The 143,401-nt window shown below is 46.2% G+C and overlaps 2 protein-coding genes, 5 long non-coding RNA genes, 1 other non-coding gene and 1 pseudogene across 10 annotated transcripts; 5 read left to right on the plus strand and 4 right to left on the minus strand.

The window, feature by feature from the left end:
- Window positions 1–1,748: 1,748 nt before the first annotated feature.
- Window positions 1,749–65,406, minus strand: CCNJL (cyclin J like). The gene is made up of 6 exons (XM_055561429.1): window positions 65,351–65,406; window positions 64,864–64,978; window positions 35,812–36,025; window positions 6,939–7,241; window positions 5,272–5,431; window positions 1,749–3,831 (listed from the first exon to the last, which is right to left on the minus strand). Exons 2-6 carry the CDS (start codon window positions 64,927–64,929, stop codon window positions 3,417–3,419), a joined length of 1,158 nt encoding a protein of 385 aa, XP_055417404.1. The 5' UTR covers window positions 64,930–64,978; window positions 65,351–65,406; the 3' UTR covers window positions 1,749–3,416.
- On the minus strand, window positions 26,706–28,957 carry LOC129637349 (uncharacterized). Its single transcript, XR_008707443.1, has 3 exons — window positions 28,840–28,957; window positions 28,256–28,345; window positions 26,706–26,819 (listed from the first exon to the last, which is right to left on the minus strand). It is a non-coding gene; the product is annotated as an uncharacterized LOC129637349 (long non-coding RNA).
- On the minus strand, window positions 39,870–42,506 carry LOC129637344 (uncharacterized). 2 transcript variants are annotated; one of them, XR_008707442.1, is made up of 3 exons: window positions 42,175–42,506; window positions 41,200–41,368; window positions 39,870–40,989 (listed from the first exon to the last, which is right to left on the minus strand). It is a non-coding gene; the product is annotated as an uncharacterized LOC129637344 (long non-coding RNA). The 2 variants fall into 2 exon arrangements; XR_008707440.1 differs by having other exon boundaries at window positions 41,200–41,288; window positions 42,175–42,503.
- An 830-nt stretch (window positions 65,407–66,236) lies between the features above and the next one.
- On the plus strand, window positions 66,237–76,751 carry LOC129642275 (uncharacterized). Its single transcript, XR_008709585.1, has 4 exons — window positions 66,237–66,360; window positions 72,814–72,902; window positions 75,762–75,916; window positions 76,403–76,751. It is a non-coding gene; the product is annotated as an uncharacterized LOC129642275 (long non-coding RNA).
- Window positions 76,752–83,807: 7,056 nt separating this feature from the next.
- On the plus strand, window positions 83,808–124,799 carry LOC129637369 (uncharacterized). Its single transcript, XR_008707451.1, has 3 exons — window positions 83,808–83,965; window positions 87,784–87,856; window positions 123,627–124,799. It is a non-coding gene; the product is annotated as an uncharacterized LOC129637369 (long non-coding RNA).
- Window positions 110,288–132,550, minus strand: C1QTNF2 (C1q and TNF related 2). The gene is made up of 3 exons (XM_055561461.1): window positions 132,505–132,550; window positions 113,581–113,833; window positions 110,288–111,038 (listed from the first exon to the last, which is right to left on the minus strand). Exons 2-3 carry the CDS (start codon window positions 113,822–113,824, stop codon window positions 110,425–110,427), a joined length of 858 nt encoding a protein of 285 aa, XP_055417436.1. The 5' UTR covers window positions 113,825–113,833; window positions 132,505–132,550; the 3' UTR covers window positions 110,288–110,424.
- LOC129642481 (U6 spliceosomal RNA) lies at window positions 120,872–120,974 on the plus strand. The gene has a single exon (XR_008709750.1). It is a non-coding gene; the product is annotated as a U6 spliceosomal RNA (small nuclear RNA).
- Window positions 124,855–126,725, plus strand: LOC129637361 (uncharacterized). 2 transcript variants are annotated; one of them, XR_008707446.1, is made up of 3 exons: window positions 124,855–125,480; window positions 125,563–125,659; window positions 126,566–126,725. It is a non-coding gene; the product is annotated as an uncharacterized LOC129637361 (long non-coding RNA). The 2 variants fall into 2 exon arrangements; XR_008707445.1 differs by lacking the exon at window positions 126,566–126,725 and adding an exon at window positions 126,286–126,488.
- On the plus strand, window positions 126,815–129,634 carry LOC129631982 (glycine cleavage system H protein, mitochondrial-like; annotated as a pseudogene).
- Window positions 132,551–143,401: the final 10,851 nt, after the last annotated feature.

Here is a 143,401-nt window from a genome sequence, read left to right on the forward strand (position 1 = left end):
TAATTAGATTTCCTAGAAAGTGTAGACTTCCAGGTTCTCTGAAAATGTGAAGTTGTGGCAACATACAGCTTACATCCCTGAAAGGCTGTAGTTAGTTAGCGCTGAACAGAAGCTAGCCATATCCCTTACAGGGGAACACAGGCTTCAACAGTCAGTCCCCACCATCTCACACTGTCTCAGTCATCCAGCTGGTCTACTCACTATGTTACCTGCCTGGTCCTGATGGGCCTTTGGATTTGACACTCCTAAAGGCTATGGCCTTTCTGCTGAAATTTGTCACAAGCGGCTTCCCTGAGGAACAGAGAATGAGATTAATAAGGCTGCTAAGATTCTTTCACTGGAACTCAGTGCCAGCTATTGCCAAAGCCAGCCCAGAGGTAGGGTCCCTCACAGGGGATGCTCGAGGAATGCTCCAAGCAGGATCTCAGATCTTCACCTTCACAGATGAGGCTGGGGGATCCCCTCCCAGGTCAGAGCCTGTTGGAGGCAGGCAGATGGAGCTGTAAATCATATTAGCCTGCGGCAGCTGTGCAAAACCATTTCTGTCTGCTACTGAGTATGCTCTAAGAACCCCCTGGGACCCTGTCAATCAGGAGCAGGAATGCCTGGCAACCCTTTTACAAACCCATATCCATTACTCTGTTATGTCTTCTCCAGCAGGTGAGCAGGATGGCCGGCGGGAGCCTTGCACTCATCCAAAACCCCTGAGGCACCTCAGGGTGGCAGGGCAGCTCCTGGCTGCCTGAGTTTGAATTATGGCTCCTTCTTTCACCTGACCTTAGGCAAAGAACCCCTCTGTGCCCGTTTTCTGGTCTGTAAGATAACAGCTGGTAATAGTTCCTACTTTGGAGGCTTATTAGTAGGATTATAGGAAATAATATGAACGAATTCCTTAGCACAGTGCTTTATGCAGCAAATAATAAACGCCAGTTGGGTGATGAGCACTACTATCTACAAGTATCTATATATTCTGTTGGCTGGAGGTGGTTTAGGGCACAGCCATCAAACTCAGTAAACTGACAAGATGATTCCAGGTGATTTAACAGCTATGATGAAAGTGAAAGGGGTAATGAAAGGGACCTGGGGGTGATAGAGACCTCACTGGAAGGTGTTCTGTGGGTTGAGGTTTTTCAACCATGGCACTGTTGTCGTTTTGGGCCAGGCTGTTTTTCACTGTGGGGACTGTCCTGTACACTGCAGGATGTTTAACAGCATCCTGGATTTTACCTGCTAAATGCCAACCATGCCCCTCTCCCAACTATGACCACTAAAAATATCTCCAGACGGTGCCAACATCCCCTGGAGGGCAAAAATGAGCCCTGCTGAGAATCACTGATTAAGGGGTTAGTAGAGAGGAGTGTTCAGATGACAGAACAGATGGCTTTGGAGAGATGGATTTTGAACCTAGAGGGCATGAGGAAGTGGAACCTTAGCTCTGATCCTAATGCAGGCATTCACAATGTTTGGCCAATTCTCTTAGAATAAATCACTCTCACTACATATACAATGGGCTCTGTTTTTCTGGAGAGCCCTGCCTAATTCGGTGGTGGTGCTGGGCTGACTCTTGCAGCCCAGCCCAGGCCCCAGGGAGGTGTAGCTCCAGCTCAGAGGGCAGGAGCTCATCGTGCAGTCACCCACTCATCCCCGACAACCTCTGGGTACCAGTATGGATCCCTGGGGCTGACGAGGAAGAGAGAAGGGAAGGCTAGCGGAGAGAAGGCCAGGAAGAGAACCCAGAGAGGCCACAAACAGGTGATGTATTTATTGCAGGACCACTCTTTCTCTGGGCTGGGCTGGCTGGGAGGCTCTATTTGGGGGAAGACCCTCACAAACGGCCAGACCCAGAAAAGACAGACACAATAACTTGGAATCCAAACCAGTTGCACATAAACAGAAGGAGGCTGGCAAGGAAAAAGAGGAAACAAACGAACGTGCACTTTCCTATGCTAGTGTGACAACGTGACCCCTCCGTGCCGGCGTCCAGGCTCTTCTTTCACTCAGCTTCCGTGCTGAGGCTCCCATCAGCTCCGAAAACCACCTTCGGATCTGACTTCCCGCAGTCTCTCTGCCAGTCTCCTAGACTGGCAACCAAGTCAAGAAAACTAAAATGGGTTCTTCTTTAACAAACAAACCAAAATACGCTTCCATGGTTCTTTGCACCTCCCGGTCCCGGGGGATGAACAATGTGACCACTGACCCCAAACCAACCAAAAAATAAAATACACTGAGCACAAGCCGTGAGTCAGAATAAAAACATATTGCACATGGTTCCAAGAGTCTTCCTGAGAGCCCTCTCACTGCAGAGACCCAAATACTGGCTTTTGATCCAACCCATCGCTGGCTCTCAGTGGTGTCACAGACCCCACATGCCCCCAAATCCAGCTGGCGTCAGGCGTGCATTCCACATTAATGATCCTTTGCTCTGAGCCAAATGCAAGGCCAAGGCTGGGTTTAACCTCATGCACTAGAAGCATGCGGTGGAGGGAGGGAGGTGGGGGTTGCTGGTGTTAAATCTTTGTCTACTTCTCAACAGTCTTTTTTCTCTGGGTGGTTATCGAACTTCTACAGATGAACAGAGCATCCAAGATGTGGCATCTTCTGGAACCGAGAGCTTGGAAAGTGGTTCTCCCCAACCATACACTTTTGCAAAAGGGAGCTCTGTGGTTAACCAGGGGTCCATCCCAAGCTGGGTTAAAACCTACAGCCCACGCATGGGACAGGCAGTGTAGCAATCCACCAATGTTTTTCTCCTAAGGAATTTTCAAGTATCACAAAATCCCTGATATAGCATGTAAACAAGACATCTTACTGAACAGAAAGCTAGGTCACTTCGGGAAGCAGCAACACGTGAAACATCTAAAAGGCTGAAGAAGGTTTTAGGCTCCACAATAAATCAAGACAGCTGCTCACTGTGTCTCAGGAGGCAGACGCACACCCAGGCCCCTGTGGATGGAGCCAGATGCCACCTACTGGGGTCCCTGAGAGCACGTCAGGCCACGCCCTTTCCAATGGTGTAGCTGCCATTAGCAAAGAGTAAAGGTGTCTTCGATGCTAAAACATGGAGGTGCTCGTGGACTGCAGGTCTGCATCCAGTCTCCAGCCTCCTGGCCTCTTCCCAAGTCTTCCTCGACCCGCTGGGCCCCTCTCCAGAGGGTGGCCACTGAGCCACCCTCCTGCACCCTAGACACAAGTGAAGACATTTTTCCAGAGGAATGCTCTCGGGTGAGGTATGTCATTGCCTGTTGTGCTCCGGGTCAATTTTATTTAAAAAGACCACAGGCCCGCTCTGTTCAAGGACCCTGAGGCTCTCTGTGGGGATGGCCCCTCCCAGGTGTCTCGCTGGGCTAGGCTCCCCTGGTCAGCATCCTCTTCCTCTGCCCGGGTCTCCAAGGCCTCCCTGTGTGGCTAAAGGTGCCCTATCTATCAAAACAGCCTGCGGGGAATGCATGACCCCCACTGAAGTAACTGCTCCCATAGGTGGTGGCGAGGCAGTGCCTGGGCTCGGCTGCGATCGCCATCTGCATGCTGAAGGACGCGGGCAGCGGCACAGGACACACGTCCAGGGGCTGGAGGGTGGGGTACAGGGGGTGGAGGGATGAGCTGGTGCCCCCTGAGATCAGGGTCCCCGAGCGGTGGGCTTGCAGCGAGTCCCGATAGGCCAAGCACAGGTCCTGCACGGGGCTCTGGAATTGGGCCAGCGCCGTCGCTGACGGCTGGCTGAGGCCTGGGTAGGCGGGTGGCTGGAACAGCACCTGGGTGGGTGAGCCGGGCACCATTGCCAAGGCCTGGCTCTTGACAGCAACGGCATCCTTGAGGACGTTGTCATAAGCTCTGAAAGGAAAGGACTGGGTGAGACTTGGGAGGCCAGAGGCCGCAGTGCCAGTCACCTGCCTTGCTGAGTGGGATGCGACCCATGTGCTGCTCTGGCTTGTGCTCACTGCTTCAGCTGATCTCCGACTAAACCCAAGCTCCAGATCTCAGTTTGGATCTGCCTCCCACAAAAGCCCGGCAACCCTCAAGACTAACCTAGCTATTCATGTAGACCCTTTGTACTGCCCACACTGGGCGGTCAACACTGCAGACGATAACTTTCAGGTCACTACATGGCCCCTAGTGTGGAGTTTAAGCTTCGAGAGGGAGGGCCTGTCTGCTTTTGCTCATCACTGCATCCCCACACAGGGCATAGGAACTGCCCCCTGGTGCTTAGGTGAGCACCCCTTCTGCCTTCAAGACGCTTTTGGTCAGCTCCATCCTCGGCTGAGATGGAGTTATGACACTTAGCAGATTTCAAACAGGTTGCCCGGAGGGGCCTAAGTGTCTTCATCTGAAAAGCAGGATAGAACAGGTTTTTTTCCATCTCCAAAAAAAAAAAAAAGGCTTCCCATAATATATTTGTTTTGGGAAAACAATTAGAGGCTTTGGTAAGAAAGAAACAAGTGAAGCTGTAGCAGGTCTGAGCAGAGGGCTACCCCAGAGCCTTGGGGAAGAGGCAGGGCTGGTGGCTAAGTATCTGGGACACTTGTCCTCATTCAGGTCAGACCATATTCTCCAGCTTTCAAAAGGCAGAGATTTTAAAATCAGGGCTAGGGAGCATGACTGATTTCAGAGGATTGAGACAAAGGCAGCTGTACCAGGAGGGTGAGAGATGGCTCTTCAGAGGCGTGGTCCCGAAGTGAGTGGGACCAGCACGCAGGAGATGCTGCCAGCCATTGGATGCAAGAGAGACCAAGTGCAGCCAGGTGAGAGCTTTCTGTCCTCTCTGTCCTCCTCCCTGCAGTCACTACTCTTTGGCCTCCAATATCAGTTTTAGGGTGCTGTGTCTTTACGCATCCTCTCTGAAACACTGAACATTTCCTCCACAAGATTCCTAGGCTATGGTCTCTTAAGTGAAGCCACTCTGGGCTGAGCAGGCTAAGAGTTCACTTTGTGACCATGTCTGAGAAAAGCAGCTCATAATGAGGGTCTCTCCATGTGATCACCCAGAAGACTGACTGATACACTGGGTCAAAGAGCCCAGACACTCAGAAAGATGTGCAGTGAGCCCCTCTTCTCCTGCACTCTTGACCTGACAATTGCAAACCCAAAGCTACCCAAAACAGGAAGGACCAACTCCCCGAATCTGAATTCTATCAGGAGTCATGGTGGTTCACTTTCTGTGAGCCACCAGGACACCATAAGCCTCAAACTGCGGGAAATCACCTGAGGTGGGCCTTATGAGCAAGTGGAACTTGGCTATTTCAGAAACACGAAAGGATCAGGAGAGGAGCTTACACCAGCAGGATTTCGATGCACGTGCTGAGATGTTCCAGGGAGTAGTTTGAGATCCTCTGCAGGTCTCTGGTCCAATAGGGAGAAAGCTGAAGGCAAATCCTAGAGGCCCCAACGCAGGCTGCAGCCACCACGGAAGGCTGGAATTTATAGAAAATGTGATCTGAAAAAGAATCACAGAGAGTCACCATCAGAAGCCTAGCCTTGGAGCTCTGCCTTGTGCTCCCTGGGAACCAGGAGACAAGTGATTAGGTCCAAGGTTGTTCACCATACACGCAATGCAGAGGGTCTACATGAAAAATTAAAATAGCATGAATTTTCATTCTTAAAACACCTCAGCTCTCGGTCTGGGATTTCTGATGTCAGCCTAGAGCAGCGATTGTCAAAATACATCCCTGGCTTCCAGGGGCTGCAAGGGACTTGCTGATGCCACAAGGAGAAACACTAAACATCTGTCCTTCCTTTGAAAGACAGTGGTGAACACAAACCATTTCTAAGACTTCTGTTTGGGGTGCTGACTAAAGGCTATTTAGTAACGAAGCCTGGCCCACAGCAGGAACTCACTGAAAATCTGCTGAAGAACGAACCAACAAATGAATGTCTGTAAGAATTTGATATTCATAAATTTACTGGGTAATCTTCCCCTCACCCCACCCCAGATTTATTGACAAACAACTGACAAATACTATATATTTATGATGTACAGTGTGATGTTTTGGTACAAGTAAACACTGAAATAATATGAGAACTCTTAATGTCCTACTAAGATATCTGGCAACCTGGCAAAGCTGGTACTAATATGTGCAAAGGCAAACTGCTCAAATTCCCGCAATTCTCAGGAAGAATAGCTGGTTATCTGCACATTACTTTGCTGTCTTAAACTGTTCATGACTTTCAATGATTTCAACATTTGCCTCTTAAAGTATGAATTAGGCAGGGTGGTACGGTTATAAGCACAGTCAAGAGTCAGACTTCCCAGCTTCAAATCCTAGCAATAACTTTAAGATAAGTTACTTCGCATCTTGAGTATCAATTAAGGAAACTGATTTGTAAAATGAGAGTAGCATAAATGATCTTCATGTGAAGTTGCTGTGAGGTTCAAATGAAACAAGACATGCAGAGCACTGCCTGGTGTACAGTAAGTGTTCACTTACTGCTTAATATCACAATTGTTGATATTGTTACTCATAACCCTTTTGGCTTGGAGTGGGTTATCAGGTAGTTAAATCAACAGTATTTCTGACCTAGTGTTGTACCTAATACCTAGATCTTAATACCCAGATCTTAAGACACTTTAAGCAAAAGTCTCCAAACGGTAAAAGTGTATTGCTAAAGCAGATGGAAACAAAACCTCTCTCCCATCCTACATGTACAATACTCTTTCAGAATGACCTACCTGTGACTCTGGGCTACTTAGATCATTTGCATTGTTCCAAGTGAGTTAAAAACTACCAGGTAGGTGATCACTAAATAGACTACAGGCTGCCTACATACAAGCTACTCCTCCTTTACACATTATTGCTAACTCACTCCGTCTCTGCTTACCCCTGCAAATCTTTCTCTGCCTATCCCTGCCAAGTGGGGTGATCTGGTGATGTGGGTGCACTGGCCCCTGACCCTGGCCCCCATGTGGGTGGGGAAGGGTGGACAGGCCTTGACATTGGCCCCACCTTGCAGGGTGACTTCTAGGAAATAGTGGGCATACTCCTTGAGGCACTCTTTGGTCTTGCGGGGGCAGGCAGTGGGCCAGCTGTGGCAGTGGCGGTCCTTCTGGCTGACGGAGGCTAAGAGGTAGTAGTCGAGGAAGTGGGCGGGCGTAGGCAGGCAGAGGTTCCAGCCAAAGGCCTCCAGCAGCAGCAGCTCTGTACTCAGCAGCTCCTTCCTGGTGAGGGAGAAGTTTTGGCTGCTCAGGATCCTGGTGCTGTTTATCTGCTCCAGCTTGGGGACGTGGTCTTCCCGATCCTCAAACTTACCTAAGGAGAAGCAGAGATTACGTGAGACAGCACTTGCTGTAGAGGCCCTCTTTATGGTACCCAGATGGTACTGGCAAGGAGAAGGGCAAGCCCAAAGGCACATATTACAGATCTGTCACATTTGAGCTCGAATTCCCACACCATCACTTCCAGCTGTGTGATCATGGACACGTCTCACCCTCTCTGTGCCTCAGTTCTCTCCTGTGTAAAATGGAACTTATACCTCCTAAAGCTTTTGTTAGATTCAATGAGATAACACACACCAAATGTACAGACCAGCGCATGGATCACAGAAGATGTTCAACAGCAGTTAGCAATAGCAGCAAGGGCCTGGGCCCTCCTGTCTAGTCTGCACTAATTCAACATCAGGACTGGTCGGGGGCCATAGTCACAGTGACCTTGTAAATCTGGCCTGTCCTTGCAGATATGGAAGAGCCCTTCAGTGGCTCCCCAGTATCTTCAATACTGAGCTTTAACTCTGTCAAGGTTTCTGAGTTTGGCTTCCCTTAAAACAGTTTTCTTGGGAGGTGAGCCTAGGGAAGATCTATAAGTAGTAGAAGACAGAAAAGGGATGAAAGCCAAAGGGGCATTTTATCTTGAAGAGGTATCTAAACCCCATGTTCACTGCAGCATGATTCACAAGAGCCAAGAAAGCCTAAGTGTCCACTGACAGATAATGAATAAAGAAAATATTTATACACAATGGGTCCCATCATTTCATGGCAAATACAAGGGGGAAAAGTGGAAACAGTGACAGACTTTATTTTCTTGGGCTCCAAAATTACTATGGATGGTGACTGCAGCCATGAATTTAAAAGATACTTGCTCCCTGGAAGGAAAGCTATGATAAACCTAGACAGCATATTGAAAAGGAAAGACATCACTTTGCCCACAAAGGTCTGTATAGTCAAAGCTATGATTTTTCCAGCAGTCATGTACGGATGTGAGAATTTGATCATAAAGAAGGCTGAGTGCCAAAGAATTGATGCTTTCAAACTGTCGTGCTGGAGAAGACACTTGAGAGTCCCTTGGACTTCAAGGAGATCAAACCAGTCAATCCTAAGAGAAATCAACCCTGAGTATTCACTGGAAGAACTGATGCTGAAGCTGAAACTCCAATATTTGGCTGCCTGATGTGAAGAGCCGATTCACTGGAAAAGACCCTGATGCCGAGAAAGACTGAAGGCAGGAGGAGAAGAGGGGGGACCAGAGAATGGTTGGATGGCATCATCAACTCAATGGACATGAGTTTGAGCAAGCTCTGGGAGATAGTGAAGGACAGGGCAGCCTGACGTGCTGCAGTCCATGGGGTCGCAAAGAGTCGGACACGACTGAGCGACTGAACAATAACATATTTGTTGTTGTCATGTCTGACTCTTTGCGACCCCACGGACTGCAGCACGCCAGGCTTCCCTGTCCTTCACCATCTCCTGGAGCTTAAAGGGATATTATTCAGCCATGAAAAGAAGAAAATCCCGCCATTTGGGACAACATGGATGGACCTTGAGGGCATTATATTAAGTGAGTAATGAGAGAGACAGACAACTAACTATACGATATTGTTACCGAAGATCACCAAGTCTGTGTGCCCGACACACCGTAAGGCCAAACAATAGTAAAACACGGGAATCTGGAACAGAGAAAGGTTTATTACAGGGACATGAAAGGAGATGAGTGACTCATGCCTTAAGAACCCCAAAGTTACTGAAAGCTTTCAGCAAAGCCATTTTAAAAGTAAAAAGATGAGGGAGGGGCATGGTTACTTGTGTCAGAGCCTTTGTTCTTGAGGTCAGGTAATGATGTTCCTATAAAGCTCCACCAAATGAATGTTATTCCCTGTTCCGACACGAAAGGGCCAGGTCCCAGGTTCTGGGACCTTCACCCTTTGAGGTCCAGGTTCTGGCTGAGAGGAGGCAGAGCTCAGCTGGCAGCTCCCTCAGGGCCATGTCCCAATGTCCTGTCCAGCTGTCATTGCTGAGGGAGCCAGGCACTCAGGACCCAACTGGCCCTCACACTCCTCAAGCTGCCCGTACGGCAGGGGCAGGTCCTTAAAACTGTGAGCCAGACAGATGGCCACTGCTGTTAGGTTGCAGAAAGGGATTGAGGAGAGGTTCACAGCTGCCTTAATGCCTGGGCCAAGGCTAGGGAGTGGCCTTGGCAAGGGCTCTGGTGCTCTGCAGGACACAGTCCCCCCGAGTCTGTTCTCTGGGGCCCCAGTTCACCCGCTGGCCCAGGGCTGAAGAGTTGGGGGGCCTCGGGGAGAAGGCCACGATCCGCCTCTTAGCTCACTCTGCACCTCACGACCACCACTTTACAGTTGTCTGAATCCCCTCACTAACTGTTGTTGCTTGTGGGCGGGGCCCACTGAAGCACCAACCAATGACTGAGCAGGACCCACTGCCTGGTAACAGTGTGCAGAGTAATGATGCATAGCAATGGCCACTATGCTAAGGGCTGAGCTCCTGGCACTGTGTTACAGTATTTCTTACATGTAGAATCTTAAAATTGAACCCAGATACAGATAACAGATTGGTGGTTGCCAGAGGCGGGGTGGGGGATGGGATCAGAAGGTACAAACTTCTAGTTATAAGATAAATTAGTCCTGGGGATGTAACATAGGGTATAATAGCCAGTTAACCATATTGTATATTTGAAAGTTGCTAAGAGAGTAGACCTTAAAAGTTCTCATCTTAAAAGGAAAAAATTCTATGTGAGATTATGAATATTAACTGTGATTTCACAATATATGCGTACATCAAACCATTATGTTGTACACCTTAATACATTATGCCAAATGCATCTCAATGAAACTGGAAAACATGGTGTCATGTAACTTCCAAGACAATGCTTTAAGAGGCCTTACAACTTTTTAAAAAATTATTTTATTTTGGCTGTGCTGAGTCTTAGTTGTGGCACACGAGGTCTTCATTGTACCATGGCAGACCTTTCATTGCAGCACGTGGACTCTAGCTGTTGCTTGCAGTCTTAGTTACTCCAAAGTATGTGTGATTTTAGTTCTCCAACCAGGGATCAAACCCGCGTCCCCTGCATTGCAAAGTGGATTCTTAACCACTTGACTACCAGGAATGTCAAGAGAGGCCTTACAGATTCAACTTGGCCCTACCTGGAGTGTCATTCCCAGACCTCCATGTAAGGAAGCACATTTAGCCTCCTGGAGTCAAAGAAGCCACAAGGATGAGAACAGACGTGCCCAGGCAACATCCAGCACTGATTCTCATACATGTGAATGAGGCCACTCTGGACCTTCCAGGCCAGCGGATCCTCCGGCAACTGTATGAATGAGCCAAAGTGAAACCAACACAGACCACCATGCAGTGCACGCTGCTGTTGTTTTAAACCACTAAGTTTTGGGGTTGTTTTGCAGGAACAGATAACTGGAATACACTCAGTGCACAGTGACAAAAAGATGTGAAATCCCACAGACAGACCTGTCACATAGCTCGGAAAGTACTCAAGAAACGATAACTACAGGGACTTCCCTGGTGGTCCAGTGGTTAAGAATCTGCCTGCCAGTGCAGAGGACATGGGTTTGATCCCTGGTCTAGAAACTAAGATGCTCAGAGGCAACTAAGCCCATACACCACAATACTGAAGCCTAACCACCCTAGAGCCCACGCTTTGCAACAAGAGAAGCCACCACAGTGAGAAGCCCTCGCATCACAACTAGAGAAAGCTCTCAGGCAGCAATGAAGACCCAGTGCAGTCATAAATAAAATTAAATAATTTTAAAAAGTTAAAAAAAAGAAGTAATAACCGAGTCCAGAGATAAACAGGCTCCAGGTTAGACATTTATAACTGGCTTCCTATTTGCATTTCTTGGGGCAGGAAGAAGTAGGCTTCAGACTGGACACTTCTAACCAGTCTCCTGCTTGCATTTCCTGAGATAAGAGATAGGTGGGCTCCAGTTAAGGCATTTACAATCAGCCTCCTATTTGCCCTCCAAAATGGAAGTAACAACAGAAACAGGGTAAGCAGCCAGTCTTTGCCTCTCGTAAACACCTTAAGGTAATAGTTATGGCAACAGTCAAGGCAAGGACAATGAGGGGCAAAACCCTGCTGGAGTAAAGGATCAAGGAATTTCTGCTCCCCACTTTTTTGGATAGAGACACTACACATGCACAGAAAGGCTTCTTGTGGGGCCAAAGTCAGGGCATAATGCTGGACCATAATGAGTCTTGATCCTCACAGAAGACTTCACTTCAAAATCTATCTTGGTTGAGGGTCCCAGGGTAGGTCAGATGTGGAAAAAGAAACCAGGTAATTGGCCAAAGGTAAACAAAGACCTGTAAGAAGTGACCTGTACAAATGACTTAACCACCTCTGTACTGCACTCCTCCTCACTAAGGGGGGACATCCACAACCTTTCTCTCTGGGCGTGCATCTCTGCCTTGCTTCTGTCTTAACACACTGCTTCTCTGTGTGCTCTCCCACCTGTTATGTGGTCTCTAATGATAAACTCTGTACCTGCATTTACAGTTCTTGTCTCCACGATAAATGCATTTTTCACTGGGGGCAAAGATCCACGGAAAAATAGCTTCTAGCCTGTAACCCTGGTTGGTCTGGTGGCTGGGATTCCTGGTTTTCATCCAGGCTACCTCTCACCTCACGCCACTGCTCACTGCTGCCTCACTGAGATCATGATTACATACTGCAAGATCCTGGAAATAAACTGCATGAAATACATCCAAATGGAGCTAGATACAAACAAAAATAAAACACAAACCTTGGGTTATCCTGCTCAGGGTCAAGGGAATGGAGGATTTCCATAGTAACGCCGCTGGGCAGTCATCCATGGGGAAGCCCCACAGGCAGCCTGTGCTGGAGGCAGCTCTACCGGAGAAATTGTTGGGGACTCCTAGCCTTCACACCAATGCTCAGGGAAACCACTCACACCCGACTGTGGCCTCGGCCACTGAAGTTTTCTGAAGGCACCATGCCCTCCTTGCCGACGAGCCTTGGTTAGCGCAGCCCCTCTGCCCGAAGCACCCTTTCCCAGCATCCTGTCATTTCACCAACCTCACCCTGTCCTCCACCTCAAAGCCACGCCCCTTCAGAAGCCTTCCCTGACCACAGTCCCCACATGCTGCCTGACACCCACATCAGACGGTGCACCCCAAGGCCTGACCTCGGTCCCATCACGTTGGCCTCCAAGTCCAACCTTGCTGTGTGCAGGACAGCTGCTGGAGCAGGTGTTAGAAAAGGCAATGGGCGACCCAGTTGAGCTTGGAGCACACATCTGTTCCGACAGCGGGAACAGCCAACAAAGCGTCCACACACCTGTGCACAACTGCCAGCGCCCTGTGACCCAGTTCTCAGCCGATGAGAGAGAAGGAAGTAATCACTTCAGGCAGACGGCCCTGCAGCAGAGACAACACATTCCTCACCAAGGCCTCAGAAGACGTCACTGAGAAACGAAACACCGACTCTGGGAGGCCTGCATCTTTCTTCTCAGGGAACCAGGCAACAGGCAGCCCACCGGATGGGCAGAGACGATGACATGCACTTCTGGTCTTTACCTCGGAGGAGGGAAGGAGATGATGATGACCAGTGCAACCCAGACTCATCTCCTTCCCAGCCTGCCAGGCACGGCCCTGCCTCCAGAGCACACACCTTCCCTTGTACCAGGGCATCTCGGGCAGGAAAAGGTGAGGACAGTGCTGCCCCTTCCCCAGGTGGAAGAGGCCTTTGTATGATGAAATCCTGGGAGAGGGTGCTGCCTGGGGATCAGGCTTTGCCACGTTCTGCAGCCTCGGGGCCCCATGCCCTCCCCAAACACCGGATCCAACCACACCTGAAACGTGATCCCTCCTCCAGCGGGGTGTGCTCATGCCCTCACCCACCTTATCACGTGTCCTCCAGAGCTTTGATCAGAGGCCACTGGGTGTCATCAAGGCACTTCTCACACTCAAGATTTTTTTATTTCAAATATTACTGTCAGTGGCCAGCACCTGGCCATTAATAGGTCACTAACAAGTATGAGAGCTTCCCTGGTGGCTCAGTGGTAAAGAATCCACCCGTCCATGCAGGTGACGTAGGTTCGATCCCTGGGCTGGGAAGATCCCCTGGAGAAGGAAACGGCAACCCACTCCAGTATTCTTGCCTGGAGAATCCCATGGACAGAGAAGCCTGGAAGGCTACAATCCATGGGGTTGCAAAAGAGTCAGACACGACTTAGCAAGCAAACCATCAACAAGTGTGAGCCCCAGAAGAATAGGAACCACATCCTACACGTTCTCAGCTGTGCCCGAGGTCCCAGCACAGTCCCCGGCACACAGTAGATGTCCCATGCCTATTTGTTGAGAGAATGAATGGTTCTCTCTGGATAGTTGAACTGTGCTTGTTGCTTCAGTCATACCCAACTCTTTGTGACCCTAAGGGCTGTAGCCCGCCAGGCTCCTCTGTCCATGGGATTCTCCAGGCAAGAATATTTAAGTGGGTTACTGTGCCCTCCTCCAGGAGATTCTCCCCCCCCCCACCCCACCCAGGGATGGAACCCACATCTCCTGTGTCTCCTGCACTATAGGCACATTCTTTACTGTCTGAGCCACCAGTGAAGTCCTACTTGAATTGCAGGCTGTTTAAATTGTTCTCTGATGCTCTCTGATTATCTGTACTCCCTAATTTTTTTCTCCAATGATTTACATATTCTTTTGGCAACTTAAGAAAAAATATTTTTTTTGCCAACTTATTAAGGTTTCCCTGAACCTTGGGCTCACTTGAGTCAATGCTGTTTGCAGGCACTCAATAGCTAGAGCTCTTTTCTTCCCAGAACAGAAGGTGAAGGTGAAGGTCACAGCTCTGGCAGAAATATCAATCATGCCGGTAGTGGCACTGAGACCCTTCCATGGCTCTGTTGGCAGTCAGCAATCTATCCCAACAGGCTGCTGCTGCTGCTAAGTCACTTCAGTCGTGTCTGACTCTGTGCGACCCCATGGACTGCAGCCTACCAGGCTCCTCCGTCCATGGGATTTTCCAGGCGAGACTACTGGAGTGGGTTGCCATTGCCTTCTCCTTCTATAGATGAGGCTGAGGTTATTCAATGAAGCTGGGAAGCAGCATATCATATTTGAGAACCACAAGCCTCAACATCACCTAGGAACCTGTTAGAGACGTGAATCCTTCAGCCCCACTCCAGACCTACTGTATGAGACTCAAGGTGGGGCCTGGAAATCTGCATCCTAGCAAGCCCTCCAGGTGGTTCTTCGGCACACTCAAGTTTGAGAACCCCTGTTCTGGCACACTGTACTTCCTGCAGTTCTGTGGAAGTAGAAGAATCTCTCATCCAACCCATCCCTTTAGATTAGTTCAATGTCGTACTCTGTGAAGCCTTGTCCAACTCCTCAGTCAGCAGACTGGGTTCCTAAAGCACCTTATCTTGCTCCTATCAGAGCCTTTGCCACACTGACTTTAATTGTCTCTGATGCTGGGCTACCTAAGGCAAGGAAGGGCATCTTATTCATCTCTATATCTTCAGCACTGGAATATAGTAGGCACTCAAAAACCGCTCCTAGAATGAACACATGAGTGAATAATTGATGCCACAGTGCAGAGTGGAGGAGTGGGTGGAGGGATGAAGGGGTGAAGAGGAGGGTGCAGAATGAACCTCCCAGGGCCTTTCCAGCAATTTGTTCACCCTGGAGTTGACTGAACCCCAATTAACATTTTTTTTTTGGGCCTCACCCTGCAGCATGTGGGATCTTAGTTCTCCTACCAAGGATCGAACCTGTGTCCCCTGCATTGAAAGTACAGAGTCTTAAGCACTGAACCACCAGGGAAGTCCCAAGGCCCAGTTTACTTTGACCACCCTTCCCTGGCCTTCTCAGAGTGGCACTGACCTCTGAGGGCACATATCCCAACAGGCAGATGTACTCAATCAGATTAGTTCCTCCCTGCCCTTGTTGCTGGAGAAGGCAATGGCACCCCACTCCAGTACTATTGCCTGGAAAATCCCATGGACGGAGGAGCCTGGTAGGCTGCAGTTTATGGGGTCGCTAGAGTCGGACACGACTGAGAGACTTCACTTTCACTTTTCACTTTCATGCATGGGAGAAGGAAATGGCAACCCACTCCAGTGTTCTTGCCTGGAGAATCCCAGGGATGGAGGAGCCTGGTGGGCTGCCGTCTCTGGGGTCGCACAGAGTCGGACACGACTGAAGCGACTTAGCAGCAGCAGCAGTAGCCCTTGTTGCTTTCAAACTTTTCAGAGTTGTGCCTTTCCCACAGCTACCAGGACCCAAAGAATCACCCTGAAATGGAAGGGCCAATGATTACTAAGGAATCTGATTCTCCGGCTCCCTCTGCTCCCCACACAGGGGAAGCTTCCTGGGGACTCACTGCACTGCAGGCCAGAGCAGGACAGAGCTGGGTCTGAATCCTCAAGTTGACTCTGGACCTAAAAGCACTGAAATCCACAAGCTATTCATTTCCTCTCTAGGAATATGCCCCACGTGGAGAAAGCATGGCCGTGCAGTATGCAAAGTCCTCTAAGACGTACCCAGCACAGAGAAATGGATGGAGCCCCATGCTGGGCTGGGCACTGGGCTTTGTGCTGGACACACGCTGGATGCCCCAGGTAGGTTCTGTTCAGAGCCCCAGAGACTCAGAGGAAAAGGTTCTGCAAGCACTCAAGTCCACACCTAGGAGCGACCTCACAGCCCATGCTCTTAGAACAACACATTTCACAGCCAGCAAAGATTTTATGAGTTTCCTGACACTGCATATGCCCAGCATCCTTCTCCTCAGGTCTGGGGGCCAGGCAGCCCTTTGTCCCCAGCCTGCCAGCACCAAGCACCACCACCCAGATGCTTGCTCCTGATTGACAAAAGGCATAGACAACAAATGCCAGGAGTCTTCAGGCAGGTCCCTGGAGGAGTGGGGGACAGAAGTCTGAGTCTTTCCAAGTCAGGCAAGAGCCACAATTTGCCTCCAACTTATTTGATGTACTTTTTATTAGGAAAATTTTCAAATCCACAGGAGAGATGAAAGAACAGAACAATGAACCCAGATGACCCCTCCCCAGAGTCACCAATTGCTGACACAGAGCCAGAGAATTGCTGTGTGTGTGTGTATGTGTGTAGTATATAAATACTGGTTTTGCTGGACTATTTTAATTAAGTTGTGATATGACATGCCACCCCTCGTTACTTCAGTGTCCATCCCTGAGGTCATTTTTCTATATTATAATGCCATTAACAATTCTAAGAACATCAACATAAATGCAGTAACATTTTCTAACATTCAATCCATATCTGGCTTTCCCCAAGGGTCCTGAAAATGCCTTTATAACCTTTGTTTTTTGGATCCAGATCCAACAAGGCTACACATGGTGTCTATTACATCTCTTTGGTCCCACTCTTTGTTTTTCATGACACCGACTCTGGATGAATCTGGGCCAGTTGTCTGGTACGGTGTCCCATATCCTGGACTTCCCTGATTGTTTCCTCATGATCAACAAGACTATAGAGGTGATGCTTTGTTCCTACTGGGTCTCCTTAGGAATTATACAAGGTCAGTTTGTCCTAGCAATAGTGATGTTACGTTTGATCACTTGGTTGAGGAGCTGAAACCAGATCGCTCTATTTTAAAGGTACCATTCTCCTGTGAAATTAATAAGTCATCTGTCAGGTGATACCTCAAGATGAAGTGAACACCCTGTTTCCCAACAACCTTTAACTCAATAGTTTAGCATCCATGGATGATTCTTTCCTAAAAAAACTGTTATACTGGGGTTGAAAAAAAAGAATTTCATCTGCATTTCATCTACCATTTCATCTACATTTTTCTTTTTACACTGTTCCAAATTTGAACAGTGGGAGCACTATCAACATACTAAGGTTAAAAAAAAGATCTTAAACTTCCCTGGTGGCTCAGAGGTAAAGAATCCACCTGCCAACGCAGGAGACATGGGTTCAATCCCTGGACTGGCAAGATCCCACATGCCGAAGAGTAACTAAGCCCAGGCGCCACAACTACTGAGCCTGTGCTCTAGAGCCGGAGAGCCACAACTACTAAGCCCGCGCACCCTAGAGCCGCTGCTCCACAAGAGAAGGCACCACAGTGAGAAGCCCGTGTACTGCAGCTGAAGTGTAGCTCCCACTTGCCGAAACTACAGAAAAGCCCTCGAGACAAGGAAGACCCCGCACAGCCAAAAATAAATAAATAAAATTATAAAAAGAAATCCTAAGCCTATCAAAGCACTCACCCTGAATCTGGGAGGCCAGTCGCATGCACACGAGCCCAATGTTAGTGGTGATGGTGAAATGTGCAAACAACACCTTTGAGGACGCTCTGCGCATCAGCTGGCTGACTGCTCCCACACTCCCAGGGGCTGGTTCAAAGAGAGCCTGAGCCACTCTTGGAAGGTCACAGTTAGTAGACTGATGACATGTGTCTACCAAGTGGCCTAAACCACAGTCTCCACCACAGTGGCCAGACACTGCAAAGCCAGCAAGCCTTGGAAGGGATATCCACACAATAGCTTTTCGTTTTTTAAAAAATGGTATTTTTAAAAATTGTAGTAAAATGCACATAACATAAAATGTACCACTTTAACCCTTTTAATTGTACTGATCAGCGGCATTAAGTACATTCACACTATTGTGTAACCAATCTCCAGAACTCTTTTCATTTTGCAAAAACGGAAACTCTGTACCCACTTAACAACTCTCTGTTCCCCTCTGCCAGGCCCTGATAACTGTGCCTTTCTACTTTCTGTCTCTTGGAACTGACTAAAGATTAGCTCTTTCTTATTCTACCTACTGTCCTGACAATCAAGCCTTCAGTTCAGTTCAGTTCAGTTCAGTCGCTCAGTCGTATCCGACTCTTTGCGACCCCATGAATCACAGCACGCCAGGCCTCCCTGTCCATCACCATCTCCCGGAATTCACTCAAACTCACATCCATCGAGTCGGTGATGCCATCCAGCCATCTCATCCTCTGTCGTCCCCTTTTCCTCCTGCCCCCAATCCCTCCCAGCAGCAGAGTCTTTTCCAATGAGTCAACTCTTCACATGAGGTGGCCAAAGTACTGGAGTTTCAGCTTTAGCATCATTCCTTCCAAAGAACACCCAGGCCTGATCTTCTTTAGAATGGACTGGTTGGATCTCCTTGCAGTCCAAGGGACTCTCAAGAGTCTTCTCCAACACCACAGTTCAAAAGCATCAATTCTTTGGCGCTCAGCTTTCTTCACAGTCCAACTCTCACATCCATACATGACCACAGGAAAAACCATAGCCTTGACTAGACGGACTTTTGTTGGCAAAGTAATTAATGTCTCTGCTTTTGAATATGCTATCTAGGTTGGTCATAACTTTCCTTCCAAGGAGTAAGCGTCTTTTAATTTCATGGCTGCAGTCACCATCTGCAGTGATTTTGGAGCCCAGAAAAACAAAGTCTGACACTGTTTCCACTGTTTCCCCATCTATTTCCCATGAAGTGATGGGACCGGATGCCATGATCTTCGTTTTCTGAATGTTGAGCTTTAAGCCAACTTTTTCACTCTCCACTTTCACTTTCATCAAGAGGCTTTTTAGTTCCTCTTCACTTTCTGCCATAAGGGTGGTGTCATCTGCATATCTGAGGTTATTGATATTTCTCCCGGCAATCTTGATTCCAGCTTGTGTTTCTTCCAGTCCAGTGTTTCTCATGATGTACTCTGCATATAAGTTAAATAAGCAGGGTGACAATATACAGCCTTGACATACTCCTTTTCCTATCTGGAACCAGTCTGTTGTTCCATGTCCAGTTCTAACTGTTGTTTCCTGACCTGCATACAGATTTCCCAAGGGGCAGGTCAGGTGGTCTGCCTGAAATCTCTTTCAGAATTTTCCACAGTTTATTGTGATCCACACAGTCAAAGGCTTTGGCATAGTCAATAAAGCAGAAATAGAGCATATAAACATATAATACTGACTTTTCTGAGGTAGGACCAAGAGAAGCAATATTTTTAATTGCTTAAAAAACCCCTCAAACTCTTAATTTCAGAAAATTTTAAATATTACAAAAAAAAAAACCCCACAGAGAAAATGTTATAATGAAACCCCATGAATGCATTATAAACCTTTAATGATCATCCACATTTATACTGTCTTTAGAAAAAGTCTTGCAATTTCCCTGGTGGGTCAGTGGTTAAGACTCTGTGCTTCTACTTCAGGGGGTTCAGGTTCAATCCCTGGTTGGAAAACTAAGATCCTGCATGGCACACAGCCAAAAAAGGAAATAAAAAAGAAAAGAAAAATCCTTAAACAAAAAAGTAAACAAGCACAGAATAGGAGTTTTTCTTTAAAAAACTGGCCTTTTAATAAAAAGTTGCCTGTTTCTCATGCCCGAGCCTAGTGCTGCCCACTCTCTACTAGACAGATTCCAGTTAATTCCTGCAAGAATCCTACATCCCTGGCAAGACACACACTTGAGATTCATTTAGGATTACCTGCTGCTCATTCAGGAGCTAAACCTAGGCTCAGACATGAGGACAAGGCCTCCTGGCTAAAGAGACCAGGTTTTAATGCAACAGCTATGAAATCAATTCTTCTTTGCTAAAGAAGTGCAATGCCTTTTAAAACAGGCAAATCTGCTCTTTCTCAAGAAAGGCCACTCTCCTATTTTAAAGTCTCCCCCCACACCCACTGCCCCCGCTTTTCATCTGAGATGGAGAAACAAAATGTTCTTGATCAGGGATTGAGACCCCACGGCTACTCCTCCTTCTTCCAGCAGCCCTCAGCCCTGCTCTTTGTGCAGCCGATGATAAAGGGAAGGGTGGTAAGCAGGTCGGAGGGTAAAGAGCCACTGTGGCAACTGCCTGGCCCTCCAGGTGAACCTAAGATCTTCTGACATGACTGTAGAAGGTGCTGGGTGGTAGAGGAGGTGAGGACCCAAGAGGAAAGAGAAAAGGCTTTTCCCCAATGGCTGGGAGAGGAAGTACTCGGCCCTTTAGTTCCTAGGCTGGGCCAGGCAGAAAGGATACCTTTCTGATGCAAATTAGTCCTTAGATTCTTCTTTTAATGGAGGGGAGAGAAGTGGCCTTCAGGAAGAGCAGGATTTTTTTGTTTGTTTGCTTTTTGTTTTTGAGCAAGATATTTAATGAGGGCTGAGCATCCTGCTACCAGGGGAAGCCCAGATTCTGGGGGAGGAGGGTCCTTAATGGAAACAGACAAGAATGCCTCCTCTTGAACTCTCACCCCCAACCCCACCAAGGATTTCAAGTTCAGGCCTAGGTGCTAGTTCTCCATCCTCACTGCTGTTATGATTTGCATGATTCTGGGCAATCACATGGAAACCTACACCCCAAAGGATGGTTGGGAGGGCTCAAGGAGACAGAAGGTATTATGATTGGCAAAGGACCCAGGGTAAAGCAAGGGCTCCATAAATGGTAGCAACTGCTGCTATTATTTACTGAACATGGTATTTATTCTTTGCACCCTGGACCTGGGATCTTCTTCTAAAGTCGTGTTAGTTGAGTAGAAACAAACTAGCGTTGGCAGTCAACACTACAAACATTTTCTTACGGGGTCTGAAAAAGGGGTGAAAGTAAGTCCAACCAAAGGCCCCTCAGCCCCACTGATCCCACCCGCCGGGCTGTACCTGACCCCCAGAGAGAATGCCAGAGTGGCTCCAGCCTCCTTGCCCTAGACTGTGACCTTGAATTCCACCCTCCTGCTAGTGATTTCAAGGTTCACAGAGCCTGGGAGGTCAAGGGCAGCGTGGGCTCCAAGGCCTTTCCCAGATGGGTCCTCCTCACAGGGGAGGGACTTTCCTAGTCTAGCTGGTTGGCAAGAGGCAGAGAATCCACACATCAGAATGTGAGCCCCAGAGGTCACCTGGTTCACTCTGGGCTCCCCTCTGTCTCGAAGGCTCCAGCACTGCATAGCAGGCATCAAACAATACAGGCAGCCCCCAGGGAGGCGCAGCCTCAGGAACTGCCAAGCAAACTCAGTTCATTCTGGGAACAACCCAAGAGGTTTGGGAGTGTTTTCCTCATGGAATTAGAAGCTCAGAAAGGTTAAGTGAGTTGCCCAATCACCCAGTTGTAAACAGCAAGAGCAAAATGAAAAGTCTGGGTAGCTCCTTATTCCATGAGGATGGGAACACATCCGTCTTTGTAACATTGTACATGCCCTTCACTTAGCACAGCAGCCAGCACAAATTTAATACTTAAGTAGTTCTTTTTAAAATGAATACATAAATGGTTCCAAAGTCCAGAGTTTTCTATTCCACAAGCAAGAAATCTCAGATACAGTCACAAAGATCCTTGCAATCCCAGAAAGTCTCTGAGAGTATATTTATCTGGGCGCAGGAATTCGCATGAACATGGGTGTCAGGCCAGCTGCAATCTCCCCATCTAACCACCCTGTTGTCCACAAATACTCATCTCTGTCAATCCTCCTCTTTATGCCATTTAGTAATTTAATCCCAGAGCCTTTCCACTAAAGATGTGTATGATCAAAGAGACTTAATTTTTTCTTCCAAAGCAAGCTTTCTGCAATAAAGAATAGCCTCCCCGAGAGGATGTGGGGAAAAAAGGAAACCTCCTACATTGTTGGTGGGAATGTAAGTTGGTGCAGCCACTGTGGAAAACAGTGTGGAGATTCCTCAGAAAATTAAAAACAGAATCATCATATGATCCAGCAACCCCATTCCTGGGCATATATCCAGGCAAAACCATAATTCAAAAAGATACATGCACCCTTATAGTCACATCGCATTATTCACAGCTAAGACATGGAAACAATCCAAACGTTCATCAACAGATGAACAAGATGTGGTACATGTATACTACGGAATACCACTCAGGCACAAAAAAGACTGAAACAATGCCATTTGCAGCAACGTGGATGGACCTGGAGATTAGCTACTAAGTAAGTCAGAAAGGCTATGTTTTTTTCCTGTGGTCATGTATGGATGTGAGAGTGGATGTGAAGAAGGCTGAACGCCAAAGAATTGATGCTTTTGAACTGTGGTGTTGGAGAAGACTCTTGAGAGTCCCTTGGACTGCAAGGAGATCCAACCAGTCCATTCTGAAGGAGATCGGCCCTGGGATTTCTTTGGAAGGAATGATGCTAAAGCTGAAACTCCGGTACTTTGGCCACCTCATGCGAAGAGTTGACTCATTGGAAAAGACTCTGCTGCTGGGAGGGATTGGGGGCAGGAGGAGAAGGGGACGACAGAGGATGAGATGGCTGGATGGCATCACTGACTCGATGGACGTGAGTCTGAGTGAACTCCGGGAGTTGGTGATGGACAGGGAGGCCTGGTGTGCTGTGATTCATGGGGTCGCAAAGAGTTAGACACGACTGAGCGACGGAACTGAACTGAACTGAACCGAAGTCAGAAAGAGAAAAACAAATATCCTATAGTATCACTTATATGTGGAATCTAAAGTATGACACAAAGGAACCTATCCATGAAACAAACAGCATCAGAGACACAGAGAACAGACGTGATTGCCAAGGGGGAGGGAGACAGGGGAGGGATACAGTGGGGGGGTTGAGGTGAGCAGATGTAAGCTTTTATATGTAAAATGGATAAATAACATTCTATCGTATAGCACAGGGAACTATATTCAACGTTCTACAATAAACCATAATGGAAAAGGATATATTTAAGAAAAGAATGTGTGTGTGTGTGTGTATATATATATATGTAGGTATAAGTGAATCACTGCTGTAAAGCAGTAATTAACACAACATTGTAAATCAACTATACGTCAATAAAAAAAATTTTTTTTAAAAAAGGACAGATTCCTCTCCACCCAAACCAGCTTTTCATTAAAAAAAAAAAAAAAAATTTTTTTTTTTTTTTTTTTTTTTTTTTTTTAGTTATTAAGGCCAGGTCTTATTCATCCCTGAACGGGCACTGCTCATATGCAGCAGACAAGTGTCTTTCCAAGGAAGCTGGGCAGACATATTCTGAGCGATCTGATGGAGAAGCCAGAGCCAGCACAGCCGCAGGGCCACCCAGGTGCTCTGGAGCTCCGTCAATCATTGGCTGTGTGGCTAGGGGCGAGTCTCAGCCTCAGGGCACGAGCAATAGGAGTGACAGAGGGAGACAAATGCTCGCAAGGATGGCACAAGGGCTCAGCATGCTCAGAAGGGCCCAGAGCTCAACAAACACTGGAATGTGCACTGCTTTATAAACATCTGCTCGGTTCAGAGCCAACCGTGCAGTCGGCCACAGGTGCAGTGACAGCGTCACCTGAGGACGAGATTTCAGGCGGGAGAGAGAGCGAGCCAGGGACAGAGCAAGAAAACCCTCCCGCTGTAAGACAGTACTTTGGGGACTTCCCTGGTGGTCCAGTGGCTAAGACTCTGCACTCCCCATGTAGTGGGCCTAGGTTTGATCCCTATTCAGGTTAGACCCCACATGCCGCAACTAAAGATTCCGCATGCCACAACTAAGATGTGGCATGGCCAAATAAATAAATATATATTTTTTTTAATTAGATCTTTAAAGAAAAAAAAAAAAGACAGTGCTTCGGTGGCAGTCTTCAGTGAAGGGAAGACGCTATAAAGACCATTGCAGGTGGGAAGTGGGGAGCATCCTACATCCCCAGTCTGTCCTTGAAGACCTACTCCAGATGCACCGCATTCGAGAACCCCAGCCCCTCCAGGGATCTGGAGGTTAGGAAATGTCCTGCAGAAACAAGCCTGTGATCCCAGCCAAACTGGGGCATCTGGGAGACCCAGTGGGAAGGTAAAGTGGGGTTCTTGCAAGGTTGAGCTCCCTGCCTTCCTCAGGACACAAAGAAAGGCCCTTAAGGAATGTCCACGATCCCTGCAATTCAAGATTGCTTTCACACACACACACCTACTATGCGCTGAGCCTGGGAGATGGTGGGACCCGAGATGATCAGGTCCCTGGGCTCACCCTGCCTTTCAGAGCCTCCCCGTTCCCCTCCTCACAGCAGGCTGTTCTGTTATGGCTGTATCTTCAGGGTCCAGAACAGAGCAGAGCTCAATAAACAATGAATGAATGACTGAAAGCACATTTCTGTCAGGCTGGCTCAATTCCGGAGTTCAACTCTGGACTGGAGGTGAGGCTGCGGGTAGTTGTTTTCTCCAGGAGGAAATTGTAAAAATGCCTCCGAGTCAGAGGTGGCATTCGGCCAGCTGGGTCACACACCGGCTTCCCTTCTGGCAGTGAGGGCTTCCCTGTCTCAGGATGGAGCAAACTGGCGCGATGACTTCACTCGCTGACCCCAGCAAAACCTGGGCTCCTTTGTGCTCCTCTTTAAAAGGGACTCAATAATTTCACTGAGTGTAAAAGCAGGGGCGTGCAACGTGGGCCCCTGTCATGTACACGGCTGGTTTCTGGGGCCAGGGTCAAGCAGTGCTTTGTGCAGCGGAAGGGAGTTCTCCCCTGTAATGAAGGCCACTGCTTTGCAGAATGCCCCTGCCAGCTGACCCGGGTAGCTCCAGACCAGGCCTGACGGGGCTGCCAGCCGCAGAAAAGCTGACAACAAATTCTCTTCTGAGCTGAAGGCGTGGATGTCAGGAGTTCTGGATCCTTTGTTATTCCAACGTCTCTGCTTGGAGAAGGGAGGAAAGGGAGGGGGAGGAAGAGGAGGAGGTGGCAGGAGGAGGAGCAAGGCAGCAACCTTGGCCGCCTCTCTCAAGGTCAGGGGGGAGCCGCTTCCAATCATGAGGCCTGGTCCCTGGGGCTGAAGCTTCCATCCAGGTCAGCTGAAACGCGGCTCAGCGGACTCAGAAAGCAGAGGAGCCAGGCATCTCCCAGCAACCTCTCCGGTTGCTGGTTTGAGTCTTCCTGCTATGGCCAAGGAAGAAAGTGACCTGCTTGGTGACAAAGGGTGCTGTTGTGTTGTGGCTGAAAGCAAGGACTCAGGGCCACCTGGGTCCCCATCCGGGCCGCTTACCCAATGGGCAAGTTACCCAACCACTGGGTCTCGGTTCCCTCCTCTGTCAACTGGAGGAAATAACAGTGCCTACTTCACAATGAAGGTTCCTAAATCTTCACTGAAGATTAAATGAGCAAATCCTCATAAAGAGTTCAAAACACCGCCTGGCCTGTAAACAATAAATCTTAACCATCCCATGATCACTGAGGCCAGGATCTGCCCTCCACCCCCAAATTCTGATTGTAGGAAAAAACGCAGTGGGTTTGCAACTATCTTTTATTGTATGCTTTCTACTTTTTTCTATTTTCTAATTTTCTACAAGGAACAAATATCATTCTGCCGCTGAGGAAAAACAGTTTCAACTTCTCAGAAATCAAGACGCCATTGCTGGGACCCTAGAAGCCAGAACCAGCAAAGTAAGTGGCAGAGAAGGTTCCTAAATGTGGATCTGCCCTCATTCAAGATGAGGATGTAGGAAGAGGTGAGGCATGCTCCCTGAAGACCATCTTGAAAATCTAGGCAAACACAAATAATACAATCTCATCTTGGGGGAATTTCCTGGCAGTCCACTGATTAGGATTCCATGCTCTCACTTCTGAGGGCCCAGGTTCAATCCCTGGCCTGGGAATTAAGATCTGCCAAAAAAAAAAAGATTAATCTCATCTGACCTCCCAGGGAAGGCTAGGCTGGCACATTTCCTTTGGGTCTGAAAGGAGTTTTAAAGCAAACCTCCTCTCTCGTCTCATTTCCAAGATCACCGAGAAAAGAAGGAACTATGGTCCTACAGAAAAAAAGCCGTGGTCACGTGTAGCCTGTTCAGAGCACCAACTATGCCCAATGCACGCCCAAGGATAAGGCCATTAAGAAGTTTGTCATTCAGACTTCCCTCGAGGTCCAGTGATTAAGAATCCGCATCCCAATGCATGGGACATTGGCCCCTGCCACCCCCTGGTCCAGGAAGATCCCGCATGCCTCGGGGCAACTAAGCCCACGCCACAACTACTGAAGGCCAGGCCCTGGAGCCTGTGGTCCGCAACAGGAGAAGCCACCGCAACGAGAAGCTTGTGCACCACAACTAGCTGGCGGCCCCTACTCGCTGCAACTAGAGAAAGCCCATGCGCAGCAACAAGGACTCAGTGCAGCCAAAAATAAATTTTTTTTTTTTTTTTTAAATTTGTCATTCGGAACATCATACAGGCCGCAGCCATCAGGGACGACAATTCTGAATCAAGTGTTTTCGACGTCTCTGTGCTTCCCAAGCTGTATGTGAAACAACATTATTGGGTGAACTGTACCATTCACAGCAAAGTAGTCAACCAGGCATCATTCTCAGAAAGCGCCACCCTGAACACCACCACCCTGATTTAGACTGTAGATGTTGCTCCACGACCTCCACTGAAGCCCATGAAAGGAGATGAATCCTTAAAGACTGAAGAAATACTGTTCTCTGAAAAGACAATAAAATGGAAATCATATGTTTCTTTTTTAAAAATAATTCTATTTATTTTTTTCTTTGGCGGTGCTGGGTCTTTGGTGCCTTGAGAGCTCCTCTCCATTTGCAGTGCGCAGGCTTCTCACTCTTGTTGCAGAGCACAGGCTCTAGGGCGTGCGAGGGCTGCAGTATTTGCAGAATGTGGGCTCAGTGGTTGCGGTGCATGGGCTTAGCTGCTCCATGGCATCTTTCCAGACCAGAGTTCAAACCCATATCTCCTGCATGGGCAGGTGGATTCTTTACCACTGAGGCACCAGGGAAGCCTGGAAATTATACTGAAGAGAGGAAAAAAAAAGAGAAAAGAACCAAAAGCTGCCTTGCTGGTCCTACTGTAACCAATGCAGACAATTGGTGGGTGCCTCACGGAGGACAGAATGCTGTGACCAGAGGTGTGGACACCCCACCACGCAGAGCCCAAGTCTCCTTGGCAAGGCAGGGAGGGGCTCTAACCTGGAGGACAGACTCTGGGTGTGGAGAACTGGTGGCCCAATGATGAAGGATTCTGAACTCTGCCCTCTAAGCCTTCAGCATTAGCAGGAGGATACTTATAATGCAATCCTGGCTGTGACAGCAGAGAAAGAACTGTAAGGCACTGAGCATTCATTGCTCGGTGGGTTCAAGGTTACTGTAAATAAGAAAATAAAGATGCCTAGATCCCAGCAGCCAAACTGCAAATAGCATGAGGAGGAGACAGGGTGCCCAATGTCAATATCCTAGTCATGGTGTGAACCGAAATGTTCTCCTAACAGTAAGGACACTTGGCTCTTCTCAGCAGGGTGACTGGCTTGTTCTTGGCATGTGCCCAGGACTTGCTGGTCATGTTTGGCTTGAAGCCTGCTTAGGATGCGGGCTTGATCTGCTTTGTGCCCCGCTATGTGCTGCTGAGTCTTCCAGGTGAACTCCTACTGTTCACCCCATCTCCCTGAGGTTGACCGCTGCATCTGGCATACAGCAAAGGCGGAATACAGGTTATTTTTGACTATTTTAACCATGTGGGGTCAAGGGCTCTTGAACACCACATGATAAATCAACTCATGCAGCGCAAGATTCCCCCTCCCCTCAAAAAATCTCTGAGACCAGAACAGAAGGTCTTTGCCGAACAGGTCTGGGTACTAGACTTGCTAGGGCAAATGGCGCAATTTCTCAGTTTCCAGCCCAGTCAGCTGTCTGACAGGCACTTCACACAGAATCCCTCCCCTCAAATAGTTCTAAGCCTGCCAGTCTGCAGAAACAGGAAATGGAAAATCACCACGTCCTCGCTACAGTAACACTGGAGCTGCTCGGCGTGGCCCTCACGTGACAGACCACTGTTTCCAGCCTGCCTTGTGCTGTGTGGCCACCGCTGAAATACTATGGATTAGAATATGCACCACGGACACTGCAGCAGCTTTCTGGAGGAAGTAACACACACTGGTCGTATCAAGTGCACGCATCAAAGGTGAGACCCATCCTGACTTCTGAAATGTGAAACCACGGCAGGAAGGAAACACAGGGCCGACCACTCTTGCATGAGAGGCAGGGAGCGCTGAATTATTTCCTGAACAGGGACAGCCAAGTTTCCTTGCAGATTTGAGTCTAATCCTATAAATAAGTCTCACACTTTTTTGAAGCACACCCCTGAACAAGGCTACCTGGAAAAATTGCCCCCACTTACATCTGCTGAGACACAGGAGACGCAGGTCTGATCCCTGGGTTGGGAAGATCCTCTGGAGGACGAAATGGCAACTCACTCCAGTATTCTTGTCTGGAAAACCCCATGGACAGAGAAGCTTTGAGGGCTACAGTCCAAAGGGTTGCAAAAGTTGCTCCGACATGACTGAGCATGCAGGCACACAAGCAGCCTATGATTGGTGCCCTAGTGGGGTCCCAGGAATCCCTGGCTTTAGGCTGAGCTGGGGCATCTTCCTTCATCCCTGTCCAGGAGGGACATCAGGAGGGATTAGGGCTGCTTTCAAGTTTCCGAAATCTCAAAATCTCAGAGGGAGCGACCCCATCCCCCCACTCCGCTGGCAAAGAAGCTGCTTCTCAGCTGCTAAGTAATCAAAGCAGGGGAAGGGGAGGGGAAGGATACAGGGGTGAGAGAGAGGGGAAGACAGTTTACTGAGAGAAAGACAGGCCTCTTGTAGAATCTACGGAGGCCCAGAGGCAGTGCTTCTTTTGGTACCTTCACTAAGAGATGAAGCTATTGATGTCTGGCTTAAGAAGCCTTAAAAGTTGTTGTGGGAACTCATTTCTTACCTGGGCATCCTGGACAGGACAAGGCAGAAAGGCGGGATGCAAATGCACTGCCCACTGGGAAGCCCTAGTGGACAGTGACGAGGGGCCAGAATGGGGGAGAGACGTGGCTCTCCTTCTGATGGTGGAGAAGTGTGGCTCCAAAGGCTCCTGCACACTAAGTTCAACTGAAGAAACAAAGGATCTCCTCAGCTGTTGGTTTCAGTGCAGCCTACCAAAATCTTAAATGCACATACCTCTGACCAAAGCCATCCCATCTCTGGGCTTTTATCCCACAGACATACTTCAGTGTGCAAAGATGCAGGGGAAAGACAGTTGTTGTCACATTGTGTAAAGCAGTGTAAAAAGAAAAAAAGGATGACAGTGTAAATATCCATTGACAGAGAAATCATTCTATGGATGTCGGTGTTTATAACATGGAGAACTCTGCACTCAGTATAAAGAGTAAGGTACCTCCACAAAGACTGACGGGAAAGACGTTCCCTAAGGTACCACAAAGAAAGCACCTTTGGTGTTAACCCACTTGTGCAGATCTAACTGATCCTGATTCTTCACGGTGCACACCGATCTGGTGAACACAGAACCATGCTGCTAGAGGGAAGATACAGGGTTAGGTTCCTGTGAGTCTGATCACAATCAATCAATGCATAAGCTTTTTTGGACTAACACTAAGCTTTTTAGTTAAGAATCAATCCCTGGTCCAAGAAGATTCCACATGCCACGGAGCAGCTATGTCCCTGTGCCACGACTCCTGAGCCCATGTGCCTGGAGCCCAAGCTCCAAAAGAGAAGCCATGGCAACAAGAAGCCCACCCACAGAAGCTAGAGAAAGCCTGAGTGCAGCAACAAAGACCCAGTGGAGCCAAAAAACCTGCTACGTAACCTTTTCTGTGTATTTTTGTTTAATATATCATTGATTTATGATCACTGAACTCACAACTAACAGCACTATACCTTTTGCCTGAACAAAGCTTACCTAACACACAAATGTTCTCCTAAGACACACACAGCACAGCCTTCCTAAACTCAAGAACAGAATACTGTATGTAGTTCAACAGGATGGTGGGGGCTCATTTCACACAGCAAAATTACCAACAAGCAGAAAAATCAGAAAACAAGGCACTAAACAGAGCAGAAAAGGCCACCTGATATTTGCTATTAGTGTGAGAGCCGAAATGAGAAAGCACAGAGCTGCCCCCCAAAGTTCCAGAAGCATTGGTTTTGGAGTCACAAATAAATTCCAGTGAGCAGCTGAATTTGCAAGTATGGAATCTTGGCTCATGAAAGCTGACTGTATGTTTGTATACACACAGAATATTCCTAGAAAATACATTCAATCGGTTTTGGGCAGAGATATAAGAAACTGTTCCCATAAGTTGTCTCTGGAGAGTGGGATGGGCAACAGATTTTTTATTTTAGTCTTTGAATCTTATTACAAGTGAGTGTACCACTGCTAATTTTAAAACTCTACCAGAGGGAGATGTGCCTACTACAGGTAAGCACAGAATAGCAGGACAGACTCAGGCCCGGCTAAGGGAGCCTGCCCTGCACGAGGACCCAAGGACAGAGAGGGGTCCTTTCCTTGCAGAGACCATGGGATCACCCTCCTGCTTGATGCCTCCCTCTCCTGGGGAGAAGGATGAAGGCTGAGATGAAGGCTAGCACTGGACTCAGGCTCAGCTACAAAAAAATGGAAGTCAGAATTTTATCCTAAGAAACACATGGACTCATCTCCCTGAGCTCCCACAGCTTTTCACAAATCAGAAGTCAGGGGCTGGATGCGGCTCACCAACAATTCAGCACTCAGAAACATTGTTTTCTCAGGGAGAGGGCAGGGGTCCGAAAGTCACAATGAAAGAAAACAAAAGCTTGCAAAGAGAAAGTATAATGGAATTGGGATTAGCTGGAAAGAAAGAATGAAAAAAAAGAATGATAAAAGGAGGAAGGGAGGAAATCTGGCAATTTTGTTTATTGGGCAGTTTATTCAGCTGTTAACCTATGATTCATTCCCTCCCCCACTCTAAGAAGTGAAATTTATTTTCTCAATTACGAAAATACATAAGTACATCTAGGTTTGGAATGATACACCCCAAACTTTGGGAATGGGACTATGGATTTGGGGAGAAACTAATTTTTTTATGCTAGGTGCTTCTGTTCCTTTTGGATTCTTTTTAACAATAAAAACATACAGTAAAATATATATATATATATATAAATATATATATATATAGTAAGTCTCCTACATATGAACCTTCAAGTTGCAAACATTCAAAGGTGCAAACGTGTGTTCCGTCAATGCGAGGCATGAGTGAAATTGTAGCTTGCTCTCTGTCTCCTATTGCTGACGATCCTTCAGCTCTACCATCTCCCACCTCCTCTCCCCCTTCCCGTCAGTAACTCTTCTTACCTGTTCAATCGATACCAGCCCCTGTATGCCAACTGTTGTACTGTACTACTGTACTTTTCAAGGCACTGCACTGCAAGATTAAAAATGTTTTATCTTTTGCTTTTGTTTTTATGTGTTATTTATATGAAAAGTATTACAAACTTATTACAGTACAGTACTACATAGCAGATTGTGTTAGGTACCTAGGCTAACTTTGTTGGACTTATGAACGCACTCTCAAAACGGAATTTGTTCATATGTTGGGGACTTACTGCATCTCATACTTTTTATATCATCATCGTAAGATCTTATACTACATTTAAGGCCTTGCCATCCTAGTAAAATGCCACTGGTCATGCCTCTTGCCTTTCTGGTTTTCTTTCCCTCCCTCTCTCCTTTCTCTCCTTCCCCAGTCCATATCCTGGGGATAAGGACTCAGCACACATTCATCTCTGAATGGCAATAATGAGGCAAAGGCGAAACTCCAAGTTTCCTTCAAAAAGTTCAACACAGAATAACCACATATGGGCAGCAATTCCACTCTGACGTTGATATCCAAAAGAATTGAAAATAAATGTTGAAACAAAATTGGTGCTCAAATGTTCACAGCAGCACTAATCCTAGCAGCCAAAACGTGAAAACCACCCCCATGTCCATCAACATGTGAATGGATAAACAAATTGTGGTCCATCCATACAAGGCTGTATGTATCCATACAGCCATAACAAGGGATGAGGTACTGAAGTACTGACACATGCTACAACATGGACGAATCTTAAAAACTTAAAAGAGAGCAGACATAAAAAGGTCACATATTGTATGATTCCTTTCCATATGCGATATCCAGAATAGGCAACTCCATACAGATACAAAACAGACCGGTGGTTGCCAGGGGCTAGGGATGGGCAGGAATGGGAACTGGCTGGTTAATGGGGTACGTGGGCACCTTTCGGAGTGATGGGCATGTTCTGGAACTAGAGAGAGCTGATGGCTGTTCAACAGTGGTACGTGAACTAAATGCCACGGAACCACACACTTTACAGTGGTTAGAACGGTAGATTCTATGTTGTGATATGAATTCTACCTCAATTTAAAAAAACAAAGCAAAATTCCAAACTATGTGACTTGGGGCCTCTCTGAACCTACGGCATGGGCGGATAGCAGTACGACTACCTGGGCCGGGTGCGAGGCTTCCAAGTGACGTGTGTATGAAGCGGCTGGCACAGGGCTGGGTGTGTAGAAAGGGACCAGTAAACAATGCAGCCACCCCATCAGGACGATGATTATGGGGCACCGTCAAAGCCAACTCACCTGCAAGTGCTGGGGTTTCTGTGTTGTCAAACTGCCCTTTTAATTAAACAACAACAACAACCAAAAGACAGCTGGCGAGGGGTGCTGTATAAGACGAAAGACTACAGAAGACAGTGGCTCTATTCAATTTATGGCACTCTTATATCTAGATTATACTTACAGAAGGAGTCTCTCCAGGGTATCCTGGTGGCTCAGTGCTAAAGAATCTGCCTGCCAATGCAGGAGATGAGTTTGATCCCTGCGTCAGGAAGATCCCTTGAAGGAGGAAATGGCACCCCACTCCAGTACTCTTGCCTGGGAAATCCCATGGACAAAGGAGACTGGTGGGCTACACAGTCTATGGGGTCACAAAAGAGTCGGACACGACTTAGCAACTGAACAACAACAACAGGGGTCTCTCATCTGTTAAGGAAGGAAATGAAGTTAAGTTGATCATACAGGGACTTCCCTGGTGGTCCAGTGGTTAAGAATCCACTTAGCAATGCAGGGGATGAAAAATAAATAAATAAAACTTGATCATAGAGAGGCAAAGGGCGGCTCTGTCACTGGTCCGCCATGGACCAGCCCACAAACTCTTGCTTTTCTTCCTCCTTCCACAGTCTGGAGACATGGGTTCTCGATCGGCTCCTGTTTTATGGGAGCAGAGAAAGTGCATGTGGGCGAGAGGGTTCCATCTATGCAAGACCCTCACCTGGAAGCAGCTGCAAAAACCCAAGAACTGTCACCCTTATTATCTGGGAATTAATTATTTGCTAGGAAATTAGCAGAACTCAGAACCTCCTGAGCAAGGTGACCTCCCTTGTGGTTGACAGTTGGCCTGGGGAGAGGCGAAGGAGGAATGAATAGGATTTCAGGCTGTCATGGAAACTTTTCTTGCCTGGGGCCCCTGAGCATATGGCAGGTGTCCTGAAAAATCCATTCCTGCCACTAGAGGCTGGCTGCGCCCTCAGACATGTGGGTGTGTCAGGGGGTCTGCCTCTCTGTCTGAAAGGCCCCCTCCCTCTGCCATGGCAGCCACTGCACAAAGAAGTCCCCAGTGCATACCTCCCACCCCAGCTCCCCAGACAGACGCCGGAGCCTCGGTGGCCCCATAGAAATCCAAGTCCTCTGCCCCAGGGCCCTCGATGCAGACCACAGATCACAGACAGCAGCAAGCCAGAGGCCACGGCGCAGACTCCCCGAGGGCCCCCCGAAATGCGACGCCCGTTCTGCCTTCCACTGACAGGGATTCTCGCCAGCCCCCAGCTCCTCCCAAGACCAAAGAGAGCTGTGTGCTGATTTGGGACTTTGAAGTAGCAAGCAGGCCAGTCTCCCAGCAAGCCAAGATCCCCTATATCACAGGGGAAAGCCAGCTGGTCCAAGGTAGAGAAAATCACAAATCGAAAGGCTGTAAACCCAAAGCTGGCACAGGGATTATAGATAACAGCAGGTGGCAGGTGTCAGGGTGGAAAACAAGGCAGAATGCTAAAAACTCTAATGCCATGTATTTGGAACTGCATGATGGTGATGAAGGGTTCACAGCAGTGTGCCAGGGACAGACAAAGCCACTGGAGAAAATGGGCATGGTCTTCCTGAAGCATCAGCGGGAATCAAAGAATGGGGAAGGGCCCCCTGTAATAAAATAGGACAATAACGTAATGTAGCGACAAAGGCAAAATCTGATTAGATATCAAGGAAATGTGACTGCAACTGGTCACTTTGGGGTATCTGCTCCTCGCATTAAGGGCAACTTGGAGAAGTGTGGATGTTCCCACTCTAAGGGAACCCTTGGCTCCATTCATTTCCTTTAGTCCACAAATACTATATTCCAAGGCCTTCCTATGTGCTCCTTTCCTCTCTGAAACTCACTGCTTAGTGGGGGTGTGCTGCTCAGTCACTCAGTCCTGTCCGACTCTTGGACTGTAGCCTGCAGGTTGGACTATGACCCCATAGACTGTAGCCTGCAGGTTCCTCTGTCCATGGGATTCTCCAGGCAAGAATACTGGAGTAGGTAGCCGTTCCCTTCTCCAGGGGCTCTTCCAGATCCAGGAATTGAACCAGCATCTCCGGACTCTCCTGCGTCTCCTGCACTGCAGGCAGATTCTTTACAGCTGAGCCATCAGGGAAGCCTGCTTAGTTGGGGAGGTGGGTTTTAATTAAAAATCCACGATGCCGTGGAACTGTACATCAGAGACACCTTACATATGCACCACTCACTCTGCAGGCAGTGGTGGAGGTTTCTTGGGGATGTAAGCGCAGGGCCTGAGTGCCGTCTAACCAAGACCAGATGGGTGGGGGAAGAGAATGGAGGGTCTGGGCAGAGGGAACAGCATATTCAAAGCTCTGTGACAGGGGAGCAAGGGGACTGGCTGGAACCCAGGGATGTAAGAGGAGAAAGGCATGAGGTCAGAGAGGCAGGACCCTGACGGCTGATCCTTTTAAGACTGTCAGCAAACCAGAGGGCGATTTTAAAGTGGCAGCATGGCATGGCAGACTGTGTTTGGACCAGACCAGGAGCATGTTCATTTCCTACCCAGGGTCAAAGCCATGCTGTGTTTTAGTGAGGCCTCACTGAAAGAGGCCTGTGCCCAGGCCTGACTCCTGCTTGGGCCCCACACAAGTAGTCACATTTCTAAACATGTCTAAGGACAGTGGTTGCTAGAATTCCCCACCCACCCACCTAGCACATTCAGAGGCCTTATGTCAGAAAGGAGGTAACATGGGGTTAAGACATAGATTCTGGCATCCTGCATTTCTGGGCTCAAATCCTATCTGCTATAGACCCTAGCAAATTTCTTAACCTCTCTGTGCCTCGGTGAAATGCAGGTACTCAAAGATCTGTCTTCTAGAGTCATTATGTGGATTCTTTTAAGATCAAGTTGCTAAAATCCTTATGCCTTATAGCCTGGTACATTTTAGATGCTAAAGAACATGTTGATTATTATTACTATAGCTTGCATTCAGCTAGGGCTTCCCTAGTAGCCCAGATGGTAAAGCGTCTCCCTGCAGTGCGGGAGACCCAGGTTTGATCCCGAGGTCGGGAAGATCTCCTGGAGAAGGAAATGGCAACCCACTCCAGTATTTTTGCCTGGGAAATCCCATGGATGGAGGAGCCCGGCAGGCTCCATTCCATGGGGTCGCAAAGAGTCGGACACAACTGAGCAACTTCACTTCTTTGCATTCAGCTAAGGAGGAATACAGAAGATGCACAAAGACCACGGAAATGCAGAACAATTCGGGAGCATGTGGGCTCATGGAGCAGGAGGGCACGGCACACGGAAGGAAGCAGGTTCCACATACTTGCGAGCAGGAGGCAGGAGACAGCCACGGCGTAGACCTGCTTGGAGGTGGTGATGTCATAGCGATCCAGGAAGTGATCCAGCAGGTAGACAGCCAGGTGCCGGGCAGCGGGGCAAAGCTGGCAGTGGCTGCTCAGCAGGGTCAAGATGTCGACGAAGAACCGGCGGCTCTTCAGGAGCGGGGAGTGGGCTCGGAAGGTGGGCAGCTTCAGCTCCTGGAACAGGTAGGGCAGAAGAGGGAGTCAGGGCTGCCTCCCAGGAGCCTCAGGGCCCACCTGCTGGCTGGTGAGGGCGCATCAATTCCCTCCATTCCCTCTTCCCTTTCCTTCAAGCCCCAAATGGCAGTCGCTCTATTCTAGAAACTCTTGGACCATCCTCCTCCTGCCCTCGCTGAGCTCAGGCTCCTGAAGTGTCAAGAACGTGAAGACAGAGGCAAAGGAAGCAGCCTGGTCATTCCCAGCAAAAGGTCGACTGCCTGAGATGCACAAGGCCATAAAACACATAGGAGGACTTAAGTTGGAGTCCCAAGTCCAAATTCAGGTTTTTCCACTCAACCAAGTTGTATGACCTTGGTCGGCCCACCTTCACCTTGGCTTCCTTTCCAACAGCTGAGGATTAAATGAAAAACGGATGTAAAGCACCAAGCACCCAGCAACCTCTCAGGGTCCTCAGCTTAATTTCCTCTATGGGTGGGATGGTGAGAAACACTGTTTTGAAAAAAATTCAGTGTAAGAAAAGTTGTTAATTTTGAGCATAAGGACTTCCCTGGTGGTCCAGTGGTTAAGACTCCACACTCCCAATGCAGGGGGGCCAGGTTCAATCCCTGGTCAGGGAACTAGATCCCACACGCCACAACTAAGACTTCACATGCCACAACTAAAGATCTTGTCTGCCACAACTACAAATCCTGCATGACACTATGATCAGAGACCCTGAGTGCCACAACTCAGACCTGGCCCAGCCTACTAAAAACTAGAGTACAGAGAACTCCAAATAGCCTTCACCCAGATTCATCAGTTGTTATCTTACCTTTTCTTTCTCTATATACACACTTTTTCTAAAAGTAAGTTTCAGCCATCATATGTCCCCTGAGGAGGTGACTCTTCCTTCGTAATTTATATACCACTGTGTCATCCCCACTCCAGTACTCTTGCCTGGAAAATCCCATGGACAGAGAAGCCTGGTGGGCTGCAGTCCATGGGGTCGCTAAAGAGTCAGACATGACTGAGCGACTTCACTTTCACTTTTCACTTTCATGCATTGGAGAAGGAAATGGCAACCCGCTCCAGTGTTCTTGCCTTGAGAATCCCAGGGACGGGGGAGCCTAGTGGGCTGCTGTCTATGGGGTTGCACAGAGTTGGACACGACTGAAGCGACTTAGCAGCAGCAGTAGCAGCATCTGAATTTATCAGTCAAACACAAGTAAGTGCAACAAGATAACTATGTCACCCAAGATTTTGATGAATGAAGAAATTTTCTTATACCTCTACCATACATTTAACCAAGCAGACCAGATACAGTTTACTTGGGAAATGTCTTAGCAACATTTTGTCAAAAAGGGAAACAAAAAAGAAGCAAAAATCCAGGAAAAACAAAGAAGAAGCTGCAGAAAAGGAACTGTGAGAGCTCACTAAGGCCAGGTTAACTGGGGGATGAGATTAAAACAAACTGGTGACCCTCCCCTGCCTAACACCCTCTCTTAACCCTGGGGCTGTGAATAGCAACAGCTTTGGGACAAGGAGATATCTGTTCATTCACTCATTTAAGAGATATCAATTCATTCATTTCACTCAATAAGTATCAAGTACCTTCTACACATAGGCATTATTCTAGGCAGAGGGGGTACAATCAGGAATGAGACAGACACAGACATGAATGTAAGATTAAAACTGTAAAACTCTTAAAAAGAAAAAAAACACAGGAACAAATCTTTATGATTAGGTTAGGCAGTGGTTTCTTTGATATGACATCCAAAACAAGAGGAATAAAAAAAGAGAAAAAACTGCATAAGTTAGACTTCAAAATTTAAAACTTTCAAAAGATACCATCAAGAAAATGAAAAGATAACCCACGGGATGGGAGAAAATATTTGGAAATCACAGTTCAGTAAGAGACTCTAATTCAGAATATACAAATAACTCTTACAAATCTTCAATAAAAAGGCCAACAACCCAATTTAAAAATGGGCAAATGATTGAACAGATATTTCTTCAAAGAAGGTATAGAAATTGCCAATAAGCACATGAAAAGTTGCTCAACATTACTTTAGGAAAATGCAAATCAAAACCACAATCAGATACCACTTCACATCCATTAGAATGGCTATTATAAAAACAAAAACAGAAAACAAACACATTCTGATGAGAATGTGAACAAATTGGAACAAACTGGAATCCTCATACACTGCTGGTGTTAAAGAAAAATGGTGCAGCCACTGTGGAGAATGATTTGGCAGCTCCTCAAAATGTAAAAGAGTTACCGCATGACCTAGCAATTCCAATTCTTGGTGTACATTCAAGAGAAATGGAAACAGATGACCACACAAAAACTTGAACTGGAATGTTCATAGCAGCATTATTCATAATAGCCCCAAAATGAAAACAACCCAAATGTCTACCAACCGATGAATGGAAATATATGGGATACCCATCCCATGGAATATTATTATTCCACAAAAAGGAATGAAATACTGATATGTGTTACAACTTAAATGAACCTTGAGAATATTAAGTGAAAAAAATCCAGTCATAAAAAGCCACATATCATAGGACTCTCTTTATATGAAATGTGCAGCACAGGAAAATCTGTTAGAGAACTGTTGACCAAAACTGTCTGCCTGGGTCAGGCATGGTAATAACCACTTGCATGAGCTGTCTCACAACAGGAGGTCAGAGATCGCCATAAGCAACACGGTGCTGCCACTGAAAACTAACCAGGAAAATTTGGGAGGGGCCAAAAGGAGAGAGGAGTCACCAACCCATAATATGTCCTGCCAACCTCCCAGAAATCCTCCCTTGGCAGAGAGATCCTGGTGCCATCAGGATCAAAAGTGGACACAAGTGTCCACTTTTAGTCAGACCAAAAGTGGGCACAAGCAAGATGACTGGCCACAGACAACCTTGTAAGCTAATCCCATTACCATAAAAACTGAGACTGTGAGCCACGAGGCAGAGGAACCCTCTGCCCAGGAGGAGGGAACCCCCTCCTGAGTTCCCTCATCCCACTGTTCTCTGCCTGGGCGCCCCTTCCCAATAAAGTCTTTTGCTTTGTAAGGACATGTGTATCCTCAGACACTTCGCTTCCGAGTGTTAGACAAGAGCCCACTCTTGGGCCCTGGAAGAGGCCTCCCTTTTAGTAACAAATCCATACAAACAGAAGGTAGATCAGCGATTGCTGGAAGCTGGGAGCAGGTGGGAAGGTTAACGGCAGGGGGAACCTGCTAATGGATATGAGGGTTCTTTTAGGAATGATTAAAATGTTTTTAAATTAGACAGTGTCGATGGTTGCACATCTCTGTGAATACACGAAAAAGCAACTGAATGTGACTTCAAAAGGGTGAATTTTATGGTATGTGAATGATATCTCAATAACGCTGTTACTAAAAAAAAATAAGACAGACACATCACCCACTCTAGTGGAGTTTATGGCCCTGTTGGAAAGAGATGACCATCAAAGAGTAAGGCAACTGCAGAATTCCAAACGGGGATCAGCACTGCAGAGGAAAGCTGTGGACACTGGTAAAGCTGCTCGTCTTCCCTGAGGGAGGGGAGACCTGCCCTCTGAAAGCGAAGCCTGGTAGAGATTTCATGCTAGGATCTATTCTCTGACTTATTCCCCCAGAACCTGAGGCCACAACACCTCTGTCTCAGTAGCCCTAAAGCTGTGATGATGGAAGCTGCCCAATGCCTGACGAATTATTTCCTGTCCCTAACATTACATATGAAGAAACTGAGTGTGACAAAGTCCTATAACCCCAGGGCTTAACGAACAAGAAATATAAGATCTGAGACTAGAAGAATTTGAATGTATCCTTTTCCTCAACCTTTTATTATTTTTTTAAATCAATGAGAAAATCTTTTCTAATAAACAATTTTTAATTGAAGTATAGTTGATTCACAATATTTTGTTAATTTCAGGTTACAGCAAAATAATTCAGTTAACATACATACATTTTCAGATTCTTTTCCACTATAGGTTATTTTACAAGATATTGAATACAGTTCCCTGTGCTATACAGTAAATTTTTATTCTTTATTTTATATGCATCTGTTATTCCCATATTCCTAATTTATCCACCCCTCATTTCCCCTTTGTTAACAAAGTTTGTTTTTTATGTGTGAGTCCATTTCTGTTTTACAAATAAATTCATTTGCATTATTTTTAGATTCCACATATAAGTGATAACACATATTTGTCCTTCTCTACCTGACTTCATTTAGTAAGTCACATGATAATGATACTCTCTAGGTCTGTCTATCCATGCTGCTGCAAATGGCATTATTTCATTCTTTTTTATGGCTGAATAATAATCTGCTGTATATATGTACCACATCTTTATCCATTCATCTACTAATGCACATTTAGGTCACTCCCAAGTCTTGGCTATTGTGCTGCTATGAACATTGGTGTGCTTGTATCTTTTAGAGATAGAACTTTCATCTTCTCTGGATATATGCCCAGGAATGGGGTTGCTGGATGATATCACAAATTTTTTTAGTTTTTTAGGGAATGTCCATACTGTTTTCCACAGTGGCTGCACCAATTTACATTCCATTCCCTGGTGGTTCAGTGGTAAAGAATCCACCTGCAATGCAGGAGATGTGGGTTCAATCCTTGGGTCGGGAAGATACCCCTGGAGAAGGAAATATCAACCCACTCCAGTTTTCTTGCCTGGGAACTCCCATGGACAGAGACGCCTGGAGGGCTACGGTTCACAGAGTCCCAAAGACTTAGCAACTAAACAACAATACAGTGTAGAAGGGTTCCCTTCTCTCCAGCATTTATTATGTGTTAACTTTTTAAATCATGGACAAAATCTTCACTTCTTTAAGGAAAGGATTTGACTTCTTTGGGTATTTTTCATCTTCATTGTTTGATGGATTCATGCTACCACCACGGGACTTCAAGCTCCTTGAGGGTGCGAGTCTGGGTCTACTCGTACTCCTGTTTTGCCACTGCCCTGGTGTGACAAGAACATGGTCAGATGCCTGGAATTAAATGATGAAGGAGTGAAGGAAGGGACGGGGAAAAGAAGGGAGGGACTGCAGTGGTGAGTACTGACTGCCCAGGGCCCAGAGGAAGGTGTGGCCACTTGTGTAGAGTAGCAAGTCAGTGGGAACCTCAAGGAGACCTGTCTAGTCAAATTCTGGAAGGATGTCTAGGAACTAACCTGTTGAAGATGAAGGGGAAAAGGAAGTTCAGCTGGAAACACAGCACCTGCAAGGCCACACTGGTGTCTCGTCTGGGGAAGCTGGAGCCCTTGGAACAGCCAGAGAGGGAGAGTATGCTTGAACAAAGCAGGTTGCAAGGGTGGACAGGGTCTCAGTCTATATGTCCTGCTAAGATGGTAAAGAACACGCCTGCCAATGCTGAAGATGTAAGAGTCACAGGTTCAATCCCTGGGTTGGGAAGATCCCTTGGAGGAGGGCATGGCAACCCACTCCAGTATTCTTGCCTAGAAAATCCTATGGACAGAGGAGCCTGGCAGGCTACAGTCCATGGGGTCACAAGAGTTAGACACGACTGAAGGGACCTAACATGTAAGATATCCCGCCTGCCCTGTGGGCAATGGGAGCCAGTGAAGGGTTTGGAGCAGGGCAATGACAGTAAAGGGTTTAGAGTAGAGTGGCCTTGCAGGGAAGATCTCTCAGTCAGTCTTGCCCTGGCTTATAGCCAGACAGCTGGTAGCAGCAGCCAATTTGCTGTTGCAGCCCTCTCATCACCAGGACCCCCTCCCCACCCTCCAGCAGCCCCCACAAGCTTGCAGCCTACTTGGGTATTTCCTCTAAGCAGAGGGTTCTAAGGCTTTTTACAAGAAGCAACAACAATCTCAGATACTTAGTGTTCCATAGGCAACAGCTGCCGGAAATTAGTGAAGTGACCTTTGGCCCGGGTTGCACTGCCCTCATCCAGGCGGTTCAAAGGCTCCAAACACAAGAAGTCAGATATGCAACGTCCTGACTTCTCTCTGGTTTTAGCTCAGCCCGACAGAGCTTCACTCCCATCCTCTGCATTTTCCCTTGTGTAGGAAAAGCTCAAAGCAAGATGCTGTATGTCTTTCCTCTGCACACCCTCCTGCAGAAAGAGCCCACTGGCTTGAGCAGATTCTCTGAGGAAGCCATCGGTACATAAAACAGCTATGGACCTTTGGAACAGGCAATAATAGCTCAAGGAGTCAGCAGGTAGGGCTTCATGGAAAAGGCTGTTCTCAAGGGTGTGCAGGCTTCTAGGAAGGAGAACAGCTGTCTGTGATGCTCCCCAGTTCCACTTCTGCTCATCCCTCAGACAGGTTTAATCATCACTTATAAAGAGAGGCTTTCTCTGATCCCTCATCATTCTAAATCAGGTGCCCCTTGTTAGCACGCTGTTCTTCAAGGCCAGATATTTACTTATTTATGTGTCTCTTCCTGCTAAACTCTAGCCGCAAAGAGCAGGAGCCACATCTACCCTGCCAAACCAACTGCCCAGAGCCTGGCATAGGGGCAGGTGCTCAAAAAAAAAAAATCTCTGCATAAGTTAAAAAAAGGAACGAACATCCATCAGAAGGCAAGGAGGAAACATACATACATGTTACTAAGTGAAAGAAGGCAATATGAAAAGCCTACATACTATGATTCCAACTATATGACAATCTGGACTAGGAAAAACTATGGAGAAAGTGAAAAAAAGATCAGTGGATGCCAGAGGTTGGGTGGGGGAGAGATAAACAGGGGGAGCACAGAGGACTTTCAGGGCAGTTAAACTACTGGGTATGGTACTATAATGGTGGAGACATGTCATTCCACATTTGTCCAAACTCACAGAATGTACACCACCAAGAGTGAACGCCAGTGTAAACTGTGGTCTCGGGGTAATGTGTTTATGTAGGTCCACTACAGGAGTGCTTCCTGAGCCGCCCCTCACTGGCTGCTCTTGAGGTGAGGATTTGTAGCTTCACTGACTTGTTAACAAATGGACCCAGATTCTGGTGGGGGTTGTTGATAGTGGAGGAGGCTGTGGATGTGGAGGGGAGGCGGGGTACATGCGACATCTCTGTACCTCCTGTTCAATACGCTGTGAACCTAAAACTGCCTGAAACACAAAGTCAGTTAAAAAATAAGAATGAACACAAGGACATCCCTCCCTGTTCCAGATACACTCCTCTACATTTAGGGGAACAGCCTGGCACGGATTGCAACATTAGGCAGTTCTGGGGTGAAATCTCACCTCTACTGTTTACTAACCCTGGACATGTGAATTCTGAACCCCGGTGTCCTCATCTGAAAAGGAGGTCACACTGTCATAATGTAAAGCGTGTGGCACTTAACAGCACTTGCCTGCCTTTCCCTCAAACTGGGTAATCAACCTTCAGATAAGTTGAGCTTATCTGCCTCTGTCGGGCTCTCAAAGGATCCTGATTTGTACTGATGAAGGAGACATTCTACCTGAGGGTTTATAGCTGGGCTGGGGTGGGGAGAGGGGGGTGGCAGTGCAGAGAAAGCTGCACGCCTCCACATGCTCTGCAAAGACTGAGCCTTCACTTCTGCTCAGCACCTCAGAGCAGGGTGATTCTTTGGGAAATGAACAACAAACCAGGTCGCCAGCATGCCTACCCTGTTTGTTGAGAGTCTGGCCAATTATTCCCCTAACCCAATTGTGAGGGGGGGCGCCAGGGAGCGGGGGAAGGCATCCATTACAAGGGCTTTGCTCTAAGGATCGCATTCCTCCCGGAGCACTCTTGACCTAAGGCAGCTCGAAGCAGCTGGGTGCACGAAGCCAGCCCCTCTGCTGAGCTGCCTGAATTCCAGAAACAAAAGGGCAGCCAGCGAGGGGCGGCTCAGGAAGCGCTCCTGGATTAGGCAGGCACTTGGCAGGCAGGCAGGCAGCTGCTGGCGAGGGCGGAAAGGGGGCAGGAACAGGCCAGGCAGGGTGACCCTGCTCATGGTGGGGCCAGGGGCAGCATCAGTGTGGCCGGCACAAAAGCCACACTGAGAAGGGGTGGGGTGGAGGGGCAGGCAGAGGCTTCCTGAAACTCTCCCTCCCTAGACCTTTATCACCTGAGCCAGACGGGAGAGCTTTTATCTGCCCTCCAGGAAGGTTGATTGCCCAGTTTGAGCAGGTGGGGGCACAAACACAGATGGTTGTGATGGGGTTGGGGAGGGCGGGTAGGCGGGACTCCACCTTTAAAAAAAAAACAGCAAAAAAACCTGCTTTTGCTATCTCAGTTGTTGTTGTTTAGTCGCTAAGTCGTGTCCGATTCTTTTGCGACCCCATGGACTGTAGCCCACCAGGCTCCTCTGTTCATGGAATTTCCCAGGCAAGAATAGTGGAATGGTTGCCATGCCCTCCTCCAGGGGATCTTCCCAAGTCAGGGACTGATCTGGATCTGGTACAGTTAAGGGCAAATGAACATCTGGTGAATGAGGGGATGAATGTATTAATGAATGAATGGAGTGTTCTGTGATGAACACAGGTATAACCCAAGCAACACCAATTGGGGGAACTTCCCTCCACCTGGAGCCTTCTCTGCCCTCCTCCTCTAGATCTCCCTTACCTGGTCCTGCACCCTTCCCTGGGGGTAACCAAGATGGTTGGGGGACAGTCCCAGGGTGAGAAGCCCCAGAGGTGCCATCCTGGAGGAGAGGAAGGTGATGGGTGTCAAGACAGGCTGGAGTCCTTTAGAAACACTCTTCTGCCTGCCCAAGGGCTCTTCCAGAGGCTTCCAAAGCAGAAAGAGGACTGCCTGAGAGGGGCAGGGCTCCGAGAAAGACCAGGGACAAGGGAATCACGACCTACATGAAGCCCCAAACCAAGTTACACACAGGAGGCAGGGCCGCCCGGAGTCCAGGCATACAGACCCCTCCCTCACCCCCAGCACAGAGGCACTGACCTTGGCAGAGGTGGCAAACCCCGCACACCTGCGCTGTGCTCAGATGTGTCTGGGAACAGGAGCGAGGCCAGCTCCAAGTGCAGTCTGACAGACCCGGAGCCCACAGCCAGGAGAGCTGGGTGGGGACCCCAGCCTGTCACTGCTGCAGGACAGATGGGCAGGAAATTCAGAGTGTGCTCCTCACACAAAGGCTCTGCTCACATTTTGAGGCTAACCTCAGAGGGCTCTGAAGGTCACATGCACTGTGAAAGTTCAGCCAGTCACCCCTGGTTTCTCAGGATGGGAGGAAAGGAAGTCTTCATTTGACCCAGTGGTGTCCTGCGCTGTGTTACTTTCTAATTGCCTCTTAACCCACTCTTCCTGCCGATCTCAACTTAAAAGTCACTTCTGAAGAGAGTGTCCCCAGGGAATGCCCCTGTCAGAACTCAAGGGCATCCAGGACTTTCTATCCAAATCTCCATCCATCAATCCACTGTCCTTCTTCACCCCTGACTGCAGACATGATGATGATGAGAACCCATCATGGGTTCGTCTTGTTCAGCTCCAAGACACCAATGCCTGACACAAAAGAGATACTCAATTCTTCTTCTCCAAATTTGGGGAATGGTAAATACTTGAAAAGGCAGGAAAAAATGAGTTGCTCCTGATCTTATGTTGAATAAAACTATTCATCTAGCTGGGCAATTCAAACTACTCAAAGCCCGGCAGTGTAGGGGCAGGGGTTGGGGGTGATGCTGAATTCCAGGAGAAAGAGAATGTTGTCCTTGCCTTGCAGTGGCATGTCCCTCAGTCTACCCAACAGCAAGGAGGGTAGGGTAACCAAGGAGGAAGCAGGTCAGTGTTTACAGAGGACTGGAAGCTTTAAGAATCTAAATCATACCCTCCATACTTGGTCATTCCAAAGATACTGGTTGCTGACATGTGTCCCATGACACCCCAGCCCCTGAAGAAGAGGCTTCTGTGGGCCATTAGTTTGGGAAACACTGCATACCGCATTCTGTGTGCATGCTCAGTCACTCAGCTGTGTCCAACTCTTTGTGATGCCATGTGCTGTCGCCCATCAGGCTCCTCTGTCTATGGGATTCTTCAGGCAAGAATACTGGAGTGGGTTGCCATTTCCTACACCAGGGGATCTTCCTGACCCAGGGATCAAATTGGCGTCTTCCTGAAAGTCTCCTGCACTGCAGAGTCTTACCTCTGAGCCACCAGGGAAGCCTACTACTACATTGTTCCTTCCTAAAAAGCATCATATATTAGCCCATTAGAGGCTCAGAAACATTTGTTCAGAAAAAACTCACAGTTTTGGGAAACTCTAAGTTAAATTTATCCACTGACCACTATCACCCCCACCCACGCTTTTTGGTGATTTATGGTGCTGGCAGCTGGGACTCCAGCACATCTGCAAAGCAAGACTCTGGTGAAAATCCCTGACACACTGCCTAGTAATCTGATAACTCTAAATTTAGAGATGAACTGAAAAGTTTGCTGAGATGGAAAACCACAGCTTCTACCTGCAGAATGGCCCCTGCTAAGAACTTCCACATGGCAGTAGTATTAAGGAGCCTAGGAGGGGCACAAGAGGTCAAAGACTCCAGCCATAGAAGCCCCAGGCAGCCAGGTGCTGGGTGCCCTGCCTTGAGGGGTCCGGGGACTGGGTGCCAGATTAACCCCCGCCCACCCCGTCCCATCTCATGCCTGTGCTATGAACGCGTGCTCAGTCACCTCAGTTGTGTCCGACTCTTTGCAACCCTATGAACTGTAGACCACCAGGTTCCATTGTCTATGGGGGGGATTCTCCAGGCAAGAATACTGGAATGGGTTGCCATGCCCTCCTCCAGGGGGTCTTCCCAACCCAGGGATAGAACCCGTGTCTCCCGCAACTCCTGCATTACAGGCACATTCTTTACTGCTGAGCCACCAGGGAAGCCCATCTCACACAAATATATATATATATAACTTTGGCAGCGTCCTGTCCTCCATAAACACAGACCTGGGTTCCTCCTCGATACTCTGCTGTTACTGGATAGACTGAGGTACATACTACCCAAGGCAAGGACGGAGCTTTCTCTCTCTCCCGGATTACACCTCCCCTCTGGTCTTCATGAGAATCTAGACTTGCTCATTATGACCAATAGTTTTATATAACCTTCCATTTCGTATACATGTATCATATATATATATATATATCATATATCACATAATTTGAAAGCTTATATGTCATTAGCCAGACACTATGTCTCATGTATTTTGTCATCTCATCCTCCAACAGGCCCACGAGATGGGGATCATTGGCGCCCTGGTGTTCCAGACCAGGATGGCTCAGAGAAGCTAAGTAACCTGCTGAAGGCCATCGAGGTAATGAAGGACATATCTGAGTCTGGGCTTTCTGACTCTGTGCTCTTAACATTATGTTTTGGGGCCTCCATGGGATAATTTAGGCTTGTGTTTTCCTTCCAAAATAATGTTATATGAAACCGTTTATAAAATAAAGGCAATGGCAACCCACTCCAGTACTCTTGCCTGGAAAATTCCATGGACAGAGGAGCCTGGTGGGCTGCAGTCCATGGGGTCGCTGGGAGTCGGACACGACTGAGGCGACTTAGCAGCAGCAGCAGCACTATAGAAATTTTAGAAAATATGATCAGTACTAAGATGAGTACATTAAATCACCAGTAATCCCGCACTGGGAGATAACTGTGAGCCCATACAAGTCTCGTTACATGCCCTTCTGACATTGCTTCTCTACACAGAGATGCCCCCCAACAACTTAACCCATTCAGGCTCTCCTCTCAACACTCCCTGTCTTGAGGTGGGCCCAGGCAGGGGAACTGCCACTAACACCAGCAGAACCCAAGAGACTGAGGCTCAGAAGTGCAATGGCCCAGGCCACATGCAGGTCAGTGGCAAATCCTGGCGTGGACATCAGAGGAGCTGGCTGCGCCTGGGGTGGGACGTGACAACTGCCGCATAAACACGCCAAGGTGCGGGGCGCGGCCGCGCTGCCCTCCCACACCAGCCACTGAAAGAAACCCACTCGGGGTCTCCTCCCACGTGCCTCCCACCAAGCTCTTCCTCCCTGCTGCCAACTGCTGCCTCCCTAGGGAGGCTGGGCCTCCAGGCACCGGGCCAGCTGCTTGGGAAACAGCTCCAGGGCTTGAGTCCGCCTGAGAACAAAGAGCAGCAAGACGGTGAAGAAACACCAAGGGTAACCAAGGTGACCAACAGGAAGTGGAGACTTGCAAATGGAAAGGGAGAAAGAAAGGGGAGGGGTGGGCTAATTCTTCAGAGGCCTCAGGAGGACAGGCCACAGACCTGGGAGGCCCTGCAAAGCCAGAGGATCACCCAACCCTTCCCTCCCCCTCGCAAACCGATTGCTTCATAGAGCCTGAAGAGGCATTTTCCGTAAAGAATCAACTTCTCTGCGGGAACATTATTTCAACATCCTCGAGAGGGTGGCCTGTGGTACATGAAGCCAACAAGGCTGGTCACATCCTCCCCTGCTGATGTCTGGCCTGCAGCTTCCTTCCAGCAGAGAGAGGTCACCCTGAGCCACCCCACCTCTCATGGGGCCCCCCTGAACCCTGTAAATCATAGGAGGGCCAGCTCCAAACACACTTCCTCATTCCCAGGAGACAGAGCCACTGCCCTTCTGGGCACAAAGGCAAGTCTGAGCACCCACTCCCCCTCCCCACTCCCAGGTGACACCCTTACACCGCCGCCCCCCCATAATATGCCAGCACCCCCCTGAGTTCTTCCTTAACAGCTTCCTGATAGGACCCTGTCCCACACCTTCTGTACTGGAGGTGCCCCTCATTCTTCCACACCCTCTGTCACCTAGGGGCAGGGGTCATGGTGTGCCCCCTTCCACGCTGGTTCTTTGCAATAGGTCCAACCCTCACAACTGTTCTCCTTTTCCCTGGATCACCACTCCTAAGCTGCAGCTTTCACTCCACACTTTCAGCTGCTGCTGCTGCTAAGTCACTTCAGTCGTGTCCGACTCTGTGAGACCCCATAGACGGCAGCCCACCAGGCTCCCCCGTTCCTGGGATTCTCCAGGCAAGAACACTGGAGTGGGTTGCCATTTCCTTCTCCAATGCATGAAAGTGAAAAGTGAAAGTCGCTCAGTCGTGTCCGACCCTCAGCGACCCCATGGACTGCAGCCTACCAGGCTCCTCCATCCATGGGATTTTCCAGGCAGGAGTACTGGAGTGGGGTGCCATTGCCTTCTCGTACCTGCCCTCATTTCCAGATTCCTTTTGATGCATTCTCCTGGGCATCCTGACCCTACTGTGCAGCCCAAAATGGGTCGGTAGTGGTAACCACCACCACTAAGCCCCAGCTGCTCCAGCTGGGATTCCAGTCCCCGGCTGACCTGGGCTCCCGCACCTGTGGCCAGTTGATCATAGGCACTGGAATCTCCTGGGGATCTACTGAAACATGGAGGCTGCCCCCCGGTACTGAGTTGGATGGCATCTCCACAAGATTCACGTCCACCCAGGACCCTAAAACATGACCTTATTTGGAAATAGTGTCTTTACAGAGGCAATCAAGATAAAATGAGGTCATACTGGATTAAAGTGGGCCCTAATCCAATGACTGGTGTCCTTACAGGAAGAGAAAACAGAGACACACAGGCACACAGAGGGAAGACCAGGCAAAGACAAACACAGGAAGAGGGCCGGGTGAGGATGGAGGCAGAGAATAGACTGATGAAGCTACATGCCAAGGAATGTCAAGCATGGCCAGCAATGACCATATGCTGGAGATCCTCCCTGCAAGCCTCTGGAGGGAGCACCATGCTGTAAACACCTTGATTTCAGACTTCTGGCCTCCAGAACTACAAGAGAATGCATTTCTGCTATTGTAAGCCACCCAGTTTGAGGCAGCCCTAGGAATCTACTATACTCCCCATTTCCTGTCTTGCTGACTCAGTCCTCCTGGGATGGAGCTGGGCATCTCTCTGCACTTCACAGGCACTTCATGTGAGCCTGACGCTCGGCTGTAAGCTCCATGAAGGTGGAGAATTTTGTTTTGTTCACCACTTATATCCCCAGTGGCTAGCAGTGCATGGCATGTGATCAGCTGCTAAAAAACATGTGCTGAATGAAAGAATGAAGATGGACCAGCATGCAACAACTAACTCCACCTTGGTCAGGGCACTTCAGTTCTTTTCAGTCGCTCAGCTGTGTCTGACTCTTTGCAACCTCTTGGACTGCAGCATGCCAGACTTCCCTGTCCATCACCAACTCCTGGAGGTTACTCAAACTCATGTCCCTCAAGTCAGTGATGCCATTCAACCATCTCATCCTCTGTTGCCCGCTTTTCCTCCTGCTTTCAATCTTTCCCAGCATCAGGGTCTTTTCAAATGATTCAGTTCTTTGCATCAGGTGGCCAATGTATTGGAGTTTCAGCTTCAGCATCAGTCCTTCCAATGAATATTCAGGGTTAATTTCCTTTAGGATTGATTGGTTTGATCTCCTCACAGTCCAAGGGACTCTCAAGAGTCTTCTCCAACACCACAGTTCAAAAGCATCAATTCTTTGGTGCTCAACTTTCTTTATAGTCCAACTCTCACATCCATACATGACTGCTGGAAAAACCATAGCTTTGACTAGATGGACCTTTGTTGGCATAGTAATGTCTCTGCTTTTGAATATGCTGTCTAGGTTGGTCATAGCTTTTCTTCCAAGGAGCAAGCGTCTTTTAATTTCATGGCTGCAGTCACCATCTGCAGTGATTTTGGAGTCCCCCAAAGTAAAGTCTGTCACTGTTTCCATTCTTTCCCCATCTATTTGCCATGAAGTGATGGGACTGGATGCCATGATCTCAGTTTTCTGAATGCTGAGTTTGAAGCCAGCTTTTTCACTCTCCTCTTTCAATTTCATCAAGAGGCTTTTTAGTGCCTCTTCACTTTCTGCCCTAAGGGTGGTGTCATCTGCATGTCTGAGATTACTGGTATTTCTCCCAGCAATCTTGATTCCAGCTTGTGCTTCATCCAGCAGAATTTCGCATGATGTACGCTGCATATAAGTTAAATAAGCAGAGTGACAATATACAGCCTTGAAGTACTCCTTTCCCAAATTAAGCAACTTTAACAATTAAATGAGATAATGTGCACCAAACATTCAACAATATCTGGCATGTGGCACCTGATAAATGCCTACTCCCTTAATTTAGAGGGCAGTGGGAGCCTTGAAAAATTACACAGAAACTAGCAATTGCTGGAAGGAGCATTCCAACAACAATCTTCACCATGAAAAAGGCCAATCCCTCAGCAATGGAAAATCACTTTGTTCCAACAAGTAAGAAACATTAAGTCTTTCACTCTGTTTGTTAACTGGTTCCTATGATCCTATTGCCTAATACTCTCAAGTCTTCCCACTTCCTGCCCTGGTTCAGAGGCCATCTCTTTGGAACACTGCCAACACCTAGGTCTTCAAGGCCAAGGATATTTTCCAGTGATCCAGCCCCCATTCCTCAGAGTTCTCTATGTCTCAGGATAACTGTAAATGTCTACCGAGACCCACATCCCAGAGCCGATACTCCTGGTCCACCTGCCCGCCCCCTACTCATCAGACTGCCCCAGGCAGACCACCAATGCATGATCACCATATGCTGCAGCCCTGGGCCCTAGAAGATGAAATTCCTCTATGTCTCACCTTCTTTTTGGAAGCTTTTCGTATTTCCCCAGGCAATGGGATGTCATCATGGGTATAGTGGTTAAGAGTGTGCACTTTGGAGCCAGTCTGCCTGGGTTCAAACCTTGGCTCTTTCATCTACCTGCTGCATGACCTTGAATAAGTTATTTAACTCTGTAAACTTTAGCATCTGTCTCATCTGTAAAGTGGGGGTAAAATGAAGATAATTTAGTACCTACTAGAGGACTTAGGGGATTCCCAGATGGCACTAGCAGTAAAGAATCTGCCTGCCAATGCAGGAGACTTAAGAGACGCAGGTTTGATTCCTGGGTCGGGAAGATCTCCTGAAGGGAGGCATGGCAACCCACTCCAGTATTCTTGCCTGAAGAATCCCACGGACAGAGTCCATGGACACTGTCCGCCAGGCTCCTCTGTCCATGGGATCACAAAGAGTTAGACATGACTGAAGCAATTTAGCAGCAGCAGCAGAGGATTTAGATAATGGGAGGTAACATAAGTCAGGCACACAATAAGCACCCATTAATGGTGAAGAGCTTTGCCAACTTTCACTGGCTATTATGACCACTGACAAATACAACAGCCAGAAGTGGTCTGAGATGGTTATCCTCAGTTGTACTAAGGATAACCTCCCCCCCAGGAGTGAGGCTAGGGGCTGTGCTATCTTCTGTACAGCTTCTCGGTGTCTGCAGGTAACACACGAGGTTTTGCGACCCCATGGACTGCAACACGCCAGGCCTTCCTGTCCATCACCATCTTCCAGAGCTTCCTCAAATTCATGTTCACTGAATCGGTGATGCCATCCAACCATCTCATCCTCTGTTGTTCCCTTCTCCTCCTGCCTTCAATCTTTCCCAGCATCAGGGTCTTTTCAAACGAGTCAGTTCTTCACATCAGGTGGCCAAAGTATTGGGGTTTCAGCTTCAGCATCAGTCCTTCCAATGAATATTCAGGGTTGATTTCCTTTCAGATTGACTGGTTTGACTTCCTTGCAGTCCAAGGAACTCTCAAGAGTCTTCTCCAACACCACAGTTCAAAAGTATCAACTCCTCAGTGCTCAGCCTTCTTTATGGTTCAACTCTCACATCCATACATGACTACTGGAAAAACCATTGCACTGCCTGATAAAGAAGTGGTCAGCCAACAAGGCACGGGACAGTTCAAGGAAATGAACCAGAATTTGTCTTCCCAGACTCAGAGCCAGGCCACCCTTCCTCCTGATCTGACTGCTGTATCCCTTTCACCCAAAACAGGCTTCCAGAGAGGATTCCTAGCTGGGAAGGTGCTGCTAGTGGTTTGACCAAAATTCCCCCAGAATTTATGGCCCATCTTAAAAGAAACCATGTAGGGACTTCCATGGTGGTCCAATGGCTAAGACTCCACGCTCCCAATGCTGAGAGCCCAGGTTTGATCCCTGATCGGGGAACTAGATCCCACATGCCACAACTAAAGATCCTGCAGGGTGAAACTATGACCCAGTGCAGCCAAATAAATTTTTTTAAAAAAGTAACCATGCAAAAGAAATGCTGAAATGTTAAGGGATAACAGGGAATTGCATCTGCATCTTGATCCAAGAGAGGAAAAAAATGTCTAAAGAAAGAAAAAGGTGATGATAAGTCAAATGTGTTCAAGTGTTTACAGTTGTGTACTGTGCTGGCAACTCTGCTAAGTTTGAAATTATTTCAAAACAGAAAGTTAACACAAGAGACCCATGAGAGATTTCCACTCAGAGTCAACAGCTCTGTACCACTCGCCCCCGCCTTCTCACCTCCCTGTGTGGGTGCCCACGCCGCCAGGGGAAGTTCCTGTTGCACATCACTGCCTTCAAGGCTGCGTGCAACTCTGCTGAAAGTCAGATTCGGGACAGCAGATCTCGAGGTTTTAAGATCCCAGCTCTCCCACTTAATGACCAAGTGCTGAAGTCCTTGGAGGCTGTTTCTCTCCCAGCAGATGGAGTTACTGGCAGCCATGCTACCTACCCCACCCAGCAGCGAGGTCCAGGAAGGTGAGGTGTGGACTATAAAGCACAGACCCCAGACCAGGCATCCGTGATGAGCACATACCAGTGGGGGGAGGGGAGCTGCTCATATGCAGCAGCTGCTCTGCTCAGAACTGGGGAGACACAGTCCCAGCCTGTCCTCACAAACCTGCCATCCAGGGAGATCCAAACGGAGTAATTCCATTAATAAGTATACAATTACAAATTGTGCTGCCTGCCGAAGGAACAATCAAGGGTTGTCTAAGAACACAGCAGGGGCCCACACTGACCTTGTGTGGCAGCCAGGGAAGGTTCTTCTGAAAAAGTGATGTTTGATTGACAGCTAGAGAACAAGAAGGTTACAGCATGTCCTAGTCCCACAGAGTAGGAAAGTATACAAGCCAAACTTAACAGTGAAGTTAAGGACACCACGAGGAAGTAATAGATCAAATCAAGAATATGGGGTGTCCTTCAGGACATATTAGCCAAAATTCAATGGCATGAAAAATAATTTTTTAAGGCAATGGGAGGCAGGGAGGCCATTACAGAATGAAAGACTTAAGAATAATTTTTTAAAACCTACTGAATAGTAGAAGTTATTTGCAATGATATGACTGATACAATTCAACAGATCAAATACAAATCAAAAAAACAAACAACTGGATTTTAAAAAGGGTAGAACTAAACAAACATTTTTCAAAGGAAATGCAGATGGCCAACAGGCACATGAAAAGATGCTCAACATCAATGATCATCAGGGAAATGCAAATGAAAACCATGAGATATCACCTGACATCTATAGAATGGCCATCATCAAAAAGAACACAAGTAATGGACTTCCTTGGTACAGTGGATAAGAATCCACCTGCCAATGCAGGAGACAAGGGTTTGATCCCTGGTGTGGGAAGATTCCACGTGCCACAGAGCAACTAAGCCAGCGTTCCACAGCTACAGAGTCCCTCCTCTAAAGCCCTGAGAACCACAACTAACAAAAACATATGCTACAACTACTGACGCCTGTGAGCCCCAGTACCTGATTGCCCTAAAGCTGGTGCCTCGAAACAAGAGGAGCCACTGCAACAAAAAATAGCCCCCCACTTGCCGCAACTAGAGAAAGCCCATTCGCAAGAACAAAGACCCAGCACAACCAAAAGGAAAAAAAAATACAAATAACAAATGTTGGCAAGGAGGTGGAGAAAAAAAGAGAACCCTCCTACACTACTTGTGGGAATGCAAACCGGTACAGCCACTGTGGAAAACAATATAGAGATTTTCCAAAATATTAAAATAGAACTACCATACAACCAAGCAATTCCACTCCTGGGCAGATAGCTGAAAAAACCAGAGACACAAATTCAAAAAGATATGTGTACTCCAGTGTTCAAAGCAACATTATTTACAACTACCAAGGTATGGAAGCAACCTAACTGTCCTTCAAAAGCTAAATGGATAAAGAAGGTGTGGTGTATACATATATACAATGGAATACTACTCAGCCCTAAAAAGGAAATTTTGCCATTTGCAGCCACATTGATGGATGCTAAGTGAAATAAGTCAGAGAAAGACAAATATTGTATGACAGCACTAATATGTGGAATGTAAAAAATGTTAACTAGTGAATATAACCAAAAAGAAGCAGACTCACAGATATAAACAACAAACTGTTGGTTACCAATGGAGAGAGGAAAAGAGGAGGGACAATATAGGAGAAGGCGGATTTTAAAAAAGTGTTATTACAGGATTATATTAAATCATGTATGTGAAACTTCTGAAACTTTTATAGCACTAAAGAATTTAAAGAACCCTCTTAGTTTTCTGAATGCTGAGTTTTAAGCCAGCTTTTTCACTCTCCTCTTTCACTTTCATCAAGAGGCTCTTCTTCTTCACTTTCTGCCCTAAGGGTGGTGTCATCTGGCAATATGGCACTAGGGAAAAGGAAATTTTGCCATTTGTCATTCAATTAAGAAAATGTAATGCATGGACCTTATCTAGATCATAATTCAAACGAAACAACTATAGAAGCCATTTATGAGACAGCTGGGAGAACTGAACATGAACTGAGCCATGCTGCTGCTGCTGCTGCTAAGTTGCTTCAGTCGTGTACGACTCTCTGTGACCCCATAGACAGCAGCCCACTAGGCTCCTTTGTCCCTGGGATTCTCCAGGCAAGAATACTGGAGTGGGTTGCCATTTCCTTCTCCAATGCATGGAACTGAGTCATAGAAGACTATTAATGAATGATAGTGAGTTTTGTAAGAATGGCATAGTTGTTATGTCTTTTTAAAATGACCTTTATCTCTTAGTAGATATTTATGGGTGAAATGACATGCTGTCCAAAGAAGAAGCAGGTACTGAAGCTAGGTGGAGAGTACACGGGGATTCACTCCACTATTCTCTCTACTTTTGTGTATCTTTTTAAATTTCTATAATAAAAAATTAAGGACAAGTTCACTCCAAAGAGTCAGACCTATTAAGTCATTTGATCACTTTTACAATTATCAGAAAAATCCATTGTTATTAAGTATAAAGTTATGTACCTCGTCACGTCTAATAATTCCACCTATTTTAGTGCATGGATGAACCACAGTGAAATCAATTCCTCTCCGATGGGCACTGAGGTTTTCTACAACTTTTCCTTACAATAGTTCAATCAATCCAATTCCTGATGCTTCCTGCTGTTCTTATGATCCTCCCTACCCTTCCCCGTCATCCCAACCCACCCACTCAAGTCACCAGACGATCATTTTTCAACTTAGTAAGTAAGTAGCTGGTGCTACCAGCAGGGATGTCCCTACCAAGAGAACATCCAGGCTCTGGTACCATCTGCTCCAGTGACCTACAAGGGGGCCAGTGCCTCAGGACAATTCAAATTCAGCCTCAGGATTCAGTTTCCAAGTAACTCCATGCACACATTGCAGTGGTGGGTCGCAGGGGGAGCTTGGAGAGTTCTGTGGCCTGAGTCCAAGGTGAGCAGGCCTCCCCTAGCATGACATGAGTCTCAGGATGGTTCTCGGCTGCGGATGGGCCTCCCCGGATCCTGGAAAGTGTTCAGAGTTCTCTACCTCTTCCTTTGCATCTTTTAGTACTTTTCCTATTCAGAGTTCCTGATTCTTTTTGAACACAGACAAGAGACACCATTTTGACCTATTAAAACGGAACAGACTTTTTCTTTTTTAACCATTTATTTTAGTCTTAGTTGCAGCATGTGGGCTCTTCGTTGAAGTGCATGGGCTCTCTAGTTTTGGCTTGCAGGCTCAGTAGTTCTGGTGTGTGGGTTTAGTTACTCCAGGTATGTAGGATCTTAATTCCCCACCCAGTGATTGAACCCGTGTCGCAAGGCAGATTCTTAACTACTGGACCACCAGGGAAGTCCCTGGACTTTTAGAAAAGGCTAATACCAGGGTTGGCAAAGTTACTGGGAAGCAGACACCCTCCCACACCACTGGTTCGAGTGCAAGCTGGTGCAACTTTTGAGAATTTACTAACTGGTGAAATACAAAGTTCTTAAAATCATACCCTGTGACAAGCAATTCCATTCTAGGCATTTATTCTCATGACCACACTCATAGACAGCAGAGTAGGATCACCACTGCAGTGCTGTATAAAATCAAATGGAACAAGAGAAATGACCCAAAAGGCCATCAAGAGGGGGATGGACAAATTATCTAAGATACATACAGTGGAATATTACTCAGCAATAAAAAAGAAACAAACTTCTAATAGACACACCACAGGTGAATCTCAAAAGTGTTAAAAAACTAAGTTTAAAAAGACAGAGAGAAAAGAGCATATACACGTAACTCCATTTCCACTCTGGAAAAGATAAACTAATCCACACAGACAAAAAACAGCTCAGTGACTGCCTGGTGTTGGGAGCAAGATGGGGTGAGTGACTGAGAAAAGGTACCTGGGAACTTTCTAGGTTGATGCGCATGTTTTATCTCTTGACTATGGTGGTTGCTACATGTATATACATTTGTCAAAACTTGCTGCATACTCAAAACTGCAAAATCACTTAAGATCTGTGTGTTGTATCATGTATAAATTAACTTCAGCTTAAAAAAATGAATAAGCAGCTCCATTTAAGTATTCAACAAAGAAACAAGTTAATCCAATCATGGTATATCCATACAATAAAACATTATGCATGATACCTGTAGACCAATAGTTAACTTAGAAAGTTATTTAGTATATACAGTTAACAAAAAATTGCTATGAAACTATAATATACTGTAATACACTATGACAACATTTATATAAAATAAAATGTATACATTTGGATAACAAATGGCCAAAAAGAAACATTTCATTCATTCATTCAACACATATATATTGAGTAGCTACACTATACCTTTATTGTTACAGTGAGCAGAAAAGACCAAAAAAATTCCCTTATGGTCATGGGGCTTCTGTTGGTGGTTTCATAAAATATTTAAATTATTAAAATGTAAACATTTAAAAAATTAAATGGTACAGGGAAGTGTATAAATTCTATTACCACTTGTGTCAGAACACACACACATGGTTTGTTCATACACAGGATAACTCTGGAAAGATTCAGGAGAAATTGGAGTCAGTGGTACCTTTCAGGGAGGGAACTAGAGCCTCTTCACCATCCAACCTTTCATATGTGTTTTTTTCTTTCTTATCATATTCTTATATTGTCTATTCTAAATAAACACAATGAATTGTTTCAAATTTTTTGCAAAAGTCCAATAATCAGGACTGGGTGAAGAAGAATGATATGGAAATGTGAGCATGATATATTATGAAATCAACAGTGTTTTAAGAAAAGATATTTTCCATCTTCACTAAATAAAAGCTCCACAGAAATGTGATGACACACACACACAAGAACAGAAGAACCGACACTAAAATGTCAGCAGATTACTCCGAGCAGTGGGGTTGTGGGGGGAATATTACTTTCTTCCGTTTGCTTGTATTTATTTTCGTAGTTTCCTAGAGAAACAAAAAACGTACTTTGTGTGTTTAATAACTTTTTTTAAAAAATGAAGGGAAATCCCCGGCCATCCAGTGGTTAGGACTCGGTGCTTCCACTGCAGGAGCATGGGTTCGATCCCTGGTCAGGGAACCAAGATCCTGCAAGTTGCGTAGCATGGCCAAAAGGAGAGAAAGAAAGAAAAGAAAGAAACAGCAGACCAACAATGTCACCTCTTTCTGGCAGGTTCTCTCAGAGAAAATTGCTGGCTGCACTCCCTTTACCCAAGGGGCTATGTGGTTTAGGAAGACAAAGAACAAGTCAAGGGCAAGGGCACAGAGCCAACCTGAAGTCTTAACTGTCCTCCCTTCACTTAGGGAGCACAGACTTCCCCAGCCAACTAGGATGCCCACCAAGACCCTTCCCCACTCCACAATCCAGAGGCCCGGGAGATGGAAGGAGGATACCCATACCCATTTTCTCCCAAGATACCTGGGAGGCAGGGAGCAGGAATCACTCTCCTGGTTTACAGATGAAACGGAGCCTTCGAGATAATCTAGTGCGGTTTTAATCCAGGTGAAGGACAGAGCTGGGGTGAGACCCTACCACATGCAGCTGTCAGAGTTCCAGGAAGAGGAAGGTCCCAAGGCATCTCACCCTTTTCCGGGCAGGGAGAAACAGGAGCAGCCCCCTAGGTGCACCCCAGGGGCAGGCAACAGCGGAGGCCAGATCACTTCAAGGTGAGACGCGCCATGCACAAGTGGGGCAGGGGACCCACCAGGACCAGGTAAGCGAGGCCCTGCCCTAGGACTCAGCAATTCCCAATGCCCAGGTTTCTCAGGATGGTTTAGGGAGAACCCAGCCCTTGGAGAGCCATCAGACCACAAACTAAGATACAGAGCCTACAGTGTCACGGAGGGCAGAGCCTTGATTGTTCCTGGCGCTGTGCTTCCATTCTTGGTTAAAATAGGTGGTTTTCTCCCAAACAAATTTATGTTCAGGCTCTGATACAAGCAGGGATTTGATCTCACGACAGTTACTGACACACTCTGTCTTATAGTTTCCATCCACAGGGTCAGTCCCAGAACCGGGGCAAATATGAAGTGTAAGTGAGATAATACACAGGGGCGTGCCTGGCACACTGTCTGAAACATAGGAAGTGCTCAAGAAGCAGTAGTCACCAACATTATCATCACTAAACATCATTTCTGTTGGTGTTTTGGAATTTCTCTGGGTAAATTTAGTCACAGACCAGTAAAAATGTCCTTTAACACTCCACTGGTTCAAAAAACACAGTCTCACACAGTTAAAGGCCTTTACGTGTACAAGAAAGCCAGCTTCAGGGAAACTGGCTGGATAGAGAAAACTGGCTGTTTTAGGGAATATGCATTCTGTGGCTGCTTGCTCTGAAGATCTCAAATCTGGGGTGATGGAGAAGACCCCAATGGTAACACGTGACTCGGATCCTGGGAGAAGGTGAATGCCTGATGGAGGAAGAGGGGGCTGGAGGAGGAGGAGCCCTCTGGCACACAGGCTCCCAGAGTCCTGGAAGAGAAAGCTACCAGCGCTGTCAACGTGGCTTCAGGAGGGTGGGGGTACTTCTTCCCCAAGTACTCCTCTGAAATCCCCATATTCAGAAAGTCTTCCACATACCCAAGAAGCCTTAAATCACAGTGATGAGAGCTACTAAACATTCTGTTTTACTAACATAAGCACTTCCTCCTAACTGGAATGATGATTATGTGTAAAATGGACATAAGTCAAAAGGAGACCAGAGTGAGTTCTTTCTATTGTACCGCTCATCCAAAAGCAAAATTCAGGGAGGAAAATGGAACCTCCCGGCAGAAGTGTGGGAAGAGTGATCTAGGTTTCTATTATTCAGGCTAAACCTGTAGCTCTTTTCCTACAATCCCAAGGCAGGACTTTGGTCCAGGGCAATAGGTCTATCTTTGTGGGGAATTCTTTTCCTAGTCCCTCCCCTATTCCTCTCCTCCCCACTCCCACCCCCACATTATCCCAGAAGAGAATGAGACTATCTACTGTCTAAGTCCATAGGAGGCCAGGAGGCGGCCTTCACCTGATCCTGTCCCTGGCACCACGGCCAGCACTGCAGCCACTCACATGGACAGCCCCCGCCAGGCCAGGGCGACCTCCTGGGGCATGCTCGAGACCTGACAGAGGGTTCCTGGGAAACACTCCTGCACCACCATTCGAGTGTCCCAGGAAGTCCACCTGAGCCTGGTCCTTCCCCTCTGTGCTCCCCCATTGGCTGTGCCTGCAGCAGGTGAAGCAGTGGACACCCCTTGTCTTCCCTCCATACCACACGCTGGTCTGGTAAAGCTGAGATATCACACAACACACCGCACGCCTGTGAGAGGCTCACAGTCTGGTGAGTAGGACATAGGTAACAGGACCATGAGGGAAGCATGCGTTTGGGGCCAGGGCACTTGCGGAAGGGGAGAGAGGCTTGAAGGACCACGAAGTTGGGCCTCAAGCTGAGAGCCATCCCCAGCCCTAATTCCATCATGTGTATCCAGAACCTGCTCATTTTAAATGGCTGGATGCATCTTTTGGCAAAAAAAGAAAAAAAAAAGTGGGAGTCAGTCTAATCTGAACACTCCTTGAGCCATAAGCCTGAAAAACATCACCAATAGCCTCACTGTCACCACCAGCCTGGTGGGGATGATCTGCTCCTCTCTCATGTTCAGTGAAGAAGTTCAAGGGCACAGGTGTGATGGGGGAGAATCCTGACTCCCCTGTACTGGCTGGTACCACCAGGCCCCACCAGAAAAGTAGTTAAATGAGGAAGAGCTCTAAGGCTGCTTCAACAGAAGCAGCAGGGCCAGGTAGGATGCTCAAAGGAGTACTTTAATATTCACAAATGATGTGACCTACAGGGCTCAATTTCCAAAATATACAAACAGCTCATACAACTCAATAACAAAAAAACAAACAACCCAATCAAAAATTGGGCAGAAGACCTAAACAGACATTTCTCCAAAGAAGACAGACAGAGGACCATTAGTTACATGAAAAAATGCTCAACATCACTGATTTTTAGAGAACTGAAAGTCAAAACTACAATGAGGTATCACCTCATACTGCTCAGAATGGCCATCATTAAAATGTCTACAAACAATAAAAATAATGAAGAGTGTAGAGAACAGGGAATCCTCCTTAACAGTTGGTGGAAATGTAAATTGGTGTGGCCACTATGGAAAACAGTATGGAAATTCCTCAAAAAAACAAAAATTGAGGTGCCATATGATCCAGCAATCCCACTCCTGGGTTTATACCCAGAAAAAATACAAATTTGAAATCCCATTCACAACCCAATGTTCATAGCGGCTCTATTTACAATACCCAAGACATAGAAGCAACCTAAATGTCCATCAACAAATGAATGAAGATGTGATATATATACAATGGAATACTACTCAGCCATAAAAAGAATCAAATAATGCCATCTGCAGCAACATGGATGAACCTAGAGATTACCATACTAAGTGAAGTTAAGTCAGAAAGGAAAAGACAAATACCATATGATATCATTTACATGCGGAATCTAAAATATGATACAGATGAATTTACTTACAAAACAGAAACAGACTCAAACTTTGAAAACAAAGTTATGGTTACTGAAGGGGGAAGATGGGAGGGGAGAAATAAATTAAGAGTTTGGGATTAGCAGATGCAAACCATTATATAGAGAATGGATAAACAGTAAGGTCCCACTGCATAGCACTGCTAAGCTGCTAAGTCGCTTCAGTCATGTCCGGCACAGACGGCAGCCCACCAGGCTCCCCCATCCCTGGGATTCTCCAGGCAAGAACACTGGAGTGGGTTGCCATTTCCTTCTCCAATGCATGAAAGTGAAGAGTGAAAGTAAAGTCGCTCAGTCGTGTCCAACTCTTCGAGACCCCATGGACTGCAGCGTACCAGGCTCCTGCGTCCATGGGATTTTCCAGGCAAGAGTACTGGAGTGGGGTGCCATTGCCTTCTCTGATCTTATAATGGAAAAGAATGTGAAACAATATGTATATATATATGCATAGCTGAATCAGTTTGCTGTACACCAGAAACTGACACAACATTGTAAATCACCTGTACTTCAATTAAAAAGAAAAAGGAACTAATAAGACCAGTTTCAAGTCACAGGTGACTCTGAGCACTAACTCAAGTGAGTTTTCATCCTCTAAAACGTAAGACCTGGACAAACCCATCCTCCCTCAAGGTAGGCAGCCCACCAGTGAACTAATACGGCATGGGTGAGGCACAATTAATGGGGAACTGCCTGCCCTGCTCCTTTGAGTGGCTGAAGGAGAGATTAGAACATTCTTATTTATATACAAAAGGTCTAGGATTCTCAGGTAACTGAGCTGGTTGAGTTTATACTGCTCTCAAAAATCCTTCGGAGAAGGCAATGGCACCCCACTCCAGTACTTTTGCCTAGAAAATCCCATGGACAGAGGAGCCTGGTAGGCTGCAGTCCATTGGGTCGCTAGAGTCGGACACAACTGAGCGACTTCGCTTTCACTTTTCACTTCCGTGCATTGGAGAAGGAAATGGCAACCCACTCCAGTGTTCTTGCCTGCAGAATCCCAGGGACGGGGAAGTCTGGTGGGCTGCCGTCTATGGGGTCGCACAGAGTCGGACACAACTGAAGTGACTTAGCAGTAGCAGCAGAAATCCTTCCTGCCAGAAAGGAACCAATGAGGTCAAAGCCATTCCTATAAGCTACAAGCAGAACTGACAACCACTGGCACCTGCAAAGAACAAGGAAACCCAGTTTTTACAGCAGGCCTCACTAATTCATCTAGCCACCACTTCCAGAAAAGGACCAATCCTTATTACCTGGTCTACCACTCCCACTCCCTGCATGTTAACTGAACCACCAAGATCTGGATTTCTTTTCCATATGCCTTGATATGCTTGCACCTTGGGGCATACTGTTCTGGGGAGGAAAACCAAAGGAAGCAGAGGAAAGCCACAGCCCTGACAAGCAATGCAAAAGAGAGATGGACTAGTAGGTACAGGAAAAAAGATAAGATAATTGGACTGGAATACAGCTAACCCCTCATGAGGAAAAAACTCTGAATAGCTAATGACTTTTTAAGCAGAACTCCACAGACATTGGGTGCAAATGCACTGGATGTGGGACCTGTCTATGAAGGGACCCAGGAACTCCACTAAGGAGACATCTCCCTCCCCGTACTAGGTTGGATAGTGTCCCCCCAAAATTCATGTCCTCCCAGAACCTTAGAATGGCTTTATTTGGAAAGAGGGTCTTTTCTGATGTAATTAGTTAAATTAAGATGAGGTCAAGAAGCCCTCATTCCAACGAATGGTGTCCTTATAAAGCGAGAAAACAGAGGCACAGACAGACATACCGAAAGAACACCATGTGACAAGAGGCAGAGACAGAGTGATGCATCTACCAGCCAAGGAAAGCCAAGGAGTAACATGGCCCTGCTAACACCTTAATTTCAGACTTTCAGCCTCCAGAATTGTGAGACAGCACATTTTTATTAAGTCTCCAAGTTTGTGGTAGCTTGTCCAGCCGCCCTAGGAAACCAATATACACCTTTTACTACACACCTGTTCCCCAAACCACCCTTCCCAGTCTCAGCTCAGGGGCAGGAGACAAGATACACAGGCCATACCTCTAACCCACCTGGACTCCACCACCTTCCCAGAGCCCATCAGCACCTCTCCCTTTAAGGGGTGGGGGAGAGCAGAGATCTCTCTCAGCTGCCCCCATCTTCTGCCAGTGGAGGCACACTGGCAGGGAGTGCTGGTTTTCTTCCCACATTTTCCTAGTTTTGTAGCCTCTCCTTTAGTGTTTCTAAAATCTTATTCAGTCCCATCCTAGATATATTTGGGGTGGGGCATAACTACATACGCCTTAGTCTAGCATTAACCTAACTGTTCTTTATATCATGTTACTACTTTTACTTAAATAAACATATTTAAAGGAACTGCTATATCGTTACAATAAATGGAAAATCAGCATCATTTATTCTACGCAGAGCTTGCTAGATACATGTTTTTAAACTGTACATTAAATACACGATAACTTTTTTAAGTCCGTTCATGTATCCTTTAAAATAATCTCGGGTGACAATACTATGGAAAATACCACCTTAAGGAGTACAGTTTAGTTGTCTAACGACTCTGGGCTCCTATGCAGAAAAATCAATTTAAGCTCTCCAGTCCCGTTTCTCATTCCCCTTCTTCCCGCGACTGTCCCAGGAGGAGGCTACGAGTAGAAGGAAAGAAAGGCACCAGGAGTTCCTAGCTCCGACGCAGGGCGACCCGAGGATATGGAGTCAAGAGCGAAAGGGACTTTAAATACCCAGTCCTGCGAGTGACAAGGACGAGGAGGGACTGACCTTCTCGCGCAGGGTGCAGTGGACGTCCGAAGCGACGCGCCCTTCCCACCACGGCTCATCCATCATCGCGTCTGCAGCGCCGCTCTCCGAGGCTACCGGGTTTTGAGGACACACCCTGAGTGGACACAGGCAACTTCAGAGCCCGCAGCGCGCCCCCCAGCTCCTACCCCGGCATCCCCATCCTCTCTTGTCCTCGGCGCCCCCTTCTGCCCCACTCAGCGGAGGACGGTCGCCTCCCATCCCAAGAAGGCTGCAGCGTCCCCTCCCCTTTACTCACGGGACCTGAGGCGACCTGGAGCTCTGCAACAACTTGCAGAATTTTTATCTTCCTTTTTGCAAAAGTTGCACAGAAAGTTGCAGACTCCGCTAGTTCTACAGAGGCCGGGGCTCCGGCAGCGGCCACCGGCTCGCCGTCCCCAACTCCTCCCCCGCCGCCCAGCCTTTGTCCTGCTCCCACATCCTGCCCTCCAGCCGGGGCGAAACTCACGCATCCCTCTCCGGAGGTGGGGGGCTGCGGGCGCCGGGCCCTTCCCAGGGCCGAGCCGGCTGTGCCCTTGGGTGCCTGCAAGCGAAGGGGCCCCTGGCGCGGGGCGCTCCAAGCTCTCGTCCGCCGCCTCCGTAGCCCTGCTCACCCCTGCCGCCGCCTCGCCCCTGCGTGCGCTCGGGTCCCGCCGCGGCTCGCAGCCTCTGGGCCGCCGGGGGCCTCCCTCCTTCGCTGGGGGAATTGGGGGCCGGGCCTCGCGCATGCGCCGCCGGCCCCCGCACCCCGCGGGGCTGGGGGCTGGGAATTGGAGTCTTTCTTTCGCCCGAGCTGGCTGTTTTTCCTGTCCGCACTCCACCCCCGCCTGGGTGGAAAGCTTTCTCTCACCTTCGCGGGGACTCCCGGTGGTCTCCTGGACACCACCGTGTGCTCACGCGGGCAGCGCTGGGACCGCGGCGCCACCTGCGCGCGCCACTCGTGAAAGGCGCGGGCAGGATGCCCCCAGAAAGTTCTGTCTCTCGCGTGCGCTGTTCTACCTTTAGTCGGTTCCACCTGTTTTTTCTTTTTAACTAGTCCTGCAATGCGGAGGTGGATGTCTAAATGTAAAATTCCCACGGAAGCCCCCCAAACCCGCTCTTGATTATCCACGAGTCCCTGTTTCTAAAGGAGGCTCAGTAAATCAACGGGTTTTGTTTTGTGCTCCTGCAAAGTATAGATCTACTCGTTACATTGGGAGAAAACCAGTGTTTCTGGATGGCCAGGTGGATGGAAAGCATTGTCTTTTTAATTTAGTTTTAATTTGTTTTCGGAAAGACACTCCCTTAAATCTGCCCCTCTGATGGAGCAACAGATTGATTGCTTTTTGTGATACTTTTGGAGATTCACAGACTGGTTTCAAATCCAGCTACCGACTGGATGACTTTTGCCATGTTCCTCAGACTGTCTGGGAACCCTCACGTGGAAACGGGGAATAAAAACCACACCAATCTGCTGGAGATACTGCATCATTAAATAAGGTAATTCGTATAGAGGGATAATCCCCATGCCAAATATAAAACACTCAATAACTAACTGCTACTAAGGAGGCTTTGGTTTCTGACTAGTTTCCTACATGCAGGTACCCACCTGGAAAGAAATTTTTAAATCAGCTTTGATAAGCTTCAATAGGTGCTTAAAGAGAAGTTTTAATGTTGAAAAAAAAAAAACCTTGTAAAAGTGAAAAATATCAATGAATAAGCATTAATAAATATAGGATCTTAATAAAGACATTATAAAGGTTGAGCAGAATAAGAAAAGTTTGAGGAAATAGAAAAAGGTGAAAATACCAACTTTACACAAATTAACTTTTTTAATAAAATTCTAACGATTGTGGGTAGATGGGGGGTGGGGGAGGGATGACAACACTTCTAACACTTAAATGGAAGAATATCAGTGAGTAAAACTAAGATTTTTATCCTTTAAAAATGAGGGATAGAGCTATATGTTGCCAAATCTTAAAACATATTGCAGATCTATGATTCAAACAGTGTGGTGTTGACACAAGAATGGGTGGATAAGTATCAGTGGAATAATCGAAAGTTTAGAAATATATCCCACATACTTAGAAACTATGATAAATGTGGCATTTCACTTTTAAGGGGAAATGGATAAATTCTTCAATAAACTAGCCAGGGGAAATTAGTTAATTTGAGGAAAAAAAGTAAAATTAGGGATTTATTTAAACCATCAAATTAAAAATAAGAACCTGTCAAATGACAAAACTAAAACAATTTAGTGATGGTTTGATGTTATTTATTTAAGGGAAAATAATTCATGGATTGGGAGAGTACAGTGCCTTACAAACAATGGAATATTCTTCCCAAGGAATTTTGGGCAAAAGTGAATTTTATATGCATAATAATGGAATCTAGAAAGTTAGTACTGATGATCCTACTTGCAGGGCAGCGAAGGAGACACAGACATAAAGAACAGACACAGTAGGGGAAGGAGAGGACCAGATGGGATAATTTGAGAGAATAGCATTGAAACATATATATTACCATACGTAAAGTAGATAGCCTGTGGGATTTTGGTGTCTGACTCAAACACCTTGAGGTGATTGGCAGGGAACCCAAAGCTGGTGCTCTGTGATAACCTAGAGGAGAGGGATGGGGAAGGAGGTGGAGGGGAGTTCAAGAGGGAGGGGACATATGTATACCCATGGCCGATTCATGTTGATGTATACCAAAAACCATCACAATATTGTAAAGTAATTATCCTCTAATTAGAAACTTTAAAAGAGAGATAGTTTATTTATAAAGTGTTACAAGGAGCAGGAAACGGCATGATTGACGAGGAGGTCCTATTTTTTAGGGTAGGGTGAGCCAGCTTTAGCTGACTTGGAGGACTCTGATTGCTGTCCTTAGGTTCTCTATACAGTGAGATGTTTCCAGTCAGTGTAGGCTGGCTGACTTAGGTTTAAATGTGTGATGTAGGCCAGACCACTGAGGTGGCCTCCACATAACAAATTAACTTTATCAAACCCAAAGAACTACAAACAAATGACAACCTACCCCATAAAAAAAACAAAAACAAAAAACACAAGATAATTAAGATATTAAGAAAGAAAACATAGGTGAATTATTTCAGACGAGAAGGTCTAGAGGTTAAGGCACAGGAAGAAACAAAAGGCCAGGATGAGTATATATAGATTTGAATAAATAAACCCAGAGAAGCCCATGGACGGAGGAGCCTGCGTCCATGGGGTCACACAACCGGACACGACTGAAGTGACTTAGCACTCAGCACTCAGCCATCAAATATCGCCAAAAAGGCAAATGATAATGTTGTTAACAAATGTGACAATGGTTGATCTTACCATATAGACCTCTTGTAAATCACTATGTAAGACACTAACAACTGAGATGCAGGAATGGATGAACAGGCATGCATGAAAGAGGAAATTCAGATGGACAGTTATCACTTTTAAATAAGCTTTTTTTAAATGTTCATACTCACTAGCCAAGACATTAAACATGTTTTAGAAACGGGGTGTATCTCTGACAAGAATTTTTTAAAGCACAGTATACAGGATTGACAAATACAACGTTGGTGGGAATGAAAATTAACATGTCTTCTGAGAGACAATATAATTGTATTCAGACGCACTTCTAAGCTGACTGGGAAGCAGACGACACAGCCCAAAGGCCTGGGCCCTGCGTGGCCCACAAAACTGACCCACATTCTCCCCTGCGGCAGGGCTTCCTCCACTTCATGGTGAGCTGAGCGGGCATCTTATTCCTGGAAGGTGCCCGGCCCTCAAGTCTTCATCAGAGACAAAGACCGCTATTTGCAAGCCTCAGCTAAAACCATTTACAGCCTTTCTGCACATAGATTATAGTCGCTTTTCTCTCTAAAACCTTAGGCTTTTGCGTTTTTTTGTTTTTTTTTTTTTACTTTCACTGATACACTTAATTATTGTCTTTTACATTGAGATGCTGGAAAAGCAGGAGATAGTTGTGCCTCATCTATTATTGTAAAAATATAACAATAAACTTCCTCAAACTAAAAAAAAAAACAAACACCTTAAAAAAGTATCACTGGATCCAACTATTCCACTTCTGGAAATTCACTCTAAAAAAATAAGCATATGAGTACAAAGATTTCTTTACAGGGGGTTTCATCACAAAGCTTTTCCATTATAGTGAACAGGGACTGGTTAAATATTAATTTAGCTCAACATTTTTAAAGAGAATAAATAATTATCTGAGAAAATGTTCACAAGATATTAAGTGAAAAAGCAGATTAGATTATGATCCGAATTATACATTATGCTCACATACACACACTCAAAAAAAAAAAAAAATGTCCATAAAAACATTCAGTCAGTTCAGTTCAGTCGCTCAGTCATGTCAGACTCTTTGTGACCCCAAGGACTGTAGCACTCCAGGCTTCCCTGTCCATCACCAGCTCCCGGAGCTTACGCAAACTCATGTCCATCATGTCGGTGATGCCATCCAACCATCTCATCCTCTGTTGTCCCCTTCTCCTCCTGCCTTCAATCTTTCCCAGCATCAGAGTCTTTTCCAATGAGTCAGTTTTTACATCAGATGGCAAAAGTATTGGAGTTTCAGCTTCAGCATCAGTCCTTCCAATGAATGTTCAGGGTTGATTTCCTTTAGGATGGACTGGTTGGATCTCCTTGCTGTCCAAGGGACTCTCTAGAGACTTCTCTAAAACCACAGTTCAAAAGCATCAATTCTTTGGCGCTCAGCTTTCTTTATAGTCCAACTCTCACATCCATAACATGACTACTGGAAAAACCATAGCCTTTACTAGATGGACCTTTATCGGCAAAGTAATGTCTCTGCTTTTTAATACGCTGCCTAGGTTGGTCATAGCTTTTCTTCCAAGGAGCAAGCATCTTTTAAAACATTACCCTGTGTAATCAGAGTGGTAATATTATGGGAAATTTTAACTTAGTTTTTATTCTAGTATATCTGAGTTTTCTAAATTTTGTTTAAGAAACATGCATTACTTTCACAGTCAGAAAAAAAGAATGAATGCTATTTTTAAAAAATCACTTGATGTATTTAGAGAGTGGCCTTCCATTGAATAACAATTCACAGGGTTGTTTTGTTTCTGATTTGGTTTTATCTTTTCCATAGCAGTATTATTTCTTTCTCAGGGTACACCAAAGGAGGTCAGGTCTTTATTGTTCTTTGATTTGGAGTTCTCTCTTCCTAACTTCAGGTTCTCAGTTATCCAGAGTCCCAGTAGCTGAGGGAGATGCAGAGACTTTGGTCTTTTCTCCCAGGGCTATTTTAAGAGGATGCTAAACATCATTCATATTATTCAGTCTTTTGTATATCATTCTCAGGAGTCTCTCATTTTCCCTGTGTCTCTGAAAGATGAAGACATGTCGCACTGATGGTTTTGGTAGTGAGTCCTGTCCACAGGTAGAAATGATGTCGGTGCCCTTAGCAGAAGAGGCTTCCTATGGTAGATGACAGAGGAAAAATGCAACTGGAGTTACTTCTCCCATTCACTGCATTATGAGAAGTAAATAAACCGAAAAGTATTCATTCATTCATTCAAAACCTACAGTTTTATCAAATATGAACTATGAACCAATTACTGCCTTTCTACTTCCAGTCTCTGAAACTCACAGGATGGGAACCAAAGATTTAGAGCAAGACCATCCTACCTATCTAAAACTTTCCTAGGTATAAAATGAGAAAATAATTTTTTTTCCTCTGATCTTTCCAATCTTCCTCAGAGGACAAATCAATCTAATATTATCAACTGCTCACTTTTTTTTTTTTTCAACTGGTCACTTTAACTTTCCTTTGTCTTTTTCCCCCTCATAGGATACAAGCCCTCACATTATAAATGTATATTTATGGTGAAAAGGATGTGTTCTCATCCTGTTCCCAGGCTTTGAATCTCCCCCCCAAGGATAAGCAGCGCCTGATGTTTCCTTCCAGAAGAGATCCATGCACTTACCAACATGAATACCCATGCCTTTCCCCCTTTACATGAATGGCAGCGTATGGAACACATCCTTCTGCATCTTGTTTTTCCCTCTCCGTGTCCCTTGGCAATGCCCATGGAGCTGCACAGCTATCCCGTGTGCTCAGTAGATCAGTCAGGCTCTTTGTGACCCTTTGTACTGTACCAGGCTCCTCTGTCCATGGAATTCTTCAGGCAAGAATACTGGAGGGGGTTGTCATTTCCTTCTCCAGGGGATCTTTCCAACCCAGGGATTGAACCCCCATCTCCTGCATTGCAGGAGAATTCTTTACCACTGAGCCATCAGGGAAGCTCCACAGTTACCCCATAGTCACACAGTATAGATCCATCCATCATGATATATGGACCCAGTCTTCTTCTGCTGGACATTTACATTGTCTCCAGCCTTTTGTTGCCATAACCACACCACAGTAAATATCCTAGGTGGCAGGGGGGGTCCATGATACAAATTCTTCAGGCACTCAGCTTTGCAGGTCCTAAGCTGAGGCTAGACTTTGAGTAGTATTTCCTTGGAGTCTTTGTCTCTTTTAAAACTTTTATTGGTGTATAGTTGATTTACAATGTTGTGTTAGTTTCAGGCATATACCAAAGTGAATTAGTTATACATACACATTCTTTTTTTAGATTCTTTTCCCATATAGGCCATTATAGAGCAGTGAGTAGAGTTTCCTGTGCTTGTAAGTTCTTATTAGTTATCTATTTTATATATGGTAATGTGTATATGTCGGAGAAGGCAATGGCACCCCACTCCAGTACTCTTGCCTGGAAAATCCCATTGACAGAGGAGCCTGGTAGGCTGCAGTCCATGGGGTCACTAAGAGTCGGAAACGACTGAGCGACTTCACTTTCACTTTTCTCTTTCATGCATTGGAGAAGGAAATGGCAACCCACTCCAGTATTCTTGCCTGGAGAATCCCAGGGACGGGGGAGCCTGGTGGCCTGCCGTCTATGGGGTCGCACAGAGTCGGACACGACTGAAGTGACTTAGCATTAGCATAGCACTAGCAATGTGTAGGAGAAGGCAATGGCACCCCACTCCAGTACTCTCGCCTGGAAAATCCCATGGATGGAGGAGCCTAGTAGGCTGCAGTCCATGGGGTCACTAAGAGTCAGACACGACTGAGTGACTTCACTTTCACTTTTCACTTTCATGCATTGGAGAAGGAAATGGCAACCTACTCCAGTGTTCTTGCCTGGAGAATCCCAGGGACGGGGGAGCCTGGTGGGCTGCCGTCTATGGGGTCGCACAGAGTCGGACATGACTGAAGTGACTTAGCAGCAGCAGCAATGTGTATATGTAAATCCCAATCTCCAAATTTATCCCCCCCCACCCCCCATTATTTCCTTATTGTGTTAATGGTTTGCATTGCTCCATTTAGGACCAAAAGCATGAAGCCTGGCTCAGTTTATAGGGACAGAAGGAAGACATCTGGGCTATAAACCTTGAGACAGAAGCCTTGTTTACCACTTTGGTCTTTAACCAAAAACCAATTCAATCCCTTTAAACTCTTTCTAGCTCTGTGCTCTACAGAGTCAAAAGAACATTGACCAAATCCTTTATGATCCTTGATTAGAAATTCTTGACTTATAACTCTACAGATTAGGTCTGAGACCCCAGCAGGATGAATTTTTTTAAAAGCACCATTTTGCAAACAAAACTTGAAACCTAGGATATTTATAAAGCAGGCCCATACTACTTTTTTCAATTAAAAGGTAGTGTGTGTGGCATCTAGCAGCAACAAAAGAAATAAGAAAAAATAAATTTCCCTCTCACTGGGTCAATTCCTGGGTGTGCGACTTACGCAGCTGTACGGGCTGAAGCTCAGAAGGGCCTTGTGCTTTTTATGTTCTACTGTCACACCTTGAAATTCTTAGAGTTTTATCTTTGAATCTGTGTTTTGTAAACGAAGTCCAGGACAGAGGAGCATGTATGTGAACAAAGGAACTTTGTGCCATAGGTATCTGCTATTCCTTGCTGCCTTGGGAACATGGAATTCCAGTGGACCGACAAGGCACAGGAGTTCAGTGAAATCCAAAGAAGTAGAAGGTAAGTGCATTACATCTATAACTGCAGGTCACAGGGTGGGAAGAACTGACAACCCTGAGATGCTTTACTTTCCACCTGAACTAGACTTGCTTTGAACGCAAAAAGAAGGTGTGACAGTTTCCCAAAGGCTGCTATTAACAAAATACCACAAACCGTGTGGCTTAAAACAACAGATCTGTACTCTCTCACAATTCTGGAGCTTAGAAGTCAATGGGGCTATGCTCCGTTGGAGGCTCTGGGTAGAATACTTCCTTGCCTCTTCCAGTTTCTGGCAGTGGCTGTCAGCCCATGGTGACTTGGCTTCCAGCTGCATTTTCTTCATCTGCCTTCATCTTCATAGTGTTCTTATAGGACACTAGTCAGTCAACTAGATTAAGGGCTCACCCCACTACTGTGATCTCATCTTAACTAACTATAACTAGAACAACCCTATGTCCAAATAAAAATTAAAATACTTTGGTGGGAGCACAGTTCAGCCCATAACAGAAGGCAGTAGCATTCTGAGAAATATGAACAACCACAGAAGCTTATCACAGTCTTTCTTACTGGTGTTGCTTACTTGTATTAAGCAACCACATATTATGACGAAGAAGGAAAGGAAAAGATGGGGCAACCCGTCATTCCTTTTCCTTTCCTCTCTTCCCTACTTCAGAGAAGGCAATGGCGCCCCACTCCAGTACTCTTGCCTGGAAAATCCCATGGACAGAGGAGCCTGGTAGGCTGCAGTCCATGGGGTCACTAAGAGTTGGACACGACTGAGCGACTTCACTTTCACTTTTCACTTTCATGCATTGGAGAAGGAAATGGCAACCCACTTCAGTGTTCTTGCCTGGAGAATCCCAGGGACGGGGGAGCCTGGTGGGCTGCTGTCTTTGGGGTTGCACAGAGTTGGACACGACTGAAGCGACTTAGCAGCAGCAGCAGCTTCCCTACTCATGAGTGAGCCAGAGGTGGAGAGTATTGATAAGATGTGCGCATCTCAAGAAGTTCACTGCAGCAGTCTTCACAACAGCCAAGACATGGAAACAAACTAAGTGCCCATTGATGGATGAATGGATAAAGAAATTATAGTATATTTACACAATGGCATATTATTAAACCATAAAAATGAAGGGACTCTTGTTATGTTTAACAATATGGATGAACCTGGAAGGCATTATGCTAAGTGAAATAAGCCAAACACAGAAAGACAAGTACTGTATCACTTACACGTGGAAGCTAAAAACATTGAATCCATAGAAGCAACAGAACAGTGGTTACCAGGAGTGGGAGCTAAGGAAAATGGGAAGCTATTATTCAAAGGGTACAAAGTTACAGTTCTGTAAGATGGATAAGTTATGAGGATCTAATGTACAGCACAGTGGCTATAGTCAATAAAATTGCATTGTAGGAATTTCCCAGGTGGTCCAGTAGACCAGAATCCATCCTTCCAAGGCATGGGGTATGGGTTCCATCCCTCATCAGGGAACTAGGTTCCCACATAAGGCATGTCCAAAAACAAACAAACAAACAAACAAAAACTGCATTGTATACTGGAAATTTGCTAAGAGAGGGGATCTCAGGTGCTTTCACCACCAAAACAAACAAAAACAAAACCTTAGGTAACTATATATTCTGATGGGGGTGATGGATACGTTAATTAGCTCAGCTGTAATAATCATTTCACTGTGTATAGGTAAGGCTTCCCTGGTAGCTCAGAGGGTAAGGAATCTGCCTGCAATGCATGAGACCTAGGTTCGATATATGTGTATATCAAAACACATGTTGTAGACTTTAAATTATATAGTTTTTATTAAAAAACAAAAGTCCCTCAGTCACCGGTTCCTTATCTCCAGGCAGCCTTGTGTGGGGGTGAGGGTGGTAGGGAACAAAGGGGCCGAGCAGAGGTGCAGCAGAGGGTGGGTGACCAGGATGGGGCAGAAAGAGAACAAGCCTTGACCTCCTGAGATGGTACTAGATAGAGCTCCTTGGTGTCCACTGGCCCCCGGCCCAGGAGCGGATGAGGCTCTGCCTCCACGAGGGCTCGCCTGCCCTCAGCTGGGGATTCGACGTGTGGCCAGCAGTCTCAGTCTTGGCCACACAGGTGCCCTAGGGCCCAAGACTCTCCTGGGCCTCCGTTCCTATTGGCAGCAACTCTGGAAGCGTCTGGAGTGGCTCTAGACCTCTTTGCCTTGAGGGTCTGAGCTGGGTCTGGCTGTCTGGAGGGGGCTGCTCAATGAGTTTGAGCTCCCCCAACCCCTGCCCTGCACAGATGGCCAACGGCTGATAAGCTGGAACTAATATTTATTTTAGGGAAACCTCGTGCCCACTGTTGAAGGCTTGGGTCAGCCCACTACACTCTTGTTGGCCAGCTGGTGGTTCTCTTTGTAGGGGAAGGGCCTGGTGCTGGGCATTGCTTGTGGCCCACCCGACTTTTGGGGCAGTGGTTGGTAACCCTACTCTGCCGCACGCCTGACCTCGCCCCGGCCCTGGCAGGAGAGTGAGTGCCCTCAGCTCGCCCCTGCGGGCCCAGTGCTTCACCTGCCCTCAGAGGCAGGATGTGGAGGGCCTTGAGCTCACCTGCTCACTTCCTTCCTCCTCTGACTCTGGGTGGCCTGAGGCCGCACCTCCATACACTCCCCTAGAGCTGTCTCCTCTCTCTGTCCTTCCCGCATCACATTGCCCAGGTGCAGACCTGCACCGCTGGAGAGCTGGGTCCTTAAAGGCCAGAAAGTGAACCCAAGAACAGCTCTGTCCTAAAGTGAGAACTACAGGCAGAGCGTTGGGCTCCAAGATGAAGATTAGCCTTCCTCATGTAAAGAACCTGGGTTGACATCCATTTTGCAGCAGATATTTTAATCTCACTGGTGGCCTTCTCAGGCAGAAGACAAAAGCAATTTCTACTCAGTGAAAACGCTGAAGAGAGCTGCAGATGGGGGCCACAAGCTTTTCCCGTACACAGGCGGCTAGTAGCTGGGGCCCCGGGGAGAAACATCCATGGAGAAGACAACTTCCCATCCAGAAAATGGGGACATGTAAGTGACAGACAAAAATACCTTTTAATATGCATCAGTATTTTTTGTTCATAAAAACTGGTAGATTATTGAAACAAAGAAACAAAAACAAACAAAATAGAAGTGAAATAAAAAGATGGTGTTATGGAGTAGGAAATGGCAACCCATCCAGTATTGTTGCCTGGAAAAGTCTATGGAAGAGGAGTGTGGCAGGCTACAGTCCATGGGGTCGCAAAGAACCAGACACAACTGAGCACAAACAAACAAGGGCTCACCTTAATCCAGGTTGATCTCATCTCAAAATCCACAATTACATGTACAAAGATTGTTTTTCCAAATGAGGTCATCTTTGCAGGTTCTAGGGGTTACAACTTTGGCATACCTTTGGGGGCCACTATCAGGAAGCAACAGTTAGAACTGGACATGGAACAACAGACTGGTTCCAAATAGGAAAAGGAGTATGTCAAGGCTGTATATTGTCACCCTGTTTTTTTAACTTATATGCAGAGTACATCATGAGAACGACAGAGGATAAGATGGCTGAATGGCATCACTGACTAGATGGACGTGAGTCTGAGTGAACTCCGGGAGTTGGTGATGGACAGGGAGGCCTGGCGTGCTGCGATTCATGGGGTCGCAGAGTCGGACACGACTGAGGGACTGATCTGATCTGATTAAACCTGCTGCCATCTGAAAAAAAAAAGTTGGTGTTAGTCGTGTGCAGCATTTCCACTGCTATTATGTAAACTAAATATATATGTACATACAAACTGTGAAATATGAATTGTGTAATTTCGGGAATCCTGATTATTAGTTAAATTCTCATTTTTGCAGTGAAAAGTGACAATGCACAATATAAAGATGAATGATAAAAATCACAGTAATATTTAAATGAATTTTTTTTTCCTTTTAAAATTTTGGATCTGCCAGGTAGCGTTTGGGGATCTTAGTTCCCCAACCTGGGAATGAACCTGGGACTGTGGCTTTGGCGATCAGAGTGTTGCAGGGATAAGCCAATTCTGAGTCCATATTGGAACTGTTTCTATGACGTGCCTTTCACTGCTTTTGTTCTTATAATCAAACATAATGGCCTGCCTCAGAGAATACTGCCTCTCTGCCTCACTGTTAAACTGAAGTGCCTTTGTTCAGAACCCTGTCCACCTGTAGGTGGCAGGAAGGAAGAATCAACACGTAACCTGCATGAGGCTTGCCATTCTAGGATATATTTGCAGGATTAATGGCCTTTTTACTTTCTTTCCTCACCTCTCCCCATCTCTGATCTATAGAAGAACCTGGCATTTGGCCCTCACCTCATAAGCTAGTTATTTTGAGACATTTATCTGCCACCTTCTCCGTCAATCAGCTCTCTGAATAATATTCCTCACCTCAACATCTCATCTCCAATCCATTAGCCTGTCATACTGAGATTGGACTCAATAACAAAAGCTTGGAGTCCTAACCACTGCACTGCCAGGGAATTCCCAATTTTTCTTAACTTAGAACATTAAATAGCAAATAAAACCATGACAAGCTGAGAGATGGCAGATGAAGTGGGAAAAAACTATATTTTAAGAACTTTAACAGCACTTTTCTGTGCTTTTTGAACAAGGGGCCCTGTGTTTTCATTTTGCACTAGTCCCTGAAGAGGACCAGAGCTAGCCTAGCTCCCCGCTCTGGTCCTCTGACCTCTACCTAAGGGGAAACCCACTGCTATGGTCTGAATGTTTGTGTCCGCCCCTCCCCCCACCTCCCAAATTCATATGTTGAAATCCTAACATTCCAAGGTGACGCTGTTAGGAGCTGGAGCCTTTGGGATACACGTAGGTCTTGAGGGTAGTGCCTTATGAAAGAGACCCCAGAGAGAACCATGGCCCCTTCAACCACGTGGAAGACACAATGAGAGAGTGCTGGTGGTGAGGCAGGAGGAGGGCTTTCACCAGAATACGACCATGCTGGCATGTGGATCTTTGTGTTCCCAGCCTTCTGAACTTCTGAGAAATAAATTCCTGTTGTTTATTTGTTTTTTTTGACTGCACTGGGTCTTAGTTGCTGCACACAGAAACTTTGATCTTTGTTGTGGAATGCAGGATTAGTTGCACCGTGTGGTACCAAGTTCCGTGACCAGGGATGGAACCCTGGGCGGCTGCATTGGGAGTGCAGAGTCTCAGCCCCTGGACCACCAGGGGAGCCCTCCTGTTGTTCCTAAGTGACCCAGTCTGTGGTATTTTGTCATAGAAGCCTGAATGGAGTAAGACACCCATTTATGTTCCTTCCAAAGATAGTCTTATACCTTACAATGCTTAACCTGAACTCACCCATCCCCCTCCATGGGCAATTGTTGGAGCAAAAACTTCCCCTTCTCCTCACCCTCAGTATTTACCCTTACACCATTTAGGCTCCTTGAGGAAAAGCACAGTGCCTTATGTAAAGGAGGGGGTCAATATAGGTTACCTGAATTAACAGATAAATGAGGAGCATGTAGCTAGCAGAGCTAATAGGGTCTGAAGGAATCATCTGACTCAGACTTCGGCTTGGCGAGGCATTACCCCCAGTTTTTAAATGTGACGCCAGATACTAATGCTCTTTGGTTTTAGAATGGAGGAACTTTGTTTCCTTAAAAGACTGTTGTGATGATGAAAAGTAGGGTGGTGAGGGACTTCCCTGGTGGTCCAATGGCATCAGGGGTCCCAGGCTCAATCCCTGGTTAGGGAAATAGTCCTCACATGCAGCAAATAAGAGTTTGGATGCCACAACTAAGAGTTTGAATGCCACAACTAAAGATCTTGCATGCTGCAACTAAGACCTGGCACAGTCAAATGAATGAATTTTTTTTTTTTATAAGATTCACTGAAAACTTTTTTTTTTAGTATTTTGTTTTTATTTTGTTTTTTATTTAAATTTATTTATTTTAAAGACAATTTTTTTTTTTTTTTCAAAAAAAATGAAAGGTTAGTGGAAGTACAAAGTGCTCTCTAATAGCATCACTCATAACAAAACATGCCAGAGCCTTCCTAGGACATGGCACTTTACAGCCTGAAGCAAGCGCTGTGCAAACTCACTGTAGGAACTTGATAAGCAACACTTCTTCCACAGGGCTCAGTTTCTCCTTCTGTCAAAGGAGGGGAATCAAAGGAGAGGATGGGATTAGATCCTGGCAGGGGCTAGGGGAGCCAAACCCAAGGTGATCAACCTGAGAGAATCTTGTCGGGTGGAAGAAAGCTCCCAGCCCTCCTGTGTAACTCCCCCACCCCCACTCCTCATTCTGAAAGAGATGGAGGGATGGAGAAGTATTCTTCTCTGTGAGGAAAACAGCAGCCCAAGCTTGATGGTCAACAGCCATGCCACCAAGGACAACCAGGGTGCTGAGGACTGAGGTGAGTCAGACCGCTCACGACACATCCAGAGTGAGGCCCCTCTGTGCTGTTCTGATTGTTCCAGCTCAGTTATCACCAGTGGTTAGATTTTTCAAAGAAGAAACTAAGACATCTGACTTTTAAAATACTGGCTTTTTTCCTTTCCTTTCCTGTTTTTTTAGATTATGAAAGTATGATAACACATTTACAGGAGACTTGGAAAATACAGAACTACATGTAGTTCCACTATATATTAATAATTATTTTTTTAGGTAGATAATGTATGGATGTGAGAGTTGGACTGTGAAGAAGGCTGAGCACCGAAGAATTGATGCTTTTGAACTGTGGTGTTGGAGAAGACTCTTGAGAGTCCCTTGGACTGCAAGGAGATCCAACCAGTCCATTCTGAAGGAGATCAGCCCTGGGATTTCTTTGGAAGGAATGATGCTAAAGCTGAAACTCCAGTACTTTGGCCACCTCATGCCAAGAGTTAACTCATTGGAAAAGACTCTGATGCTGGGAGGGATTGGGGGCAAGAGGAGAAGGGGACGCCAGAGGATGAGATGGCTGGATGGCATCACTGACTCGATGGACGTGAGTCTGAGTGAACTCTGGGAGTTGTTGATGGACAGGGAGGCCTGGTGTGCTGCGATTCATGGGGTCGCAAAGAGTTGGACACGACTGAGCGACTGAACTGAACTAAAATTAAGATTTGTAGTTGGAGTTTCAATATCAAACATTCAAAAATTAATAGAATGAATACACGGAGAAGGCAATGGCAACCCACTCCAGTATTCTTGCCTGGAAAGTCCCATGGATGGAGGGGCCTGGTAGGCTGCAGTCCATGGGGTCGCTGGGAGTCGGATACGACTGAGTGACTTCACTTTCACTTTTCACTTTCATGCATTGGAGAAGGAAATGGCAACCCACTCCAGTGTTCTTGCCTGGCGAATCCCAGGAACGGGGAGCCTGGTGGGCTGCTGTCTATGGGGTCGCACAGAGTCGGACACGACTGCAGCGACTTAGCAGCAGCAGCAGCAGCCAACAACAGTAGGATACAAATTCTATTCAAGTTCCCAAAGACTGTAAACTAGGAAACACTGGAACATATCCAGGGACATAAAATGAGGTGCAACAATTTCATGGTCTAAAGTTATCGAAATCATAGAGTCTATGCTCTTATCACGGTGGAATTATGTTAGAAATCAATATCAAAAGATATTTGAAAATAATCAAAATATATTTTCAAGTGCAATGTGAGATTTACCAAGAAAAGTCTTCAACTTAGCCATCAAAATCCTCAATAAAATTAGACTGGAAAAAACAGAGGGTGATTGCAGAGAAGAAAGCATTTAAGTGAGAAATTAATACTTAAGACACTTTAAACAAATTCCCACGTATTTCGAACTTAAATGTCCATTTTTAAATGATGCATGTATCTCTTTTTTCCTTTTTTTGTTTTTTTAATGCTTGCGGCCACACTTACAATCAGCCCCAGTTTGTGAACTCTGGACTAGGTGTGTGATAAGGAGCATTCCATCCTGAGTAGGAGTCTGTGGGGAACAATGGAACAAGAGCCTAAGAACGGCCCAGACTCCAGGAGGAAATAAAAGCCGTCATTAACTTAAAAGCCCCTGAGCCTGCCAGACACCCCTCCTCTGCCAGACAATGAACAGGAAGGAAACTGAGACTGGACAGTAAAAGCAACCAGACAAGCCTGCTGGGGCCTGCCCATGGCACCCTCAAGCGGAGAGGGTCCTGACCGCCAGCGGCCTGCACCACCGTCCTTGGGCCACAGGATGCCACGAAGTCTCCTTCCATGAGGGGCTTCCAAAGCCTGCAAGTGCTCAGAGACCCAGGCTCAAAGAGCCAAGAATTAGGGCGGCAGTTGCTCAGCTGGGGACCCTGAGGCCAAGGGTGGGGGAAGGTGCTAGGCAATCTTCTGTTTTGACATTTTTAAGTTACACAGGTATCACTCTGCTTGAAACATTATTAAAGCATGTTTAAAATATGTTTAAGATCCTGAACAACCCCACTGCCCCACTACCACTAGGCAACCATACGGTATCAGTGTGATGGTGTCCTGGGCTGCGGACATAGATGGTGGGGGCAAGAGCAACCAGGTCCGAGGCTCAGGGTGGAGGTGATGGGGGAGGTGAGAAGGGGCCAGACTCTGAGCATGTTTGGGAGTTAGAGCGGATAGGATCTGCTGATAGACCAGATGTGGGTGTGAAAGAGGGGAATGAAGATGAAACCAAGGCTTTAGTTATGAGTATCTGAAGGTGGAACTTGTCATTTCCTGAGACCTTAATCCTATCACCCAGGATATTTTTAATGTCTCGCCCTCTCCTACCCTGGCCTCTCTGCCTCCTGCAAGCTCCATGATTCAATCAGAGTCCTGAGTGAGACTGCCCAGACGGCAATCTTTTTTTTTTTTATTAATTAATTAAAAAAATTTTAATTGGAGGGTAATTGCTTTACAATGTTGTATTGGTTTCTGCTGTATAACCATCTGAATCAGCTATAAATATACATACATATATCCCCTCCCTGTTGAGCCTCCTTCCCACTCCTCCCGCATCCCACCCTCTAAGTCATCACAGGGCATGGAGCTAAGCTCCCTGTGCTGTATAGCAGCTTCCCACCAGCTCTTTATTTTACACATGATAGTGTATATGTCAGTGCTACCATCCTGACCTTGCTTCTTTCTAGTTGATGATCTGAGGCAAGCTACTTAACCCCAGATTCCTCATTCGTAGAATGGGATAATAAGGAATACCTCCTTTATATAGTTATATGAAGATCAATTCATGCCTGGCATGTAGATGGTACTAAGTGTGAACCAAAATTAGGATATAATCGTGAAGTTGTAATCACCTGAATGCAGTTTTGCATCCTGCTGCTTCTAAGCCCCAGATTATCTCGAGTATTTTTATGAACTATCTTAAAAATATCTTTCAAAAATATTTTCAAGGGCTTCGTTGGTGGCCTAGTGTTTAAGATTTTGAGCTTTCACTGCCATGGCTTGGGTTCAATCCATTGTTGGGGAACTAAGATTCTGCAAGCTGCCCAGCACAGCCAAAAATAAAATAGTAACAATATTTTTCAGTGGCTGCATGATATTCTAGCATATTGCCAAAGCATTTATTTAATTAGTCTTTTATTTTTGGATAATTTAAAACACAACAAAGAGTAGTGGTAACACACTGTAGGGGTTTTTTTTTTTTTTTCTTGTGTGTGTGTGTGTGTGTGTGTGTGTGTGTATACAATATAAACAAAATCCTAAAGACATACTGTCTTTATGCTTCTCCAATTCTATCCTGAGGATTCACTCCTAGAAGTGAGATTGCTGTGATAAAGAGTATGACAGTTTTACCCCTTCTAAAATAGATTATAAATGGGCCTCTAGCAACGTTCTACCAAAACACATCTCTGTCAATACAATCTTAGAAAGTACCTACTTCCCTGGACCCACTAAGACTAAATTATCATTAAAAAAATTATTTTTAAAGAGAAAGTATGTTAAAATTTTCTCCAAACTGATTATGAAATTGAATATACTGTTTCAGTTCACATTTCTTTGCTCTCCAGTGAGACTGGAGTTTTAAAATGTGATTATTTGTGTTTCTTCTGCAAACTGCCCTTTATTCATCTTTGTGTTGGCATATTAGAGTTTTGCTAAAGGAAGTGCTAGTTATATATTAAAACTAGCAAGACTGTTAAATTTGTGGCAAGTGTTTTTCCTGCTGTCTTAAATTTTATGTTAGATTTTTATGATACATATAGTCAAACCTATCTTCCCTTCCTGAGAGTATGTGCTTCCAACCGCACCTGGGAAGCCAGAGTGCAGGCCCTTCTTGCCCTAACTTGACGTGCACCTGCAGGCATGTGACATCTGTCAGATCACAGAGTCTCTGCCTGGCAGTGGGGGGCAGATCTGATTAGACCTCGGAGCTTCCTTCCAACTCTGGCATTCTCTGATTCTAGTTCTAGAACTGGAAATTTGCCTCTGAGCCCACATTTCAAGAAGCCGTCATTGCCAATTACAATACTCTCTGTCTTACCCCAGGCTGCTATGACAAATTACCATAGCCTGGGTGACTTAGACAACAGACATTTACTTCTCACAGTTTTGGAGTCTGGAAGTCCAGGTTCTGGATGCCAGCATGGTCCGATTCTTGAGGAGAAGCCTATTTCTAGTTACAGATGGCCTCTTTGTTGCTGTAGAGAAAGAGGCAGAGAGAGAAAGCTCTGGTTCCCCTATAAGGGCACCAATCCCATCATAGGGGCTCCACCTCTCTGACATTATTCAAACCCCATTACTTTCCAAAGGCCCTACCTACAAACACCATCACATTGGGGAGTAGAAATTCAATGTATGAATTGCGGGTGGGGGATACAAACATTCACTCCCATTTGCGACCCCTTCATGGTCTGATCTTTTATTTGTTTATTTAAGGCTGTATTGGGTCTTAGTTGAGGCATGCGGGCTCTTTCGTTGTGGTGATGGGCTCAGTAGTTGCAGTGTGAGGACTTAGTTGCCCTGTGGCATGTGGTATCTTTGTTCCCCAACCAGGGGTTGAACCCACATCCCCTGCATTGCAAAGAGGATTCTTAACCACTGAACTGCCAGGAAGTCCCTTCATGGTGCGGTCTTTAGTGGCATTGCTATCAACAGGGACCTTCCTAAAGGGAAGCTCTGAACACCCTGCTCAAGGTTTGTTACAAAACTCCAAGCAAGCCTTTGATCTCCTTTCCTGTTCTCCCAGGCTATCAACCTCTGCTCTCTGTCAAAATGAATATTTGTGGTTCCCCAAATATTTCTGCTCATACTACCACCTTTGCCTTTACAGTGCTCCCACACTGTAAATTTTACGTGGAAAAATATTACCTAACTTTTAACTCCAGCTATGCACCGCCTTCTCGTAAAGGCTTTAGTAATTGCTTCCCAGTCCAGAGAATTTTCTCTTTGAACGACAGTGTCTTTCACAGGCCACTTGCATTATGGCTATTGATATTTGTGCCTTACTTCCTGAACAGAAGTTTGAGGCAATATGAGAAGCCACTGTTTGTGGTGAGTGCAAACTGGCTGTCTATATGATATTTTCAGAACTGGGAAATTTCACGTCAAGTCCCAGTTCCCATCTTCTGTTGGAAAATCAGAAGATCCGGACTACATTCCTTTAAGGCAAGGGTCGGTAGACTACAGCCCATCACCCATCATCTGTTTTTGTAAAGGATGTTGTTTTATTGGAACACAGCCACACCTATTTGCTTACAAATGCTCAGTGGCTACTTTCTTGCTACAAAGCAGAGGTGAGTAGCTGCCACAGAGATTATGCGGCTCCCTAAACCTATTTACTACCAGGCCCTTTGCATAAAAGGTTCACTGACCCCTGCTATTAGACACCAGCTGTGGGCCACCACCAGAGCTTCCTCTAAATGGAGCACGTGCCCTCCAGTTTGTGGCAGATCTTCCCCAGTTATTCTTATATCAAACCAGGCCAACTCCAAGTATTTATCTTGCTCTCCAAGGCCTTTGAGTCATTTGCATTTTTTATTCTTATTCATTCTCTAAATCACACCCTAATACCACATGAAAGCCGTTATGCCATAGAAGCAAGACAATCTCTAAAAAGTACCTAAAACTCTTATACTGCCAAAACTAAATGTGATGACCAAGTCTAATGATCTTTCTCAGTAACTGTAGCTGCTGATGAGGGAAGTTCTTGTAGTTCTCAGCTTTGGGGCCTAAAGTCAGAGTGCTTGGGTTGATAATTCCAGCTGTACCATGGCTGCAACCGCAAGTAAGCAAGACTGAGTCTTAATTTTCTCATTGAAAAATGAGGATAACAGCAATACATACGCTTGGATTGATGAAGGGATTACATTCCTTCAACTAGTATTTATTGATACCTGCTATCTGCCAGGCACCATGCTGGGCTCTTGGAAAAGAGCAGTGAGCAGAAAGAACAGCCTTCTCTCACTAAAAGTTTACACTGTAGTGGGGAGACAGGCAGGCAGCAGACACCTGAGCCTATAGTAAAGGCTTTCAGCCTCACTTTGAGTTTAGATAGACCTGTGCTGACTTGCCTCTGGTGGCAGGTGTTAGTTGCTTAATCGTGTCCGACTCTTTGCAACCCTCTGGACGGTAGCCCACCAGGCTCCTCTGTCCATGGGATTCTCTAGGCAAGAATACTGAAGTGGATTGCCATCCCTTTCATCCAGGGAATCTTCCCAACTCGGGGATCAAACCCAGGTCTCCTACATTGCGTGCAGATTCTTTACCATCTGAGCTATCAGGGAAGCCCAGAGCCTTTTCCAATACAGCCTTGCAGCTGAAACTAGCTTGGCCCAAAGGCAAGCAGAGCCTAGAACAGGGAATTAAAGCCTCAGAGGCAGCCTTCAGTGAAAGAGCCATCAGAGCCAGCAGTTGAAGACGTAGCCCCTATATATAGCAAGACAACCCTGTGAGGTGTTCTCTGTGCTTAAAATGGGGCTAATAATAGTATCCAACACAGAGGGATTTTGTGAACATTAAGCGAGTAAACTTATCGTGGAGGGGGTTAGGACAATGCCTAGCATCCAGAAAGCCCTATTTGAACTTTCCACTCTTTTCTTTCTTTCCTTCTTTTTGGCCACCCTGCTTGTGGGACCTTAGTTTCTGACCAGGGATCGAATTCCGGGGTAGTGAGGCTGTAAACATACACTGACCCTGCATTTTCACTACTGCTTTTTGGCCACATCTTCCAAATAAGCCATCTGCACCCAAATCCTAGTCTCAGTCTCTGTCTTGGGGGGAATGCAGAGTAGAACAGACACAAACAAAGCAAACAGTGTAGCGAGGCTCCTCAGAGAACTGAAATTGGCATGAGTGAAATTAGTGAGCAAAGGGACATTGGGGATGTGGAAGAGGCCTCATTTGAGTTCTCAGGGACGAGAAGAATCTAGCCGTGCACAGACTAGGAAGAACAATCACCTGGGCAGAGGAAACAGCTGGGCAAAGACCCAACTCAGGAATGTGCTTGGCATGTTAAGGAAGGGAAAGGTCAGTGACTCTGGGACGTAGTGGGTGAGGAAATGAGGTAGAGAGGAAGACCAGATGGTGAGGGATGTAGTAATCCAGGAATAATGATCTGGGACTTCATTCTAAATGCCATGGGTGAGCAGTCAGAGGTAGATTTTAAGCAGAGGAGTAACACAGATTGATGTGCAGTTTTGAAGTATCACCCTGGCTGCTGCGTGCGAGTGGGTTAGAAACGGGAGTGAAAATAGGACTCCCAGTGGGCAATGACGGTGTCTTGGACCAGTGTTATCACAACAGAGGTAGAGAGAAGGAGATTTGGGATATGTTTGATAAAGAATGGAAAGCACAGGGGAATTCCCTGGCTGTCTAGTGGTTAGGACTCTGTGCTTTCACTGCCGAGGGCCTGGGTTCGGTCCCTGGTCAGGAAACTAAGATCCCACAGGCAGATTGTCCCCCCGCCCCCAGCCAAAAAAAAAGGAAAGAAAAGAATGAAAAACACAAATAGGGCCTCCTGTATGCTAGGCATTCTTCTAATCCCCTCCATAATTTAACTCATTTAATGCTCACAAAATCCCTCTGTGTTGTATACTATTATTAGCCCCATTTTACCATTGGGAAAATGGAGGTGCAGAGAGATTAATTTGCCTAAAGTCACCCAGAGCAGAGATTTGAACCAAGTTCATCTGACTCCATAGTCTAGGCTCTGACTGTGGCAGTACCCTCTTATCCGTGGAGAATACATTTCAGGATCCTCAGCGGTGGCCTGAAATCTCGAATAGAGCCAAATCTTATATATATATACCATGTTTTTTCCTATACGTACATACAACTCCAGTATTCTTTTAAAAAAGTATCTATATATTTGGCCTCACTGAGTGGGTCTTAGTTGCAGCCTGCAGGATCTTCAATTTTTGTTGAAGAATGTGGAATCTTTTTGTTGTGGCATGCAGAATCTAGTTCCCTGATCAGGGATTGAATCCAGGCACCCTGCACTGGAAGCAGAGTCTTAGCCACTGGACCACCAGGGAAGTCTCCACTCCTGTATTCTCGCCTGGAGAATTCCATAGACAGAGAAGCTTGATGGGCTACAGTCCATGGGGTCGAAAAGAGTTGGAGGTGACTGAGCAACTAAATACACACACACGTTTTTTTCCTACACATACATACCTATGACAAAGTTTAATTTATAAGTTAGGCACAATGAGAGATTAACAATTACTGATAAAATAGAACAATCATAGCAATATACTGGAATAAAAGTTATATGAATCTAGTCTCTCAAAATTTAATGCCTTGTACAAATGTAATGCATTTTCCTTCTTAACAAAACACTTATCAACACTGTGGTTTTAACTTTTGCAGTTTGAGGTGCAACAGCAAAAGTAGCACAAGTGTTTTTTTCTTAGTCACAAGTTGATAGAAAATTCATTCTTACTGCAGATCTTAGCAACCTCAGTGTATTTTTTTTTCTCGTATTAAGTCAAGAACTTTCACCTTTCCATTTAAAGGAAGCACTTCCAGTTCCTCCTTGGCAGATGTGAATCACCAGCGTCGTGGACGGCCCTTGCACTTTGGAGCCATGTGAGTAAAATGAGGTGACTTGGACACAGGCACCATGATTCCGTGATAGTCCATCTGATGACAGAGACTAGAGTGCTAAGGGATGATTCTGGGAGCAGGAGGGCGGCGGCTTTCATCACACAACTCAGGGCGGCAAGCAATTTAAAACTTATGAATTGCTTATTTCTGGAATTTTCCTTTTAATATTTTCAGACCGAGAGTAACTGAAACTGCAGAAAGTGAGCCCTTCCCTTGGATAAAGGGGGGACTTACATTGCCCTGCCTCATGGGAGGGTGACGTGCTGGGGAATCTGATGCGAAGGGTGCAGCTGGGAGTCAGTGGGAGGCTCAGAGTCCCAGGTGTTCCTTTAGGATAGGCTTCCCTCGGCCTCCAGGCCCCTGCATTGGTGCAGTGGACCACCGCCTTCTCTGTGCTCCAGGCAAGACCCTGCCCCTCCGGCTCCCCAACACTCACAGCTTCACCACCACATGATCCACCTCTTCAGCCCAGGTCTCCCAGGCCTCCCGTCCCTTCCCCAGGCTCTCATCCCCATGCTCACCACCCTCCCTTGTTCTAACCTGTCCCTAAAGTCCACCGTTTTCCCTCTAACCCCAGGCCAATCCTGGGCAAAGCCCCCCACATCCTCAAAATCCTCTCTATGTCCCCTTTAGCTTCTATTGTCATTCCCGGGCTGCACATTTAAGTCACCTGCAGGACTCAAAAGCACACTAAAGTCCAGGCTCCTCACCAGACTAATTAAATGAAAATGCCAGATGGTGGGGTCCAGGCACTGACAGAGACACAGAGTGCCCCCACGTTGATCATTTGTGGCTCAGGTGGAGAACCACCGACACTGGTTCTCCAGGGAGCTCAGCTTCTCAGCCCTCTCTGCAGGTGGAGGTTGTGGCGCTCCTGTCTCTCTTCTTATGGACCTGGAGGTGGGGGGCTCTCCCTGCTCCCCCTTGTCTCTGCCAGACCTTCCTCCATTGTCGTTCCTGTAAAACCTTCTGGCTTGGAACCACTTGTCATCAGAGTGCAGCTCCTGTCACCTTTCCTTATGGCAGTCACCTCCTGACCACTAGGCCACGACTTCTTTGCTTGAGGATTTTAATGCCTGTCTGGCTCACTGTCACTCTCTGTAACCAACTTCTATTTTAATTTTTGTATTTTTAATATCCAAGCAGATAGATGTACCTTCCAAGATTCTGGCCTCTTATTCCTTGACTTCCCATCTTCCAATCACCCCATCTCCCTTACCATGGTCTCACCCCATCCATAAGCTCAGTTTATTAGTTTTCTCCTTCTAGAACCCAGACCCCAATAATCCTTGAAGTCCTGAATCCTAATACCTCTCTACTGTCTCACCTTGTCCAGATTCAGTTCCAAGGTCAATCAGTTGAGTCACTCTGGTGGCACTAATGGTAAAGAACCCACCTGCCAATGCAGGAGCCATAAGAGACGTGGGTTCAATCCCTGGCTTGGAGAGATCCCCTGGAGAAGGGCATGGCAACCATTCCAGTGTTCTTGCCTGGAGAATCCCATGGACAGAGGAGACTGGCAGGCTACAGTCCATGGGGTCGCAAACAGTTAGACATGACTGAGCGACTGAGCGTGCATGCACCAAAGATTTCAGCCTGATGATACTGGTGGCTTTCTCTTAGATTTATGCTTCATCTTACAAATTGTCACTGACTTGCTTTCAGTGATGCATTAATGCTGACCCAGAAAGTACCTTTTCATCTGTTACCCATATTTGCCAAGAGGCAAGCTGTGGTTGACTAATTGGAAACACACAAGCAAATGGATTGACTTTATCAATGTGTTCTGCTCACCCAAGGCCATGGCCCATTTCCCATCAAACTTCAATATTATTCAAAGATTTGGCTAAGAAAAACATATTGTTTCTGTGTTCATACAATGTTAATGAGTAGAATGTCAGTCACATATATTTTAAAGATTAAAACATGTCAGCAAAATTCAGGAGCTGGGCCATGGAGCAAAAAATCAACAGATGGGAATTGTGGTGGGAGGCTCCATCTGCCGAGGTCCTGCTAGTTGAGGATTTGAAAGAACGCTGTGTGTCAGCACTGTGATAGAGGGAACGGCCTGACCTGCCTAAGCCAGCATCAGATGCAATGACCTTTGTTGTTGCTATTTAGTTGCCAAGTCGAGGCTGAGTCTTTGTGACCCCACCGACTGTAGCCCGCTGGGCTCCTCTGCCAGCTACTAAATGGGGGATCTCGGGGTAGAACCAAGCGCTGTGGGTTCAAGTCTCTGGTTTTACTCTTCTAACTGCAGGAATCTTCATTATTATCTGAAATGGATGACTCCAGATTGCCTCAATTCTGTCATTCACTTTTTGACATTTCTAATATTGAGAGTATGTCTTAAAATTAACCATTTGAAGGAATACTGTTTGTTTTTAAATGAAAAAAGAGTAAAACAGAAAGCAATTCTGTTTCTTAGTGTTGAGTTATAGTGAAGCAGAGAGGCCCCTGATGCAGCATATAAGGCTTTTGGGAGGATTAAGTCAGCAGAAATGAGTTGTTGTAGGTAAAGCATTTAAGGGAGTGCCTGGACCTGGGGGCCGGGGAGGAAGGGATGCTGTAGCCCTCTGTGTCGTCCTTCCCAGGCCCGAATGCTGCTAAGATTTCCGTGGCATCCTATCTACGCTGCGACCTGGCAGAGCAAGGTGGAAAAAGGAGAAGGAAAACATCTGCAGGGTTACTTCTTATCTATAATTTGTCGTAACGAGGTTCAGGGGCTTGGATTTCTGTGATGCTGTTTCCTACGCCCCTTCCTTTATTTTTTTGATCACCTTGAATCCTATTTCAGAACCCTGTCAGATCTCGCCCACACGTTCAGCACCTCCACAGGGGGACCTGCAGCCTGCATTTACTTCCGGTTTACCTGTGCATCATTTATGCAAAACCGTTGTTCAAACGCTCCAGGGACTCTCCAGGTTCAGTTCAGTCACTCAGTCGTGTCTGATTCTTTGCTACCCCATGGACTGCATCATGCCAGGCTTCCCTGTCCATCACCAACTCCCGGCGCTTGCTGAAACTCATGTGCATTGAGTCAGTGATGCCATCCAACCATCTCATCCTCCATTGTCCCCTCCGCCTCCTGCCTTCAATCTTTCCCAGCATTAGGGTCTTTTCCAGTGAGTCAGTTCTTTGCATCAGATGGCCAAAGTATTGGAGTTTTAGCTTCAGCATCAGTTCTTCATATAGGACTGATTTCCTTTAGGATTGACTGGTTTGATCTCCTTGCAGTCCAAGGGACTCTCAAGTGTCTTCTCCAACACCACAGTTCAAAAGCATCAATTCTTTGGTGCTCAGCTTTCTATGTAGTCCAACTCTTACATCCATAAATGACTACTGGAAGACCTATAGCTTTGATTAGATGGACCTTTGTTGGAAAAGTAACATCTCTGTTTTTTAATATACTGTCTAGGTTGGTCACAGGTGTTTTTCCAAGGAACAAGCATCTTTTAATTTCATGGCTGCAGTCTCTCTGTCTGCATGCTAAACCTATGTGAGGTCAAAGGCCCTTAATGATCTCCTGCCATTGATTCTCTAGCCAAGGTGGCCAGTTGGCCGAACACAGGTGTGCGCTGCCAGCTCAAGCCTTTGCCTGTCATTCCTTCTGCCTGAAATGCTCCCCTCCCCCATAGCACCCTCAGATAGTTGCAACTCATCCTTGAAGAGTGAGATGGCTAATGCTCAAGTGCCACCTTTGCAGTAACACCTTGGGTTTCCCTGGTAGTTTAGCTGGTAAAGAATCTGACTGCAATGCAGGAAACCCCGCTTTAATTCCGGGGTCAGGAAGATCCCCTGGAGAAGGAATAGGCTACCCACTCCAGTATTCTTGCCTGGAAAATCCCCCTGGACCAAGGACCCTGGTGAGGTACAGTCCATGGGGTTGCAAAGAGTCAGACAGAGCTGAATGACTAAGCACAGCATAGTTCACCTTTTCTGTTGTTAAATTCCTTACCTGCCTCTAACAAGCTCCCTATGTCCTCTCCTATTTTATTCTCTCTCCATAGTAATTAAGAACACGCAACATATTATACTTTTACCTGGTTTATCGCCTCTGTTTATTAGAGTACAAGTTTCATGAAGGCAGGAATCTTCCTGTATTGTGTTTGCTGCTTTATCACCACTGTCCAGAACAGAGCTGCACATATGAGTACTCAGTAAGAACTAGTCTTTAGGTGTCCCAGGTGGCTCAGTGGTAAAGAATCTGCCTGTCCATGCAGGGGGCACAGGTTCCATCCCTGGTCTGGGAAGATCCCACATGCCGCAGAGCAACTAAGCCCATATGCTACAACTACTAAGCCAGTTCTCTAGAGCCTGGGAGGCATACCTACTGAGCCCACTTGCCCTAGGGCCTGTAGTTCACAATAAGAGAAGCTACTGCAGTGAGAAGCCAGAACGCTGCAACTAAAGAGTAGCCCCTGCTCTCTGCAAGTAGAGAAAATCCCACATGGCAATGAAGGCCCAGCACAGTCAAAAATCAATCAATCAATCAAATTATTTAAAAAGGAAATAGCTAGTCTTTATATGTTTCACATATCCCTTCTTTAAATTGGAACTAAAAGAGGAGGCAAGAGGACTGGGCACAACCTGCAAAAGAATGACATAATCCTTGAGGATACAACATAAATCGGTTAGACCCAACTAGGTCCAAGATGGGGGAAGATTCAGCTTCCAGGAGATCCTGAACCTCATTACATGCTCATTGTAATATAGTCATGCATGCTAAGTCAATTCAGTCATGTCTGATTCTTTGTGACCTTATGCACTGTAGCCAGCTAGCCTCTGTCCATGGGATTCTTCATGCAAAAATACTGGAGTGGGTTGCCATGTCCTCTTCCAGGGGATCTTCTCGACCCAGGGATCGAACTCAAGTCTCTTACTTTTCCTGCCTTGGCAGGATAGTTCTTTACCACTAGCACCACTTTGGAAGCCATTATATTACATTTGCATAAGCTAAATGATACCCATAAGCGCCAGGACAGTTCCAAGGCTGGCCATAAGAGGATGAAAAGTGGGAGGTGGCCCAGTTGCTGCAAATTTCCACCCCTTCTTCCAAAATAGTGGGATAATCCTCCCACTATTTAGCCTATGAAACTACCCAGCCCATAAAAACTAGCCATCCCCGTATTTCAGGGTATCTCACCTTCTGAGATGGCCTCCACTTTGTCTGTGGAATGTGTTTCTCCCAGAGCCCTTCTTGCTTTTTGAGACAGACTGCTTGTTGTCTGTGGAATGTGTATCTCTCTAAATAAATCCACTTCTTACCTATTACTTTTTCTCTCATTGAATTCTTTTTATGGCCTTGCCACATGTGAGATCTTAGTTCCCTGACCAGGGATCAAACACCTGTTCCTGCAGTCCTGCAGTGGAAACACAGAGGTCTAACCACTGGACCGCCAGGGAATTTCCCTAAATCTATGATCAATTTTGAGTTACTTTGTGTAATAAAGTGTGAGATTAGATTGAGATTTTTTTGTTTGTTTGTCTTGTTTTTCCTAGGGATGTCTAATTCGGAGCCTACATTTTAACAGATCTTTGGGAACATCAAGGTCTGAGAAATTTCCGGGAGGGATTGGTAGGATTTAGATGGTGATGTGATGGTAAATGTTTCACAGCCAGATCTTGGTGGGGGAGGGATAGTTTCCGTGGTATAAATATAACACTTCTAGCTGATTGCTGGCAAATAATAGGATGCCCCTGAGCACAGAGTTACGAAGAGATTCGTAGGAGCACACTGTTATGTAATACACTCACACTTACAATAGATGCCCATGACCTCAGAAGTATAGAGAATAATAAAAGGTGGTAGGAAGTGATGCGTTTTGAGTATTTATCAACTTTATTTTAAATATAACTTATTCAATTTTAAGTGTATGTCAAAAACTTTGGGGGTGCTAAGAGTTTGCCGTACTTGCCAACTAATACATTGTCAGTTTCACGGAAGCTGATGGAAGACGTGAGACTCCTGGGTCAGAGACAATGGGCTTCATTATTTACCGCAACTGCAGTAACTAAAGTGTCAGCATTGTCTTATACTGCGTCCCTGAGCCCCAGTTCCCAGATAGTGATGCAAAATGGGCCAGCTGGCACTTGCACGTGCAGTGAGTTGTACATAGGAGAGGAATCCTGAGCTTAGGGACCCAAACCTTTTATAATGCTAAGTAATCATCTTTTATAATGCTCAGAGCCAGACATCATTTTTATTATTCTGGACGATAAGCAAACCTGCCCTTTTTTTTTTTTTTTAAGGGAAACACGATACAAACAAGCTTGAAAAGATAATCCTGAACAAAGACTGTTAGTGCTCCCTCTCACAGGACCAACTGAAATGAGAGAAACTCTTAAAGAATTGGCTTCAAACAGCTTATATAATTTAATTTTTAATAATGGCTGTGTTTAACAACCAGCCCACAAAGTTCCTGAAAATGGAACAACAGGCCCTCAGAAGCCAGTACAAATTGGCTCCAGTATTCCAATGTATTTTGAGGGAAAAAAAAGGAAAGACAAAAAGGAGAGACTCCTTCTGGGTTGATTTCACAAGCTGGGAGCCCAGGAGGCCTCATCCTCAGAGAAGCTGTTTTAGTGGTTTGTTTTCCAGAATGTTTGATTTTTATTTTTGGTTGGGTCTCCTGGCATATGGGATCTTAGTTCCTTGACTATGGATCAAACTTGTGCCCACTACAGTGAAAGCTCAGAGTCTTAACAACTGGACCGATAGGGAAGTCCCAGAATGGTTAGTATTATAATGGAAATTCTACTAAGGGTTATTAAAGTAAAAATAGCAACTATTCTTTGTTGCCTGTGAGTACAGTTTATTCATTTGGTGGGCTTTTTATCTCATTTAATCTGTACAATGATATATGAACAAAGGACTATTACTATCCTCATTAATAAATGAGAAAACCAAGACTCCTAAGAGGTCAAGGAAAAAAGCTGAGCTGCGATTGAGCTTGTCAGGCAAACTCTAACATTGAACAGTTGAGAACTCATAGTCTGAAAAGCAACTTTTCCATTCACGTCAACTGGCATTATGGGGACCCTGCCTGCCTTTTCTCTGCCCCTCTCAGAAGCAGAGCTGTGTGGTGTCATACTGGCAAGGGCCAAGGGTGCAGATTTCTGGTCTCTGTTCCCCAGTGAGGTCCATTGTGACCTTGGGCAGATTGTTCATCTCTGTACCTCTATTTTGTCATCTGTCCAATGGGCTGATGATACTGTTCTGTCAGTCTTGCAGAGTTATCCTGAAAATCAAACGTGCATCGACATCATCTGTGGTTGTAGTTTAAGCTGCATGACCTTGCATCAGCCATAAAATCTCTGCAACAACCGCCCCCCGAAGTTTCGTATTTGCCTTATGGGGACAGGGCATATGCAGTCTCCATAAAGCTGTCAGATTCTGAGTCTCTAAGTGAGATAATAGCTCCAGAAGGTTCTGGAAAAGGCAGAAAGCAGCCCCTAGATGTGAGGTATTGTTTTTTGCTCTCTGCTGCCCCATCTCTTTCTAACTTCTTGCGGTTGTGCAGTCATGAGTCAGAGAGGATCAAGTAAGCATTTGTGACTTGAGTCTTTGGACTGCAGGAATGATGGTGGTTCAGGGCGGGGGGGGGGTGGGGTGCTGGTTTCCCTGGGGGCAGATAAAGACTTATCCCAGGTATCAGAGAGGAGGTGTCTGGGAGGAGCAGGAGCCTTGGGTAGAGCCTGCTTCTGTGCCTCTCAACTCAGAGTCTGTTCAGAGCTCTGTCTGGGCCCCACCTGGGTTCCAGACCTGGAGTTGCCAAGTGACTGGCTGGGGGAAGGCATTCCAAGCCCAGGGGCCAGCAAGTATCAAGGCCTGGAAGGGAATGAACTGGGCAGGTTCAAGTGGCAGCAGACCAAGTGGCTGGAGAGGGAAAAAGGAGAGGGTCAAATACCCATATCCTGCTTCAAGCAGCAGAACATCCAAGAAGCCAAGCAGGCCCAAGGGGGCAGGTAAGAGCTATTCCCACTACATTCTAATGCTCCAGAGGCTCTCAGAGGAGTCCATCAGTCTCTGGTAACAGGGCCCACCTGAGATCAGCTGACCATTTCTCTTTCTCCTCTCCACTTGTCTGCAGGCTGGGTCTGGGCCAAAGGTGAGTGGCTGGCAGGCCTTAGAGATGCAGCCTGGAGGACTTGGCTTTCTCTGCTCACCCATTAAAGCCAAACTGATGTCACCAAAGTCCCTCAGCTTTCATTTGTCAGTTCCTGAAACCTAGTCACTTTGGGAGAAGCTTCTGACAGCAGAACTGGTGAAATCACAGCCAATCTGAGCAGGAAGGGAATTCACAATAGACTCACCTATCCACAAAAATTCCCAAAGTCCTGGCTGCACTCCGAGCTAATTACATCCTAACTTCTTCAGGGGAGGATTTGAATATGTACACCCCACTCAGGTGATTCCATTGTGCAACCTTGATTGAGGACCAGGGCTGTGGCTCCTAGGAGCTGTCGGTGGTTCGGAAGTCAGATGAAATTTGATTTGAGCTCCAGCTCTGCAACTTCACCAACTGAATGAGCTCAAGCAACTATCTGAGCCTCTGTGAACCTTGTTCCCTCATCTGTGAAAAGTGCATCATAGTAATACAAATACCTTACATGTTGTTTTCAAGGCCAAAGATATTCATGCATGATAAACACACGGCACAGAGGGCTCATTCCTAATAAAACACAATCAGTTCAGTTCAGTCACTCATTCGTGTCTGATTCTTTGCGACCCCATGGACTGCAGCATGCCAGGCTTCCCTGTCCATCACCAACTCCCAGAGCTTACTCAAACTCATGTCCATCGACTCGGCAATGCCATCCATCCATCTCATCCTCTGTTGTCCCCTTCTCCTCCTGCCTTCATTCTCTCCCAGCATCAGGGGCTTTTCAAATGAGTCAGCTCTTCACATCAGGTGGACAAAGTATTGAAGTTTCAGCTTCAGCATCAGTCCTTCCAATGAATATTCAGGGATGATTTCCTTTAGGGTGGACTGGTTGGATCTCCTTGAAGCACAAGGGACTCTCAAGAGCCTTCTCCAACACCACAATTCAAAAGCATCAATTCTTCAGTGCTCAGCTTTCTTTATAGTCCAACTCTCACATCCACATGACTACTGGAAAAACCATAGCTTTGACTAGACGGACCTTTGTTGGCAAAGTAATGTCTCTGCTTTTTAATATGCTGTCTAGGTTGGTCATAGCTTTCCTTCCAAGGAGTAAGCGTCTTTTAATTGCATGGCTGCAGTCACCATCTGCAGTGATTTTGGAGCCCAAAATAATAAAGTCAGCCACTGTTTCCAGTGTTTCCCCATCTATTTGCCATGAAGTGATTGGCCCAGATGCCATGATCTTAGTTTTCTGAATGTTGAGTTTTAAGCCTATTTTTTCACTCTCCACTTTCACTTTCATCAAGAGGCTCTTTAGTTCTTCTTCACTTTCTGCCATAAGGGTGGTGTCATCTGCGTATCTGAGTTATTGATATTTCTTCTGGCAATCTTGATTCCAGCTTGTGCTTTATCCAGCCCGGCATTTTGTGTGATGTACTCTGCATATAAGTTAAATAAGCAGGGTGACATTATGCAGCCTTGACATACTCCTTTCCCGATTTGGAACCAGTCTGTTGTTCCATGTCCAGTTCTAACTGTTGCTTCTTCACCTGAATACACATTTCTCAGGAGGCAGGTAAGGTGGTCTCGTATTCCCATATCTTTAAGAATTTTCCACAGTTTGCTGAGATCCACACAGTCAAAGGCTTTGGCATGTCAATAAAGCAGAAGTAGATGTTTTTATGGAACTCTCTTGCTTTTTCGATGATCCAGCGGATGTTGGCAATTTGATCTCTGGTTCCTCTGCCTTTTCTAAATCCAGCTTGAACATCTGGAAGTTCATGGTTGACATACTGTTGAAGCCTGGCTTAGAGAATTTTAAGCATTACTTTACTGGCATGTGAGATGAGTGCAATTGTGCAGTAGTTTGAGCATTTTTTCGCATTTCCTTTCTTTGGGATTGGAATGAAAAGTGACCTTTTCCAGTCCTGTGGCCACTGCTGAGTTTTCCAAATTTGCTGGCATATTGAGTGCAGCACTTTCACAGTATCATCTTTTAGGATTTGAAATAGCTCAACTGGAATTCCACCACCTCCACTAGCTTTGTTCATAATGATGCTTCCTAAGGACCCTTGTAGAACTGGACATGGAACAACAGGCTGGTTCCAAATAGGAAAAGGAGTACATCAAGGCTGTATATTGTCACCCTGCTTATTTAACTTATATGCAGAGTACACCATGAGAAACACTGGACTGGAAGAAACGCAAGCTGGAATCAAGATTGTCGGGAGAAATATCAATAACCTCAGATATGCAGATGACACCACCCTTATGGCAGAAAGTGAAGAGGAACTAAAAAGCCTCTTGATGAAAGTGAAAGTGGAGAGTGAAAAAGTTGGCTTAAAGCTCAACATTCAGAAAACGAAGATCATGGCATCTGGTCCCATCACTTCATGGGAAATAGATGGGGAAACAGTGGAAACAGTGTCAGACTTTGTTTTTCTGGGCTCCAAAATCACTGCAGATGGTGACTGCAGCCATGAAATTAAAAGACGCTTACTCCTTGGAAGGAAAGTTATGACCAACCTAGATAGCATATTCAAAAGCAGAGACATTACTTTGCCAACAAAGGTCCGTCTAGTCAAGGCTATGATTTTTCCTGTAGTCATGTATGGATGTGAGAGTTGGACTGTGACGAAGGCTGAGTGCCGAAGAATTGATGCTTTTGAACTGTGGTGTTGGAGAAGACTCTTGAGAGTCCCTTGGACTGCAAGGAGATCCAACCAGTCCATTCTGAAGGAGATCAGCCCTGAGATTTCTTTGGAAGGAATGATGCTAAAGCTGAAACTCCAGTACTTTGGCCACCTCATGCGAAGAGTTGACTCATTGGAAAAGACTCTGATGCTGGGAGGGATTGGGGGCAAGAGGAGAAGGGGACGCCAGAGGATGAGATGGCTGGATGGCATCACTGACTCAATGGACGTGAGTCTGAGTGAACTCTGGGAGTTGGTGATGGACAGGGAGGCCTGGCGTGCTGCAATTCATGGGGTTGCAAAGAGTCAGACACGACTGAGCGACTGATCTGATCTGATCTGATCTGAAGGACCCTTGACTTCGAATTCCAGAATGTCTGGCTCTAGGTGAGTGGTCACAACATCGTGGTTATCTGGGTCATGAAGATCTTTCTTGTATAATTCTTCTGTGTATTCTTGCCATCTCTTAATATCGTCTGCTTCTGTTAGGTCCATACCATTTCTGTCCTTTATTGTGCCCATTTTTGCATGACATGTTCCCTTGGTATCTCTAATTTTCTTCAAGAGATCTCTAGTCTTTCCCATTCTATTGTTTTCCTCTTTCTTTGCATTGATCACAGAGGAAGGCTTTCTTATCTTTCCTTGCTATTCTTTGGAACTCTGCATTCAAATGGGCATATCTGTCCTTTTCTCCTTTGCCTTTAGCTTCTCTTCTTTTCTCAGCTATTTGTAAGGCCTCCTCAGACAACCATTTTGCCTTTTTGCATTTTTTTTTCTTGGGGATGGTCTTGATCACTGTCTTCCTGTACAATGTCACGAACCTCCGTCCATGGTTCTTCAGGCAGTCTGTCTTGATAGACTAGATCTAATCCCTTGATAGACTAGATCTAATCCCTTGAATCTATTTGTCACTTACACTGTATAATCATAAGGGATTTGAATTTGTAAGGTCTAGTAGTTTGAATGGTCTAGTGGTTTTCCTTACTTTCTTCAATTTAAGTCTGAATTTTGCAATAAGGAGTTTATGATCTGAGCCACAGTCAGCCCTTGGTCTTGTTTTTGCTGAATGTATAGAGCTTCTTTATTTTCAACTGCAAAGAATATAATCAATCTGATTTCAGTATTGACCATCTGGTGATGTCCACATGTAGACTCTTCTCTTGTGTTGTTGGAAGAGGGTGTTTGCTATGACTAGTGCGTTCTCTTGGTGAAACTCTGTTAGCCTTTGCTGTGCTTTCATTTTGTACTCCAAGGCCAAATTTGCCTGTTACTCCAGGTATCTCTTGACTTCCTACTTTTGCATTCCAGTCCCCTATAATGAAAAGGACATATTTTGAGGGTGTTAGTTCTAGAAGGTCTTGTAGATCTTCATAAAACTGTTCAACCTCAGCTTCTTCAGCATTACTGGTTGGGGCATAGACATGGATTATTGTGATATTGATTGGTTTGCCTTGGAAACCAACAGAGATCATTCTGTCATTTTTGAAATTGCATCGAAGTACTGCATTTTGGACTTTTTTGTTGACTATGAGGGCTATTCCATTTCTTCTGAGGGATTCTTGCCCACAGCAGTAGATATAATGGTAATCTGAATTAAATTCACCCATTCCAGTCCATTTTAGTTCACTGATTCCTAAAGTGTCAAGGTTCACTCTTGCCATCTCCTGTTTGACCACTTCCAATTTACCTTGATTCATGGACCTAACATTCCAGGTTCCTATACAACAAAACCCAATTCATGTGTTTATTGTTATTACTTTTCCAAGGTTAAGCATTCCATTGCAAAGCTCCTCTTTAGGTTAAATTGCAATGGCTACAAGAGTGATCTTCTCAAAATCCAAGTTTGCTTATGTGACTCATCCACTTAAAATCATTCTGTTGTTTTCCTTTATTCTCAGAGTCAAGGCAGAAGTCTTGAATTTGACCTAACAGCCTTCAAGCTCTGAGCTCGGCCCCCTCACCTTATTCTTTTGCAGTGTCCCTCCATCCCCTCATCATGACCTGGGGATCATGGTGGTCATCACACTTTGATTCCCCCAAACTGCCCTTCTGGTCCCCCCACAGGGCCTTTGCATATGATGATCTCTCTCCCCTTCTTCCCTCAGATACCTTCCCCACCCTGCTTCAGGATTTCCCTGGTAGCTCAGCTGGTAAAGAATCCACCTACAGTGCAGGAGACCCCGGTTTGATTCCTGGGTTGGGAAATTCCCCTGGAGAAGGAATAGGCTACCCACTTCAGTATTCTTGGCTTCCCTGGTGGCTCAGTTGGTAAAGAATCTGCCTACAATGTGGGAGACCTGGGCTTGATCCCTGGGTTGGGAAGATTCCTTGGAGGAGGGCATGGCAACCCACTCCAGTATTCTTGCCTGGAGAATCCCTCTGGACAGAGGAGCCTAGCAGGCTGCAGTCCATGGGGTCACAAAGAGTTGGACACCACTGAGTGACTTAGCACCCACACACCCTACTTCTCTAATAATTTACCCTGCAGTTTTCAGCTTGTTCGTATCACTCAACCAGTAAAGTTCTCCTACCTTGCCATTCTCATGACACCATCTGGCAGCTCACAGTTTATATTTACTACCCTGGTCATTTGTCCAGTGCTTGTTGCCTGTGCTAGACTCAAGGGTCCAGGAAGACAGAGACCATGTTTGCATTTTGCTTATCCCAGCATCCCCAGTGCCGAACTCAGGGTTTGGTGCTGAGTTGCTGCTGCTGCTGCTGCTGCTAAGTCGCTTCAGTCGTGTCCGACTCTGTGCTACCCCATAGATGGCAGCCCACCAGGCTCTGCCGTCCCTGGGATTCTCCAGGCAAGGACACTGGAGTGGGTTGCCATTTCCTTCTCCAATGCATGAAAGTGAAAAGTGAAAGTGAAGTCACTCAGTCGTGCCCGACTCTTAGCCACCCCATGGACTGCAGCCTACCAGGCTCCTCCATCCATGGGATTTTCCAGGCAAGAGTAGTGGAGTGGGGTGCCATTGCCTTCTCCTTGGTGCTGAGTTGAGGGCTGTTCAAATATCTGTTGAATAAACGAACTAGCCAAAATTGGTCTCATGATAAAGTCCACCAGTTCAAGTTCAGCTACTCACAGCAGTCAGTGCCCTGGACTACAGGACTGCCCTACAGGAGTGAGCAGGTACCCTGGGGACCCCTACTCTTCTCTCCTCTCCATTCCTTACAGAAGGTGGCCCTTCCAGACCTCCGTGTGCTCAGGAGCTTAAGTGTGATTTGTCTGTGCAGTTGTGCCAGGTGAAGGGGCTGCTCAGAAGTGTTTCAGAATTTAATGCCCTCCTTAGCCTTTTACCTCTGAGGCCCTTGTTCTCCATGTAATTAAGCTCATACATTAAATGAGTTTTATAGAACGGGAAGGCCCCATGTGGAATACCAACTTTTCACACCAGGAGGCCACTTGGGGCAATTGTCAGCCTCAGCTTGAAAAATCACTTGGGGTAGAGACGAATGTGTGTTGTAAGTTTACAAGGGCATCAGTGAAGATAAATTCCAAGGATGAAGCTGAACTCTTCTTTTTTGTTTCTTTAAAAAAAATTTTTTTTTCCTTTTTCATCTGTGCTCTGTGGCTTGTGGATCTTAGTTCCCCGAATAGGGATTGAACCCAGGCCGTGGCAGTGAAAGTGCAGAGTCCTAACCACTGACCGGCAGGGAAGTTCCTTCCTTCTTATTTTTCATCAGGGTCAATCTGAGGCGAAATGATAAAGCAGATGAGGAATGTCTTTTTTTTTTTTTTTAAGTGACTTGCCCAGAGCCATTTGGGGTGCTTTCTGAGAAATTCTGTTTAGGCTTTTGTCTCTGAAGCAGGGAGAGGCCTGGAATTTTGCAGAGATTCTTAGGAGCCAGTAAGTAGGAGCCAGTAAGCCACCTGCCCTCCTCATGCCCTTGGCTGCTGCCTGAGGAGCTGGACCTCTCAGGGGAGGTTAGCTTCCATCTCAACCTCAGAGTGCCATGGCCAGCAGCCACCGGAGCCTGAGGACAGCTGCGGAAGGGACTCTAGGAAAGGAGAAAATAACGAAAAAGGGACACACACAGGTTCCAGCCCCCATTACAGACTAGAATCTGAGTCTTTTGTTTGGTAGTTTTCCCCTCAGCCTGGCCCAGGGATCGGCAAGATGGCTGTATTCCAGAGTTGGCTTGAGGAGCCTGGTTAAGGGGCCAGACTCCCAAGCCCCGCTGAGGAAGCTGGAGGAGGCCTAGCCGTGTCCACACGCTCCTCTGCCCTGGGAGCTTCTGATTCCCCACCTGTCTGAGGGACCACGAGCAAGTCCCCTGGCCTCGCCACACTGAGGCCTTAGGAGGTGTCTGCTGAAAATGAAATCTGTAATCTCTAATAGTTTAGACAGTTCCCTGTGTTGTGGGAAGGAAGCATTTGGGGCCCAACCCGTACCGGGCAGGAGTGCTTCTAAATCTGGGCTGTCTTGATTTCTCTGGTTCCCCTCCCATGGGGTGGGGGCGGGGCACACAGTGTGGCAGGGAAGTCCTGTTGCCTACCAAGGGGCCCGTTCATGGCTAATGTCACTCAAAGTGCAGACTCTAGAGTCACCCATTTGGTTCCAGTCTTAGCTATTGGATTTGATCTTGGTGAGGCAGCAGTGAGAGGAAGCGTGAGGTGAGATCTTAATTTCCTACCCAGGAATTAAACCTGGGTAGCCTGGATGAAAAGCAGGAATCCTAGCCACCAGACCAACCACGGATATAGGCTAAAGATCCAGGGAAAAAAAGATCCAGGGGCAAATGCCTCCAGTAAAAAATGCATTTATCATGGAGGCAAAAACTATAAAATGCAAGTATAAAGTTCATTACTAGACACATAGCACAACAACAATTTGTTGTGTGCTATGAGAGCACACAGAGAAATGACTTGTTTAGTTAAGACAGAAGTAAGGTAGAGATGTACACCCAAAGACAAAGGGTGTGAGTGTCCCCCTAGTGAGGGGGAGCGCAGTAAAGCGTGGTTAAGTCATTGATATAGGTCAGTTCTTCCAGGTCTTTATTTACCTTTAGCCAATTATCTGGTTTCTTTTTCCACACCTGCCCTGCCCTGCCCTAGGAAACTCCCCTGAGTGTGCATGCACCCCTCAGCCAAGATGGATCTTGAAGTGAAGGCTTCTGGGAGGAACAAGACTCATGGACTGGTGTTATCCCCTGACTTTTGACCCACAAGGAGAATTTACATATGTGTAGTGTCTTCTTTCAGAGAAGGCAATGGCACCCCACTCCACTACTCTTGCCTGGAAAATCCCATGGATGGAGGAGCCTGGTAGGCTCCAGTCCATGGGGTCGCTAAGAGTCGGACACGACTGAGTGACTTCACTTTCACTTTTCACTTTCATGCTTTGGAGAAGGAAATGGCAACCCACTCCAGTGTTCTTGCCTGGAGAATCCCAGGGACGGCAGAGCCTGGTGGGCTGCCGTCTATGGGGTCGCACAGAGTCAGACACGACTGAAGCGACTTAGCAGCAGCAGCAGCAGCAGTGTCTTCTTTGTCCCCAAAAAAGGTGGTGGTGGGAGAATCGGAGATCCCGTAATCCTTTACTCAAACAGGGTTTTGTCCCTCTTTGTCCTTGTCGTGACTATTACCTTGACTATTGTTATGACTATTACCTTAAGGTGTTTACAAGAGACAAAGACTGGCTGTTTACCTTGTTTCTGTTGTTACTTTCATTTTGGAGGGAAAACAGGAGGCTGATTGTAAAATTGCTTGTCTCAGGAAGTGCCAAGAGTTGTAAGCATCCAGCCTGAAGCCTACTTCTTTGTGGCTCATGAAATGCAAATAGGAGGCCAGTTGTAAATGTCTAACCTGGAGCCCATCTATCTCCTTTGGCTTTGACCCAAGCTTTTGAGGACTCAACTGTCCCCATGTATAAAGTGGGAATGGTGGTCATGATAACTGCTCACAGCGGGGTTGGGAAACTGAGAAAAGACGATACATGTAACACCCAGCATGTGGCTAACGTTCTCTAGTAGTGAGTCTTCTTGTCTTCCAGCTCAGGAAACCTAATAATAGCAACCGACGATTGTCTTCCGAAGAAGCAGAGGGCCAGATGTGAAAGTTCAGCGCTTCAGAGCATGCTGGCTTGATTCATCCAGCTGTTTTATGTTTCAGTAATTTCAGGCTCTTTTCTTAGCTCTGTCTTGGAGACCGAAGCACAAATGTTTAGTGCTAAATGGATTCTGAGACCTCATCTGATCCATCCTTTGCTTCACAGATAGTGATACTGAGGCCATCTGACGTGAAATGACTTGGCTGAAGCCACACAAGGAATGGGAAGACAGAGCTAGGACTGGAACCCAGATTTCTTGTTTCCTGGACAACTGCTGTATTCCTGCACTCTGCCAGCTGCCTCTGTAATTGTGAATGTACGCACGGAGAAGCCTGGTGGGCTACAGTCCATAAGGTCACAAAGAGCCAGACACGACTGAATGACTGAGCACAGCATGCACGCACAATCCCTTTAACTGAAAATGCTAGGAAGATGTGTGGCTCTTGGGTTCTTTTTCTTTTCTCCAGCAGAGGGTCACGGTCGAATAATATCATGGATCAGAATCTCTCTTTCTCCCCACCTCCCACCCCCGCCCTTTTTTTCCCCCTTTGGCTCAGAATCTAGAAACAGCAGAGAGAAGACGCCAGGGATGTCTTCCAACCTCTAAGCGGCGGGACTGGTGAGGTTTGTGTGGTAGACGCTCGCCCCCTAGTGGAAAGAGTGAAGATGACACCCATGGGACTGAAGTAGAGTTTCCGCCTCTAGGGCCTGGCTGCCCAGGGAGTCTGCATGCTTGCATAACTGGGCCTCCCTTACCTTGCCCGAATGCCGGCACTGTCAGACCCCATCTTTACTTAACATTTTGATATTTTGTTCATCAAAACTTTTTTGTATTAATTTTTATTTATTAAAATGTTGCATTAAAATATTATTTCTATTGACTACTTTGGGAGGCACCCCTTGAATTCTGTGCCTGAAGTGACTGCTTTGTTGACCTCCCCTTGATCACAGTCTTAATTCAGAAGGTAGCATTGGAAGACCCTGCCGGTACCTGATGTGCTGAGCCGCTCGTCGTCAGAGGCGCCCTGAGGTCGAGCGAGGGCTGGGCTGGGCTGGCCTGTGAGGGCAGTGTAGGTCTGGGGCTCTCTGCACTGTAATAGAGCTGCAGATTCCCCAGGCGTTCTCCAGAAGTGAATGGTGACAAAGACATTCTCCTTGCCCAAACTCTAGCCAGGCTCCTTCTTCTTTACTGGGCCTGTGGATTGCAGCCATAAAGACTTGAACAAACACTAATAAAGCTTTCGACAGCTCAAGGCCACATCCTTAGGATGACCCATTCCCCCCACTTAAAGTGTCTGCCTGAAAATACTCAAGGCAGCCAAAAGAATGTACTGATCGTTCCACCCAGCATCTGAAGATAGCACCCCATTTCCCAGTCTTTGTGGGAAGGTAGGAGTCCCATTTTGATAAAGTCCTGTTTGTTTGTTTGTTTTTGTTCAGTTGCTCAGTCGTGTCTGACTCTTTGCAACCCCATGGACTGCAGACACCAGGTTTCCCTGTCCTTCACCATGGGCTTGCTAACAGGCATAAAGGCACATCCGAGATTCACCTGGATCAGCCCCTCCCCCTTCTGTAATTTTCCATTTCCCTGAGTCTACAGAGCTCCTCCCCCTCAGCCCCACCCTGACTCCCTCATCTTTCATTTAAAACACTGCCGCATAAACCAAAGTGAGTCCAGTTCACACTGGACTCTTCGCTACCGCAATGATACATGACTGATTAAAATCAGCCCTTACCACTTTAACTAGCGATCAGCTTTGTTCCTGTTTGGTAATGGCTGCCTTCTGAAGTGTGTCTCTTATGAGAAAAGACCCTGGGGCCAAGCGAAATTTTATTCCACAAAGATGCAGAGTTCTTCATGACCCAGATAATCACGATGGTGTGATCACTCACTAGAGCCAGACATCCTGGAATACGAAGTCAAGTGGGCCTTACCAAGCATCATTACAAACAAAGCGAGTGGAGGTGGAGGAATTCCAGTTGAGCTATTTCAAATCCTAAAAGATGATGCTGTGAAAGTGCTGCACTCAATATGTCAGCAAATTTGGAAAACTCAACAGTGGCCACAGGACTGGAAAAGGTCAGTTTTCATTCCAATGCCAAAGAAAGGCAATGCCAAAGAATGTTCAAACTACTGCACAATTGCACTAATCTCACACCCTAGCAAAGTAATGCTTAAAATTCTCCAAGCCAGGCTTCAACAGTGAACCGTGAACTTCCAGACGTTTGAACTGGATTTAGAAAAGGCAGAAGAACCAGATTGCTAACATCCACTGGATCATCGAAAAAGCAAGAGCGTTCCAGAAAAACATCTACTTCTGCTTTATTGACTATGCCAAAGCCTTTGACTGTGTGGATCACAGCAAACTGTGGAAAATTCTTAAAGATATGGGAATACCATACCACTTTACCTGCCTCCTGAGAAATGTGTATGCAGGTCAGGAAGCAACAGTTAGACCTGGACATGGAACAACAGACTGGTTCCAAATCGGGAAAGGAGTATGTCAAGGCTGCATAATGTCACCCTGCTTATTTAACTTATATGCAGAGTACATCATGAGAAATGCTGGACTGGATGAAGCACAAGCTGGAATCAAGATTGCCAGGAGAAATACCAGTAACCTCATATATACAGATGACACCACCCTTATGGCAGAAAGTGAAGAAGAACTAAAGAGCCTCTTGATTAAAGTAAAAGAGGAGAGTGAAAAAGTAGGCTTAAAACTCAACATTTAGAAAACTAAGATCTTCGCATCTGGTCCTGTCACTTCATGGCAAATAGATGGGGAGACACTGGAAACAGTGACAGACTTTATTTTTGGGGGGCTCCAAAATCACTGCAGATGGTGACTGCAGCCATGAAATTAAAAGACGCTTGCTCCTTGGAAGAAAAGTTATGACCAACATAGACAGCATATTAAAAAGCAGAGACATTACTTTGCCAACAAAGGTCCACCTAGTCAAAAATATGGTTTTTCCAGTAGTCATGTATGGATGTGAGAGTTGGACTATAAATAAAGCTGAGCACTGAAGAATTGATGCTTTTGAACTGTGGTGTTGGAGAAGACTCTGGAGAGTCCCTTGGACAGCAAGGAGATCCAATCAGTCAATCCTAAAGGAAATCAGTCCTGAATATTCATTGGAAGGACTGATCCTGAAGCTGAAACTCCAATACTTTGGCCACCTAATGTGAAGAATTGACTCATTGGAAAAGCCCCTGATGCTGGGCAGGATTGAAGGTGGGAGGAGAAGGGGACGACAGAGGATGAGATGGCTGGATGGCATCACCAACTCAGTGGACATGAGTTTGAGTAGGCTCCGGGAGTTGGTGATGGACAGGGAGGTCTGGTGTGCTGCGATTCATGGGGTCGCAAAGAGTTGGACATGGCTGAGTAACTGAACTGAACTGCACTGAGTTCTGGGTCTTCCTCAGTGCCTAAAGCATAAAGGCCTAAAGACAGGTGCTATTTGCAGAGTCCCACAGGAAGCAGCCAGACTCGGAGGAGGGCCTGGTGCCCCAGGATGTCTGGGAAGGCCACCTTCTTGGAACACCTTCCTCAACTGGGCTTGCATCCTGCATCACCTGCTGGAGGACTCCAAGTCCTCATGGCACCTAGGAGGTAGGCACCCTCAGAAGTGTTAGGGGTACATCAGCCCTCATCCTTGCTATCAGAGACCCCTCAGCCGTGTCACCTGCTTCTGTCCACCTGCCACAAACCCAGCAATCCTATCTCACCCTTTCCAGCAGCCCTGGCCTACATCCAAGGAAGATGAGACCCTGGCCCTTTGGTCCTACAAGGCCTCTGCATGCCTCTGCCCCACCCCCACAAAGAGTGCTGAGTGATCCCTATCATCCCTACCACCCTTTCTGGGGGTTTCCTGGCAGGCTGTTAATGGGACATGGGTTTAGGTCAGGCCCAGAAGTGGCAACCACGGACCTTCGGGGCCCTGCCCACCTTTATCAGGCTGGATTTATTACCCAGGCTTCACAGGATTGTCACCTGCCTTCAAATACCTGCAACCCTAGAGGAAGGGAGAGGAAGTGGCTAAAGATGCTCTTTTAAAAAGAGTAAAAGAAAGAAAAAGACAAAAGAATTGTTTGTAGACAAAGATGCTTCTTGAGCTCAGAAGCTGGTTCTTTTTTACAGGGAGCTGGGGAGGGTCCCAACCACATACTAATCTACTTGGGCCCCAAACCCTCCCCGCCCCATAGATTTTATACATCAAAGAGAATGGAATTATTTTAAGCAAACTCCATTTTGTTTATGGATGGGTCCATTCCTTCCAGGACTACTCCAGGCAGTGTTTCCTGTCCCCAAGGGTCCCCCTGGTCCCACTTTTCCAGCCAGAAGTCAGTCAGCACAATCTGCTAGCACTGTGGCTCCATCAGAAAATCCTCTCCAGTAACCAACCTGGCAGGGAAGGGGGCCTTCTCAGCACCAGCCTCTCAGATCCCTGCACGCTGGAAACCCCTGGGCTAGGGGCAAGATTCATCTATAGGCTCCTCACGTCTGCCCGGTGGTTCTCAGACAGGCTGGCGTACCCTGTGTACCCCACTGAGGGAGAAGTGGGCCTGGGGCTGATTTGTAACTGATAATGAAGCACTTAAGTATGACGTTGACTTGACTCATGCTGGAACAGACTCAAGGTCATCCCTATCTGACTGTAGAATGAACTCTTTGCCGTGGCCTGTGAGGTTCTGCATAAACTTCCAGCTTTGCATCTCTTGTCCTTGTCTCCTTTCTCACTCACTCATCCCTCTGGCCTTCATCTGGTTCCTCGGATAGGCCAAGCTCTTTCCTGCAGCGGGGCTGCTCCTTCTGCCAGGACAACCCTCCCCCCTTTTGTCTTGCCATAGCTCGAGCTTCAGGGCCCAGCTTAAAAATTAACCTCTTTGTGTACTGATGTGGAGGGGACTTCAGATTGCCTTGAGGAGTTGGGGAGCTGGTGATATTCTGTACTTGATCTACACGAAAGTGACAAGGTGTGTGAATACATGAAAATTCACTGAGCTGTCCATTTAAGATATGTAGACTTTATGTGCATGCTAAGTCGCTTCAGTCATGTCCAACTCTTTGTGACCCCATGGACTGTAGCCCGCCAGGCTCCTCTGTTCTTGGGATTCTCCAGGCAAGAATACTGGAGTGGGTTGCCATACTCTCCTCCAGGGGATCTTCCCGACCTAGGGATCAAACCCGGGCCCCCTGCATTGCAGGCAGATTCTCTACCACCTGAGCCACCAGGGAAGCCCAGATTTTATGTAAATAAACCCCAAAAGACAATATCTTTAAAAAAAATAATTTCACCCACTTCCCTGTCTCCTGTTCTATGGCTCTTCACCGCAGCACGTGCCTTCCCGTCCTGGTACAATAATTACACTATTTGTTGTTTTGTTTGTAAATTGTTTCTCCCATTAGAATGTAAGCCCCATGAGGAGAGAACCTTGCTCTGTCTTGTTCACTGAGGTACCTTCTGGAGTGTAGCGCAGTGCCTTTCACATCGTGCCTATTAAGAAAATTAGCAAATGGATAGATAGAAGAATGAATAAAAAAGCTTGGATTTAATGATGGAGGAAAAAGGGGTGGAGGAGGTTGGCCTGAGGTTAGATGATCCTGACTTCCAGCTCCCAACAGTTTAGGGGTCTTGTGCTGGAAGCCCAAGTCCAAGAGCAGCTGGGAGACCCAGCACTGTCCCGTCTACACCTCACTGGGGTTGTCCTGGTCGGCATAGATGAGGAAGCCCGTGAAGAGGCTGTCAGTCCAGTATGGGTCATAGAAGAGCCCATTCTGCTCAGAGTAGAAGATCTGCAGCCAGACCTCGTCCCCCTGCCTGAGCGCCAGGATGGTGGAACCCGAGGCCACATCGTGGTTGCCCGTGTTGGCGTCGAAGGTCCGGATGCGATACTGGCCGTTGTGTACCAGGCCGATGGCCAGGTGCTTGTTGGCCAGCGTGATGTCGTAGGTGAAGTAGTAGATGCCTGGCACACCGCAGACGAACTTGCCACTGGAAGCATTGTAGTGTCCACCCTCGTTCATTAGTATCTTGTCGAATTTGATGGGCAGCCGCTCCCGCGGATAGCTCTTGGTCACTGCCACGGAGAAGGCCGACTTGGCGTGGCTGCTGCCGCAGCTGCAAGGCCCCGGGAGGCCCGGCTCCCCCTTCTTGCCCTTGGGCCCCTTCTTGCCGGGTGTGCCGTGCTTGCCCGGGGCACCGCTGACCCCTTTGGGGCCACGTGGGCCAGCCTGCCCAATGGCCCCAGCTTTGCCCTTCGGGCCTGGCTTCCCCCGATTACCTGTCCGGCCAGGTGAACCTGGAAGACAGAACAGCTGGTGTCATGGAGGGGACTGCAGAGAACTAGGCAGAGGGCTGGCTTTGGCTTTCCATCCTTGGAACACAAGGCTTTGGGTAAAGGAAAGAACACAGTCTGTGCAGTCACACAGAAATGGATGCAAATTATGACATTACCAGGGGCATTTCTCCCATCTTATCTGGAAAGTGGGAATGGTAATATGCACCTTCCAGAATCATGTAGATTGGGGCAAAGATAACTTGTCACAATTCACGACCTTCCCTTGTCCTGCCTTTGAAGGAAGAGTCTGGTTTGTCTGCCAGGTCAGCCCTTCCCCAGGCTGTGCTAATAATGGGTTGAGACAAGAATTGTAAGAAGCCTCTTGACTTCAAAGCATTGACCTTAGTGAAATCCTTGACCAGTGCCTGAGATCCCTGCCCACGTGGGCATGGGTTTTTACAGCAGCATTGCTTACAATAACAAAAACTAGGAACAATTAAATGCTTATCCAAAGGGAGATGAGAAAAATTATGGTTCATCCCTTATATGCAATTATCTGTAGGAGTTTAAAAAAAAATGACACAGATTTACACATACCATATGAAAACTTCTCTAAAATATACTGTTAAGTGGAAAAAGAAGGTGGCAGAAACTCTTTTTTGTTCAAAGAAAACCACAATGCCCATTTGCACATTTGAGTGCCTGGCACCTAGTAACCATTCACTAGATGTATACAGTTGGTGTATCCTGCAGAACATTTCCATGGTAATGTTGCCTGCAGAACACCTCTGGGTTTTTAATTCCTATATTCTAATACTGTGCATTTCTCTCAACACAGTATTTTTGGCTGATGATTATATAAAAACATTTGTATTTACGACCCCAAACTCAATACAACATTTTACATTTTAAACAAAATGTACGGGTAACTGGAGTCATATCCAAACACAATGGTTAATTGAAACAGTTGGCAGGCTGGCAGAGCTGGGGGGTGGGCAGATGTTTTGGAAAGCATGTTTATGCTTAGTCATGTCCGACTCTTTGCGACCCTTTGGACTATAGCCTGCCAGGCTCCTCTGTCCATGGGGATTTTCCAGGCAAGAATACTAGAGTGAGTTCCCAGACCCTCCTCAGGGGATCTTCCCGATCCAGGGGTTGAATCTGGGTCTCCTGTGTCTCCTGAATTGCCAGTGTATTCTTACCCGCTGAGCCATCAGGGAAACACGTTGGATGTCAATTAAGAAGCCTGCGGCTGGAGGTTGCCAGGTGTAAGCAGTGTCTTAGCATCACTGCTCACAAAGCAAGGGTCCGTTAACCACCCTATGAACCGGGTGATCAGCAAGTAATGCTGCAGATATTTTACATCCTAACAAGGTGCTTTGCTTCTCATATGTATATATGCAGGCCTTTTTGTGTGTGTGTGATTTAGAGTTTTGGGTTAATGTGTAATGCATTTAAATTTTTCCTATTTTGAGTAATTGGGAAATAAATTCCCAAACAGCATTTTCTCACTGAACATCTAGTTTTCAGGAACAGATCGCTTATGCTAAGTACTTGGCAACGTTTGGTATTAGTATACATATATGTAAATACACAGAAAGGGACCAGGCAAGACATGCATTAACCGGCTGACAGTGCTCACCTTTGTGGGATGACAGGAGGACGCTGCGGTGGAGTGGGCAGTCTCCAGTGGGTCTGTTGTCTGCCTGGGACCCCTTCCTTTGGAAAACTGCTGTTCACTGCTTAATGTGGTCCTAGTGAGGCTGTCAGTCACAGTGATCAGCTGCGCTCACCACACACACAAGGCACACTCACGCCCAGGGGTGGGCACTTGACCCAGTCCTGGTGAATGGTGGTACCTCACCTCTATGGTCCAAGTGATTGGTTCAGAATGAATATGTGATCAAGAAGAATCAGTCATCCTGAGAACTGCTCTATGGATCAAGTGGGCATTTCATAAATTCCAACCTTTGTGAGAACCAAGCCAATATACAGAGAAGCAAAACCTTGACAATATTTGAGCTCCTGGATGCAGCTATTCCTGAAGCTTGGCTCTCAGGCTTTCTAGTTGTATGAGCCAATAAATTCCATTTGGGGCTATAAGTTGGGTTTCTTTTTAAATTTTTATTTATTTATTTATTTAAATTGGGTTTCTGTCTCTTGCAACCTAGAGAGTTCTGAGTACTATTTCAGGAGACTTGCTTACAGTCACTGAGCAAATCAACAGTGCAGCAGGGGTAGGGACAGGAAATCTGAGCCTCATTGTTCCTTTCCAGAGAATACACCTTTTTTTTTTTTTAATTAAAAAATTTTTTTTTGGCTGCACTGTGCCATGTATGGGATCTTAGTTCACCAACTAGGGATTGAACTCGTGCCCCCTGAAGTGGAAAGTCCTAAACACTGGAATGCCAGATAATTCCTACTCTGTTTTTCAAAGAGACATTAGTTTGGTTTATAAGGAAATAAGATTCATATATATTAGTTTTCATAACTTTGCAAACCCCTTTTGAGTCAGATGTTATCAACGGGTGGGAACAGGAGGGACAGGGACTGGGCTTCTTACCTTCCTCTCCGCTCTCCCCTCGGTCCCCGTCCTGGCCATCCTGGCCATCTCTGCCTGGAAAGCCCATTCTTCCCACCATTCCTGAGGGCCCTGGGGCTCCTGGGGGGCCGGGTGGACCCTGGGGGCCAGGCATGCTGCAGATGAGTTGAGGGGAGCCCTTCTGGAAGTCTCTACGGGCAAAGGCAGCCAGCAGTGGGTCGGCTGCACAAGGAAGGGCACAGGCCAGGAGCACCCAGGGGATCATGGTGGCCACCTGTGGGAGGCAAGAGAGCTGTGAGTAGGTGAGTCTGGCCACGGAGCTAACTGGAGGTCAGTCGTCCAGAGAAGGAGAGGGCACCTGGGAGAGACACGGTTATACTGCTGCTCCTCCCACTCTTCCACGTCACACGCAAGTAGCCGGACAGTGTTCCCACACCCGGACGTCTCTGGATGAGCCGAGTCATGGACTCAGAATACACTTTGGAGGGGTCCTGGATGAGGGAGGCACTTGTCCTCACATCCTCATGCTCTGGAGTGGCAGGACTGAGCCCAGTGACCGCTGACAGGGACGAGCTGTGGATGGAGAGAATCGATCCATGGTTTCATTCAAATATGTGGCCTGAAGGGAAAGTTACAAGGGCAGAGATACTTCAGACTGCTGGTGGTGATTTGTAACTATGCTAGAGGATTCGGGGCAGCACATTAGCGGGTGAGAAGTGAGGTATCAGTTCTGAGTGTTGGTGCCGCAAGCCTGAGCAGCACTGGCAGACGATGGGCACAGCTCTTCTGCTGAGGGCTCCCTGTGTACCAGGCCTGGGCCAGGAGCTTTCCACACGTTACTTAATCTCATAGCATCCTAACCGAATATATATGAGGAGGAAAGGGAGCTCAGAGAAGTTCACAAGGTGACTAAGGCAGGCAATTATTGTGGCAAGGCTGGGATTTGAATGAGGCCATGAAGATCCAGAGCTCGTGTGCTTTGCTCCAGGCTACACTGTTTTTGTTTTCATTTAAAGAATAATAAAAATGATATACTCACATTGTTATAAAGTCAAGTAATAACATAAAGCTTATAATGAAAAACCCTGTGTGATCTTCAGCACTACCCATCCTCCACATCAACCCTCTCCCCTCGCCCAAACTCTTTTGGCTATTTCTTCTGGAATTTATTGACATTAAAAGATAATATGCTTACGTAGCTTATTTTTATCTGTTTTAAAGATGTTTGTTGTTTTCTTTTTTATTTTTTTGTACTGTGCTATGCAGCATGCAGGATTCTAGTTCCCTCACCAGGGACTGAACCTGTGCCCCTTGCAGTGAAAGCTCAGAGTCCCAGTCACTGAACCACCAGGCAGGTCCCATCAATTTCAGACATTGCCTTTTGAATTCCTATTATGACAGATGAGGATTCAGCCCTCTTGCATCACCCTGTTTTCTCCCTCATGCTGTTTAAACATAATTTTTGACTAAACCAAAATTCACTCTTTGAAGTATTATAACTATTATTTACTGCTAAGCTAAGCACCATACTATAATTATACTTCCTTTGTTATATACACTTTTCTTACTGGAGATATTAATAATTTTATTTGCTTAGTTTTCTACATCACTAATTTGTACATTATCAAATATATCAGATAATTTACCTCTCCCATTTATTTTCCTGAAGACATAAGTCCCAGAGCCCTCCCTCCTCCCGTTCCAACTGTGTACACACTTTACAGCCCAGGATTTTCCTTTATAACCATCATGGTGATTCTCTTTGTCTCTCTCCTGTGTTTTATCTCCTGCTTTGGACTTCCCTGGTGGCTCAGACGGTAAAGTGTCTGCCTACAATGTGGGAGACCTGGGTCCAATCCCTGGGTTGGGAAGATCTCCTGGAGAAGGAAATGGCAACCCACTCCAGTATTCCTCCTGGAGAATCCCATGCATGGAGGAGCCTGATAGGCTACAGTCCATGGGGTCGCAAAGAGTCGGACACCACTAAATGACTTTATTTCACTTTACAAATCCATGCCTTCCTTTTATTTTATTTTTTTCACTCTCCTACAATAGCTTCCTGGATAAGAAGTGTGGGATGTAATTTTGGGGGACACTTTGCAAGTCTCAACAAGTCTTAATTTCATGCCATGTTCTTAAGGCTGGGACAGTGGCGACATGATCACACCAGAGACCAGAGTGTTACATGACCAGAGATTATCTACCCCAGCCCCTCTCCGGGAAGATGCCAAAGCAAAGGCCCAAAGCAGAAATAAGCCACTTGTTCAAGATCTTGTAACAAACTGACTCAGTCACTTTGCAATGAATAGCCTCTCTCCTAGGAATGAAATATTCTCCCTAGGAGGGAGAATATTCTAAGCAAGACTTTCTGCCTCTAGGATGGGCTCTGAAGTGGTAGCTGGCTTTGTGAATTTAGGTAAGCCCTTTTCCCTTTCTGGGCCTCAGTTTCTATGCCCTGAAACATAAGGGATTGGAGGACTTCCCTGGTGGTCCAGTGGTTAAGAGTCTGCCTGCCAAAGCAGGGGATGTGGGTTCAATCCTTGGTCTAGGAAGACTCTACATGACATAGGGTAACTAAGCCCGTGGGCCATAGCTACTGAGACTGGGCTCTAGAGCTTTCAAGCAGCAACTACTGAGCCCATGTGCCACAGCTACTGAAGCCGGCACGCCCTAGATCCCATGTTCGAAAACATGATAAGCCAGAAAATGCGAAGCCTGTGTACCAAGGAGGTGACCTTCCCAGACACCCTGGGGGACCAGCCCTTCCTCTTCCTGTGTGACTCGGCAAACACCATCCATCTTTAGGCCTTCATGCTTTAATCACTGAGGAAGACCCAGAACTCAGTGCATCTCTCTGAAATAAAATTGTCCTCGGCCCCAGGGTCTTTTCTCATAAGGGACACACTTCAAAAGGCACAACTAGAGAAAGTCCACACTCAGCAATGAAGACTCAGCACAGCCAAAAATAAAAATAAAACATTTTAAAAAATCTACCAAAAATAAGGGGTTGAGTGTGCATCAGATTCAACTGGAGGGCTTGTCTAAACCCAGATTTCTGGGCCCAACCCCCAGAGTTTGCGGTTCAGTAGGTCTGTGTTGGGGCTGGAGGATTTGAGGTACTTTGAGGCATGCTGAAGGTGGTGGTCCAGGGACCCATTTGACTGCAACTTGGGCTTCCCAGGTGGCGCTAGTGGTAAATAACCCACCTGCCAAGGCAGGAGACACCAGAAACACGGGTTTGATCCCTGGTCAGGACAATTCTCTGGAGGAAGGCACGGCAACCCACTCCAGTATTCTTTCCTGGAGAATCCCTTGAACCAAGGAGTCTGACAGGCTACAGTCCATGGTGGGGGTCACAAGAGTTGGACACAACTGAAGCAACTTAGCACACATACAGACTAGATGATTTCTAAGGTCCTTTCACCTCTGATGCTGACTGAGACTCTCAGACTCCACTCTGCCCTCTCTTAACAGATGCAAAGCCTTGCTGGCTTCTCTGTTCCCACATAACCTTCGACCACTTCATTAGAGCCTTCAAGCATGAGAGGGCTTCCTGCAGCCATAGGGCTGGCAGTAAAGTTGAAACACTGCTCAGGTCTCACTGTCAAGGCTCACACTTCCCTCCTGGGCCCTCAGTCTCCCTTCGCATCCTGCTTTGCCAGGGGCCTGGGAGCCTGTCCAGACCTCTGCGCTTGCTCTGGACACAGGCTGACTCTGCCCCTCCTCTTGGCCCCTCCAAATCTTTAACCCTGGGAACACATGAGGAGGAGAGACGACCAGGCCTCCCCTGCCGGGAAGAGGAGTGGAGATGATGCTGGGACTCGGGGAGCTGCTCTAGTTTCAGCTCTGTGCTCACCAACCTGGTGACTTTGCACCAGTCACTTTCCTTCTCTGGACCTCAGAGAAGAAGCGTCCCTGGCCAGGGAGAAATGATTTAGAACCAGACACTGCCTTAAATAACATGTAGTAACAAAGTTATTATCTTTTCAATTTCTGTAATCTTAACTAAGTAAAGAAAAAAGGTTTCAGTTTGCTGACAGTATATCTTTCATGTCTCCATACCCCTTCCTAATATCCCTTTTCAATGAAGAACACTGTCATCTGTGGCAGTGCACACTCATTCTTATGAAATTTTGTGCAATTTGGAAACCTTGGAGACCCCCAGACAGGACTATGGTGCCAGACACCCTGGGATAGAGCATCTGCTGGGGTGCAAGGAAGGCCTGTGGCCCGATGTGAGGAAAGGGACTCAACAAGGGCGCAAGTTAGCTCTGGGGATCTAGTCATTTGGAGACGATGCAAAGAAAGACTTAGTGGGTGATAGAAAGAGTGTTAAAAATCCATATTTTCATCTGGGCACCAGGACATATGCGAGGACATATTGTATGCTCAATCGAGGGGTCAGGCCAAAGTGAAGAACTGACAAAGGAGGAGCCTTTTTTGTTGTTTTGTTTTTAAAGTTCTTTTTCTTTCTTTTTATTTATTTACTTATTTTTGGCTGCACTGGGTCTTCATTGCTATGCACAGGCTTACTGTAGTCACAGCGAGCTGGGACAACTCTCTAATTGCAGTTCACAGGCTTCTCATTGTGATGGCTTCTCTTGTTGTGGAGCAGGTTCAGGAGTTGTGGCTCTAGAGTTCATGCTCAGTAGCTGTGGTGCAGGAGCTTAGCTGCCCCATGGCATGAGGGATATTCCTGAACCAGGGATCAAACCCGTGACCCCTGCATTGACAAGCAGATTCTTAACCACTGAACCACCAGGGAAATCTAAAGGAACAGTTTTGAGAGCTCATTCCATGACTCTGGGTACTCTTGGATTTTAAAAGGCAATCTTTGGGAATTCCCTGGTGGTCTAATGGCTAAGATACTATTCTCCCAATGCAGGGGGCTCAGGTTGGATCCCTGGTCAGGGAACTAGATCCCACATGCTGCAGCTAAGAGTTCACATACTGCAACTAAAGATCTCGCAAGCCACAACAAAGACCTGGAACAACCAAATAAGTAAATATATATATTTTTAAAGTGCCACTCTTGAGGCTGGGAGCGGGAGAGCTGTGGACATACATCTGAGGACTGCATGCCAAGTTGGCCGTTGGGAGAGCAGCTGCCTGCCGAATGGAAGGAGGAAGAGAGCTCTCTGGGGTGCAGGGAGGGAGCAGACTGCCTTCTCACCCTCCTTGGTACATAGAAGGTACCAGACATTCTGCAGTAGGAGCCAGCCTGGGCCAGAGGGACCAGGACAGGAAGTGAGGGGCCCAGAAGGGATAATCATGCAGGGTTATCTGAAAATGAGAAGCCTGGACTTGCCTGCAAAATGAAAGTGTGATGGACTGCTTCACAGTTGTTACAGTCAGAGGGCTTAACTTGGGAACGCCCACAGAAGGTACACCCAAGAAAGAGACATCATCCGTGTCTGCCGGGTCCAGAGGAGCTTAGCCCTGTCTCAGCCATGAAACAGGAACCATCTGTCCAATTAGTGCTTCTTCTGCTCCTTCCTTCAACCTGGAAAGAGGTGAGCTAAGGTGTCCCAGCCAGCATCACAGCTCCACTGCGGGACAGGAGGAAGCCTCACCTTTGAATGATGATTGAAGAGCAGATTACCTGGGAGTAGACTGCCAGGGGAGCACCTTTGAAGAGGAAAAGTTAAAATTTTACCTCCTTCTCCTTCTGCCTCTGTAACTCAACTTGCTCCTTGCAAAGTCTAGATCATGTAGGTCTCAGAAAGTGGGGACTCACAATACTAGGAACTGGAGCTTATCTCACTCACCCTTGTCCTGCTCTTTGCCATCGCCCTAACCCCTGCAAACCCGAAAACCTGCTTAATCATGCCTGTCCATGTATAAAAACCTCTGTAACCCCTTTGTTCGGGGTTCAGAGCTTGGAGTGTTAACTCCTCTGGACCCTCCAGCATGATAAACCTGAGTTCTCCAACTCTCCAAGTGTGGTGCTTGGTTTCTCGAGTACTGGTTTCTGCAACACCTTCACTGGCTAAATTATAAAGGGGCATGCGTGCTAAGTTACTTCAGTTGTGTCTGACTCTTTGATCCTGTGGACTGGAGCCCTTCAGGCTCCTCTGTCCATGGGAGTCTTCAGGCAAGAATACTCGAGTGGGTTGCCATGCCCTCCTCCAAGGGATCTTCCGACCCCGGGGATCAAACTCTTATGTCTCCTGGATTGCCAGGCGAGTTCTTTACCACTAGCGCCACCTGGGAAACCCTATAGAGGAGCGTTATAGTACCTAAGAATACTGGAGTGGGTTGCCATTTCCTTTTCCAGGGCATCTCCCTGACCCAGGGATTAAATCTGGGTCTCCTGCATTGCAGGCAGATTCCTTACCATCTGAGCTATAGGGAAATCCCTATAAAAGAGCAGAGGGAGGCAAAAATTAAGGGGCAGTTTAATTAAGCTGCTGTCTTCTGGTGTCTCCTGTGCTCAACATGGGCTGTGTAGTTACTGGTAGAGATGGGAGGCAGACTTAGGAAACGGGGTGGAAGCTTACATGTTTGATGTACTTTTGGAAAACTGTGTCCTAGATTCCCCAGGCTCCAGGAATCTCCATCTCTTTCTCTTGTTTGCTTGACGAGAGTCTTGCAAAACTAGTCTTAGTGTTACCTGTGAGCTGGGACACATCTGGGACCCCAGAAGAGAAACCCACTTCTCAAAGCAGATTTGAAATAATTTGGAAAGTTACAACCTGCAAATATTTTGGACGAGGGAAGGAGCAAAGAAGGAAGGAAGCAGGTGGGAGCAAGTCTTCCAGGCAGATGAGAGTCTGCAAGACAGGCAGGAAAGAGAGAAGGCAAGAGGAGAGAGAGAAAGGTGAAAGGGGAACCCTGTGCTTTGGGTTGGCTCCCCTCTTGCTTCTCATCTCTACTCTGGACACACAAGCCTGGCAAGAGGGAGCAAGGTCTGCGCTCTCCAGCCTCTGTGGACAGCAGGGGATCTGGCTCAGTGAAGCTGGCCCAGGGCAGGCCCCAGGGGCTGGGTGGAGGCGTGGGGCTCTGGAACTCAAAGGGAGGAAGGGATTTCTCTGAGCTGGAGCCTGAAGGTTCCTGCAGCTCCAGCCAGCAACTGTTTTGGAAATAGAGGCGGGGAGACTAGGTTCTGACTCCAAACCCAGAGGGAAGGAGAGGAGAGTTTCCTTCCCTCTGGGACACCTCCAAAACAACCAGCTCTACACAGCCCTGCTCCCAGCCTACTCTCCACACAACAGTGGTGAAAAAACTAGGGGTAAGTGCGTGGAGAATGGACAAGTGCCCAGGCATCCAGACAAGTGAACTCTTGCTGAGTTTTAAAAATAAATATAGGTGCTCGCTTTGGCAGCAAATATACTAAAATTGGAACTATAGGGAGAAGATTAGCATGGCCCCTGCACAAGGATGACATGCAAATCTATGAAGTGTTCCCTATTTTTAAAAATATATAGCCAGCGGGAATTTACTGTATGACACGGGGAGCTCAACCCAGTGCTCTGTGACAAGCTAGAGGGGAGGGATGGGGTGGGAGGTGGGAGGGAGGTTCAAGAGGGAGGGGACATATGGGTACCTATGGCTGATTCATGTTGATGTATGGCAGAAACTAACACAACATTGTAAAGCAGTTATCCTCCAATTAAACATAAATATATTTTAAAAATTTAGAATTACAAACTTGAGGAGAGCCCCAAGGGACCATCCAATCCAACCTGATTGGTTACAGACAGGGAAACTAAGACATAGGCAAACTGACTTAACTGGACACCTAAAAAGTTCCTGGCACTGTGCAAAGCTCTTTACTGGGATTATTTTATTTGAAGTTTACAATAAGCCCTACAAAGCAGTAAACTTACTGTCTCACTTTTCATCAGAAGAAACAGAGGCTCTGAGAAGTGAAATGATTTACCCCAAATCACACAATTTGAGTTCTGGGGAGAATATTTGAACCCAAGTCTGACGGGCTCTGGAGACGATGTGTAATGTACTACACCTTGTTTCCTTCTCTGCTATTTCTTTTTTCCCCCTCTCTGATTTATAGAAGAGGAAACTGAGCTCAGAGAGGCGAATTTGCTCGTGTTTATACAACTAGCTGGTGGCAGAAGTTATATTTGAATTTGGGTTTGGCTGACCCTAATGCCCAAATGCTTTCCATTATGTCAGCATTTCTTGGATTTTTCTTCCTAAATATCCCAAATCATAGCAAGCACAGGCCAAAGCCACGCACAGCAATAGAGAAATTTCTTTGATATCTTTTTATTATATCATTTCAAACACAGACACACATGCCAAACATACACACATATATAAAATACATGATTTGGAAAATGTAAAAGTGATGCTTTTTCTCCCTCTGGATATTTGAGATTGACATTTGCGGGAAACTCCTGTCTTCTGAGAGGCCCATATGTGGCTTAGCCAAGGTGATTAGGAGCAGTCTCCTGAGCCCTGACATCCCACCATTGGGATGCCCCTTTGGAATGTCAATGGGGTGTTCCCAGGGGCTGAACCAAGAGATGAGGGTGCACAAAGCACCTCCCCCAAACACCATCAGCTTATTCCTGGCTTAGAGCTGGCAAGTGCCTCCGCCCAGGTCTCTTGCTCCCCTGATAGCCATTCGCCTGCCCAAGCCAGAGGGATCATTTACAAATGTAGCTCAGCCACATCACTTTCTAGACAGTCTCACTCCAATGGCTGCAAAGAGCAAATATTGGAACCCCTGATGCAGACCTAAAGGAAATGGTCCCCTGCTTCCATCCTAACCCAGGCTAGTCCCCTCTCTTCCTACACTCCCCTCCCCTTCAGGCCAAGCTCTAACCCACCCCTTGGTCTGCAAGCTCTGTTCCACCACCTTCTTTTTCACCTCAGAGCACAGGGCTCCACCCCTCCTCTGGGGAGAAGGCCGGCAGAATATTTTACACATGGCAGATCCTCCATAAATATCTGTTCAACTGATAAGAAAAAAAAAGTATTGGTCCTTCCTTGTCTTTTATTTGCTTATTTATTTGGCCACATTGGGTCTTAGTTGCAGCATGCGGGATCTAGTTCCCTGACCAGGGATTGAATCCAGGGCCCCTGCATTTGGAGTGTGGAGCGTTAGCCACTGGACCACCAGGGAAGTCCCCTTCCTCATCTTTAAAAAAAAAACTCTCTTAGTTCCTAAATTGTCCTTGGTAGTGTGAGTTGAACAGGGAAGGCTGCATGGTAATTTTCCTGCCGAAGGGAAAACAATATTAGTTGGTTCAACCTCTAAAATGGAATCATGAGGTGCTGAACTTGGATGAAGTTCTTCAGTCTGGTTTTAATTTGCTCAGTCCCTGGGTTCCTCATCTCTCAGTTAAGTAGTTAATGAATCATAAAGCCATGTGTTCTAGGAAAACAGTAGGAGCTAAAGGGCCTCGGCCTGAGTTCCACTGTCAGGACCTCCTCCCTGCTCTTGTTCATGTTCCTCAGGACACAAACCCCTGCTTCATTCCCAAGGGCCCTCTATTCACAAAGTGACATGAGAAGGGCCAGTAGCGGGGACATGGGTCTCTCACTGCCTCTACCTGAATGTGGCTGCCAGTGCAAACTCCAGAGACACTTGTCCGGGCCTTGAGGCTGCTGAGTCTGAGTTGCGCACAATCTTCCTTGGAGACTGGAAGATATAAACTGTGCTCAAATAAATTTGACCTGTTGGTTACCAGGTCACACTGACAGGTGGTGGTGGTGTTTCACTCAGTGCTAGTAGCTGTAGGAAGCAGTCACTTAGTTTCCTCAACTATCCAAAGGGAATAACAGTATACTCAACACATGGAGTTTGCGCAAGAATAATAGCTAATGTATCCAAAGTGTCTAGCCCCAAGTGTGACACAGTAAAAAGTTCAGCAGCTGAAGAGAACTCTGAACTCTGCCTAACTGCCTTCCCTTGGAAGCCTTCAGATAGCTGCCTGCCTCATGCTTCACGTCTCAGGGCTCACGCCTCCTCAGAGAGGCCCACCCCTGCCTGTTTGCTCAGACCACCCTGCTCTTCCTTCCAAAGCACTTGGCCCAAGTTGTGATTATATATTTTTTGTTTCTTGGCTCATTAACTTTCTGCTCTGTCTTCCCCCTAGAGTGGAAGGTCCAGGAATATAGAGGCCCTGCCTATCTTGCTCTCTGTTATGTCACCAGTGCCCAGAGCTCAGCTCAGCTGTTCAACAGCCTTGAATGAAATAGTCACTCGTATGTAATAAAAGAGCAACTGGAGCAAAAGGATGACAAAGCCACACTTGGCTACTGAGGGAAACCCAAGGAGACCACTGGTCTTGGATTCAGAAGAGGTGGGTGCCCGTTCTAGTTTTGTAACTCACTGGCCATGTGGCTTTGGGAAAGTCATTTCCTCTTAGTTGGGCCTCCACTTCCTCACCTGTAAGATGGACATCACAACCCTCACCCTGGCTGCCTTACAAGGTTCTTCTGAGAATCTAATAAGATAACCAAAGTTGAAAGCAAATCATGATACAAAAGTTAGAGCCTTGTTTAAAACAGTAACTGCCACCAACTGCAGCGGAACTAACAGCAGCAACATCCTGACCTCTCAGCAGAAGCCCCGGGACGCTTCAGGGGAGGACACCGGACTCTGACCCGGCGGGCAATTCTCCCTGTGTTTGCAGTTGAAAGAAGAGGGCTGGTGGTGGGAATGGGGTGGGGCTTGCTCGCTGAAAATTCGCTTTGATGGGAGTGAAAATTCCATGATGAAAAACATCCCATGCCCTCCCTGAATTCCAAGAAGCAAATTGGAAACAGCTTCTCTGAGAAGCTGAAGAGAGGCCCGATGGGAAGAGAGAGGAGCTGGCTGCCGATCCTCCCACAGGGCTCACGGAACCAGTCCCCTTTTTCCTCGTATCTGGAGACGGATGCCCATGTGGAAACACTGCTGCACCGAGTCTAAACACAAAGGATTAAAAGTCATGGGGCCCACTTGCCAGGAGACCTCCGAAAATATCTGATCTGCGGCTTTCTCCTCCCACCCTCTGCCCCTGTTTTTGGCTCAGTGTAGCACAGAGTCGTACACAACTAAAGCGACTTAGCAGCAGCAGCAGAGAATAAAAAGGGTCCAGCGACAAAGCGTGACCTAACGAGGCTTAGGAGCCAGATATCGCGAGATTTGCCTCAGCTGGAACTCTGACTGCACACCGGAAGTCAGCCTGGCGGGCACTGCAGTATGCCACCAAGTTCTAGTCTCTGACAGATAGAGCCAATCTCTTCCACACCAATGCGCGTGACATGTGGTGGGCGTGCAGCCCGCTCTCTGGGCCCGAGGCTGCTTCACATGGGACCTCAGCTGCGGTTGGAGTCAGACTCTGAGGCGGCTGAAGCCAAAGCCGTCTGGTTTCAGTGCTACCCACAGCTTTCTCTGCCCTGGAGACCAAAGACCGTAGGGACAGAAGCAGGCAGCTGATGTATAGGGTGTGAGGACGGGCGAGAAGGCCCGAACGTGTTCAGAGGCCTGTGTTCAGCTTCTACTGAGTTCTGCGTCCAAGTGGCCTTCTAAAGGGCTGCCCAATAGGAGGAGGATATGAGTCACATGTGTCTTTTTAATTGGTTTCACCGCCAGGTGAGAAAGATAAAAAGGAGCAGATGAAATTAATTTTCATGGTATTTAGCCCTATATATCTCAAATACCATCATTTCAACATGTAGTCAGTGTAAAAGTTGTTCAGGCATTTTACGTTCTTTAATTACCACTAAGTCTTTGAGGCCAGTGTGTACTTCACCCTTGCAGCACTGGCCACTAGCTGTGGGTCCTTCTACGGGTTACTTATGCTCCCTCCCTCATCCTCATCCCCCCTCCAAAATGAGGATGATAATAATGGTACCTACCTTAGAAGGTTTTTATAAGGGTTTAACTTTCCTAGAGTAAGGCCTGGTATAGGGGAAGAGATATAAAAGCATTGCCTATTCTGTCCTTCCGAAAAGCAAACAAGGTGATGGATTTTTTTTATTTTGGATGATGGGGTTGAAACATGATACAAAAATTCAGACCTTGTTTAAAATTGTCACCAACAGAAACTGAATCAACCAAAAATTACCCTCACCTCCTCCATGAGTCCTGTGGCATTTCACCTGGAGCCTCTGTATTCTCCTAAAAATTATCCATTTTCAGGTAAGATAGTTTGTTTTTCTGTCTCTTGCTACCAAAGGAGAGTCCTATGGAGGCTTGGCCTTCACTCCTGCCATTCCATCAAGAGGGAAGAACGGGGGTGTCTGGCTTGGCCCCCTACCCCTGATTCATCTGGCAGGTTCAGGCTCCACGGAACAGAAATAGGAGAATCAGTCAGAGTGTTGATCTCATTAACTGACAGGAGGACTAAATGGGCTATCATGTATGTAGATACTTGGTACTGTGACTTGGAAAGGATGCCTAATGGTGTGGCTTATTCTTATTGCGTTGGAGCCTAGACATTGGGGATCTGAAGATGAAAAGATGTGGGTGCTTCCCTTATAGGGCACATGGTCTGGTTATACTGAGGGTCCCACTGGCATACCTATGCGACCAGGTGAGAAACAAGCCTTGCTCCTTTCTCTTTGATCTAGGCTCCCTTGAGGAGCATCCAGGACCCCACAGAGGCAGGGGAAGGCAATTTGGGAACTAGTTGATCCCTTGGAACGGTATGGAAGGGACTATGCTTGAGGATTCAGGAACTAAGGGAGAGGAACAAAGTCTGTACTCTGAGGGGTTCGGGAGAAAAAACTGTTTTCCTTGACTTCCTTGGGCTTGCTGTTTTCCAGGAACTCACTTCCAGTCAGGCCATGATGGGCATTCAGGGTAACTTTAAAGGTGTGACACAACGCTAGCCTTTGAGAGCACATGGCTGAACTGGTGGTTAAGAAGTGGTTAACAGTCATTTTCTAGCTGTTTGACTTCTGTTACGTTATTTAAGCTCTCAGTTTTCTTGTCTGTGAAATAGGAAAAGCTATGTGTATGGTCGTATTTGAATTAGTAAATTTGAAAAAAAAGCATGATATAAAAATATTTATTGTTTTACTTTATATGTGAAAATTTGTCAAGAACCTTGCAAGGATATTCTAATAGGTGAGCAGAAATTCTACTGGGTAAGCAGAAATACCTGTCATCCTTCAGCAGGTGAGTACTGAGTTACATCAGTTTGAATTATTTGAGGACTTTAGGAATGTCTCCATGAATAATTTGATTGCTCATACCTCATTATAGAGTAATTGTGAATATTAAATAGGATCATTCAGTGAATAGCTCACAATAAGCCCTCAGTAATATTAATAATGGTATTATTCTGATATAATGATAAAATTTGAAGACAATGAGAGAGATAATGGGAGAAGGATAAACGAGCAGACCTGGGTCTGCTGTTTCCTCATCTGTAAAATGGTGAGAACAGTGACCTTCTGAGGAGTTGAACAGTTGTGAGCTTTGGGATAAACAGCATTGAAGGCAGTTGTAACAGTTGAGGGGATTTTATGGCATGGCATGAATGCAAAGGTGCAGGATTTCTATGGGTGTACCCTACTTTAAACAAGCATCTAAAATTGGAATTTAGTCATTCAATGATCAGCTTTTTGTTGAGATTGCAATGTGCAAGGACTTCTGGCTGAGAGCTGTGGAAGATGGTCCTGCCACTGATGAAGTTATAATCTAGACAAGAGGTGACCAACTGGCTTATCAATGGCCTTATGCAAACCACAGACTGCACTGTGCTTTCATTCATTCATTTATTTATTTTTAAATAAACAATTTGAAATTGTTGCCAATGTAAAATTTGGGAGATTTTATGTTAAAATCAAGATTTCAAAGTAAAATACAGAATATATCTAACCAAGGAGGTAAAAGGCTTGTACTTAGAAAACTATAAGACTTTGATGAAAGAAATTAAAGATGACAGAAACAGATGGAAAGATATATAGTGCTCATGGATGAAATAATATTGTTAAGATGACTATACTACCCAAGGTAATCTACAGGTTCAGTGCAATCTCTATCAAAATACTAATGGCATTTTTCACAGAATTAGAACAAATGATTCTAATATTTGCATGGAAACACAAAAGACCCCAAATAGTCAAAACAATCTTGAAAAAGGAGAACAAAGCTGAAGGTATCATGCTCCATGATTGCAAACAATACTACAAAGCTGCAGTGTGGCTCTGGCACAAAAACAGACACTTAGATTAATGGAACAGAATAAAGAGCCCAGAAATAAACCCATACTTGTATGGTCAATTAATCTATGACCAAGGAGGCAAGAACATATAAATAGACAAAGACAGCCTCTTCAAACTTGATGTTGAGAAACTGAACCACTTTCACATACTGTATACAAAAATAAACTCAAAATTGATTAAAGACTTAAATGTGGGACTTGCAATCATAAGACTCCTAGAAGAAAACATAGGTAGTATGCTTTTTGACATCACTCTGAGCAATAAATTTTTTTAGTATGTCTCTTCAGCCACAGGCAACAAAAGTAAAAATAAACAAATGGTACTACATCAAATTAAAAAGCTACTGCATAGCAAAGGAAACTATCAACAAAATGAAAAGACAACCAACTGAACAAGAGAAAATATTTGCAAACAATATATCTGATAAAGGGTTAATATCCACAATATACAAAGAACTCATACAACTCAGCAGCAAAACAAACACGCAAACAAAAACAAACCTGATGAAAAATGAACAGAGGACCTGAATGGACATTTTTCCAAAGATGGCCAATAGACACATGAAAAGATACTCAATATCACTAATCATCAAAGAAATGCAAATCTAAACCACAATATCATCTCACAGTTGCCAGAATGGCAGTTATCAAAAAGACAACATGTAAATGTTGGACAGAATGGGGAGAAAAGGGAACCCTTGTACATTGTTGACAGGAATGTAAATTGGTGCGGCCACTGTGGATAACAGTAAGGAGGTTCCTAATAAAATTAAAAGTGGAACTTCCATATGATCCAGAAATTGTACTTCTAGGTATTTATCTGAAGAGAACAAAAGCACCAATTTGAAAAGATATGTGTACCCTTAGGTTCACTGTAGCACTGTTTACAATAGCCAAAATATGGAAGCAACCTAAGTGTCCATTGATAGATAAATGGATAAAGAAGATATAGAATATTACCAACCATGAAAAAGAATGAAATCTTGACATTTGTGACAACATAGATAGACCTAGAATGAACACAGAGGATTTTATTTCACAAGAAATAAGCCAGAGAAGACAAATACCATATGATTTTCACTTACACGTGGAATCTAAAAAACAAAAGAAAAACATAACAAAACAGAAACAAAGTCATAGACACAGAGAACAAACAGATGTTTGCTGGGGGGAGGCAGAGGAGACATGGCTGAAATAGGTGAAGGAGAGTAAGAGATAAAAAATTCCAGTTACACAATAAATAAGTCACAGAAATGTAATGTGCAGCCTAGGCAACATAGTCAATAACATTGTAATAAACTTTATAGTAACATGATAACTAGATTTATTGTGATTATTTTGTAGTGTGTAAAAATATTGAATCACTGTGTTATACATTTGAAACTAATATCCTAAGTCAGTTGTATTTCAGTTAAAAAAAAGATTTCCAGGCAGCTCTGCAAACGTGGCACTGTGAGCAGCTGGTGCGGAGTGTCCAGGCTGTGGTCCGTTGCCTGCGCACCATCTCTGCACCCAACGTGCCCTGCCCACCGTGGTCCTGGGGACCCCGCTCTGAAGACAGTGTGGAAATTCACAGAAAAACATGAATGGGTAACAACAGAAAATGGTGTTGGATCAGTGGCAATCAGCAGTTTTGCACAGGAAGTTTTGGGAGATGTTGTTTACTGTAGTCTGTCTGAATTGGGGACAAAATTGAACAAACCAGAATTTGGTGCTTTGGAAATTGTGAAAGCTGTTAGGGAACTCTTTTCTCCTCTATCAGGAGAAGTAACTGAAATTAATGAAGCTCTAGCAGCACATCCAGGACTTGTTAAAAAAACTTGTTATGAAGATGGTTGGCTGATCAAGATGACACTCCATAACCCTTCAGAAATAGATGAACTAATGAGTGAAGAAGTATATGAGAAATACACAAAATCTATTGAGGACTGAAAATGGAACCCCTAAATAAACTAGTTTGAAACAAAAAAAGATTTCCAGCTGTTTTTCAGGATCTGAAGGACCTGGCAACATTCTGGCAGGGCACCAATTGACTGCCTCTTGGCACCAATTGACTGCCTTTTGGACAAGGTATTATGGCTGAACTGTGTTTCTCCAAAATTCATGTGTTGAAGTCCTAACCCCTGGAAACCCAGAGTGGGACTGTACTTAGAGACAGGATCTTTAAAGAGGTAATTAATGTCAAAGTCATATTGGTGAGTCCTAATCCAATATGACTAATATCTTTATAATAAAAGGAGGTTAGGACACAACACCCAGACCAAGGGATGACCATGCGAGGTCACAGTCAAAAGGTAGGCATCTGCAAGCCAAGGAGAGAGGCCTTGGAAGAAATCAAATCTGTGATCATCTTAATCATAGACTTCTAGTTTCCAAAACTGTGAGAAAATACATTTTTGTTGTTTAAGCCATCCAGTTGTGTTACTTTGCTAAGACAGCCCTAGCAAACTAATACCCAGGACCTACGTTCTTCGGTGTCCAGTCCTCACCACTCCTAAATGCTGTGCATCCTGTTCACTTACGTATCATGCATGGTCCCTGTTGGCATATGAGTTTGCAACCCCTGATCTAGAGGAAGAGGGTATTCTCCATATGTGTTCTCCATATAAGTTGTGTGTTTCTATTTCAAAGCTCTCATGTTCATTTTCTCCTTTCATTTTCCCCAAACTTCTAAGAGGCTGGTTCTGTCATCCCCATTTGGCAGGAAAGAATACAGAGCTCAGAAAAGTGAACTCATTTTTCCCAGGTCAAAGCTGGGACAGAACCCAAGCCTTAACTAACTGGGCAGCTGTGTGTGTGTGTGTGTGTGTGTGTGTGTGTGTGTGTGTGTGGTATAAGCCAGTTACAGCAATGCACAAATCCAAAGGAAGATTATTTTCTTGAAAAAATATTTGGCATAGAATTCCCTTCACAAGTGAAACCTAGATTAGAACTTGATTAACAGAAATGTGACTTATGCAGCAGTTTATCTCACGGAGGCAGTGCCAACTTGGCAGGCCTTTGACCTGGGGGAAAGTGGGGGAAGCTATGAGTAACACAGGGACTGTGCTGCCCATAATGAGCATTTGGGAGTAGAAAGCATCAGAGCCTGGGACTGTGGCCGAGAAGGTCCAAGTCATCTATGTCCAGTCTGCAGGTGAAGATGAGAGGAGGAACAGCAAGACAGGGAAGAATGGAGGGATGTGCAGAGAAAGAAGTAACTTCCTGGGGGAACTCGCTGAATATCTGATGGAGGCTGAGTGTCTTTCAAGATGCCCCAGACTTGTGAAAGAAAATTCGTTTGTGTAATGACACACTATACACAGGAACAAAGTATATGCAGATACAGAAAGACGAAAAAGCAAGTTGCAGCAGGGGATGTCAAATATGCCTTTTAAGTTAAACAAGACAGATAAATAGAGATGTATATCTGTACGTATGTATATATAGACAGATTTTATATATATAATGAAATTTCTGCAAGGACACACATCTTGTTAAAGGGGTTACCTCCCAGAATTGGGAAAGAGTATGTGGGTTTTTACTTTTCAGTTTTCACCTTTATATACTGTGTGAATTTCTTAAGATAAACGTTGTTAGTTTTGTGTCATTTAAAACAAAAGGTAACCCTAAGGCTTGAGGATTGGAAGATAGGCAAGGTTGTGTCCCTGCTAGGGAATGTGGAGAAGTCAGACATCTGGTGAGAAAGGAAGCATGTGTTGCACTGGGTGTATTAGCGTGAAGGGCAGTAGGGAGGGTGTGAGAAGTGTGGAGGGGTTGCAGAGGGGCAATTGAAAGTGGACGTAATGGATATGATTACCAGACAACAGAATGAATCAGAGGAGAGCTGTGTAGGTGGGAGGGCAGAAATGGAGGAACAGAGAGGATTTTGAACAATGCTAACTGAGTATCAGCTTTGGGTTGACAGATATAGGACAGTTGCTGCTGGTTCAGTGGGGTCCCTGGGAGATGGCAAGTCTAAGGAGGGGACCCTTGAAGGATTCCACGCAGGACAGTTTTTCAGTCAAAGGGTAGAGGAGGAGTGCACTGAGGTTGTGCAAAGGACTGACCTGAGCTGCGAGGCTGCAGGGGGGCAGTGCCGCTGTTTAGTTGAGAGGAGCAGTCCCAGAAAGGGGCGGTGGCAGGGGGGATGGAGAAATAAGAAAGAGAAATAAGAACAAAGTAAATAAGACAAGGCTTGGAGAGAGGCAGCAGGGAGGGAGAGTGAAGAGCTTCATGAAGAACTGAGTGCATATCTCAGCTTGCTGGTTGCATATCTCAGCTTGCCCATCTGTATGATATATTTAATTAATGCAATGTCAAGAATCAATGAAATAATGCACTTAATACATAACTATGATCGTTAGCTCAGGTATTGGGCTCAGACTTACCAGGGTTCAAATCCTTTTACCACCAACGACTAGCTGTGTGACTTGAGCAAGTCATTATTGTCTCTGAACCCGGTGCCCCTTCTGCAGGTGGGCATAACGTGTTGTCATGGAAATGATGCTGGCAGGGCCTAGCATAAAATAAGCGCTCCATAAACGGTCGAGCTATTACCATTACTATCAAGAAAACCACTGAGCACAGATCCTGCCACAGGCTCTGTAAGCGCTCAGTAAATGTCCATTCATGTTGTAATTTATAAGGCAGAGGACGAGAGCCAGGGATCCGTGGGTTGCCCGGCCTGCAAAGAGGGGCTGTTGGCGGTTCCCTCCCTCGCACTTCCTACCCCCGCAGTCACTGCGTATTCTCCCCATCCCTGCCCGCACTTAATGTCCCTGCCGGAGGGTGGCGGAGGTGCGGGCCGCACGGACCGCGTGTGGACACTTACCCTCAGCGCCGCCGGCCACGTCCAGGGGCGTCTGCAGCCACGAAGCTCTGGGCCGTCCCGCCTCCCGCTGCTGCAGCTCAGCCGGCGCCCGCCCCAGGCATACTTTTCCCATCCCGTCATGGGCGGGAGAGCTTTCCACCCGGTCACGTGGGCCAGCCCGCAGAGCGGCCGCGGGCTCTTGGGCTTTGATTTCAGCTCCTGTGACAACTTGATTGTGTCGATGGATCGTTCTGTGCTTAGAACTTGTCAGTGCATTTGAAGATTTCTGTGCAGAAGAGTGATCCTTATCCAGGCGTTTGCAAGGGTGTGGGTATGTGGCACATGTCTAATGAGGCCTGTGTGTGAGCATGCATCTCGCTGTGAATCTAGGAGTACTGTGGACGTGACAGCTTATAAAAGAATACCTTTCCATGTGTACTGAATGTAAGGGTGCTTGAGAGAGACTATGAATTACGTGTATGTGTTTAGCTTTATGTGTGTGTGTGCATAAGAGCATGTGTCCAAATATACATCAGGGCTGTGTCTGCACATACACATGCATATATCCAAGCTTGCAGCTTGATGTGCAACAGAAGTGTACTTCAGTTGTGGTATGTACACACTAGTGTTTGGATTTCTATGTTGGGTGCACGTTTAAATGTGTGTATGAGTAGGCAATAACTGCTTATCAATGTGTATGTGTATGATACTGTGTGGCACCTGTTTGTGCAGTGTTTATATGTAAATGTACCTTGGTGTGGGTTTTGTCCAGACGTGACTGTGTGCACACACATAATAATGGTTGGGGGCCCCTGTGACCCCACCCTCATCTCCCTCCTCCCCAGAGTATGAGGCTTCACTGGCCTCACTAACTATTTGGCTCAGCCTCAGGTCCTTGAGAGACATGCCCCTGCTGGAGGACCCCAGCCCCTAGATGGGCAGGGTGACCATGTTTAGGTAGCAAGCAGACACCAGAGGAAAGAAAAGTGATTAGAGGCCTGTCTTTTGCTTCTCCCTATTCCTTCCCCTGCTCTCTTTCATTAGCTACCAGTATTTCACTTGGCTGCCAGAGCATCTGATGAACAGATGGTATATGACCCAGGGTTTATTTGAATGCAGATATGTATTCAAATTCTCATGCTCGTTCCACCGCTGTAGACACGTCAGTTACCCCAGGTGATACTTCACTTTCTGAAAAGTAGGGAGAATAATATTACTTGCCCTGTCTTTCCCCTTTGAGTTGTGACACTCACTCACAGCGAGGTTTGGTAAGCCATCGAGCTATGTAGAGAATTAATATTATGTAAATATTATTTGAGGATGAAAGTTAGTGGGCTCTGCAAACATTTAGTAAACATCTTGTAAGTGTCAGCCCCCATCTAAGTGCTGGGGATCTAGATGCACCCATACTCAGTTGTATCTGACTCTTTGTGACCCTACGGACTGTAACCTGCCAGGCTCCTCTGTCCATGGGGTTCTCCAGGCAAGAATACTGGAGTGGGTAGCGGTTTCCTCCTCCAGGGGATCTTCCTGACCCAGGGATTAAACCCATGTCTCCTGTGTCTCCTGCATTGCAGGCAGATTCTTTACCACTGAGCCACCTGGGGATCTAGAGGTAAACCAAATAGACTTGGTGCCTAGCCTTCTGGAACATAGAATCTAGTGGGGATGATTCAGGTGGTTTCATGTGAAATGTATTACAGAAGAGGGAGATACTGAATATGAAACTGGGAGGTCAGGGGAAGACCTAGGGAAGCAGCGTTCAGTTGAGCCTGAGGGATGGCGGGGACTTGTCTAGGTGTAGGGGAGTTGAGAGGGTGAGAGCGCTAAATTGACTGAAAGATAACATGTGAAGTGGAGTTAGTGTTTCAGTTCATAGGAAACGGGACCTTGGTCTGTTCCCAGACATGTCAGGAATAGACAAGGTGAGGGAACCTGGCTAAGGATGCCTGGAGGCCATTCAGAATCTAAAGGGCTCAGGAAAGCCCCTCTCCTAGGGTAGGGTAAGAATCTCACCCCCCACGGGTCTCCAGTGTAACTCAGGTTGAGATCACTGGCATGCCCTTGTTGGCAAGAAAATGGTTAATGAGCAGTATAGGGAAAGGCAGTGGTGCCACTCTTAGCACCGGGCAGCACCTAATAAGTGTTTACTGGCTGCGTTAATGCGAGTGGATGTTTTCCTAACTTTTCGAGGCACCCTGGAACCCAGGTCCCCTGAAGCCAAGGAGATTCCTGGGGCCCTTGTCCTGTGGGTCTCTGCAGTGGTGATGGTTTCACAGAGCAGGAAATCTAAAATATTCATGACATGGCTATTCCGGGAGCTACTTCTAGCTACATGGGGGCTCAAGACTTCTTCTCACTAACTTGTTTATGTTTTTTATTCAGTCCACAAACATGTATTACCTGTTATGAATGTGGAGATAGAGAGATGAACTTCTGGTCTACAGGGAAATGAATGTGAGTACAAATTACTCTAAGATACAAAATACAGTATGTCAGAGGAAAAGTACAATGTGTTATAAAAAATGAGAAGGCTTTCCCCCTTTGATTCAGTTCAGTTCATTTCACAGTTTCATTCATGTCTGGAGAACATCCTCACGGTTGAATGAGAGGGGATGAGTACATTAGGATACAGATGACCAGAGAGGGATTACAATCTGATAGGGGCAGCCATGTACCTGACAGGGTAAATTTGTTTTTCCACATCTGTTCATGCCTCTCATGAGTGTGCCATCTCATACTGCAGAGATTGTTGTTGTTCAGTCACTCAGAGTTGTGTCTGACTCTTAGCTACCCCTAAGGACTGCAGCATGCCAGGCTTCCCTGTCCTTCATTATCTGAGTTTGCTCAAACTCATGTCCATTGACTTGATGATGCCATGGCTGGAAAACTAAAAACCCATTTGCTAGGCTCCTTGCTGCTGGGTTCCTGTTTGAGATTTAGGTTTAGTTAGTCCTGTGTGCTTGTGCAAGACCTGAATTCAAAACTGAGTTAGGAAGAAAAACTGATTGAGTTTGGAGAGGAGGCAACAGCCTGGGGGAAATCCATTTTGCTGGGATCAGCCCAAAAGGCACAGCATGGCTCTGGCGTTCTGACGGTAGCTCCTGGTCTCAAGATTATACCTAGGATGGTGTGTTCCTATAGCCAGAGACTGGGCCAGTCATTCCTGAACTCTAGCTTCCAGATTGGATGTGTGTGGGGCAGTGGGGGTTTGGGGGTCCAGTACTATGGATGGTGTTCTGGGAATCATTCCTGGAAGCCCAGGCAGAACTCGCTCTGTGCTGATTCTGAACTCTATTTTATTAATTCCATGTTTTCTTAAAATAGCTAGAAGGGTTTTATCTCTTCACTTGAACCCTAATTGATATGTTATGCTGCGAAGTACAGGTGCCAGAAAAGTCAGAGAAGGGACACGAGTGCACAGTGGAACGAGCAGGGAAGAAATCCAGAGGACTGCAATTCTTTCCTCTTTCAATTCCACCTCCTACCCTCGCCCTCTTTCATCCTATAATCAATCTTCAAATGAACTAATAAATTGAATTGATTGTGTCAAACAACTACAGTGCACAAGACACTCTGATGTTCAGGGTCACAGTTGTGAACAGATACACAAGGTCTCTGCTTATGCGAAGACGGATGCTCAGCCAGCACTCAAATAAACACAGAATTCAAAATCATGGTAAGAGTTATGAAGGAAAAGAAGAGGGAACTGTGGGAGAAAATGATGGTGTGGAGCCTGCAAGAGAACTTATTTTGATTGGGAGGTCAGGGAAGATTGTTCACATAGGTAACATTTAAGGTGAGCCGCACAGGAATGAAAAAGAGCCAGCTGTGCCAAGGGCAGAGGAGGTGCCGGAGAGGTGTCAAGCAGCAGGAACAGAGTATGTAAGAGCCATGTGAGCCTTTCTCAACATCTTCCTGTTGCTCCCTGTGTAATAGCCATAGGATAATGCCTCAATCCTTAGCCTTTTTGTGCCTCAGTAACTGAAAGCCGTCTGTGATTTGTCATCCTCCCAGACATTTCTCCTGTTCTTCCCATGTGACGGTGTTCCTCAGTCTTGGCATTAGTGACATCTGGGGCTGGATGAGTCTCCACTGTGGGGACTGTCCTGTGCCCTGTTGGATGTTACCGCTGGCCTCTACTCTCTAGGTGATAGTACTCAGGCCTCTAACCCTAGTTATGACAACCAAAAATAACTCCACACATGGTCAAACGTCCCAAGAGGGGCAATGTCACCTTTCTTTGAAAACTGCTGCCTCCCCTCCTGCTCCCCGCCCCCTCCGCTTTGGTCAGGTGATCTTCTTGCTTGCTCCCAAATGCACCTTTAACCTTGTATGTTTCTGCACCTCCACTTATGCAGTTCCCTCTAATTATTACCTGCTCTTCTGCCCCTCCACAAAGCCTTACCCATATTTCTACGAGAAATGCGTTCTCCTATCTACCCAGCATCCCTCTGTCCTTTGGGGCATTTGTATTGGATGACTCTCATGTGTTTGAGTGGTAGAGGAAGAGTGTCCGGCTTGCCCAGGTGTGTGGACCTTTCCTTCTGTGTCCAGTTAAGAGCCAGGGGCTGGATGTGAACCAGCCAGCCATCTAAGCCTAGCCAGCCAGGCTTTCCATGGGCTCTCCATGGGAGGGCACTCTTCTGAACTGTTAACTCTAAGTACAGAGCCCTGGATCGCCACTGGCAGGGAGCCTGCCACCAAGCCTGTGACCACGTTATTAGAGCCTTTTGTTCAGAGTCTTGTGCTAAAGCATTCACATTCTATGTTCTCTCTCACCCCGCTTGAGCTAGTTTGGATTGTTTCTGTCAGTTATCACGAAAAGTGTCCTAATTCAATTTCCCTTAATCCCTGGTTCAAATCTCTCCCCTTTCATGAAATCCTCTCAATTTAGGACATGCTTGCTAAAGGAAATGCTTGCTTTGAATCCATTGCTGGTGGTTTTCTGGAGCCAGCAGCCAATTCTTTGCCTCTTTTCCCAAGTTTGAGTTTAGTGACATCAAGGCGCTATTTGAAATCATCATCATTTTAGTTCAGTCGCTCAGTCATGTCTGACTCTTTGAGACCCCATGAATCGCAGCATGCCAGGCCTCCCTGTCCATCATCAACTCTCAGAGTTCACTCAGACTCACGTCCATCGAGTCAGTGATGCCATCCAGCCATCTCATCCTCTGGCGTCCCCTTCTCCTCCTGCCCCCAATCCCTCCCAGCAGCAGAGTCTTTTCTAATGAGTCAGCTCTTCACATGAGGTAGCCAAAGTACTGGAGTTTCAGCTTTAGCATCATTCCTTCCAAAGAAATCGCAGGGCTGATCTCCTGCAGAATGGACTGGTTGGATCTCCTTGCAGTCCAAGGGACTCTCAAGAGTCTTCTCCAACACTACAGTTAAAAAGCATCAATTCAGTGCTCAGCTTTCTTCACAGTCCAACTCACATCCATGCATGACCACTGGAAAAACCATGGCCTTGACTAGACGGATCTTTGTTGCCAAAGTAATGTTTCTGCTTTTGAATATGCTATCTAGGTTGGTCATAACTTTCCTTCCAAGGAATAAGCATCTTTTAATTTCATGGCTGCAGTCACCATCTGCAGTGATTTTGGAGCCCACAAAAATAAAGTCTGATACTGTTTCCACTGTTTCCCCATCTATTTCCCTTGAACTGATGGGACCAGATGCCATGATCTTTGTTTTCTGAATGTTGAGCGTTGAGCCAACTTTTTCAGTCTCCTCTTTCATTTTCATGAAGAGGCTTTTGAGTTCCTCTTCACTTTCTGCCATAAGGGTGATGTCATCTGCATATCTGAGGTTATTGATATTTCTCCCGGCAATCTTGATTCCAGCTTGTGCTTCTTCCAGCCCAGCGTTTCTCATGATGTACTCTGCATAGAAGTTAAATAAGCAGGGTGACAATATACAGCCTTGATGTACTCGTTTTCCTGTTTGGAACCAGCCTGTTGTTCCATGTCCAGTTCTAACTGTTGCTTCCTGACCTGCATATAGGTTTCTCAAGAGGCAGGTCAGGTGTTCTGGTATTCCCATCTCTTTCAGAATTTTTCACAGTTTATTGTGATCCACACAGTCAAGGGCTTTGGCATAGTCAATAAAGCAGAAATAGATGTTTTTCTGGAACTCTCTTGCTTTTTCGATGATCCAGCAGATGTTGGCAATTTGATCTCTGGTTCCTCTGCCTTTTCTAAAATCAGCCTGAACATCTGGAAGTTCATAGTTCACGTATTGCTGAAGCCTGGCTTGGAGAATTTTGAGCATTACTTGACTAGCGTGTGAGATGAGTGCAATTGTGTGGTAGTTTGAACATTCTGTGGCATTGCCTTTCTTTGGGATTGAAATGAAAACTGACCTTTTCCAGACTGGAAGAAATACAAGCTGGAATCAAGATTGCCGGGAGAAACATCAATAACCTCAGATATGCAGATGACACCACCCTTATGGCAGAAAGTGAAGAGGAACTCAAAAGCTTCTTGATGAAAGTGAAAGTGGAGAGTGAAAAAGCTGGCTTAAAGCTCAGCATTCAGAAAATGAAGATCATGGCATCCGGTCCCATCACTTCATGGGAAATAGATGGGGAAACAGTGGAAACAGTGTCAGACTTTATTTTTGTGGGCTCCAAAATCACTGCAGATGGTGACTGCAGCCATGAAATTAAAAGACGCTTATTCCTTGGAAGGAAAGTTATGACCAACCTAGATAGCATATTCAAAAGCAGAGATATTACTTTGCCAATAAAGATCCATCTAGTCAAGGGTATGGTTTTTCCTGTGGTCATGTATGGATGTGAGAGTTGGATTGTGAAGAAGGCTGAGCACTGAAGAATTGATGCTTTTTAACTGTAGTGTTGGAGAAGACTCTTGAGAGTCCCTTGGACCGCAAGGAGATCCACCCAGTCCATTCTGCAGGAGATCAGCCCTGGGATTTCTTTGGAAGGAATGATGCTAAAGCTGAAACTCTAGTACTTTGGCCACCTCATGTGAAGAGTTGACTCATTGGAAAAGACTCTGCTGCTGGGAGGGATTGGGGACAGGAGGAGAAGGGGACGCCAGAGGATGAGATGGCTGGATGGCATCACTGACTCGATGGACATGAATCTGAGTGAACTCTGGGAGTTGATGATGGACAGGGAGGCCTGGCGTGCTGCAATTCATGGGGTCGCAAAGAGTCGGACACGACTGAGCGACTGAAGTGAACTGAACTGAAGTCTTCAGAATCTCAAAGGAGGAAAGGTCTTGAGGAATAATTTGGTCCAAGGTCTTCACTTCACACATAAGGACAAAGAGATCCAGAGACCTTCAGTGACTTGGTAGTTAGTTGTGAAGTCAAGATAAAGCCCAGGATCTTTTGACTTACACACATGATTAAAATACAGGCCTTCCTGGTCTTCCTCTGTGCCTTTTTCAACCTTTCCTTTCTCAGATTTTGGTACAAAAGAGGGTTTTAAAATGATTGTTGAATCATTCCAAATAGCTAATGTTCACGATCCATGTTGTCAGTGCTTACATTCAACAAGGGACTTTGAGGTTGTGAAGTCTCCAGAATGAGATCATTCCAGATGGGGTCTTAATATGTGGCAACACTGGGGAGACAGCTGTTCACAAAGGAGACTTGCTACCTTCCCATGGAAAGATCACAATGCTGGAGTGAAGGTTCCCTGCCCTGGGTGTTGTAACACTTAGAATGAAACAAGATGATAGTTGAATTGCAAGGAAAGCTTTGCAGATTTATAAAAATTCAAAATACACTATTTTTTAAATATAGGTGTTCTATGTCCAGTAATTTATCCTGGAAATATTCATAAGGGTATCCATTGCAACCTTGTTTGAACTAATAAAAGACTGGAAACAATCTAAATGTTAAGCAATAGGGGACTAATTAAAGAAAGCATTATATATATATATGTGTGTGTGTATATATATATATATATATATATGTATGTATGTATACACACACACACACAGGCAGAACTTTATATACTGTTATGGAATTTTCTCCAAGACATACTGTTTAGTTATAAAAATAAGGAACAGAATGGTGTGTATAGTTTGCTGCCATTCAAATTTAAAAAAGAAGAGGAGAGGCTTCCCTGGTGGTTCAGTGGTACAGAATCTGCCTGCCAATGCAGGAGACATGAGTTTGATCCCTGGTCTGGGAAGATCCCATATGCCACAGAGCAACTAAGCCTGTGCACGACAACTACTGAGCGTGTGTTGTGGAGCCCGAGAACTACAACTGCTGAAACCTGTGTGCCCCGGAGCCTGTGCTCCACAACAGGAAAAGCGGTCACAGTGAGAAGTCTGTGCACCGCGGCTAGAATGGCCCCCACCACAACGAGAGGAAAAAAAAGCTCACACAGCAATGAAGATGCAGCACAGCCAAAAATAAATAAAAATTTTTAAAAAAGAAGAGGTGAGGAAAACACAGGTGCATATGGATATATGAGCATATTCTGTCTCTAGGAGGATATACAAAAAGTTGTAACAGCAGAAGTTGTCTCTGAGAGAGGAACTGGAAAATAGCAATGAGAGAGAGTTGTATCTTGTTACTTATGTCTTTTGGAATAATTTGATTTTTAAAACAATAGATATCATTTACTTAGCACTCAATAAAATAAAAAGTAAAAAAATGCTGTGTTGTGCTTCTTAGAAATTCTTCTTTTGCTCTGATAGATGAGTCAGATCTGGGGATGTGGCAGAGAGTTTAGGGAGCTAATAATAATACCCGCCCCCTCCCCCCACCCAACAATTATATACTTACTTAAAAAAAAAACCATTCTCAAAGAACAGTCTGCTGCAGTCTTCCACTTTTGGGACAAGTATCTCCCCCCTTGTACAGTTGAAGGAACTGGGGTCCAGAAGCAAGGCCGTCTTCCCAAGGTTACACAGTGAGAGAGGGGCAGCACTGGGATGGATGAGAGCTCAGAACTTGCCCAGGCTTAAGTTCCTTCTTCTTGGCCATGTTTAGCTGGACAGAGGGCTTCAACAAGCATAGTTTTTCATGGGAAGAAAAAGAAGAACCAGAGAATTCTAAGGGGCTTTTCTGGTCTGAGGTTTCAGGAAAGTTAATGGCCTGAGCCAGCTACAGTCCCAGCACAAATGAAGTCAGGCCAAAATAGACACCACTTATTCAACGGGAAATGACCCAGAAAAGATCCAACCAGTTTCCAGATGTAACTTGAAAGGCTTCAGTTGGAGAGACTTCATTTTGGAATCTGATGCAAAAACCTCTTGATGAGATTTCTCTCAACTCAGTTTGTGGATTGAAAAATGAACAAACATTTGATTTGAGGGAGATGCTCTGTTAAGAAAGTCTAGAGCCTTCTGGTTTGTAGAATCAAGCTTAGAGAAAGTAGCCTATGAGTATAGGAGGCAAATCTTTGCCATGCTTTGTCAGCATAATTTTGGGAGGGAATATGTGAAATACAGGGTCTGTCCCTGCTTTTTGGCTGAGATTGGAAGCACAGACATCCCAGATTGAGGGAATGAGGCTTGTTGAAACTGCATAAATGAGATTTACCTTGTGGTTAGAAAGAAATGTTTTATTCTGTTAGCTGCTGTGATGTGGAAAGAGATTAATTTCTCTAAATCTTGTATTTTAAAAGATTTCTGCAGATTTAAGAAATACTCAGAAGACACTTAACTCTACACATCTCATCCACTTTATTATAGGTATGATAAAAAAATTTAAAAAGCACTCAAGAGTCTGTCTAATGTGCTACTGATTATGAAGATAAAAGTTTATGTGCACACACATTTTTAACCACTCTTTAAAGACATGTAACCTGGTAGCCGTGGCTGCCTCTTAGGAAGAGAACTGTGGAGCTGAGATGGGGTGGGAGGTACAGCCTTCACTGTACTGTCTCAATTTACCATATACCTGTTCACATTTTAAAAGTAAAACATGCTCTTAAAAACCTCAAAGGGAAAAACATACCTTTATAATGGAGAGATTTGGTGGCCACTCTGTTAATCAAGTACAGAAATTTAGCATTACCAAGTGCATGAAACCTGACGTTTACATGATACATCCAGGGTTTAACCTGACTATAATCAAACCTTCACACCTGACCTCTGATTAGCAGAAAGCATAGGGAATAGAGAAACTCGGTAAACAACACAGGAGAAAACAGTCAGTTCAGAGAGTGAGGCATTCTTCAAAATGTTAATATCATAGAAATATTAAAAAGAGGTTTAAAAAATTAGGAATAAAAAATATTTGGGGGGCAATTGGAAGAAGTCTGAATATGGCCTGAGTATTAGACAATATTAGGGAATTATTGGGAGAAGGCAATGGCACCCCACTCCAGTACTCTTGCCTGGAAAATCCCATGGACGGAGGAGCCTGATAGGCTGCAGTCCATGGAGTCGCTGAGGGTCAGACACGACTGAGTGACTTCACTTTCACTTTTCACTTTCATGCATTGGAGAAGGAAATGGCAACCCACTCCAGTGTTCTTGCCTGGAGAATCCCAGGGACGGGGGAGCCTGTTGGGCTGCCGTCTCTGGGGTCGCACAGAGTCGGACACGACTGAAGTGACTTAGGTTAGCAGGGAATTATTGATAATTTTCTTGTGTGTGAATAGTGGTTTTGTGGTTATGTAGGATAACGTCCTTATTCTTAGCGGATGCATGCTAAAGTGTGGAGGGAGGAATCATGATGTTGGGAATTTATTTTTAAATGGTTTAGAAAACACACATGAACACACAGAAACTCACATACACGCATGAACAACTCCTGCACTCCACCCCACTCCCGCTACACACACACACAGAGTTGATTAATATTAAGCTGTAGTCTTAGTTTCAAACTGAACTATGTGATGTCAGGGCTGGGACTCTGCAAATGACGTTTCTCCTCTGCCACTGGACCTTCTGTTAGTCTGCCTGTAGGGGGCTCTAGAAGAGAA

This window comes from Bubalus kerabau, chromosome 1 (genome assembly GCF_029407905.1).
Source record: "Bubalus kerabau isolate K-KA32 ecotype Philippines breed swamp buffalo chromosome 1, PCC_UOA_SB_1v2, whole genome shotgun sequence".
Classification (NCBI taxonomy): domain Eukaryota; kingdom Metazoa; phylum Chordata; class Mammalia; order Artiodactyla; family Bovidae; genus Bubalus; species Bubalus kerabau.

Excerpts from the sequence above, each read along its gene's own strand:
- C1QTNF2 (XM_055561461.1), bottom strand. The coding sequence starts at position 113,824 with ATGATCCCCTGGGTGCTCCTGGCCTGTGCCCTTCCTTGTGCAGCCGAC. Across the intron at positions 111,039-113,580 it reads AGGGGAGAGCGGAGAGGAAG|GTTCACCTGGCCGGACAGGT; the intron begins GTAAGAAGCCCA and ends TCTGTCTTCCAG.
- CCNJL (XM_055561429.1), bottom strand. The coding sequence starts at position 64,929 with ATGATGGATGAGCCGTGGTGGGAAGGGCGCGTCGCTTCGGACGTCCAC. Across the intron at positions 36,026-64,863 it reads ACTGCACCCTGCGCGAGAAG|GAGCTGAAGCTGCCCACCTT; the intron begins GTCAGTCCCTCC and ends TACCTGTTCCAG. Across the intron at positions 3,832-5,271 it reads TGCATCGAAATCCTGCTGGT|AGCTTATGACAACGTCCTCA; the intron begins GTAAGCTCCTCT and ends CTTTCCTTTCAG.